General features: G+C 38.1%; 2 protein-coding genes across 2 annotated transcripts; one reads left to right on the forward strand and one right to left on the reverse strand.

The window, feature by feature from the left end:
* Positions 1 to 15,792: 15,792 nt before the first annotated feature.
* On the forward strand, positions 15,793 to 20,222 carry prlh2 (prolactin releasing hormone 2). Its single transcript, XM_056451061.1, has 3 exons — positions 15,793 to 15,853; positions 16,283 to 16,488; positions 19,550 to 20,222. Exons 2-3 carry the CDS (start codon positions 16,323 to 16,325, stop codon positions 19,735 to 19,737), a joined length of 354 nt encoding a protein of 117 aa, XP_056307036.1. The 5' UTR covers positions 15,793 to 15,853; positions 16,283 to 16,322; the 3' UTR covers positions 19,738 to 20,222.
* A 1,298-nt stretch (positions 20,223 to 21,520) lies between these two features.
* On the reverse strand, positions 21,521 to 65,824 carry myripb (myosin VIIA and Rab interacting protein b). The gene is made up of 13 exons (XM_056450117.1): positions 65,751 to 65,824; positions 63,309 to 63,406; positions 62,244 to 62,324; positions 59,354 to 59,751; positions 58,648 to 58,829; positions 54,619 to 54,791; positions 52,456 to 53,124; positions 52,065 to 52,367; positions 43,005 to 43,187; positions 41,267 to 41,428; positions 41,063 to 41,158; positions 40,887 to 40,959; positions 21,521 to 25,703 (listed from the first exon to the last, which is right to left on the reverse strand). The coding sequence occupies exons 2-13, from the start codon at positions 63,396 to 63,398 to the stop codon at positions 25,642 to 25,644; spliced, it is 2,472 nt and encodes an 823-aa protein (XP_056306092.1). The 5' UTR covers positions 63,399 to 63,406; positions 65,751 to 65,824; the 3' UTR covers positions 21,521 to 25,641.
* Positions 65,825 to 144,179: the final 78,355 nt, after the last annotated feature.

Consider the following 144,179-nt stretch of genomic DNA (forward strand, 5'->3'; position numbering starts at 1 on the left):
ATGGTATTACTATCATTTTACCCTAGTTTTACCATTGTTTTACCGTGGTTTTACTATGGTTTTACCATCGTTTTACCATGGTTTTACTATCGTTTTACCATCATTTTACAATCATTTTACCATTGTTATACTATCGTTTTACCATTATTTTACTATCCTTTTACCATGGTTTTACTATCATTTAACTATGGTTTTACTATCGTTTTACCATCGTTTTACTATCGTTTTACTATTGTTTTACTATCGTTTCACTATCGTTTTACCATCGTTTTATTATCGGTTTACCATTGTTTTACTATTGTTTTAATATGGTTTTACAGTTGAACTATAGAAAAAGCATACTAAAACCATAGTTAAACTATGCAGTTCACAGTAAACTATAGTAAATTTATAGTAAAACCATGGTAAAATGATAGTAAAACGATAGTAAACCAATGGTAAAACGATAGTAAAAGCATGGTAAAACTACAGTAAAACGATAGTAAAATGATAGTAAAACGATGATAAAACAATGGTAAAACGATAGTAAAACCATGGTTAACAATGGTAAAACGATAGTAAAAGCATGGTAAAACAATAGTAAAACGATAGTAAAATAATGGTAAAATGATGGTAAAACGATAGTACAAGCATGGTAAAAAAATTATTATTGTTTAATCATGGTTTTACGATCGTTTTACCATCGTTTCACTATCATTTTACCATGGTTTTACTATCGTTTTACTATGGTTTTACTATCGATTTATCATTGTTTTACTATCGTTTTACCATTGTTTTACTATCGTTTTACCATTGTTTTACTATCGTTTTACTATCGTTTTTACTATCGTTTTACCATTGTTTTACTATCATTTTACCATTGTTTTACCATGGTTTTACTATCAATTTACTATAGTTAACTATAGTGAATTGTAGTTTAACTATGGTTTTAGTACGCTTTTCCTATAGTTAAACTGTAAAACCATATTAAAACCATAGTAAAATGATGGTAAACCGATTATAAAACCATGATTAAACAATGGTAAAACGATAGTAAAACCATGGTAAAACAATGGTAAAATGATAGTAAAACCATGGTAAAACAATAGTAAAACGATAGTAAAACGTTAGTGAAACGATGGTAAAACGATAGTAAAACGGTCATTTTATCATCGTTTTACCATCGTTTTACTATCATTTTACCATCATTTTACCATTATTCCGGTTGTGATCCGGTTGTGAAATGGCCGCTGATGTTGATGGTGGAAAGGTTGTTACGAAAAAATTGCAAATGATGATGATGTTGTTAATGAAGATGTATCATCAAAGAGAGTAAGAAAATTTACTGCAAAGGGGGAGGCTTTGCTTTTTGAAATTTAGCAAAAGTCTAGAAAACAGAAGTTTACTCAAGTAAACAAAATGTGAATGATATAATTTTTCTTAAAACCACAAGTGAAACCGTACTCAATGTGGAAAAGCAAATGAAGAGGTTTGTCAAGTATTGTGAAAAGGCTGAAGATTTGCATAATGCAATTGTGGAAATGCCAATACCCCAGGATGAGTTTGATAAGCAAAACGTATCGTAAGCAAAACAAAATGGTTTAATGCTAAAATGGCAGAAAATTTGTGTTTTAAAAAGAAAATTACAGAATGGTTGACTGATGCTGAAAAGTCATGGAGTGTGGATAAAGCCTGCGATGCTTCATCTGCAGTAAGCAGTGAAATAGGACCTGATGACAGTATTTCGAATGTGTCTACAAACCAATCTCAACGTAGTAAAGTATCAAAAGGATCAGCAAGTACTTCAAGTTCGACTTCTTCTGCACGGATAAAAGCAATGCCAGAAAAGGCTGCATTATTACAACATGCTGCTGCTATGGAGAAGAGACATATTTTAGAGGAGGAAGAAGAAAGACTTCACATTCAAAGTGAAAGACTCAAAAAACAAAAGGAACAACTCATGCTGAATGCAAAGTTATCAGTTTTAAAAACCAGTGATGTTGGATGCAATAAAAAAGTACCATCTGATGACTCAGAGAGTAAAAAATCTCACTCATCAGAGTCTGATTTACAAGTACATCTTCCTGGTAATTCTACTCAAGCTGCGATGCGCTGTACAACTACACAACGAGCTGCAGGCATAAAGGATGGCACAGCTGCTGTTCAAAATAATCCAGTCTCGGAAACATAACAGCTCAGCTTGTGCACAGGGAGCATGTGACTTCATTACCTCCTCGAATAATTCCAATCTTTGATGGAGATCCCTTACAGTTTGCTGCCTTCAGTCAAGCTTTTGAGAATGGAATTGAAAGAAAGACCACAAATGCACAGGATTGCTTGTTTTATTTAGAACAGTACACTAGAGGACAACCGAGAGAGTTGGTCAGAAGTTGCCATTATATGTCAGCAGAACAAGGATTCTGTAAAGCCAAGAATTTGTTAAAGGAACACTTTGGCCATGAGTTAAAAATAACTGCAGCCTATATGGAAAAGGCTTCGAACTGGCCTGTAATAAAACCTGATGACATTCATGGTTTTCAAGCATATGCTTTGTTTCTGAGAGGCTACTGCAATGTAATGGTGAACTTGCAGTATATGGATAAAATTAATGTGTCATCGAACCTTAAGAATGTTATGATGAAATTGCCTTATCGACTTAGGGAGAAATGGAGAACCAAAGCTTATGAATTGCAAGAACGGAATGGTGGTAGGCTTAATTTTACTGATTTGGTGGACTTCATCGAACATCAGGTAAAAATTCTCACTGATCCTCTCTTTGGAGAAATTAAAGACACACAAGCACCTATATCCCACAAAGCCAAAGTCAAGTCTGTACCTTTCAGTGGTAGGGGGCAAAATGCAGCTACAGTTGCTGTAGTCAACACTGTTGAAGGGTTTCAGTCTAAAGTAAACCCATCACAAGACAGTTTTTCATCCTGTTATGCATGCAAAAAACCTCATGTTTAGGAGAAGTGCCCTGAGATTCAAAAAATGACTCACAGACAAAAGATTGATTTCTTGAAAAATCATAGAATTTGCTTTGGTTGTTTAAAATTTGGACACATTAGCAAACGCTGTACGAATGGCCAGATTTGTAGCATGTGTAGTCAGAAGCATCCTACTATACTGCATATTTCAGCTAAGGATAAACCTATTGAGGAGAAACAAGTGAGTAATGCTCTGGTTACATTGCAGACCTATGCTCATATTGGGGCCGGAGAACAGGATTGTTCTTTGTCCATTGTGCCTGTGCAGGTAAAATCTAATCTTGGAGACTTTACAATAACAACATATGCTTTCTTGGATCCAGGGAGCACTGCCACCTTTTGTATCGAAGGGCTTATGCGAAAGCTGAAGATGATTGGAACAAAGAAGCGCATATTGCTTTGAACAATGGGGCATGAAAATGTAGTAAATACATCTGTGCTCACTGGATTGGAGATCTCGGGATTATCTGAAGGTAAATTCATGGATTTGCCAGAAGTCTTGACTCAGAAGACAATATCTGTAACCAAAGATAACGTGCTTAATCCAGAAGATTTAAGGAAATGGAGGTATTTGGATGATATCAAAATTCCAAAACTAGATGCTAAAGTTGAATTGTTAATTGGCACAAACGCTCCAAAGCTTTTAGAACCATGGAAGATCATCATTAGTAAAGGTCAAGGACCCTATGCCGTTAAGACCCTATTGGCGTGGGTCATAAACGGTTTTGTAAAGGAAGCAAATGACAGACGGAAGATTGGCTTTCAGTCAGTCACTGCTAATAGGATTTTGGTTACCAAGCTGAAAGAGCTATTGGTTGCTCAGTACAATCATGATTTCGGGGATAAATCTTCAGAGGATGATCTCAAAATGTCTAGAGAAGATCAAAGGTTTATGGAGATAATGGAACAGTCAATTAGCATCGAAAATGGTCACTATTGTATTGACCTACCATTCAGAAAGTATGATGTCATCATGCCTAATAATAGGTGCCTTGCAGAACAACGCTTAAAGGGCTTAAAAAGGAAGTTCAGTTGCAACCAGGAATTTCAAAAGGAGTACACCACCTTTTTTGCTGATGTTATCTAGAAGGGGTATGCTGAAGCAGTACCACAAGATCAGTTACTTCGAGATAATGGTAAGGTGTGGTATATCCCACATCATGGGGTATACCCTCCTAAAAAGAAGACCATTCGAGTTGTGTTTAATTGGACTGCAGTTTTCAAAGGAGTGTCCTTGAATTCACAATTGCTACAAGGCCAAAATCTCACCAACCCATTGTTGGGTGTTTTGACCAGGTTTAGACAAGAACATGTGACTTTGATGGCAGACATTCAGGGCATGTTTCATCAAGTAAAGGTGTCACAGAAGAATGTGGATTTTCTTCGTTTCCTATGGTGGCCCAACGGTGATATTACGCAAAGCTTCAAAGAATACAGAATGAAAGTTTATCTGTTTGGAGCTATTTCATCACCAACCTGCAGCAATTTTGCTTTGAGAAAACTTGCAGAGAATTACAAGGATTGCTTTCCAACCAAAGTCTTGAATTCTATCCTGCATATCTTTTATGTAGATGACTGTTTGTTATCTGTTCCTACAGAAAGAGAGGCACTTCAAATGGTCAAAGACTTAACTGCAGTCTGTTCCAAAGGAGGATTCCAGTTGTGCAAATGGATAAGTAACAACCGTAAGGTGTTAGCAAACATTCCAGAAGAGCATCTGTCAAAATCAACGAAAGATCTCAACCTGGATAAAGACAATCTACCTGTAGAAAGAGCGCTTGGGTTGTATTGGTGTGTGGAATCTGATGCATTCATGTTCAAGATTGCTGTAAGTGAAAGACCACATACAAGACGAGGCGTTTTGTTGATTGTGAGCTCTATTTATGATCCCTTGGGATTTCTTGCACCTCTAATACTCCCTTCCAAGTTGCTGTTACAAGAATTGTGCAAAAGAAACATTGGATGGGATAGCGAGATGCCACAAACCCTTTCACGCCAATGGTCTGAGTGGCTGCAAGATCTCAACAAGATCACCATGGTGAAAGTTGACAGATGTATCAAGTCAAAGGATTTTGGAATGATCAGGACAGCTCAGTTGCATCACTTTTCGTATGCAAGTCAATGTGGTTATGTTTCCTACTTGCGTCTGGAAGATGAAACTAAAAAGGTGAGACTTTCCTTCATGCTTTGAAAATCTAGAGTTGCTCCTTTGAAACACCTATACCAAGACTTGAACTTGCAGCTACTGTTTTAGCAGTCAGAATTGACCTGATACTTAAGAAGGAACTCCAATTAGATCTAGATAAGTCAGTGTTTTGGACAGACAGCCAAACTGTACTGAAGTATATTGCCAATGATGCCAGAAGGTTTCATACATTTGTTGCAAATAGAGTATCGATCATCAGGGATGCAACATATGTTGAACAGTGGAGACATCTTGGCACAAAATTGAATCCCGCTTATGATGCCTCTAGAGGCATGTCTATTGAAAACTTCTTGAAATCCAGCAGATGGATACAGGGTCCAGATTTTCTGTTAGAAGCTTCAGAAGAATGGCCACTGTCCTCTTTTGACCAAGCTTTGATGAATGACTCTCGAGGTAAAAAGCGATACAGTGGTAAATGCTGCTATTTCAAACTGTTCTGACAGTGCTATTCATCAACTCTTGAACTATTTTTCTGATTGGACAAAACATGGATTGGCATGGATTTTAAAGTTTAAAGATGTTCTTTTGAAGCTCAAGCAACACAGAAATTATATTCAGTCCTCATTCACTTTTGGCAAGAACAATTCTACAGTAGAACAGGACAAAGTTAATGAGGAAATGAGAAGGTTTCGAACTGGATTCTATGGTCAAAATCTTACACCAGATGATCTTTCTCGAGCAGAATCAGCAATTATTGGATTTTCAAACAAGAAATTTCTTCCTTGCAAAGTAGAACATCTGGAGTTAAAAGGTGTAGTAACCTTTACAAGCTTGATCCAGTGTTGAAGGATGGTTTACTTTGAGTGGGTGGAAGACTTAGTAGAGCAGCAATACCCGAGGAGACAAAAAGACCAGTTATTCTACCGAAAGAACATAATGTATCCAAACTTATCATGCAACATGTTCATAGACAACTAGGTCATGCGGGGAGAAACCACATGTTGTCAACTTTACGAAAGAGGTACTGGATTATTAATGCAAACTCTGCTTGTAGGAAAGTAATCTCTGAGTGTGTTGTGTGTCGACGTTTTCAAGGCAAAGTTGGGGAACAAAAAATGGCTGACTTGCCAAAGGAAAGGATCACGTCGGATCTTCCTCCCTTTTCCAACACTAGAGTGGATTACTTTGGACCTGTTGATGTGAAGAGAGGTCGCAGTGTTAAAAGATATGGAGTTTTGTTTACCTGTATGGCCAGTCAAGCAGTACACCTTTAAGTAGCCTATTCTCTGGATACAGATTCCTGCATAAATCGCATCCGTCGTTTTATGTGCCGTCGTGGCCAAGTATTGCAGTTAAGATCTGATTCTTTCTTACTACTTTCACATTCTTCCTAAATGTGAAAGTTCAGGAAAGTGATTTCTTCCCTCTTCGGGATGGAACAACGAGGCGACATTCATTCAAAGAACGCAAGTTTCTGGAGGGCACATACATCTGCAGAAGTGAGAGCAGATACGAAGGAGCAAAGCCAGAGGTCGCTTTGTAAGCAAACATCAGAGCTTTGAATTTGATGCGAGCAGCAACTGGAAGCCAGTGCAAATGGGTGAGTAGCGGAGTGACATGTGCTCTTTTGGGTTCATCAAAGACCACTCGTGCTGCTGCGTTCTGAAGCAGCTGAAGAGGTTTGATAGAATTAGCTGGAAGCCTGGCTAGTAGAGAGTTGCAATAGTCTAGTTTGGAGAGAACAAGAGCTTGAACAATGAGTTGAGCTGTATGTTCAGATAGGAAGGGTCGGACCTTTCTGATGTTATAGAGTGCGAATCTGCAAGATCGAGCAGTTCTAGAAATGTGGTCAGAGAAGTTTAGTTGGTCATCAATCGTTACTCCAAGGCTTTTTACCATTTTGGATGCAGTAATGGTTGCTCCATCCATCTGGATTGAAAAGTTATGGTGTAAAGTCGGGTTGGCAGAAACTTCAAGCATTTCCGTTTTCGCGAGGTTAAGCTGAAGATGACGATCTTTCATACAGTGTGAAATGTCTGACAGGCAGGCTGAAATGCGAGCTGGAACCGAGGGATCATCAGGGTGAAAAGAGAGGTATAGCTGGGTATCATCAGCATAGCAGTGGTAGGAAAATCCATGTTTCTGAATGACTGTTCCTAAAGATGCCGTGTGGATAGAGAAGAGAAGTGGCCCAAGAACAGAGCCCTGAGGTACCCCAGTGTTTAGATGCTGTAGGTTGGACACCTCTCCCCTCCAAGACACCCTGAATGACCTGTCCGAGAGGTAAGAACTGAACCATTGAATAACAGTGCCTGCGACACCCAGTGACTCAAGCGTAGATAGCAGGATCTCGGGGTTTACAGTGTCAAAAGCAGCTGATAAATCCAGCAAGATGAGGACAGATGATTTAGAGTCTGCTTTAGCCATTCTGAGATCCTCCACGACAGAGAGCAGGGCAGTCTCACTTGAGTGGCCTTTCTTAAAGCCAGATTGCTTGTTGTCCATGAGGTTGTTTTGAGTAAGAAAATCCAGGACTTGATTGAAAACTACTTTCTCCAAAGTCTTGGCCATGAATGGAAGCAGGGATACCGGTCGGTAGTTTTCAAGTAGCGTTTGATCCAGGTTGGGTTTCTTTAGCAGTGGGATTACCCTAGCCTGCTTAAATGAAGTAGGGAATAGACCAGAGTCAAGAGATGTGTTAATTATGTGAGTCAGTGTTGGTATGACTGCAGGAGAAATGGCTTGCAAGAGATGAGAGGGAATGGGATCAAGCGGACAGGTGGTTGCATGGCTTGATAGCACGAGATTGGAAACCTCAGACTCAGAGAGCTGGGAAAAAGAGGTGAGTGTGTGTGGTGTTGGTGGTGTATCTTGTGTGTTTGTTGTAGGTGCAGCAAATTGAGCACTGATTTTTGCAGTTTTGGTGCAAAAGAATGTAGCAAAGTCATCAGTAGTGAGTGTGGAGGATGCGGGTGGAGGAGGAGGATAGAGGAGGGAGGAAAATGTTTTAAAAAGCAAGCGAGGATTGGTGGCACTGTTGACTTTCTGACGGAAGTATGTCTGCTTTGCAGAAGTAACCTCAGCCGAGAAAGAAGACAGAAGAGTTTGGTATGTTATGAGCTGTTCAGGATTTTTAGTTTTTCGCCAAATTCTCTCAGCAGCCCGAAGTTTTGAGCGATGCTCACGGAGAACATCAGAGAGCCAGGGTGCAGGCGGACTGGCCCGGGCTGGCCTGCATGTAAGAGGACATAGTCTGTCTAGACATGATGCTAGCGTGGAGTAGAGTGTATCAGTGGCACTGTTCGTATCAAGTGCAGAGAGTTTGCAAGATGGAGGAAGAGAGTTTGAAACAATGGTGGATAGTCTATTGGGTGAGAGAGAGCGTAGGTTTCTGCGAAAGGCAACTAGAGTTGGAGTGTGTGGCGGCTCAGGGGTAATGTGGATGTTGAGAGAGAGAAGGAAATGATCCGATGTTTGTAGTGGAGTTATTAGTGTTTGATCAGCGAGGCAATGTCGAGTGTAAATAAGGTCTAGCTGATTACCTGATTTGTGAGTAGCAGAAGTAGTTGCTCTTTTGAGGTCAAAAGATGCAAGCAGAGTCTGGAAGTCAGCAGCTTGAGGTCTTTCAATGTGGATGTTGAAGTCACCTAGCACCAACAAGGGAGTGTCATAATCAGAAAAAGATGAGAGAAGAACATCCAGTTCATCTAAGAAGTGACCTAATGTACCCGGTGGGCGGTAGACCACATTTATGCGGAAGGGGTGGATAGTGGTGACTGCATGGAATTCAAAGGAGCTGATATTTGGCAGGGACAGTCTCTGAGTGAATTTCAATTCTTTGGAAATCAGTAGTCCAGTCCCACCCCCTCTCCCTGTCTGACGAGGAGTGTGGGAAAGAGAGAAATTAGTAGAAAGAGCTGCATGTGTAGCAGTGTCCTCAGGTCTCAACCAGGTCTCAGTTAGAGCCATGAGATTAAAGTCAGAATGAGTGGCTATGGAGGTAATAAAATCTGCCTTGTTAACAGCAGATTGACAATTCCAGAGGCCCACGGAGAGAGAGAGTTGTGAAATAGAAGATACATGAATTGATCGAAGGTTGTGAGGGTTGCGCCCACAACGTACCTCCCGTGCTCTGCGAGTGTTAGTAACAACAGGAATTAGTAAACACATAATAAAAGTGCAAGGAAAACAATAATGAGTGCAGAGATAAAGTAAAATAATAAAGTAAAAGTACTCAAGTGCTTTGTCGGTGTCTTTGCTCGGTGGAGTCGCACAGGTAGAGTCGATAGTCTTTACTCCCGTCGGTCTTCACACGAGGCTGCTGCGACCGCTGCCACGGTGAGACTAGCCGCTTATATACACCCCTGAGCGCTTTGCTGATTGAGCTCAGCTCGGCACGTCTCAAGAGTAAAAACACCCGAAACTGCAGCGGCGGGGCGCGAAAAACCGTCTGGCTCGGCACACAAGCTCTTACAGTAACAAAGGAAACAGTGGCTAAAACTTTCTAGTACTAAACACAGATAGCTGAAAACAATTTTAAATGTCCTACAACCATACACAACCAGCTGAAAACAAGTCTAAGTGTTCTCTAACCAAACACAGCAACTGAAAACAGGTCTAAATGTACTTACACAGTGTTGCTCTCGATGCTAAAGTGCTTCTCCTGCTAGCTAAGCCTACTGTGCTCAAATATATAGTCTTTAACTGGCGTTTGGACACGCCTCCAAAGTAAAAAACACCCGAAACTGCAGCGGCGGGGAGCGAAAAAACGTCCGGCTCGGCACACAACCTCTTACAGTAACAAAGGAAACAGTGGCTAAAACTTTCTAGTACTAAACACAGATAACTGAAAACAAATTTAAATGTCCTACAACCATACACAACCAGCTGAAAACAAGTCTAAGTGTTCTCTAACCAAACACAGCAACTGAAAACAGGTCTAAATGTACTTACACAGTGTTGCTCTCGATGCTAAAGTGCTTCTCCTTTGCTTTGAAGAGTTTGGATCATGATAAAATTCAGCTTTTCTATCAGAAGGAATAAAATGGACCTTTAATGGCTTGTTTCCACTGACTGGTACGGTACGGTACGGTTCGGGTCGGTACGGGTCACCTTTATCAGGCTTGCGTTTCCACTACCAAGGATATCCTTTTGGTGGGCGTGGTGTATGACAAAAAGTTTCAGTCGACCTCATTCTTGCTCGAGGAAATGTCTACAATAAAGCTGTACAGGTCGTTCACATTTCATATGAGAAGCACTTCTCACAAAACAGATGCTTTACACACAAATACTTGTGTAGAAATGTTTATTACTAACTTTTCTATAAACATGAGTTGATTATAACTGCAGATCAATGACAGTGCGAAATAGCCTACTGTAATGTCTGTAATTATATTAAATAAATAAATGAACATACATAAACACATACATCCCCTTACAGTTGCCGATATGTTACCAATTACAGAAGAACTACATATAGCAGACCTTTAGTGCTTATTTAGGTTCAAAAGCAACACAAAATATAGCCCACAGTCATTGAAAACCTCTTATCTGTATCTGTAATCTTCAGCAGCACATGTAGCCTCTGTTAGAAAATAATTTCGTCATTCACAGTTCATAATAGTCCAAAAGTTAAAAGATAATAGTTATACATGGCATTTTGTTCATGTTTGCTGAAAAATAATGTGCTCCTTTATTCCGGCTTCTCCTTTTTTTCGAGCTTCACTCTGGCGTTTGTCAGCCTCTTACAGGATCGGGTTTCAAAAGCACGTCAATAATCAAGCTCAGGTTATTATCATTAGCTCAAGAAGTTTGTTATTTCAGATATAGACGCGTGACGAACGCAAGGAAGAAATCGAAACCGCTCGCACTTCAGACTGCCTCGTAAAATACTACAAGGCACAGGGTAGATTCTGTTCTACTCCATGGCTTTGTGGCTGTTCATTAAGATGACGACAAGGTTTGTTTGAGCCTGGATCGACCATGGCTCATTATTATATGTATATATAATTCTGCTGTAATGTCTCGGCTCATCAGCTGTGTATTTCAAACATGGTGGGTTTTTTGTTTTCATTGTGGCTTGTTGCGTAGGCGAATGACGTATCTCTGTAAACCAATAGTGTTCAGCTGCGCATCTAGCTCCGCCTTTTGGTACCCTTTCTCGTGTTTGGTACCCTTTCGAAAGGGTGCCGAAAAAGTGGTACGGTACGGTTCGGTTCGGTACGCCTTTTGACAGTGGAAATGACCATAAAAACGTACCAAACCGAACCGTACCATACCGTACCACTCAGTGGAAACGGGCCATAATACGCCTGCAGGATCACATCATGGAGGCGTGTGGGAGAAGCTCATTCGTCTTGTAAAGAAGGTGTTACACTCTACACTTGGATGATGAGGGCTTTCACACTATTCTTTGTGAAGCTGAAGCTATTCTTAATGACCGTCCCATCACAAAGCTTTCTGATGATCCGAATGACTTGGAAGCACTAACGCCGAATCATATCTTGCTGTTGAGATCAAAGCCGTTTCCTCCTCCATGACTTTTCCAAAAAGATGATTTGTGTATCAGACGTAGATGGCGACAAGTCCAATACTTGTCTGATTTGTTTTGGAAAAGGTGGATAAGGGAATATCTTCCACTATTACAGGAAAGACAAAAATGGAGGAAGCCACATAGAAACTTCAATATTGATGACATAGTGGTCATTATGGATCCAACTGCTCCCTGTGGTTCCTGGTCATTAGGCAAAATCACTCAGACATATCCTGATAAAAAGGGATTTGTCCGCTCTGTACAACTGAAGACAAAAACAGGATTACTGAAAGGTTTGCAAAATCTGCTTGTTGTTAGAAAAAAACAATGGACTGATCCTTAAAGAAGTAGTACACAGACACCTTTTTTTGGCTCCTTTGATAATTTAAGAGATTAATTGTAGTTGCACACCAACAATTATGGGGCCGTTGTGTAGGAGCCTATGTGTTGATGTGAATGTATTTTTGGCTGTCACCACTTTGGGGCAGTATGTGCACAAAGGGTTTTTAAGGCGGTGTTTCTTGCTTGAGAGAAGAAGACTTGAGGAAGGGAACGCATGCAGTTTTTACCACCAAACACACACACCTTTCAGGACGCTAAAGCTGCGGTCACACTGGGCTTTTCCTCCCATAGACTTCCATTCATACGCACTCAAATGCGTCAGACCGGAAACGCAAGGTCATGCACTAAGTTTCAAAACTGGACCTCTCTGGACAGAAATTTAAAACATGGAGCAATCGCTCGCTTTTTTTATGTCTAATCATCTTGTTTAATCCCGCCCCTTTTCGCAGCGCAGTACGACAGAATTTCGCACACACAAAGCCCAATGTGACCGCAGCTTAAGGGATTCACCATTATTAATTGCAAGTATGTATTTCCATTAATCTAAATAAAGTGAATTTAAACTTGAAGAGGAAGCAAGGTTGTGTAGGTAAAAACGTGCGTTGAGATGCCAAGCCTTCGGCATTTAGCTGCTGTAACAATGGTAAAACGATAGTAAAATGATAGTAAAACCATGGTAAAGCGATAGTAAAACCATGGTAAAACAATAGTAAAACTATAGTAAAACCATGGTAAAATAATCGCAAGACTGGTGATTAAAGTTTTTATTTAAAAAGCTACTTTTTCAAAGTTATTTATTTTTATTTTTATATATATATTTTTTCTTGCTTTTTAATGCTCTCATCAAAAATGACGGAGGCCATACAAAATACCAGATAATGTACTTTTTGTTGTTGTTACGGTCTGTGTCTTGATTTTTGTGTTTTTTTTTTTTTTTACTAACCTTCCTTTGTTTTCTTGACTTTGGATCAGCAACAGTTTGCGCATACGCACTTATTTTAGCTCTGCCGTGGGTGGACGCACCTGCTTGTCATGAGAGTTTAAAAGCCGCCAACAAGGAGGCAAAAGGAGAACGCAGCTTATGTGGACCAGCCAGCATTGTTTTGCATTTTTTTTCCTTTTGCTTTTCTTTTTTTGTTGTTTGTTTGGAGATTTATTATTTCATTCGTTTATTAATTGTTTTGGGGTAAGGATGATATCGTTATTTTTTGTTGTTTTCTGGTAAAAAATAAATTGCTAAAAAAAACGATTACTATGTTTACTACGTTTTTTATGTTGCTTTCTCTGTTTAAAACGAGCCATTTTTGAAGAGAGGTTGTAACAGTTGTGTATACTCATTTTGCTTCACCCTACATTGAGTAAAACAAAACAAAAAAAATAGTAATTAAGTTATTTTGTTAACCTTTTATGTTATATGTGAAACAGATATTTTAGAAATTAGATGAATTAAACTTAGTCTTGTCAACATTTTGGAAATTGTCTGTTTTCATTGAGATATTGTTTTTAAAATGTTACTTTTCAAAAGGGGATGTACTCATTTTAACTCATATTTAACTCAATATTTTAATTCACTATTTTCATTCCAAAATGGCTGCCGTGTGACTCTAGCAACATCTAGTGGCTGTTTCCCAAATAACAATAGAGTGTCGTTTCTTGGTGATTCTATGCTCTTTGAGAAACCTATGGGTGACGTCACGGATACTACGTCCATATTTTTTTACAGTCTTTGCCGCCGACACACTGTCTCTCCAAAACTATAAATATTTAAAATAGACACTATCCTTATAAATAAACTGCATAGTTGCAATCTAAACAACTACATTCTCACCTAAAAAACACAGTGACCAGAAAGCTTAGCATGCTGCAATTTAAGCAAGCACATGCAATTACAAAAAACACCAGCAAATAAAGAAACGATCTTCATCAATTTGACAGCACACGTGTTGCAAATCTGTCACAACACAAACCAGTGAAGAAACGTGCAGCAAATTGGTCACAACACAAACAACTGAAGAAACACACAGTAATTGGTCACAACACTTGCAAATATCCACATAACACAACGGAAATGTTTCTTGGGGACCCAAAAACATGACGGACCCTGCTGAGATATGGATGTGTTATGTTGTGTAATCAAGACATTAAAATAAGCAAAAAACAACTCCACTTTCAAAGACCACCAATCACTTCACTAAGCAACAGTCATGGCATAATAACACATCTCAGCAGGGTCTGTCATGTTTTTGGGTCCCCTAGAAACATTTCTGTTGTTACGTGAATATTTGCAAGTGTTGTGACCAATTTGCAGTGCTTTTCTTTACTTTTTTGTGTTGTGACTGATTTGCTGTGCATTTCTTCAATTTTTTTTGTTGTGACCTATTTGTTGCACGTTTCTTCACTTGTTTGTGTTGTGGCTAATTTGCTGTGCGTTTCTTCAGTTGTTTTTGTTGTGACCAATTTGCAGCGCGCTTCTTCACTTGTTTGTGTTGTGGCAAATTTGTGTGCGTTTCTTTACTTGTTTGTGTTGTGACTAATTTGCTGCGCATTTCTTCAGTTGTCTGTGTTGTGACCAATTTCCTGCGCGTTTCTTTACTTGTTTATGTTGTGACCAATTTGCTGTGCGGTTCTTCAGTTGTCTGTGTTGTGACCAATTTGCAACATGTGTGCTGTCATATTGATGAAGATTGTTTCTTTATTTGCTGATGTTTTTGTAATTGTACAAGCTTTCTTAAATTGCAGCGTATTAAGCTCTCTCGGCCACCCTGAAAAAAGCCTCAAAAGTACATTGTTGTCAAACAGCAGCAATATTTGTCAAACTGTAGAGTGTCTTTGCTTGTCGCTGTATGTGGGCGAAGTAATACACAAGAGTAAAGGGTTAAGAGGCTAAATGAGTGCTGTTATTTGCATAATATTGCACAGTTATCAGCCAATCAGATTCAAAAACCAGACAGAACTGTCGTATAAATGTATATATATGGTCACCACAGTGGAATGAATGGCCAACTATTCCAGCAAATGTTTTACATAGTGGATGTCCTTCCAGCCACAACCCAGTACTGAGAAACACCCACACACTCTCACATTCACACACACTACACTACGGCCAATTTTTACTACTCAATTCACTTATGCCGCATGTCTTTGGACTGTGGGGGAAACCAGAGCATCTGAAGGAAACACACGCCAACACAGGCAGAGAATATATATACATTTTCAGTCAACCTTGTGGTATTTCTTAAATTAGTTGTGTGTGTGTGTACTGGTTTAGGTGGTTTACAAGGACAAATGTATTTAATCACATGTACAACATATTACGTGTCCTCGCAATTCAAAACCGCTAAAGTCCTCTCACAGTGACATCACTAGCTCCATTGAGTGCATTCAGTCTGAGACTGCATGTCTCAGATTACATATGCAAGTCTGCAGTCAGATACTATTGAAATTTGCCACAGGTTTCCTGTTAGGGTTGGACATAGGGTGAGGATAAGGTGATATGATAATACAATACACCAGTGGAGAGTCCTCATAAACTGCGCTAGGGTGTCAGAAAATCTCTGATAAAGTGCTTTAGGGTGTGTCTAAAAAGACAAGCTCAATCTCATCGCTCTTTCAGTGTGATGGATCCAAGTCAAGGGATCAAAAGGAGTGAGGATGCTGATGTGGATAAGAAGAGGAGAGAAAGAAGTGGGAGGTGTACGTGTGTATGGAAGGATGTCCTGTTAGATTGACGTGATCTAATCTATTCCGTGACGGTCTCCGTGTGATATATAAGCAGGAAACCTTGACATTCCTGAATTACTTGGATTGAAGAAGAGGCTCCAACCTCAAAAACATCTGTTGCTGAAGAGTACACGTCCAAAGACACATGTAAGTCTTACTGATTTAATCAACAAAGGTGATTTCTAAAACTCCTTTCTTATCAGAAATTGGTCTGAAAATAAGTAATGACAGTTTTGATTAGTTTCTACCTGATGTGACCTTTCAGGGGTTTCACAACGTAAAAAACGTTTTCTTATTTAAAGTTTTTGTCATGTTTCTAGTCCAAATATCTACGTTTTCTTAAATTAACAAGCATTTTTTAGACAAGTGGAAAATATTGTATTGTTTTCAGAAAAAAGTAATCAAACCTAAGTGAGTTTTTCCTTAAAGCAATCTAAATGATCTGCTATTATATTATATTATATTATATTATATTATATTATATTATATTATATTATATTATATTATATTATATTATATTATATTATATTATATTATATTATATGTGAATGAAATATTGTTCTTGTTTTCATGCAGCTGCTGTGTGTCGTGCAGTGCCCTGTATTAGAGACTCAGCATGCTGCTCACCGCCTTCACTCAGCCCGTGACTAAGTGCCTGATTGGTTCGCACTTGGGGACGGTTGCATTCCTGCTGCTGCTCATTCTGTCCACCTCTGAGACCTCTGCACATGGCACCACAGTCGAGCATGACCTCCACATCGTCCACAATGTCGATAACAGAAGTAAGTTTCATTACATTCTTTTTTTTTCATCGTAGGGAACTTTATTAATTTAAAAGCTTCAAGAGACTTTGACAAATGAATGCAAGAATGGCTGGCAGAAGAGCTGATCTTACATGTTTATGTTTTATTAAAAAAAATATTCATTATACTGCAAAACATGCATATATATATATATATATATATATATATATATATATATATATATATATATATATATATATATATATATATATATATATATTCTTGTCTTGTTACTTAAGTGTTTTTTTAGACAAATAAGAATGTCTGGCAGGTCTTTCTTGTTTTAATGATTCAGTATTTTTGAAAACAACAAGAATGACATTTTACTTTACATAGAACCGAGACAAAAGTACCAAGTAAGATAAGCATTTTTACAGTGTACAGACTGAAATGAATTATACAGATATTCTACACTAAAAATATAACCTTAAATTGACATTAAATTACTGCCTAATAATTGTATTCATTTCACAGTAAAAATACTGTATGTGAATTCACAACAAATCACTGTGAGGTAGTTCACAGTAATTTACTCTGATTTTGTTACATACATTTTTTGTGAAATCAGAGACATATAGTGTAACTTCATAGTAGATACTAAAGTCCATTACTGTGATTTCACAATATTATCTTGTAGAATGAACTATATTTTACTGTGAAGCAGGCTTTTCTCAGCTAGTCATTCTGACATTTACCCTGACTTTGAAATCATTTTGGGTGTTTGGTTTTATTAATCAAATACTTTTGTTCCTGTTTATTACATTTTTGGCTAAGCACAAAGTTATGTTCATTTAAAATTATTTCATATTTCCACATTATAATATTAAATAAAGTTATGTTAGCCTTATAAAACTAAATAAAGGTCCAGTGCACTCAAAAATGAAAATTTACTATAACATTCATGTTGTTTCAAAACAGTATGATTTTTTTTCAAGTTATTTTTGAAAATGTAACCGAATTTTTTTGGGGGCTGTATAAACATTGTTATTTCTAAATATCAAAAAAGTGCCAATACTAGCATAAAAGTAAATTTTTTATTAATGTCTTTGTTGAATTAAATAAAAAGAGTTTGAATTCCTATAACTAACATGAAAGAGAGATAGCCCTTTTTACAGTAATTTGCTATAATCATGCTAATTTGATTAATTTTACAATAAAATTCTGTTCACAACACATTACTGTGAATATTTACAGTTAAATCTTTTAAAAAGATTCTAATGTAATTTACTGTGAAAATTTACAGTAGCGTTGTGAAAATCTGGAATTTTCTTACAGTGTAAACTATAGTTTATCAATAAGTATTTTTATAACTGTATGGAATTAAATGGAAAAAAATATATATACATAGTCATAAAATGATTGACTATGTACAGTTGAAGTCAGAATTATTAAACCCCCTGAATTATTGTTTATCTTTTTCCCCAATTTCTGTTTAACGGAGAGCAGATTTTTTTAACACATTTCTAGACATAATAGTTTTAATAACTCATTTCCAATAAGTGGTTTATTTTATCTTTGCCATGATGACAGTAAATAATATTTTACTAGATATTTTGAAGACACTTCTATACAGCTTGAAGTGACAGTTAAAGGCTTAACTAGGTTAGTTAGGTTAACTAGACAGGTTAGGGTAATTAGCCAAGTTATTGTATAACGATGGTTTGTTCTGTAGACTATTGAAAAAAATATAGCTTGGTTTTTAAAAAATCAAAAAAATATTATCAGACATACTGTGAAAATGTCCTTGATTTGTAAAACATAATTTGTCAAATATATAAAAAAAAAAATTCAAAGGGGTTTAATAATTCTGATTTTAACTGTATATATATATATATATATATATATATATATATATATATATATATATATATATATATATATATATATATAAATATATTTAAATTCCATACGGTTATTAAAATGCATATTAATATACCATAGTTTACACCGTAAGAAAATTCCAGATTTTCAAATTATGTTACTGTAATTTTTCACAGTAAATTACATTAGTATCACCTTACAGGATTTAACTGTAAATATTCACAGTAATGTGAATTTAATCAAATTAGCATGATTACAGCAAATAACTGTAAAAAGGGCTATATCTCTTGCATACCCCCCCCCCTCCAAAATTTGGTTACATCTTCAAAAATAACTTGAAAGGAAAGCATCCAGTTTTGAAAAGACATAAATGTCATAGTAAATTTTCATTTTTTTAATGCACTGCATATTTATTTAATTTATAAGGTCAACATGGAAATATGAAATAATTTTTAATGGATGTAACTTTGTGCTTAGCCAAAAAGTAATAGACGGGAACAAAAGTAATTGATTCATAAAACTAAACACTGTAAAACGTTTAACAATGTATATTTTTACTGTGTCAAACTGATAATGTGACAGTAAATGCAATTCATGTAATATGAGATATATCGTTACAGTTATTTACAAACGGTCGTCTTAAATCTAAAAAGTTATCAGTGTAATTAGACAATTAGCATTTTTTATAGTTCTTTTAAAAAAAATTAACAAATAAAACCACCACTGCACAATTATAGTCGAATAGTCAATGTCTTTTTTATTGCTTTATTCCTTAACCTGTAATTTTTTTAATCAGTTTTTAATAATTTTTATTCTTTGCTGTTTTTTTTATTATACTTTTATTCTTGATAAAGCACTTTGAATCACCATTGTGTATGAAATGTGCTATATAAATAAATTTGCCTTGCCTTCATTAGTGATTTAATCCTCGACCTGAATAAAATGTTTTTCAAAATCATGTTTTAAATGTAAAATGTTTTTAGATAATCTTTAATATAAGTTCAATTATTAAAAGAATTAAACATTGTTTGAATGGATTTTCTTTCTGTATTACAAGCATATCAAATACTTGCACTGTATTTAAATAATGCTCCATTTTACGTTAAATCTACAATCAATTTTATTTTTGATATCAAGCCAAAAATATTTCTAGTTTCTGCATTTATACATCAAATATGTACTAGTAATACTAAGATGTGCTCTGACCTGTCCCAAAAAGGTCCAGAGATCGATCCATTCTGGTATGTGGGACGAGGTGTGAGACCCATCGGACGTTTTGGGAAGAGACAAAGTGGTGGTGGTCTGCAGCCGGTGGTCAAATCACTGGAGCTCCTATTGAACACACTCAGGAATAAGGAGAGCTTGCAGAGCGCGCTGGCACAGGAGGAGTCAGACTGGTTACCATGACACTACTGATTACAGCCACCTGCTTTCTGTGTATATTTTTTTCAATATACTAATATTTCAATGTATTAGTGTGTATAATTAATCACAGTTTTCTCATTTTGTCCCTGGCTATGTGCATCCCCATATAGAAAGATTATACATGGAAAATATGCAAATGACATATATGAGATACAACTTCCATATTTGTATTTGGTAAAATATATGTAAAATTGCTCAAAATATTATATATATATGTATATAAATGGGTGCTTACATATGTATTTTTTCAACCATTGGAATGATAGATAAACAGTTGAAATCAGAATTACTAGCCCCCCTTTACATTTTTTTTCTTTTTAAGATATTATGATGTTTAACAGAGCAAGGAAATTTTCACAGTATGTCTGATATTTTTTTCTTCTGGAGAAAGTCTTAGTTGTTTTATTTTGGCTATAATAAAAGCAGTTTTTAATAAAAAAAAAACACTTTATGGTCAAAATTATTAGCCCCTAACATGCCTAGTTAACCCAATTAACCTAGTTAAACATTTAAATGTCACTCTAAGCTGTATAGAAGTGTCTTAAAAAGTATCTAGTAAAATATTATTTACTGTCATCATGGCAAAGATAAAATAAATCAGTTATTAGAAATTAGTTATTAAAACTATTATGTTTAGAAATGTTGAAAAAAAATCTTCTCTCTGTTAACCAGAAATTGGGGAAAAAGATAAACAGGGGGGCTAATAATTCAGGGGATTTAATAATTCTGACTTTAACTGTATATATATAATTTTCTTCTAAAATGACAATTTTTTTTTTCAGGATCCTAAGTTTATGACCAGTTATTTCATGGATGATGGATATTTTATTTTTATTGCCTTAAAAGTGAAATAACTGACCATAAACAGAAGAGGCTGAGTAAAATGCTAATTTTAAAAAGAAAAATTTATTTGCCATTTAGGGTTTTTTTGCATCTAAACTCTTCATATATTAAAATTATAGCTAATACATTTGCGAATACTGTATATGTACATATTTGCATATATATATTCCCCCCTTTGAGTTTGAAATATTTCCCAAATGATGTTTAACAGAGCAAGACAATTTTCACAGTATGTCTGATAATAGTTTTTCTTCTGGAGAAAGTATTATGTGTTTTAGTTCGGCTAGAATAAAAGCAGTTTTAAATTTAAAAAAAACATTTTAAGGTTAATATTATTAGCCCATTTAAGCTATATATTTTTTGATAGTCTACAGAACAAACCATCCTTGTACAATAACTTAATTACCCTAACCTGCATAGTTACCTAATTAACCTAGTAAAGCCTTTAAATGTCACTTTAAGCTGTATAGAAGTGTCTTGAAAAATATCTAGTAAAATATATTCACTGTCATCATGACAATGTGTGTGTGTAAGTGGCCATTTTTGCTATATTTTAAAACAAGTGTTGCATATATCGCATATTTTATATGTGAAATCCAAATATGAAAGGTCATATATGTCATTTGCATATATTGCCTTATATCAGATTTGTATGTGGGCCTCAATATTCATTTCAAATAAACTGACTGGCAAGTGACATATCTGTATATATTACAAATGCAATCTATATTAATAAATAAATCCACAAATGTATCTGTTTTTCTCTTATTGATAGTTTACTGTAATGGATTATGCAAATTTTGCTTTACAATTAAATAAAAATAAAATGGTTAAAATATGTTCCACCAAAGAAAACGCAAACATCTCTGAGTCTTTTCAGGAATGCAAACTTTATTTATATTTATTTGAACACTGTTTTTATCAGAACAAATTTGGCACGAGAATTCATTGGCTTTGCTTTCTTTTCACTACAGAACATTTTCTTCTTTTTTTTTTTTACACTTTGCTTAAAACACACAGAGTTTTCTGACATTAGAAGACAAGCTAGTGCCCTTTCATTCATGACAAACTCCAAAAAACAGTTAAGAGGCTTTGATATTTCATATCCGAATAACGTTTTCATTCAAATGTAAATATGCATCAGACTATTCAGTTAGAAAAATACATGACACTGTAAGACCATTTTAATTTTATGACTGTGCTTTTCATGGGACTTTTTTTGTTTTGTTTTACATCTATTAGAAACAAAGTGATTCATGCTTCTATACACAGACATTGCCATAGACAACAACGAGGAGCAGGACCCGTTTGAAAGTATGAAAGCGGAACAGCTCCTTTGTAGAGTAGAGTAGAATGAGGAAGGCAAAGAATGGTGCAAATGGAATCTTACATACTAATTGATTCTCTATTGGCTCAGAACAAGAAGACAGTTTAGTGAAATATTTAAAGGTAAAAGATCAAACTTAAGCTGTGGTCACACTAGAGTTTAAGCTTTCAGAATTCTGTGGTATGGCGCTGAGAAAAGGGGCAGGATTAAACAAGATAATTAGACATTTAAAAAATAAAATATTGGTCCATATTTTACATTTCTGTCCAGAGAGGTCATGTTTTGATCCTCGATCGGGCTCACGCAGTCAAGTGATGCAATTTCGCAGGTCAGAGTTCACCAAGCTTGAACTTTGCAATGCAGTGAACTGCGAAACTTGTCTCACAAGCTTGTGTTTTGGGTCTGATGCATTCGCATGCGTATGAATGGACGTTTATGGGGGGGGAAAGTCCAGTGTGAACGCAGCTTTTCTTGATCTGACTACTCGTTATGCAGCACAGACAATATGATGCAGTATTTTATATCACAGTTGTACATAGAAGGTAGACATGCCTGCAAAAAATATTCTTAAATTATTCATAAATTATTCCTTACAGGTTTTTAAAGAAACTTTTACCACTATGCTTACCACTATAAACCTTGCCAAATAACACATTTAAAAGGGATAGTCCACCCAAAACTGAAAATTCTGTCATCATTTAGGCCCAATACCAATGCTACCCCTTAGCCCTTACCCCTTGTTGTGTGCATTCACGTGAAATTGAAGGGGTGTCCCATTTCTCTGTAGCTTAGGGCTACAGGGCTAAGTGGAAAGGCTAGATAGCCCTTAAAATAGAGATTTTCCAGGGCCACACTTGGAACCAAGTGATAAAAAAAATTTCCCAGAATACACCATCTAAAAATGACAGCATGGCTGCACACGAAAGTCAGGAGATCCACATATTAGTATTTTTTGTTATTATTACAAATTTTTACAACAAACATGTGTTTTAATACATCATTACCATCATGCTTTAAAAAAAAAAAAAACTCTAAAATAAAAACCGCAAAGTTTCACTATCTGTAATCCCTAATGATAACTCCTGTATAGCAGTCCGACAACATTCTGTCACTTCATGACATTCGAATAACCTGTCAGAAAAGTCTAGTGGCTGGGAATGGGCTTTTTACAGTGTTTGCTATAATGTTAATGTTGTTTTCATGTGTTTACATAGATGAATATGGCCACTGTGTACATACACTGTATAGTTACGAGCTTATTGCCACATTTGACACAATCTACATTGTATAAGCGCTATACAAATAAAGGTGAATTGAATTATATTATTATTATTATTATAACATGATACAAGCCTTCAGTGATTTCCTAAAGACCAAAAATAACGAAACTGGAATAACTACAGCAGTCGTAATTATCAATATCATATGAAGCAAGAGATCATTGTGACATTATGACGTTTGCAGGTGTTGTAGTGCTGTCCCATTTCTTAGGGGTACATTTTGAAGCCCTTCCTCTTCACACTCTGTTTCAAGGGCCAAGGGGAAGGAGTAGGGATACAAAAATAGAATTGGGATTGGGCCTTACTCACACTTCAGTTGTCACAAAAAGTTATTTTGGAAAATGCTGGAAACCTCATTGACTTTCATGGTATTTGTTTTTTCAGGTTTCTAAAATTAAAAAAATATATATCTTTCTTTGTCGTCAATAGAAAAAAAAAACACTTAAAGGTATGAAATCACTTAAGGGATAGCAAATGGTCAAATTAGAATTTTCGGGTGAACTACCTGTGATTTGCATTCTGGTACAACTATCCATACCTGTTGGGATTATAATAAATCTGACAATTATCTGTGTAGGGACATACCGTTGTGATCATACACATTGGTGGTTTGGCTTTTTGATTATGGACCCTTTTCACAAGACTGTTATGACACATTTTAAGGTTATCATAATCTTAAATCCTTAAAAAGCGATTTAAAAAAAAAAAAGCGTATGAACATTTATATGCATTTATGAAAGTATTACTGTATATCATCTTTGCGTCAAATTACAAAAGATGTGAGGTGTTCCTAATGCAGCGTCTATGGGGCTGAGAGTAAATCTGACGTTATTCTCTCTTGTCCGGCTTCCGTCATCAATCTCACACTATTTTTTTCCTTTTTTTTTAAAGTCCAGATAACACCATCATGGAGTTTTTCTTTTATTATTTCAGCAAATAGGGTTGTAAAAAGTTATTTGTTGTACTCTTCCATTCGCTGCACTTTAAGTTTACCCAACGATGATGCCTTCTGCTACTGAAAAACCCAGAAATGTGAAAAGAGTCTATTGGCTTTTAACAATCATGCAGGTATAACACTGAGCTATTGTAGCATAATGGTTATAATAACTATCCCCAAGAGGTTTTCAGTTGCACACCAATTTGCACTTGAGAAAAAATACTGATTGTTATAGAATTTCAATAAATGATCATTTCAACTATACATTGCTAGGTGGATTGTAACTAAAAATGTGTAAAATAAAGAACAAATTATGTATTAAGTGCTTACTGAGATGGCAGTAATCTGATGTTCCTACTAAAAAGATCATCAGACATCTGAGGTTGGTTCAAATACAAGGGTGTATAATTCATTGCAGCACACTTTCAAACTCCTTATGTGGCAGGGTGGTTGAGTGCTTTCATATAATAATCCATCATTATTCATTCATTTTCCTTTGGCTTAGTCCCTTATTTATCAGGGGTCGCCACAGCGATATGAACTGCCAACTATTCCGGCATTATGCAGCGTTGACACTCATACACTACAGCCAATTTAGTTTCACCTACTTATCTAAAGCACATGTCTTTGGGCTGTGGGGGAAACTGGAGCACCTTGAGGAAACCTACACGAACACAGAGAAAACATGCAAACTCCAAACAGAAATGCCAACTGGCCCAGCCAGGACTCTAACCAGCAGCCTTCTTGTTGTGAGGCGACAGTGCTAACCACTAAGCCACAGTGCCACACCTTTATTCCTTTCTTTATTTAATTTTTCTTTACATTTTTTTACAAAATAAAAATAATCACATGATGAATTTCACAGTTGTTGTAGACGTTGAATACAGCTTTGAGTAAAAAAAGAACACCTCAAAAAATGACCTTGAGAAAAAAAGGAAGCCTGAGATATTTATGCCATATTTGAAAAGAATAGAAACATAACATCAAACAGGTCCTGCAGGTATTTAGTTTGTACTTTCTGACATTTCACACATTTAAAACTTTTACAGAATGTGCTCCAGCCTCTTTTTTCAGTAACATTTCTAACATACAGATTTCTAACATACACACGACCCAGCAAACATAAAAAAAAAAAGAACAGGAGGTGACGTCCCATATTGTTTACATTTACCACTGTGCATAAGTTACACATACAAGTAATTACATCGATTTAAATCTACATTTACAACCCTCTGTTATGTTTGTTGTAGGAGTTTAGTCTCCATTAAGGCAGAGAGAGATAATTGAATCCCCTGGTTACTGAAGGTGTTCCAAGGTTTGGTAAAGTTCTATGGGTGAGAAGTGAGATCAACCCAACATGGTTTGTGATCAGACATTAGTGCCAATCAAATTGGAGGACCAGAAGTTGGAACAAGGCACTAGCGTGGAACAGCCTGATGGTCCTAGCATTCAGAAGCAGAGTGATGTGGAGCCACACAGCTTATTAGAGGATCACAGAGTCATACATCCTCTTGCCATGGCCTCACAGATCTCATCTGTGACTCAGATTTGACTTCATTTTCTGTGCAAATAAAAACCAGAACACCTTTTTAGAAAACCTTTTATTTTATTCAACACAGGGAGAGAACTGTAAAAGTATTTTCACTATAATATTTTGCAGTAATATTATGTAATAAGCTATTGTCCTTGATATTTATCTCTCTTATGGAAAAGATAAATAAGATCCCTGTATGGAAATGTACTTTTATTTAAGTCACCTTTATTTAATCAAATTACATACATCAATTTGATTGAAGAAACTGTTCTTGTAAAAATCCTAATAGGAGGTAAAGACATTTATAATATGAAAAATATTTATATATCAAAAAAATGCTAATCTATGCAGCAGGATCATTTAACACTAAATGAAAACTAATGGCTGCTAAAATGCAGTGATGCTGGTGATCTGAATTGAGTGTGTTTGATTAAGGAGTTACAGAAAATGTCAAAGCTGATGGTCCCCCTGGAACGTGGTTGAGAAACACTGGTCTAAAACACATGATGCATGTGCCCTTAAGGCATGTCCAAATCCACTTTTGCTATTTTAAGGATGGGAAAAACTGTCACCACCCAGCACATGGTCTAAAAGGGTTGTCCTTCTTCTCTTCATGAGTTATTAGTGGATTTTAGGTATAACGTGCAATAAACCAACCAGGGTCTCATGTAAGAGTGAGCTGCGGTTGTCCACGCATGCATTGTGGGTTTTCTATGTACAGGGTGAACTTTATAAGTGAAAAAAAAAGAAACACTTCATTAGTGAGAAAATGGATATGCTCATAAGCTTTAACTTCACAGACCATATAGAGCCAAAATTCCACCAAAGGTGAAGGTTTAGGAGGTGAGCTAATTTTGATCTATTATGACATTTTTATATTTATGTAGACAATAATATTTTACATTTTGATTTTTTCATTTTCCATTTTTAAAAATGTTTGTGTGCTGCTGTGCATCCCTGTGTGTAATAATCAGTACTTGCACTGTGTACACACGTATAGGTGTATATCATTAAAGCGCTCTGTAAAAACTAAATACTACTACTACTAATAATAGTAATAATAGCATAATAAAAACTGCGCCATTTACTTTACACCTTTTTAGTTTTTCAATGGCACAGTCTATTTCAGTTGCCTCAAAATAAAAAATGCCCCAACAAAGAGTCTTAACGCTGGTTTACACTTCTGCGTTGAGTAATCAGCGTGACCCACGACGCATGCCTTGCGCCGTGCTGTGCATTTATACTTCTGCATGCTGTATAACACTTCCGAAGCGCTAGCTGGCAGTAGGTTTTTTTGTTCATGTGTTGTGTTTATTAGCGGATGTTTTATTTTTTCTGAAAGCTACCTTAATGTACAAGTAGCTAAAACTCACTCATTCTGAGGCGGGACCCAGCGGATGTGCAACAACTTTAATCATAAGGTAAACACAAAACAAAAGTTTCCATCTGGAGCTCCGTCATGATACTCGACACTTGTAAACACACGCTCGGGTTTGAGCAGCTCTCACCCCCACCCACACTCGTCAGCGCTACAAAACCGACTAATCACAGAGCTTGTACTATGCGCCATTGTGACATGTAGTTACTTTTTTTGAGAGGTGTGGTCAATGTCAGCCACAGCAAGGGCTATGCGACCATGCCAAGCATGCTCCGTACCATACGCGTGTGCTTGACGCAGAAGTATAAATAAGCCTTTTAAATACCTTCTTTTTAGACCAGCACACCAATGGGCACACAAATGGGCAAACATCAGAATCAGAATCAGTTTTATTGCCAAGTGTGCTTCACACACACAAGGAATTTGTTTTGGCTACAGAAGCTTCCAGTGTACATAAAGTGACAAGTGACAACACAAAATAAATATGAAAAAAAAAAATCCAAATAAAAATAAAAATGATAAACAATAAACAGATGCGGTTAGTCAAGAAACCTGGATGTTGAGTTGTCTGTACAGATTGATATAAATATACAGGTTATAAGGTGTTGTGTACAAGTGCGAAATGTAGAAAGTATTGCATTGTATATTGATATAAGGTGCTGTGTACAAGTGCGTATGAGAAAGTATTGCACATATTTATTGCACAGTAGGGGAATATTTAACTGTTCATAAGGTAGACAGCCTGAGAAAAGAAACTTTTCCTGTGTCCGGCTGTTTTTGTGCTTGGTGCTTTGAAGCGCTGACCAGACGGTAACAGTTCGAACAGGTAGTGTGCTGGGTGGGAGGCGTCCAGAGTGATTTTGCGAGCCCTTTTACTCACTCTGGAAGAGTACAGTTCTTGAAGTGTAGTAAGGGTTGTGCCAGTGATTCGTTCAGCAGTCCGGACTATTCACTGTAGTCTACGGAGGTCGGTTTTGGCAGCTGAGCCGAACCAGACAGTGATTGAAGTGCAGAGGATGGATTGGATGACAGCTGAGTAGAACTGTACGAGCAGCTCCTGTGGCAGGTTGAACTTCCTCAGCTGACGAAGGAAGTACAGTCTCTGCTGGGCTTTCTTCACAATAGAGTCTATACGAATGTCCCACTTCAGATCCTGAGAGATGGTGGTGCCCAGGTACCTGAATGACTCTACTGCAGCCACAGTGCTGTTCATGATGGTGAGTGGGGGGAGTGCAGGGGTTTTTTTCCTGAAGTCCACTATCATCTCCACTGTTTTGAGCATGTTCAGCTCCAGGTTGTTGTATCTGCACCATAACACCAGCCGCTCCACCTCCTGTCTGTATGCAGATTCGTCACCATTCTGGATGAGGCCGATAACAGTAGTGTCATCTGCAAACTTAATAAGTTTGATGGACGGGTCTTTTGCAGTGCAGTCGTTGGTGTACAGGGAGAAGAGCAGTGGAGAAAGAACACATCCCTGGGGGGCACCATCCCTGGGGGGCACCAGGGCTGATGGTATGGCTGTCGGATGTGATTTTGTCTATTCTGACTAGCTGCTGTCTATCTGTCAGAAAGCTGGTGATCCATTGACAGACAGAGCTAGGAACAGAGAGCTGGGCCAGTTTGTACTCAAGCAGTGATGGGACGATGATGTTTAATGCAGAACTGAAGTCCACAAACAGAATCCTTGAGTAGTTCCCTAGTTTATCCAGATGTTGTAGGGTATAATGCAGTCCCATGTTGACTGCATCATCCACAGACCGGTTTGCTCTATAGGCGAACTGCAGGGGGTCCAGCAGGGGTCCAGTGATGTCCTTCAGATATGCTAGCACCAGTCTTTCGAATGACTTCATGGCCACAGATGTTAAGGCCACAGGTCTGTAGTCATTGAGTCCTGTGATCTTTGGCTTCTTCGGGATTGGGATGATAGTAGAGCACTTAAAGCAGGATGGAACTTTGTGCTGTTCCAGTGATCTGTTTAAGATCTGTGAGAAAATGGGAGCCAGCTGGTCAGCGCAGGTTCTCAGACAGGCTGGTTAGACACCATCTGGCCCTGGTGCTTTCCTTCTCTTCTGTTTACTGAAGATCTGACGCACGTCATCCTCACTGATCTGAAGCGCAGGGGGGGAGAGAAAGATGGCTGGAGGTGTTGATGGCTGTGTAGGGAGATGGTCCGAGCTGTGTTGATGTGGTGTTGATGGCCGTGTAGGGAGATGGTCCGGGCTGTGTTGATGTGGCGTTGATAGCTGTGTAGGGAGATGGTTCCGGGCGGGTGTGAGGTGTCTGGTCAGAGGTGTCAAATCTACAGTAGAACATTTTCAGCTCGTTTGCAATATGTTTATTGCTGTCGATACTGGGGGAGGTGTCTTGTAATTAGTGAAACATTTTAAGCCTCTCCACACTGATGCAGGGTCGTTAGCTGAAAACTGGTTTTGCAGCTTTTTGGCATAGCTTTTCTTAGCCACACCAATCTCCTTTGTCAATGTGTTCCTGGCCTGATTGTACAAGATCCTGTCACCACTTCTGTAAGCATCCTCTTTGGCCTGACAAAGCTGTCTGAGTTTTGGTGTGAACCATGGTTTATCATTGTTAAATGACAAGTAGGTCCTGGTTGGGATGCATAACTCCTCACAGAAACTGATGTATGATGTTACAGTCTCTCTGAGCTCGTCCAGATCTGTGGCTGCAGCTTCAAAAACATTCCAGTCAGTGCATTCAAAACAGGCTTGTAAGACCTGCTCTGTGTCGTTGGTCCATCTCTTGACAGTCCTTAATACTGGCTTAGTAGTTTTAAGTTTTTGCCTGTAAGTTGGTATAAGATGAACCAGGCAGTGATCGGAAAGTCCTAGAGCTGCTCTGGCGACGGAGCGATATGCATCCTTTATTGTGGTGTAGCAATGGTCCAAAATGTTATTGCCTCTGGTGGGGCATGTAATGTGCTGTTTGAATTTAGGCAACTCATGTGTGAGTTTTGCCTGATTAAAGTCCCAAAGTATGATAAAAACAGAGTCCGGGTGTTGTTGTTCTGTCTCTGTGATCAGATCAGCCAGCTGTTGCAGCGCAGTACTCATGTGTGCTTGCGGTGGAATGTAAACACAGACGAGAATAAACGAGGAAAACTCTCTTGGTGAATAAAAAGGCTTACAGTTAATGAAAAGCACTTCCACATCAGGACAGCACATCTTCTTTAACACAGTTACATCCGTACACCACCTTCTGTTGATGTCTAAGCATGTCCCACCACCGCGCGTTTTGCCCGTTAACTCCGTATCGCGATCTGCTCTGTACAGCTGAAAGTCCCGTAGGTTTAATGCGCTGTCCGGAATGGCTTCGTTTAGCCAGGTTTCCGTGAAACACAGGACAGCAGAGTTGTTAAAGTTCTTGTTTTTGCATGTGAGCAGAAGTAGTCCATTTTGTTAGGAAGAGAGAGGAGATATGCCAAGTGGATGCTGGGCAGCGCCGTTCTGAAGCCGCGCTGTCTAAGCCTGATGAGCGCGCCGGCTCGCTTCCCACGCTTGGGCGTCTTGTAGCGTTTCCACAATGCGGCTGCTCCGCCGACTACAATGTTCCACAAAATGCCACAAAAATCTAAATCCAGTTCTTGATTAGTTGGTGTGCACTGCCGAATGTTCAGCAGCTCGTCCCTGGTGTAACTGATCGTGTTTAATAAACATAAAACAGGACAGACTAACAAAAACAGTGCAAACACTGGAGAGCTCCAAACCGAGGCGGCCATCCGCGGCGCCATCTTGATGAGGTCATGGATTTGCTATTTAAACAATGTGGTGCAGGATGTAAAAATAACACCTGAACCAGGTTGAAATTAGCAACTAACACTTGCATCACGCCTGCTGCCGCATTTCACCCAGTGCAGTGAGCTGTGAGTTGTGATTTTGTGATAGTTCTCCCCAAAATTAAAATGATCTCACCATTTACTCTCCCTCATGTTAACTTACATAATAGACTAATACAATACTACGGAATTCAATGGGTACCATCAACAAGCAACCTTCTTTTGTGTTCAACAGACAACCAATTACGCTTTGAACAAGTGAAAGGTGAGTAAATTGTGAAAGAGATTTCCTTTTTGAGTGAACTATCCCTTTAATTCTTGATGACTTATGCATTTAATGTACAGAATACTGTCCACATATAAATTACATACATTTTGATGACAGATTTTGCTGTACAGCACTAAAGATTTTTAGTTAAAAAGAGCAAACAATGATATGTGCAACGCTGGCTAAAGAACCACTTCAGGCCTTGTTCATGCTGTTATGGTCTCCTTCTTTTGGTAGGTTTGTGTGACTAACAACTGAACTAGAATATGTATATTTGTCCTTTCAAGCCGCAGCTAATGTGAAATAAAGGAATCAAGATGAATCATAGCCTTATCAATGGACAGCGCAAAACTGAAACCCTGCTAATTAGTAGGATGATTAGGCAGGGGAAGACGAAGCAGGAACAGAGATAATACTATTGGCCGAATCTGGGTTTCATCTCTAATGGACTCTTTTTTTTCTTTTCCCAGTGTCTCTACGTGGTGCATTAAGTCTTGCACCTTTTCACTGGTTGCTCATTTCACCTTTCTTTTCAAATCAAAATGTGTAATGTCAGTTGGTGTGAAAATAGATTTTCCCCCCTTTTCAGCGTCAGAGGAGGAAAAAGGTGCTCATTCTCTGAACCACATGAAATTGTAGCCTCTAGGATGTTAGCAGGTTCATACCATGTGATCACAGATAAAGCACACAGAGAACCTATAAGACGTGATTTATCCTTCTTTATGTTTCTGAAAAGGTTCCTTACTCCATTGAGGTTATTAAGAAAATGATATTAAGGAACTGTGGAAGACATGGGTGAAGCAAAATAAAGATTCTTAAAGATTTTGTGCATGATTTTTGTAAAAAAAAAGATGTGGACAAAATAGTCCATACTAATGCCTGACCCATACAGACTGATTGGTGTGAACCAAATGGCACATACAGCTGTGTGTAGGTGTGAAATCCTGTGGGATATCAGCTGTCATGTGTATAAAATCTAGAATCTTCAAGGGTGGTCCAAGCAGTGTCATATCTTTTGTTGTAACTGGTATAAAGTTGCCACACACACACAGATAATTGGGTTGAGGTTTGTGAAAGACGACATGCTGACATCACTGCTGAAGAACTGTGAGGAACTACCTTTAACAGAGTTTTTTCCCTTTACCAACCATGGTCAAGCTTATTTTACACTTATTTTACACTATTAAATAGTTATTTTGTGTATTAGAGCAATCTCAACCATTGGCAAGCCACAAGCTAAAAAAAAAAAAAAAAAATCTAACATTAAGACTATTTATTTTAAAACACTAAGTCTAATGCCTCAGACAAAATAAGGTTGTACTATAAAACCTTATTTTATATAAAAAAAAAAAAAAAAAATATATATATATATATATATATATATATATACTGTATATATATATATATATATATATATATATATATATATATATATATATACTGTATATATATATATATATATATATATATATATATATATATATATATATATATATATATATATATATATATATATATATATATATATATTTAAAAGTGGCAGTTAGACATGACATGACAAAACCACCCCCACCGCTCAAAAAACAACCCCAAAAAAAAAAAACTATAATTTCTGTCATTCTTTAATTGTATGACTTCTGATCCAGCTTGTGTATTTTTGCTCATTTTTCGAAGATTAAGAGAGATTCATAAATTAAAAATGTTAAGTCAGAATTATTAGCCCCCCTTTGATTCTTTTTTCTTTTTTAAATATTTCCTAAATGATGTTTAACAGAGCAAGGAAATTTTCACAGTGTGTCTGATAATATTTTTTCTTCAGAAGAAAGTCTTATTTTTGTTTTATTTGTCTGACGATTTTAAGGTCAAAATTATTAGCCCCTTTAAGCTATATATTTTTTCGATAGTCTACAGAATAAACCATCGTTATACAATAACTTGCCTAATTACCCTAACCTGCCTAGTTAACCTAATTAACCTAGTTAAGCCTTTAAATGTCAGTGTCTTGAAAAATATCTGGTAAAATATTATTTACTGTCATCAAATCATGGCAAAGATTTTTAAACAGTGTATGCTTGTAATAAAAAAGACAGTAAAATCTATATTTAAGTAATAACCACTTGAATCAGTATATGCCACATAGAGGCTATGGGCCCTATCATACACCCTGAGCAATAAGGCACAAGACGTGTTTGGTGTGATTTGTTGCTATTTTCAGACCAGCGCAACACTAATTTTTACATTTTGTGCCATATTTTTAAATAGCAAATCCATTTGTGCCACTTTGTGGACTCATGGATGTGCCAGTCTAAAAAGATGCATTGCTGGTGCGTTGTTATTTTGAGGTACTGAAATAGACAGTGCCGTTGATCATCTAAAAGCTGGTCTAAATGAAGTTTATTTATAAACTAATTTCGAGAGGAGCACATGTTTATGATTGATTACAGCTGGTCCTGCATTAACTAATGCATGATTCACCAATGAGATGATTCCTAACTCTCTAAAAAATTTCAAGTTTCTTACTTCAGTTAGAAATTGCAACTAATTTTAATGAACACCTCTTAAACTCTGTTCAGAAACTTGCTAAACATTTTCCAGTTGTTGACCCTAAAAGATGTTCTAGCCTAAAAGGCACACAGATGAAATAAATGTTAAAAAAAATGATTTCCACATTGAATAATAGTAAAACAAAAATGTTTATGGCCTCGATACTGCTTTTTAAAAAGATATAAAGATATTTTATGTTTTCTTTACACAAAAACGATGAATAAATCCATAAATTATAGTACTTTTCCCGCTGCTTTAAAATGTGCAATAATAACACCAATATATATATCAGCCTATCAGTTATCGACCTATAAGCATTTAATACTGTTAACCATGATATATTAATTAACAAATTAAGATTTTTCAAAACAAACAATAAATTGGATAAAATTGTTTAGGTTAACAATTTTAAATCTACCTTTAAACCAATTAAATTAGGAGTGCCTCAGGGATCTATTTTAGAACCTCTACTTTTCAGTATTGATATAAATGATTTACCAGCTATATGCATTGATACTGATTTATTAATGTATGCGGATGAGGTTGTGCTTTACACTTATGGAAATAATCCAACAGAAGTTGCTACTAAATTAACAAATGAAATACAAAATGCTTTTAAATGGTTGCAAAATTCAAATCTCACCTTAAATGTTGAAAAAACTGTATCCATGTGTTTCTCAAACAGGTATAAAATTGGAAATGTTTTAGAAATTTTTATAAACGGACAAAGTATTAAAAATGTCACTGAATTCAAATATTTAGGTATCAAGTTGGACTCAAACCTTAATTTTAAAACTCATATTACAAAAACTTGCTACCACACTGAGATTAATTCTAAGAAATGCTATATATATCAGAGATTCTCTGACTTATGAGGCCTTTGCTATGTATTTAAATACTATGATTGTTCCACATTTGTTGTACTGTATAACGAGCTGGTCTCAGGCATGTAAATAATTTTTTACACCGTTAGAATTATTATACAAGAGAGCACTTAAAATTCATGGTTGTACCATCACTGCAATATCTTTGAAAAACATAAGTCTCTTAAGTTTTGATAATATTATTCAATATTCCAATATTTGTTTTGTTTTTAAATTATTCACAATCTTTCTGCTCCACCGTTAAAAAAAAATAGTTTTTTATCAAATCAAATTTGTACACACAAAAAAACTTAAAATAGAAATCCTGCTACAACCTGGCACAATGCATCTTTCCTTTTTGAGGTTAATGTAATTTTTGTGCATGTCCCTGTTAAATAAATAAATTAAATTCAATCTTCGCCTTGAATAATGAGCGAACAAACACCCTCACACAACGCATGCGCCATGTCTTAAACCCAGATCTCCAGGAAGATCACAGTCCACGAACTCCGCCTAAACTACCAGCAGCCAGTATCCACGATCCACGCCATTGCAATGAAAGCGAACTATCACCCCTTACCATTTCACCCACAGTACATAGCATGCTTTAAGGCAAAACCTCCAAAAAATTATGACTCTCCAACAAAGACTAAACATTTAAATCTTTCGAAAGATGAGACTTGTGTGACAAGAATGATTTCAACCATTTTAAGACACAAACACAACAAACATTAGTGTCCTCTGTCGAACTGTCAACAACCATAGACAATAACAAACTGAAGAAACTCACCTCACAAGCCTCCCACCTGTCAACAGATCCAAAACATTTTAACAGCTTGCAAAGGGTCCAGGTGATCCAATGCCATAAAACATTAGTCCACAACACATTAATACTTCGATAAACATCCATGGAATACACTGCTATCATCCAAACTAGTCACTGGAGTGCGTTGAGTAGAGTAGCATTTTTTAGACATAAACATTAATGATTTTTGTCCAGGGCAATGCAGTGGCGCAGTAGGTAGTGCTGTCGCCTCACAGCAAGAAGGTCACTGGTTTGAGCCTTGGCTGGGTCAGTTGGCGTTTCTGTGTGGAGTTTGCATGTTCTCCCTGCATTTGCATGGGTTTCCTCCAGGTGCTATGGTTTCCCCCACAGTCCAAAGACATGCCGTACAGGTGAATTGGAAAAGCTAAATTGTCTGTAATGTATGAGTGTGAGTGTGTATGGATGTTTCCCAGAGATGGGTTGCGGCTGGAAGGGCATCCGCTGCGTAAAACATGTGCTGGATTGCAAGTTGGTGGTTCAGCAAGTTGGTGGTTCATTCTGCTGTGGTGTCCCCGGGTTAATAAAGGGACTAAGCCGAAAAGAAAATTAATGAATTAATGATTTTGTCCATCAAAATGGGTGCCGACCTTTTGCAAATAGCTAGTTCAAGTATAGATTAAATGGTGACATCGTTTTTAAAGTTCAGGGTTTGATGACCGCAGTTGTTTAAAAAATAAAACAAAAACAAAAAAACATGTGAAAAGATTATTACGCAGCTAGTGAAAAACATTCAACACATCGAGCATAGAAGTCCGATCATAATATGCCATAGTGAAAACGGTTGGATGTGAAAAGGGCAAAGAAAACAAACATCCCGCTTGACTGCAATGAATAGGAGGAGGACGTTTCTGACAAATAACTAAGGGGTGTGGCGGGCCGCCCAATGCATAATCAGTGTCATCCTGGAAAAGGAGCACTCAAGCCACCTGGACATGATTACGCTGATCACCTGCACCTGGAGCTCATTTGCTCCAACACTATAAAACCACCACAGCGAAGACAGTTGGTGAGAAGCCTCTCCACTAACCAAAACTCTCATGAGTTCTCTCTTTCTCTCTTATGAAGCATGGACTGATCGAGCCAGGCGATCTGTGTTTCACACAAGCACGAACTGGACAAAGCAACAATTTACACACAACTCACTTAAAACTCACCTGAAGGACTGCTGCACTGGGACCGAGGGAAGTTTAATGGAGACACCTGCGCACCACACATATTCACCAGCACCAGCACTGGAAATGAAAAGCCCTTCAGGAGTGTGTTCATTAACAACTTGTGTCTGCCTTTTCACGCCACCCTGCTACAGGGATTAAAACTCTACTCCACCATCTACTTCCCTTACTCTGCCTTCAAGAGGTACTTCCAGGACCACCAACCAAGCCACGCCTCATATCCTCAGCTCACTATCCCTCCGCCATCCTGTGGGGGGACGAATGTTCACCTCCTGCATCCTTGTACATTGCAACAACAAAGCTATCGCACAATGCATTAACAAAGTGCGCTGCCATTCACTAATGTCGCTAATGCCCTTATTAAGAAAAATCTAATTTCTGATTCTTTATTGTTTCTCATTTCAAAGATTATGGTAGCTGGCTCTAGAAGCTGACTCTTATCCACACCTGACCCTCATTTTTTAGAAATTACACTTAGAACTGATAAACCTCCCCCTATATCAACTCCCATATCCCTCATTTTACAATCAGTTACCCCTAGAACCCTTCAGTTATACCTCCTACATGGAGTTCATTCAAACACTTTCACTCCCTTTATAAAACACCTTTCCCAGATTTTTCCATGGGTCATCAGACACCATTTCTGATTTCCCAACCACCCTCCTCATCAAAGGTATCCAAACCCAACCCCCCACGTTTTTGGTTTCAAAAACACATAAAAGAAGTCCTTCGCCTCTCAGGCTTTCCCACTGAACCATTTTTCTAGTAATTCATTTAGAATAGGAGCAGCCCCACAACATCCCACAACAGGCTTTCCCAACAACAAATCCAAACCCTCAAACCTTCAGAACCTTCAAATACTACATTCACCTCAGCCAATAGCACCTCAAGGAAGCCCAGCTGATCTTCTCCAGCCAACTTCCACTCACTGGAATTCAAGGGCATGAGCACGACTCTTCTTATTCCCCATCTTTCTAGCATTGGAGCTCCTTCACTACCTTCCCTTCTCTTCATTCTAGCCTTTCCCTTCCAAGCATGAGCTATACTCTGCGTCCCCATCACTCCCGTTCACAGCAGCTCAGACTCCCACAGCTGAGCTCATATACTGCTACTGCTGAGCTCATATACACTTCCATTTTTACGTACCACTACTGATATACTGCCCTGCACTGCCACAGCAGTTAAATGCTTCTGCAGGAAAGCACAATACCTACCATTACTGACTACTATTGCACCTCTACAGCAGGCAGCAGAGACGCTCCACTTAGCTATATTCCCCCATCATACTACTGCTGCAACAGTGACACTCTAAACGAGCACTTCCATTTCCACATATCATTATTGTCACACTCCCCCGCAATGCTACAGCAGTTAAATGCTCCGGCGGGAGGACACATTACTTTACAAATACTGATCACTATTGCACCTCTGCAGTACCAGAGACGCTCCGCTGAGCTACACTCACCCATTGCACCACTGCTGCAGCAGTGATGCTCTAGCTGAGCCCATACTCACTTACATTTATACACATCATTCCTGTGGGAGCAAACATAACTCTTTAAATACTGACTACCACTGCACCTCTGCAGCAGCAGAGATGCTCTGTTGAGCCTCATTCTCTCTCTGCACTATTGCCGTTGCAGTGACACTCTGCCTGTGCTCACATACACTTCCATTTATTCATACCACTTCTGACATACTCCCCAGCACTGCCACAACAGTTAAAACGCTTCTGCAGAATCGTACTTTGCCTTTCAATACTGACTTACATTGCACCTCTGCAACAGCAGAGACACTCCGCTGAGCCTCATTCTCCCTGCGCACCACTGCCGCAGCCATGACGCTCTGCCTGAGCTCACATACACTTCCATTTATTCCTACTGCACTCCCCAGCACTGCCAAAGCAGTTAAAATGGCTCTGCGGAAGCGTACTTTGATTTCAGTACTGACTTCCATCGCACCTCTGCAGCAGCAGAGCCACTAAGCTTTATCCTTACATGGCACCACTGCCATAGAAGAGTTTCTCTAGCAAAGCTTATACATACCTGCATTCCACTTACTACATCTGTCACACTCTCCCACCCTGTCACTGCAGTTAAACACTGCTGTGTGAGCACACATAGCCTTTCAAACACTGACTGCCAGTACACCACTCCAGCAGCAGGGACTACTCTAATCTAAACCACAGAGCGGGTTGGTTTTGTGCCTATGCAGGTCCAAATGCTTACACATTGCCTAAAACACACAGGATGTCCAGCAACACACAAATATCTTTACATATGAAAAAATTAAAGGATTAAAGGAAAATGTTACAAAAATTATTATTTTCGACAAAAATATAAAAACCACTACCCCCATGCCTTTCTCATCTCAGATGCTTTTTTCAGTTTGTTCATGACAATTTGCATTTGTATATTGTCATCAAATTGGCATCAAATTCAAAGCTCTGATGTTTGCTTACAAAGCGACCTCTGGCTTTGCTCCTTCGTATCTGCTCTCACTTTTGCAGATGTATGTGCCCACCAGAAACTTGCGTTCTGTGAATGAACGTCGCCTCGTTGATCCATCCCTAAGAGGGAAGAAATCACTTTCCCCAACTCTCACATTCAATCTGCCCAGTTGGTGGAATGAACTCCCTAACTACATCAGAACAGCAGAGTCACTTGCTGTCTTCAAGAAACGACTAAAAACTCAACTGTTTAGTCTCCACTTTCCTTCCTAATCTTAACTGCCTCTCTGACTATACCACTAACTGTACTCTCTCTCTCTCAAAAAAAAAAAATTACTAATGCTTAGCTTCTTAGACTTTACACACCTGAAACTTGTCTATAGCACTTGTTCACTGCTGCTCTTATAGTTGTGTAAATTGCTTCCTTGTCCTCATTTGTAAGTCGCTTTGGATAAAAGCGTCTGCTAAATGACTAAATGTAAATGTAAATGTATAATGTTATTATTATTAGCAGTATTATTTTTTATTATGCATATTTATATTTATTTTTTAATAAAAACAAGTTTAGATTTGTCCACATGTCTGGTTTTGGAGACGTATGCATCATCATATGGGGCATAATAGGACATGTGTTTGGACATAACTTTTTTGACCACACTGTTATTATTGTTCATTTATTCATTTGCTGATAATTAGAACTGAATTTAGAAATTAACCTTGAAACAAATCTTTGTGCTTAACAAGCTAAATTAAATATGTAGACTAATGAGAGTCATCAGAGGAGTGAGTTTCCAGCCTGTTCAATGTTTCATGAAAGTAAAGGAGAAAAGTAAGGAGTAAAAGTAAAGAGTCAGTAAAGAGGCTCATGCATTATCCTCACACAGAGTTTAACTGTTTTCTTGCTAGTGAAGTGTTCAGGTTTTCGACTTACAATGTCCGCCATGTAAATAGCAAATGCGCTATGCGCACCGCAACTGACACTTAAAGGTAATGTGAGAGGAGACTCTGATTGGTTCAATGCAGGTTATGCTTAAAACACACCCATAATTCATTAAGAGAATAAGCACACCCCTTTTAGACTATGTGCTGGCGCACAGACATTTTTTTCTATCCCAAAAGTGGATTAGTGCTTGTACACAATTTACTTTAGACTAACCCCTAATGTGTTTTTGGCTATTCCCATAAATACACCCATACAACAAAAGGCACATTTTGTGCACCAGTTTGACCAATTCATTGACAAGAACTGACTCACACTGAACAATTAACTGACAAATCTAACATACTGAAATTTTGACATGAAATGATGAAATGCCAGAGCACATTAAAAAAGGTTATTAAATGTTTAACTATTTACTTCATATATATATATATATATATATATATATATATATATATATATATATATATATATATATATATACTATATATATATATATATATATATATATATATATATATATACTTCATATACTTGTCATTTACTCTTTCCAGTTTATATTCAATCACAATTTAATTTATTAAATGTAGCATTCTCAGTGCTCAGCATGTTTAAGCAAGAACATTATGTAGAAATCTGTAAGGTAATGTAATAGAGATGTACAGGTTAAAGATCTTCCGTCATTTTGAAATATCGCACAATTCAACAGCACTTCAAACATTTGATGCAACTGATTTGACGTCATTTATAGGATATGTGAAAATGATGATGGATAATTTCATTCATGAGTAACCTGGTATAACATGTTTTGACATACTTTATTTTAATTGAATACAGAAGGGTGGGAAGTCTTTAATGGTCTGTTTCTCTCACAAAATAATCACAGGGCTACAAGAGATCTGTATTCTAGCACATAAATTATATGGACTCTCAATTAATCTCTTTAAACTAATTAATGTTTGTATATGTGTTCATACCTGATGACATGCTTCTGTGAGGAGGAGCAGGTAGCTTTCTCCTCTGATGGCGAGAAGAGTCCAGTGTTTGTGGCTGACAAGAAAAAAAAAATTACAAATAGCATGAGTCAAATTTATTCCATGTAAGTGTATCCTGCTTGTCTCTAAAGTTCAATCTTGAGTATACTGAAACTCACCATAGGTTTACATTTGTACTTGGAAAAATGTGTACACGCAGATACATTCAGACCTGCAGTTTTAAGTGCGGATATTCTTGCCTCAATATCTGATATCTGCAGAGAATAAATACACAGGAAAATTTGCACCTGAAAAGTCTAATACTGTATTGCAAAAGCAAAACCAAAACTAGAATTGCTCTGCATTATGCTGCAATCTTGTACCTGAAGCTCAGACTGCTGCACCTGGGCAGCAGCAGTGGCAACCTGGTCTTCTAAGAAGGCTAGTTCTGTGTCTGTGGTGGAGCTGCTGATGCTGCGTGCACATTCTTCCAAGTCACCCAGCGCCCCCTCGAGGCTGTACACAGCCCCTGCTGCCAAATACACCTGCATATAGAAAACAAGTTAACCGAAGTGAGATCTGATAGTTCATTCCGCTGTGGCGATCCGGGATTAATAAAGGGACTAAGCCGAAATAAAATGAATGAATGAAGTGAAATCTAAATCTGAACCTACTAGCTTAGTTACATTTTTCAGTAGCTTGACAGTATCTCAGCTACTTATGACACAATGTAACTTTTTCAGTAGATAGCAACTTTTTCTAGCAAGTAGAGGAATAGCTTGACAACAGCTACATTCAATTTCAAGAGTTCACACTTGATGCTGAGCTGATGATTGATAATAAAGTGTGTTTGGTCTGTCCCGGGAGAGAGCCCTGAGCTCAGAAGATCCTTGAGCCCTTGGCACGCTCCCGTTTCATCAGGAGAGAGGGGAGTCTGAGCTCAGGTAGGTCTCGAGAGCTCTCCTTAATTCGTTCGCTCGGCCTACTCCTTGATTATTAGGGTTGGCACAGTGGAATGAAGCGCCAACTATAACAGTATATATCTATGCAGTGATTGTCTAGTACTATACACTCATATACTGTGCCAATTTGGATTATTAAATTCACTTATACTGCATGTCTTTGAACTGTGGTAGGAAACCGGAGTACCCAGTGGGAAACCACGTGAATGGGGAGATTATGTAAACTCCACACAGAAATGCCAACTGGCCTAATCAGGACTCGAACCAGTGACCTTCTTGTTAAGAGGCAACAGTGCTAAACACTGAGCTGCCATGCCGCCCTGTGCTTACTTAATCTAGGAAAGAGAAGTTGACTTTGGAAAGAAAATCTGGTTATTTATGCACATTTGCATTTGTCTGATTGGTAAATTATATGATAGCTAATGTGGGACCAGCTGCGGTCAAGCATAAGCACTTGATCCTCTTGAAATTAAATTAATTAAATAAACTTCACTTAGTGAACCTGCAGTGATCTGGAGCAGCACAATGTTGTCTTACAAGATCACACACTTCAATAGTGAATTGCAGCCATCTATTGATAATACAAACATCTCATGGTTTTACATTTATTCATCTATTTATGTATGCATACATGTGTATGTACTGTATGTATGTTAGTTTGTAAATGCTACTTTTCAAGTAACAATGGTTGAAAATCAATCCATAAAGTATACTAGCAAAGTATGCAGCTCGAAATTAACCTGAAATACAGTAAGAAGACTTTACATTACAGTTAAACTAATGAAGTCACATGGACTGACAATGTTTTTGGTTAATATTCTAGACACTGAAGGTCTCATGACTGTTGCTCAGTTCAGTATGTTGCATGACTGAAGGAGCTCTCAGATTTCATCGAAACTATCTTAATTTGTGTTTAAAAAAATATTTACAGTAATAACATAATTTTATTTTTTTTAGATGAAGTTATAAAATCTTGTGTCAAGAATGTGGCCTGTTCAAATGATTGGATGTAACCATAAAACAATTATTTAATCCCTTTAAATCTGTTAAATGATTCACATTGAGCTAAATACCCATTTTCCCTTACACATTGATATTGGAATTTGAAATTGTCATGTGCTCAAAACAACACTACAATATTTCCAACAGCGAACCTTACATTTTCCTCCATCTTAGTGAGTTGATGGTCCAGCTTCTTGTTGACAGGACCTGAGGATATGGGTGTGCCAGCTGGAGAAGGATCATGAACTTTGCATTCTGCCTCACCAAGCAACTCCTCTGTGGCATTCAGGACCTTCAGAACCTCTGTGGTGATGCTACATAAAGATGCAGCAGAGTACTTCTGCTCCACGTTCACCAAAGAACACATGAAACAGAGAAAACCACAGATAAACATATATTATACCCAGCAGGCACACAACATCATAAGATTTTAATATTAGGTTAGATTTAGGTCATGACGTCAGATGACCAAAATTCAATGTCTAGCCAGCGTCTAAGGACAACATTATTTTGACGCTCAATAACGACGTCAAAATACGTTGATATTTGGTTGATTTTAGGTTGTGTTGGAAAGTGACCAAAATCCAACATGTGAAAGATGTCATAGTGGTAACGTCCACACAACGTCAAGGTGTAACATGATTAGACGTTGATATTTTGTTGATTTTAGATTGTTTTTAGGTTGGATGTTGGACATTGACGTCAGCCTGACGTTGGGTTCTGACGTCAACCTGATTTTAATTTCCAAACAAAATCCAACATCCCCATGACGTTAGGATACATTAGAGTACAACATCAATATGATGTCATGTGATGTCTTGTGTCTGCCGGGTAGTCTTTCTAAATAAAAGCCATGAAAACATATAATAAAGGAGAAACCCAAATGTGAATTAATTGTGAATCGTGTAGCGACCTCCTCTAAATTAAGCATGGGTGTAAAGCTTGACATGCTTAGCTGTTGGATCAATAAACAGAATAAGTGTACAATGGAAGAAAAAGAAGGTGTCCTGGATATTTGTTAATGAAAGGGGAATTAAAAGGTGAAAAGACATTGTTGAGGGCAATTTGAAATTAAGATAACTCGATTATAGGGTAGTTTATCCAAAAAAACAAACATTTCTTTACTATTTACTCATCTTCAAATGTTTTTTTATGTTGTAGAACACAAAAGAAGATTTCAGAAACAAATGCTTAGGAAATAAGTGGTTACAGGTTTCCATCTTTCTTCAAAATGTTGTTTTTGTTCAGCAGAAGAAAGTCGAACAGATTTGGATCAAGTAAAGCTTGGTAAAGTAAATGATGACAGACTTTTTTAGTTTTTAATTAACTATCCCTAACATACACTTGTTAAAAAATTATGCTGTTATTAAAACAAAAAAAAAGTATTTTATCTGTAAAACTGTGATCCATGGAGCAAAAAAAATCAAACATAAAAAAATTATGACCAAGTATTCATTTTTGAGAGAGATAATTCTAAAGGAGATCAAAATGTTCTTCCTTGAGAATGTAAAAAAAACCTCTCAGACTTCGATCTGACCACACGTCATCCCAAGATTGTGAAAGGATATGACACATCCACTATCGTCAATAAGTTTTTCAAAGTGTAATGGGATCAGAGTTCATCTACACTACTAGGTCATCAATATGAGATGCGCATGTTTACTTGCGTGTGTTTGTAAGACAGTAAGTACACACGAGAGAGGGTAATAAGAAGAGGATAAATGACTTTTCAAGACGAGAAAGTGAGAATGAAAGAGACAGGAAGAAAGACTGTGATTCAGTAATGAATACTTGAGGAATCAATTAATGGTTCGGTTGGTTTAGGCTTTGATCACAGAAATAATTGATCCAAACTCAGCCTTCAGAGTATGAGTGGCTTTAGCTGTCAAAGGGTTGTGTGTGTTTATGTGTGTGGGTAAAATGGTGTACAGGGAAAAAACAGATAGTATGCAGCATCGGATAAATATAACACCAAACGTTAAATGATAAACAATTTTTAAAGTCTTATAGAAGGGATTGTTTGCCCGAAAATGATGTCCTCATTTATGCATTCTTCACTTATTAAAAACCTATTTGAGTTTCTTTCTTTTGTTGAATACAAAAAAAAAAAAAAAAGATTTTGAAAAAAGCTGGTTGCTGTGACCCTTTGGCTTCCAAAGTATTTTGTTTTAACAAAAGAAAGAGACTCATAAAGGTTTAAGAGTAAATGTGAGAAAAAAAAAAAAATATTATTTTTGGCATGAACTTTCACTCTCACTGCTTTATTTATTTACAAAAAACCATCATATAAAACATTACTAGAAAGCCATTTTTCTTCACTGTTCTCTATAATATTAATTATAATAGGGTTCCAAACACATCTGCAAATACAGTATATGCTAACAGGTTGTAGATTCTGGTGATGTGCAAAATTCAGATGAAGGGCAGGAAGTAAAAAACTGTATGGGAGACATAGAGGAAAGTCTGTATTTTTGCGATTTATACCATATTTCAAAGAAGGTATAAATAGAAAATAACCACATATGTTGGACATTATCCTTATATAATGAAGAGGGCCAGGTTTAAAACAAGTATTTACTTATTTACTTATTATACTTGCCTGTAATCGAAGCGGAACATACTGTATAATTATGTTACATGAAAAATACTGCAGTAAATACCACTGTATAGTGTTTGAAAGCATACTTTAGATAATTACTTGAATTAAAATGTTGTAGTAATTATATTGTTGCTGTTGTACAACACAACTGTAGTGATAAACAAATTATTTAATATGCTTCAGTTCTCTACACTATAATTATACACCATCACAATGCACCACACTTTACACTAACGTTACAGTACTTATTACAGTTTATCAGTTTACTAAGCTACAGTATTCTGTATCATTCATTAACGAAGAGTTGAACACATTATACACTTTACTATGTGGTTCATAAACATGTTTATTATTATAAATTACTATAGTCCCCCCCCCCCCCCCCCCCCATGCGGATATCTTCCAGACATCACAAAATAACAGATGAAGGCATATAAAAGCGTGGACGCATAGCCTACATTATTATTTGTTTATTTATTTTTGTAAAAAATACTGGGGAAAATTTTTTTGGGGAAAAATGCTTCACAATAATAACCACTTAGTTTTGTCGCAAGGGTTGCATTCCTTTTTTTTCTGTTGATGAACTTAACATAAACAAACATTCACCACAGCTGCTCGATGTTCACGTTATGATTCTTTATTCTGATGAAACGCCAGTAGACTTGGTCAAACAAGATAGAGAATTCATTGCAGCAATTATATAGCAGGGTGCTATTTATATTCTCTTGGATTTTGTGGAAGTGTGGTGGTGTTTGTATCTGATTTTTATATAACACATTAACATATTTTTTCACATAGCTAGACCTGTATATAATCTTCATTGGTGCTGTCAAACGAATTATTGTGTTTAAAAAAAGTTCGTACGCATGATGTATTGAATAAATGTTCATTACATGCTGCATTTTCTTCTATTTTTTAGCCAGTTTCTTGAACTTTCTCCCCATTATGAGTAAAAACATTTAAAAGTCTGTTTGACGTTTCTTATTTTGGCCGATTTAAACAATTATAGACAACATAATACAGAAACATTTAGATTTTCTGATAGCAATTCCTATGTAGAAGAACCACTTCCTGCCCTCCATCTGAATTTCGAGCGTCATGACATCATGTGAAAACAACCTAGAAAAATAAAACAGGACATGCAATGTTTAGTTTGATCTTTTACGGTGAACAAACAACCTTTATTGAAGGTCAAGTGCCGTCCTCTGATAAAATGTAAAACCTATTGATTGCATTTTCGACAATGCTAAGAAAAGAAAACCTAATAGTTCAGAACCAGGGTAAAGGATTTTGTTTAAAACCATCCTGTCCTGCTTTCCATGTCTCCACCTGTACTGACAAAAAAAAAAAAAAAAAAACTGCATAGAGACAAATAAGCTCTCAGGCAGGATTCTGAATGGACTACATGTTTGATTCAAGAGGCATCTCTCCAACTCTATCAAATTTTCAAATCATGATGTGGCTCACCTGATGTAAGAGAGAGGAGAGTAACTGAAGCCTCTGCTGTAGAGCATGATCACTTAGACCCTCCTGAACCAACAGGAAGGGAGTGGAGAGAGAGAGAGAGAGAGAGAGAGAGATAGAGAGAGAGAGAGAGAGAGAAAGAGAAAGAGAAAGAGAAAGAGAGAGAGAGAGAGAGAGAGAGAGAGAGAGAGAGAGAGAGAGAGAGAGAGAGAGAGAGAGATGCAGAGAGATTGGACAGAGAGACAAATGAGGAAAAAAGACAGAGGCAGAAAAAAGGAAGTGGAGGTAAAGATAAATATGCAAAATCAAAACAAACAAAGAAATAAAAAACAAATAGTTCACCAAAGTTATTTTATCATTATTATTCACCCACGTCAGAATGAGTGCTTATTAATTCTAAAAGTGCATATTTTGCTAATCATCATTTTATTCCAGTTTGTTTTTCAGTGACTCATTAGTTTAAGTTAGTTTTAGTTTTTTTTTAAATTTATTGTCAATGTATTATTTTATTTTAGTTAAGTAGAATGTTTCTGACCAAATATTTAAGTCTTGGTCCAGTTTTGCTAAGGTTGATCACTGAATATTAGGTGGTACTACATTAGTCAGATTTTATTTCAATTATTTTAACAAGTTACTCTTTAAAGATTTTTTTTCTGCAATGTAAATATAAGAATATTAAGTACATGATAGATTCCTCATTAAATAAGAGGTGGCAGACACAACCTTTGTTTTTAAAATGTGGAAAGAAGCACAAGATACACATTTTTAAAAACACATTCATACTGGTTTGGAATGACATGAGGATCAGTAAATAATACAATAATTGTCATTCTTTGTTTAAATAAACAATCCTTTAACATAATGGACAAGAAACAGGGTGAAAATTAAATGGACCTGATATAAGGTGAAGAGGATCCATACAGTCCTTTCCTTTATGCATTCCTTACTCAGAATCCTATAAATATTTTCACTGGAGAGGTTTTGTATTCATTTCTGCAAGCTGGTTCATGCAAGATACAGTGCATTGGTTATGCTACAATGGCTGCATAGAATTAAGCTTTCATCTGGCATGCTTTTCTGTGTGCGCTTGATCATAGCTTTTCATCTGCAATGAAAGCAAAGACCTTTCAAACATCAACAAATGTATTTGAGGGTTCGAGTGAGAGAGAGAGAGCTGGAAGGTTCTCTTCAAGCAAGCATCTTCTGAGGGTGCTCAACCTCTTACAAGACACAGCATAAAATTACACAAGTAGGACATCAACATATTTTTATGTTCTTGGAACCGCATTCAACCAATCACCAGGTTTGAGGTGCAAGGCTATGATTGGTTATAAAAAATATTGATGCAAAAAAAAAAAGATCCACAAACATGTCCTACTTAAGTAATCATGTTTAGACTAATTTATGTGCTGATGGGAAAGTTGGGAGCATAATATCAGTTTTCACAAATTGTTCACCCATTCACACTCAGAGTGACCCAGGACTTCACTCCGAACCCCTGTGAATTGCCTACAGTCTCCAATAAAAATATTGTGCGTTTACTGTACCATGATACATTAATTGCATTCAATTGAAATATCTAGCATTTTGAATAAAACCAGATTGTTTAACTGAGTTACTTAAAATATATACAATGATGCTAAAGACACACCTTAAAGGAATAGCTCACACTAAAATAAGAATTATGTCATCATTTGCTCATTCTCCACTTGTTCCAAACCTGTTGAAAGTACTAGTACTTGCATAAAAACGTAGTGCAAGTAAAGTAAAAGTATCTGCTGTAAATATTACTCAAAGTATGAGTAAAAAGTAGACCTTTCAAAACTACTCAAGAACAGTGAGTAGTGAGTATTACGCTGTAAAAAGCTGATGCATTTACATGTAATTTGTGGATGTGTGTAAACGTAACATTCTGTAATGTTAGTTATTGCATTTAGTTATAGCCCAGCAGGCACACAATGTCAAAAAAATGTAATATTAGATTTACAGTGGGGATCGAAAATCTGGGCACCTTAATGAATATAAGGAAAGATGGAAAAATCTCCAAAAGGTATCAAATTAAGATTATACATTCTTATAATATGTCAAAAAAAGTTAGATTTTTTTTTTTCATGATTTACACTTTCAAAATAACAGAAAACAATAAAGGCATCTGCAAAAGTTTGGGCACCCTGCACAGTTTATAGCATGCACTACCCTCTTTGAAAAGCTGAGACCTGACAGTGTCATGGATTATTCTCAATCACAAAAATCAGCGTTTCAACTTTGCAAATGAACATATAGATAAGCCTGATGCAATTTGGAAACGAGTTCTGTAGATTGATGAGGTTAAAATATAACTTTTTGGCCAGAATGAGCACAGGTATGTTTGGAGAAGAAAGGGCACAGAATTTAATGAAAAGAACCTCTGTCCAATTGTTAAGCATGGGGGTGGATCAATCATGCTTTGGGGTTGTATTGCAGCCAGTGGCACAGGGAACATTTCATAAGTAGAAGGAAAAATTGATTCACTAAAATGTCAGCAAATTTTGGATGGCAACTTGATGCCATCTGTGAAAAAAAAAAGTTAAAGAGAGGATGGCTTCTACAAATGAATAATGATCCTAAACACACCTCAAAATCCACTGTGGATTACAGTACATCAAGAGGTGTAAACTGAAGGTTTTGCCATGGCCTTCACAATCTCCTGACCTCAACATAATTAAAATCCTATGGATAGACCTTAAAAGAGCAGTGCGTGACAGACAGCCCAGAAAGAACTGAAATACTTTTGTAAGAAAGAATGGGCAAAGATACCCCAAACAAGAATTGAAAGACTCTTAGCTGGCAACAAGAAGCATTTACAAGCTGTGATACTTGCCAAAGGAGGCAGTATGAGATATTAACTCTGCAGGGTGCCCAAACTTTTGCAGACACCATTTTTTTTATTTTCTGTTATTTTGATAACTTTTTTTTTGACATATTATGGGAATGTATAATCTGTAATTTGATGCCATTTGGAGATTTTTCCATCTTTCACTGGCATATTTATGCTCATTAATACAAATTTTTACTTTCGATCCCCTGTAGGTTGTGAGGTCAGGTGATCAAAATTCAATCAGCGTCTAAGGACAATGGTATTTTAATGTCTAATAACTACATCAAATGACGTTGCTATTTGGTTGATTTTAGGTTGTGTTAGAAAGTGACCAAAATCCAACGTCGAGACAACATCTTAAACCAATGTCATATTGATGTCAAAAACTGACATTTATTCATCAGGTATGGCAACTAAAATCCACCATCTGATAGACGTCATAGTGGTAATGTGTACATAACATCAAGCTGTAACATAATTAGTTGATATTGATTTTGATATTGATATTGACGTTGATATTTGGTTGATTTTGGGTTGGACGTTTTGTAATCCCCATAGACAGGAAAAAAAGTAGTGACTCCAGGTTGAAGGAACGTAGTGAAGTAAAAGTACCAATACTAAACTAAAAATGTACTTAAGGGAAAGTAAAAGTACACATTTTTAAAACTACTTAGTAAATTACAATTCCTAAGAAAAGCTACTCTATTACAGTAGTTTGAGTATTTGTCATTTTTTACTTTACATCACTTTCATATTATTTTTTTCTTCCTATACTATGGGCGTCAATAATTGCTTTTTTTCCCAGCATTCTTTAGAATAGCTGGTTTTGTGTTTAACAGAATTCATGAATTCAGTGTGAGTACATAGTGAGTAAATTAACTTTGGGGGTTCAGTGGTTAGCACTGTCGCCTCACAGCAAGATAGTTTCCCTTATAAGGAAAATCTGCTTTTAATAATACTAATACTAAACCTACTACTCAAGATTTATTTAATGTATAACTACACTGGCTGATAAAGGTTTTGTAATTGATCCCAGTTATAAGAGCAATAAATTATAACTTCTAGTTGATCATTTGGAAAAGTGGCAGAAGGTAGATTTTTTCTGATGAATCATCTGTTGAACTGCATCCCAATCATCTCAAACACTGCAGAAGACCCATTAGAACCTGTATAGACCCAAGATTCTCCTAGAAATCAGTCAAGTTTGGTCAAGGAAAAATCATGGTTTGGGGATACATTCAGTATGGGGGGCATGGGAGAGGTCTGCAGAGTGGATGGCAACATCAACAGCCTGAAGTATCAAGACATTTGTGCTGCTCATTACATTTCAAACCACAGGAGAGGGCAAATTCTTCAGCAGGATAGCGTTCCTTCTTATAGTTCAGCCTCCACATCAAAGTTCCTGAATACTAAGAAGGTCAAAGTGCTTGAGGATTGGCCAGCCCAGTCACCAGACATGAACATTATTGAGCATATCTAAGGTAAGATGAAGGACGAGGCATTGGTGATAAGTCCAAAGAATCTTGATGAAGTCCGGGACTCCTGCAGGAATGCTTTCTTTGCCATTCCAGATGACTTTATCAATAAGTTATTAGAGTCATTGCAGAGATGTATGCATGCAGTCTTCCAAGCTCATTGGAGTCATACACAATAATAGTTATTTTTCCACTGCACCACGACTTTATATTCTATATTGTACATTATTTATGTTAAGTGACAATACCTTTGTCTAAGCAAAGTCAGAGCTTACTGTCCTAATTAAATAATTAAAAATCAAGGCATGATCATATTTTATTTAGGTAAAATAAGTCTAATCTAGAGGCCTTTGTCTTTCATATAAGCCACTTCTGATACCAAATGATCAACTAGAAGTCAAGTTATTATTTACTGTTCCTAAAACTTGGATAGGTGACAAACTTTTTGTCAGGCAGTGTAGTTATAATTGTCACTAAATGGATGCTTTAATTCTGACAGACATATGAATGCTGAACTCAACCCCAAACCTAGGGAATAAATGCAAAGACTCCATATTTTGAGAAATTTGCTCACTTCCTGATCTTGTCAGATTCTAGAAGCTACATTTTGCACATACAATTTATTTAACGCTGATTTTAGGATCCCAAAAAGGATAATACAGTTTGTTCAGAGTCGTGGCATTCCAGACTGTTAAAATTGGCTAAACTGTCAATAAGAGATTTTGGAGTCTGACTAGGCAGTTCACTACAGTTTAGAACAAAGACTGGGAGAAATGTGTAGGAGAAGAACCATTTGTAAAACAGGCTAAAACCAATACATACCTCTGATGGAGACTTTGTCTCTTCCACACCACAGGGAGTCCTTTTTGGGGATACAGTTAAAGGCCTTGTTGTCTTTATATCAAGCTTCTTTCTTTCTGCAGCCGTTTCTGATTTGCTTCTCTGTGCAGATATTCTATTAACCTTTTCTTTCTCAGTTTCATATTTGTCTTCCTCCAAACTCTTATTTCGCTTTAACGCTCTACCTGATGCTTCCTCTGTTTCTCTCACCAATTCCTGTTCATGTTCCCTGGATTTCACCCCACTAATTTCTCTTTTTCCATTCGTATGCTTTTCCTTTTCTTTCTAAGTCTTGCTCAATCTCTGATTGTCTCTCTTGTTCTTCTTTCAGTTGTTTCTCCATTTCTTTCTGTCTTTCCTGTTTCTTCTCAACCTGCATCTCGATCTCTCGTCGTCTCTCTCTGTCTTTCTCAATTTGTTTCTCTAGCTCTCTTTGTCTCTCTCGCTCTCTCTCTACCTGTCTTTCAATATCTCTCTGTCGTTCCCTCTCTTTGTTTATTTGTCTCTCAATATTTATCTGTCTCACAGCATCACTTGTATCCATCTGTTTAACTGTTTGTCTTTCACTTTGCTTCTCCATTTCCCTCAATTTGCTTTCCCGCTTGCTCCCCCGCCTCTCCTTGGGTCTTAGTTTGCCACTGTCTTTCTCCCTTACTCTGTCCTCTTGCTTGTTGCCCACTTCACTGATTGGCTCAAAATCCAATGATTTTACATCCCTCTCGCTGACTTGGCCAATCAGCTCACCGAGTTTGTATTCCAGCTCCTGTTCCAGTGTTTCATTAACAGGAGAGGTCCTGAGCAAAGGGCCCTGAGGGGCAAACCCTGGATTGTTGGACCCCAGCTGGCTCACCAATGGCAGGCTGGCAGCACTGGAGTTATGAGCTACTGTGTTCTGATATTCAGGTTCAGGAGACATGCTGGTAAAGGTCAGAAGGTCTGGTGGGGTCACAGAGTGTGGAGTTTGATAATTTAGAGGGACTGTGTACTCCTGGCTCTGTTGGCGGCGTATCATCATGGCGTTGAGGAGGACAGTACTGTTCTCCTGAGATTTGTAAAAAGAGGTTGACAAGAGTGGAGAGAGATAAAAATAACACATGAAAAAGGAATATAAAATGAATCTTCATGACTGAGTTAAATGATGTTTACATCATTTATACCAATAAAAGTAAAACCTTGCCCTGCAGTGCCACCTGCTGGAATAGAATATGAACTATGTTAAAGTTCACAACATTTGCAAACAAGATTTCAGTTTTTTTCCGTTTAATCATTTTTTATTTTCTGCTGTATTGTAGCAACTCTTACAAAACAAATCATTCTGCACATTACATGTGCTTACAAGTTGGCCCACACGCAATCTGCGCCTGCAGATATTCGCAGATTTCCGCAGATTTTTGGCCCATCTATTTATTTACTTGTGTAAATGTGTGTAAATTTATATTTATTCAGTTTTTAAATTCATTTTCACTAATGCTAATTTCATAATAATAATGACTAATATGAAAGTTTTCATTTGATTTATTTACAATACAGTTTGTAAAGTAATATTTTCTGTCTTGTAGTAGATATTTATATAGAGACTTGCTTTATTTACCAAAAGTGGCTCTAGATGGATTTGCATTGTAAACATTAAATAAAAGTTAAAAAGTTATTATTTTTTATTTTATAAATTACGTATTTAGTTACGATACTCCTGAAATAATTCTGCATAAATCAGAAGATTTTTTCAAAATTCTCAGCAGAAATAGCAAAAAAAATGTCGGCAGATTCTGTCTGACTCTACTTTTGAGTGAAGATTACAGCATTTGTATCTGTAGTTATAAACTGCTTATTAACATCTGTTAATGTAGAGTTAATGCCTAAGATAATGAATTAACTGTTTGCTAATGCTTAATTAAATGATCATAGTATGTAGTTATTATAAAGTGCTACCCTATTAAATGTAAATTTATGCTAATTTGTGTTTTAGCTTCGACATCTTAGCAGCATCAAAAGCATAACCACTATAGAGTATGTGTCAGGATTCTCTAGTTTAATAAATCAAAAGTCTATAGTTTTACTCACCGCCAGTGGCAGCACTGTACAGTGCATTATGTGCTCGGCTGTGCTCTGATGTCTCGCGTTTGCTCTTTCTACGCCCTCCTTGATCTTTTGACCTGCTCGCTCCTCTCCTCCCCATCACTACTGTCCCCACCCAGACGGGGTGTTAAAGTTCACATCCAGGATCTCTGGCTTAAACAAAGGCAAAGCTACGCTGTCTGCAGGGTGGTCTGTAGTGAGGATACAGGTGTGTTTCAGGAGGCCCTTTTTTTCATCACGGGTGCTCTACGGGCTCGAGTTGATGGGGAAGGAGATGTCTCTGAGTCAGAGTTCAGAGTTTCAGTGTTAGTGTACTGACCCGATGAGGGTGATGTAATGGGCGGATGTTGAGTGAATGTCCATTCAGGGTCGTGTTGAGAGTCAGTATAGTATGTTTCATCAGAGAGACGTCTGCGAAACTGTAACAAGGCAGCCCCCCCCCAATCCACCCTGGTCCTCAGGGGTCTGAATCTGAGCCCATTTCATCATACGCAGAAGACACCACACCTGATTCTTTCTCAAGCACACTGAAAACAAGGCTTTTGCGCTTAGTCAGTAGGCTGGGCCGGGAATGCTGGGAGCTCTGCAGGGCAATCCAGTTACCATCAGGGGACTGCAGGACTGAAGATGCACCTGTGGAGACAGACACAAACACCTGGACAGACAAATATAGAGGGTGTGTGTGTGTGTGTGTGTGTGTGTGGGTGTGTTGTGTGTGTGTGTTGTGTGTATGTGGTGTGTGTGAGCGCAACCACATACACAAACACAAAATGGAAAAAGTTAAATTATTAAAAGGGTGTGGTAATATTCAAGGTGATCGTGTAAGCTTTTCAGTAACATCCAAATGAAAAATTATTTTTTGCAATTAGTTTTGTGCGAATTAAACACTTGCTTTTAGTCATTCTACAGAAATGGCCTCTCTTTTGGTATGCAAAATGTTTCACTCTCTTTCCTTTGGTTTCCCTGCTTTTATAAGGGGTTGCCAAAGTGAATAGTGAACCACAAATTTCGCTGACAATTGTTTTACACACCGGATGCCCCTTCAGCCACAACCCATCATCAAGAATACAACAATCAGCAACCCAAGCTTTATCTGAAAACGTACCTCTATATACATTTTTGGAGACCATCAAATATGTCCCAGGAGCTACGTTGTTTTTTGCGTTTTGTTTTTTAATCCACCAGAGGCCGCTGTGTACGCTTTTTGGGATCTCAAATTTCTCTCAGTGCTATTTGTGCCTGCTGTTCACGTAAATCCACCAGAGGCTGCTGTCGACTGACTGTTTGACTGACAGAATGGACTGACCAAGTGAGTGGACCCACCTTCCTCCTACCTTAATTCAACCAAAAGTATTTTCAAAAGCCCAGATTGACCCTGCCCACCCACTTACCTAAACCACCGTTAAAGAAAAGTCTCGCCTGATTTTTACCATGCTTTCAGGATTTGACCACATTCTCACCTTATCATTTACTTGTTTATTTTATTTTTTGCATTCTGTTTTTGTCTAGCCCTATAGCCGTTTTTCACCGGACTTGAACCCCATCATCGTGGTAAAAATCCTCTTCTGCATCTCAAGTCCACCAACGTACATGCAAGCAGTCAGCTGGTGAGCAAAAAAAACAAAACAAATGGCATCGTTACCACTCCGTAACATTCTGTTTAAATCGTTAATGCAGCCATACGTACTTAAGCTACATAATATGAGATCTCCAGAAACGTATATAGCGCTACATTTTCAGAATGAGTAATTGTAATTGTAATTGTAACATGGGGAACCAGAGCTCCTGGAGGAAACCAACACAACACTGGGAGAACATGCAAACTAGAGAAAGGCCTTCTGATCCAGCTGGGACTTGAACCAACGACCTTTCTTGCTCTGAATTACAGCCAAAGTGCCACCCTAAATGTCTTTTTCTAGCTTCAGTTTAGACCAAATTCCTGTTTTATTTATGAAAACATGATTTTTAAAAATATATTTTTGTAGATATTTAAATGTTTATTTAAAGACTTTTTTCACTCGTGTTATCTACTTTTTTGCAAATAATAAAGGTTTTTATTTCTGCATTTTCAGGTACATGTAGTCAGAGTTACACACTGTAAACCCTAATAAGTTGAGACTACTCAAATGATTTGAGGAAAGTGATTCCCTCAGTTCGTTTTGAGTAATGGGAAATCGACAACTTAATTATTGAATTGACCAATGTGGTCTCTTTATTGAATTAACTTTAATTACAGATAACTTAAAATGGATAATAGACTAAACTTCCAAATTTTTTCAGCTTTTTATATTCTTTACTTACTTACTCTTTTTATGAGGTGGGTCGTTAGCCCAATTCTCAACCCCCAACCAGGAGAACCAGGACATGCCCACATACACTATGGACAATTTCGCTCACCCAATTTATCTATAGTGCCACACAGAAATGCCAACTGACCCAGCTGGGACTCGAACCAGTGACATTCTTGATATGAGGCGACAGCGCTACCCACTGCACCACCATGTCGCCCATGTGTGTATATCAATTAAGAAAAATGTACGCCGTGAAAAAAATCTGTAATTTTACAGTTTATTTCTGGCAGCTGGGGTGCCGGGGGAAAAAAACGTAAATAGCGGCCATTAAATTACAGTAATTTACTGTAAAATAACTGAGGTTGAATTACAGAAATTTACCAGAAATAAAATGTAAGGAAATATCTGTAATTTAAAGTCCGTTATTTACTGTAAATTTCTATAATTTAACAGCCGTTATTTAACTTTTTTATTTCTGCACCCCAGCTGCCAGAATTAAACAATAAAAAGTTACGGATTTTTTTTACAGTTTATATAAGCATTTACATCTCTACTTACTAATTATGTTTTCTCTTTCATCAGATGGGTACAGGTAGAGCCTCTGTCCTGCTGTGCTTCAGCAAAATTTTGCATCACATGCAAAATGACCACCTTGTGTCATATAACATATATCGACCAATCAGCGTGGTTGTCAAGGCAAAATTTCAAGTGCAATCAATCATTTTAAACAGAGACATCGTGAATCGTAAAGAAATGAAAATGTTAAATTCAGAGGACGTAAAATATGAATTTAAATTTTTTTGCTGCCTGAGCAAGTTAAACACACCTGTTTAAGTTTTGATGCCATAACTAGGTATTTTAAGTAATGTCAAGCTATATTAACTTAATATAGTAATGACAACAGTGGGTTTACAGTGCAGGAAAAAATTTTTTTAATTCAACAAAGGAGATTAGGTTTTATTTGTTTAATCAGGTGTAGGTACAGTAAGTGTTATTTAATGATCTTAGTTTAGTGACACAGTCATACATTTGCAATAACAATCAAAATATTCTGCAAAGGTATCAAACCACACACACACACACATATATATATATATATATATAGGTCAAAGAAGTGACACCAACTACAAGCCAAATTACAGAGATAACTGACAAATTTCTGAAAAATGACAGTGGAGATACAATGGACTTCTTCATAGACCTTTAGGAATTAGAAAGAAGGAAGTCAAGTTATGTAGAGTGATTTTTATTTAGAAATAATAGATTCCTATTAAACGGTAACACCAGTGACACAACTCCAAGGGACTATTACTTTCATTATATATTTTAGTGTTTAGTGTTTGGTAACACTTGAAAACAATGGTCCATTAATGCTATTTAATGCATTTACTAACATGAACAAACAATTTATTTCTTATTTATTCATCTTTTTATTATTAATTTTTTAATGTTAGTTAATGATATTTCAGTTAAATAATGTTAGTTCATGTTAGTTCATGATAACTTATTAACTAATGTTAACAAGCACAGCTTTGGATTTTAATAATGCATTAGTTAATGTTGAACCATGATTAATAAATGCTTTACAATATTATTCATACTTAGTTAATGTCCGCATATACATTGACTAATGGAGCATTATTTGAAAGTGTTACCATTTGTTTTAATTTCATATACATCATATATTTGATAGTTATAAAAACAATATTTTGAATTGTAGAAAAATCTGTTTTTAAACTCAAAATAAAGTGTTTTTTTAGTAAGAAATTGTAAACCTAAAGAGTGTAATGATCAAATGTAATATTTCTGTTAAGGCTAAGGACAGAAAACCCCCCTTGATATTTCTGTAGAATGACCTTTTTGTAGAATTAGTTTACACACAGTCGCCTCACACACAAGTGCCTCAAATTGAGTCTGCCCTCATGTACCCTTTTTTTAATTATTTGTCCATATATTGGTAAACCTGTTATTTTTTATTGTTTGGGGCACATCATTCATCTTTCATCCCAAAGAAAAGAAGCTAAAATGACAAGAGGTTGAGTAAAAGATTACAGAATTTACTTTTAAATAAATAATACCTATACATCTTGAAATAAATCAACATTTCAGCTGTGAATGTGAGTAAAGTGTGAAGAAAAATGTTACTGAAGTGTGAGTAATGTATTAACAGTTGTGTTTGTTTGTTTATATGCTCTTACTGGAATTTTCAAGGCGGTCAACACTCTTCCATCCAGGAAGTGATAATGCTCTGGATTCCCTCCTGAGTGATGAGTAATTCTGTATGTCTGTCTCTACCTCAGCGCTCTTTGAAACTCCTGGGGCCATGCCCACCTCAGGGCCCTTTTCTGGAGAATCGTCACTCGAGAATGTTGATCTTGACCTCTAAACACACGTCAGGCAAATTACATGCACAACAACTATCATTTCAAAGGGCTGAAAATATAAATGCGAACAAATATCTTAAAATAAAATATATATGTTATGTTTTTGTTTTAAATCATGGCATTTATTACATATTATTTTCTTGAGGCTCAAAGTGGTTTACAGAATCTTTAAAGAAATCATTACTTTTATTCAGCATATCAGGGACACATTAAATTAACCAAAAGTGGCATTAAAAACATTTATGTTAGACAACTAAACTTTTACAAACTCTTCAGTCAAATATATGTGTGAACAGTTAATTAGTTCACAGAAATTCTAGAAATTTTAGTTGTATGCACAATTGCCTTTGGTTAAAACAACAACAACAGTTTAAAGTGTTTGTAGCTATAAAAGCAAACAGGTTGCAGTAAATTAATCTCACCAATAGGGGGCGCTTAAGACTTACAATATGACTGGATGATTCTTCATCGCGTGATAGAAATCTTTGTACAAGACCAATACTGAAAACACTAAAAAAACAGTGTGATTAATGAATAAGCTTTTATGGTGCATTTCAAGGATTCTTCTGATCTACTGTCTTTCTGATTTGCTTTTTTTATTGATTCCAGCATTGTTTTTGTATGGTGCCGTAGAAAGGATTGCGCATGTGTTAAAGATGAAGTCAGTATTGCTGAATAAGCACTGTAAAACAAATGGAAACACCATTTTACAGACACTTGCATGCTTCTTACCCACAGTGAATAGGAGCTGGTGATGTCAGCCTGGGCTACTGCGCCTGGCGGTGAGGTGGAGTGTGAATTCTGCGTCGCAAGTGTGTTTTGTGTTGAGGTAGGAGATGGTAGCTCACTTTTCTGATTCTGAGGCCATACAAACTCATACTCTGCCTGTATCTCAGGCCGCTTTCCCCTCTGAATAATCTACAGCGAAAGACACACAAAAGAAGGGGAAAAAAACAGGTAATACCACACTGTAAAACCCAACATTTAACTTAATCAAATGAAATGAGTGTAGTTGACTCAAAATTGCCTGAAAGTTAATTCTACTCACTTAAAAGAGTTTCGAACTCAGTGTAATGAGTTAATTAAATACCTCATTACTTCAACTTAAATGGAGCAAGTTCACAGAATGCATATAGATTTGTTTTTTTAAATCAATTGGTTTGTTGCAATCGGTTTACTCATACAGTTTACGTTGCCTTAACTTATTGGGTTTTACAGTACACAGTTGGTTAGAGTTATCTTCATTTATTAGGTTTTACTGTGCTCAAATTGCTTCATTTACTCAAATGTATTACGTTCACAGTACTCATTAGGATTAGTTTTTGAACTTAAATGGTTTGTTGCAATCAGTTTCCTCAAACGGTTTGAGTAACCTTAACTTTTTGGGTTTTACAGTGCACATCTATATCACATACAATTTATATCTGTACTACATAGTGTTGCTTGTGATAAGTATCTAAAACCATATTGCCATGCACTGTATGCAAAAAGTTTACAGATGAATTGTTCAATGTTTTAGAGCTATTTTTTATTTGAATTATTTGTGATAGAGATACGATTGTGACTGAATAAACCTGAATTTAAGGAATGTGAGGTCAAAGCTCAGAAGTCATGAAGTATTTACAAATAATTACATCACATATATAATAAATGCAGTTCAGTAATTCTAATTTAATACAAGAATTTATGCCCATAAGTAAGTTTAAGTGTAGTAAATGAGTTTTCTGATTTAAAATTTCATAAAAAGAACTAAATACAATTTATTTTATTCTCATTAAGTAAAGATTTTACACTATAAAAAAATGCAGGGTTCCACACAATTCATTCATGTTGTCCCAACACAAATTAATTAAGTTAACTCAACACTTTTAACAAATTTATGTGAATTGAACATAAAAAAATTAAGTTGTCCCCATGAAATCTCAAGAATTGTGTTGTTCAGCTCATTTTAATAAGTAGTTTGAACGACCTAAAACAATTTTGAGTGTAGTTTTAATTAGTTGTGAAACTAATTTCATTTAGGTGTGAAAGTACACAGAAGTTGGAATCTTTCTGCAGAGTCATTAGCCCCTTTCACACAGTGATACTGGTAAAAAACTGGAAAATTTATGGCACGACTTTACCGGTAAATTAAAAAAAGCGCTATTCACACAGGCGAGGACGTTACGGAATTTTTCCGGAAAAGACCATTCACACATCTATTCCAAAATACCGGTAAATTCTGACATCAACCAGAAATGACCTCTAAACGGCTGGGTCTGTATTTGTAAACATTTGACTACATTACAAAGTCTGTGGATGGATCAGTATAGTAAACAACTTTGATGAAAACATATAGAGCAACACTTTCGCATGTCGAGATAGATGATATGTGTGTGTGCTGGCGCTCACCGGCTGCTTTACGGGCACACGCGACTCGTCAAGCAACTGAAGGAAGCAGAGCTTGAAGGTAAACAAACAACGGCTTATCATACGCATCTTATCGATAATTATTTACACTGTTGGCATTAAGATGAACATATAAACGTTATCTGACTAACTTCTAGCAGTTAAATGTGTCTGGGAAAATATTCAAAGGCTTTTATAACCATAAACCGCGCGGACGTGAATGCGTCTGAGTGTACTGATTGGCTAAATCAGACGTCTCACGTCAGCACGTTCTAGACGTGCACGTGCGCTTTCCGGCAATTTTCCTTCTGCGCTCACACAGTGCAGCATTCCGGCAAATTACTGGTAATGTTACAACTTCTCTTTCCGGAAAATAGCCGGAACGAATTTACCGGTATTTCCAAAAGGGCCTGTTCACACATACAGACCTTTCCTGAAAATTGCCGGTAGTTTTCTGGAAAGGTCTGTATGTGTGAAAGGGGCTATTATCTACAGAGCGGTGGGAATATTGCTTTGGGTTGATTTTCAGTGATAGGTCCTGGCTCCTTATGGTTCCAGTGGAATGAACTCCTTATGATTCAACATATCAAGTTATTTTGGAACATTTCATTTTCAAAATTGACAAAACTACACACAGTCCACAAAACTACAAAACAGTCCACAAAACCATAAAGATAGATGAGCATGGTGTGGAGGAGGTTCACTGGCCTGACCTCAACCTGATAAAACGAATTACAGCAGAATCTAGCCTTTTAGTCAGTTCCTGACCTCACAGATGCGCTTTTAGAAGAATGGTCAAAAATTCCCATAAAAATCTATTCTAAACCTTGTGGAAAGCCTTCCCAGAAGAGTTAAAGCTGTTAAAGCTCAAAAGGCCAACTCAATATTAAACCATATGGCAGATGGCACAAAACTATTGGAAATATAGTGTATATGTTGTATGAAGATGAATTACATTTGGAATCTGCTTTTATGAAGCAGAATTGGGACATAGCTGTATTGCATTATGGAATGGCTCCTACTTTTTGAACAATTGTTGTGGCAAGTTCCTCTATGAGCTCTTCCTTGTGCTCATGCAAATAACGAGCCTCGTTCTGTTTCTCCTGTCAGAGAGAGAGAGAGAGACAGAGAAAAGAGATCAAGAGGAAGAGAAAGAGAGATACAAAATGAAATGATTAAACAAACGAGCACTAAAATGCTAAAACTATTATATTTGGTTCTGAATATGCTGTTGATTAGTCTGTACCATAATAAACATTGATTTCTGGATTTAATTATGACACACAATGTCTCAAGTATCTGTTTGTTTTCCCCCACTGAACAGGTATACGGTAGAACTTAAACCTGTTGGATTATTACTGTCAACAAGCCCTGACAATAATTCTTAATAAACTAAAATCATGAGATTCCAGAATAGACCCAGACCCCAGGAAATACAACAGTTTAATTATTAAGATCTAAAAATAACATAGACTGGAAACTTTAAACTAGGAGTGAATGAACTGTAAGGTAAAGCCTGCAGGCATGTGCAGATTTATGTTTCTGAAAGTGGGCATATTTCATTGTGTTTTGAACAATTGAATTACTGGTAATGAAACAATGCTGAAATCATCACATAATTGCAAAAGGATAAAGTGAATAAAAGTCATAGTTTCAAAAATAGTTTCATTTGATGTGTGCATTTTTCAAAATTACTGGCTGGACTTTAGGAATGGAGTAAACGAAACTCCATTAACTAGGCAAGACACATTAACAAGAGAGACACACCAATCAGAAGAGTTTTAGAATTTAAATGGATATTTTTATTGATTAATACAAAATAATGTTTTTTTTTTTGTCTATTTTTATGATTTTTCTATATTTATTATATGCAGCAGCCCTACAAATGCTTTGGCAATTAGATAGATGAACTGAGAGAGGGATGAAAACATTTGAACTACAAAATATAGTGATAATGTATGGAGCCTTATATTGTGCGGAAAAATAGATGGATGGATGTCTGATCAGTGAAAAAATACTTGGCTGTATGGGTGGATGAAAGATGAATTGGTGGTTGGATGAATAATAAATAAAGAATAATGTGTTACCAGACTGTCTTTGTAGTTCTCCGCTTTAGCAATGGCTTCCTCTATCGCCTCCTCTGCCACACGTAGAGCAACGGTGAGTGTGTCTGCCATGCTGTGACCTGTATTTTAAATGGATTCACATATATTAAAAGTTACTCATTATTTGTTTGTCACTGTTTGTTTCTTCAATGTGTGTGTTTGTGTGTATGATGAGTCTAAACTTCACAGTTATTCATGGACTGTTGGAGTGCTGTAGTGATTACAGTAATTGACCAATGCAATACAATACAATAGTTAAGCACCTTTGATTCTCATGCCAGCAGGTAAAATAATACAACAGGGGACATACAGTATTTCCAGATTCCACTGTGTGTGTGTTTGTTTGTGTATCTTGTATTCATCACATTTTGTGTCAACAAGTATAGCAATCCCAGTAACTTTGGACCTTGTGGGGACATTTATATTGTCCCATTAGACAAATGGCTCAGAAATCACACTGATAGAATGAAGTTTGAAAATGTAAAACAGCTAAATGTTTCCTGTGAGGGTTGGGTATAGAGGTACAGTAAGGTGATAAAATACAGTACAGTTTGTACAGTATAAAAATCATTATGTCTTGGGTAAATCCCCATTAATATAGCTGCACAAATGTGTGTGTGCGTGTGTGAAAGTGTGTCTTCTGTAAAGAAAGAACTTTCGTTAAGTTAATCAAATAGGACACGTTTAAATAAAGATGCCTGTTGGGCTTAATGTGAATTCCATGCACAGTGAAAGGCACATTAACCGTTTCTATTCAGAATCTAGATGCTTTAAGCAGTTTATAGGTACAGACTGAAATTCTATACTGTAATTCATTTAAAAATATATATATTTTTATTTTACATGTGGTGCAGTAGGTAGTGCTGTCACCTCACAGGAAGAAGGTCGCTGACCCTCGGCTGGGTCAGTTGGTGTTTCTGTGTGGAGTTTGCATGTTCTTCCTGCATTTGTGTGGGTTTCTTTCGGGTGCTCCGGTTTCCCCCACAGTCCAAAGACATGCCGTACAGGTGAATTGGGAAGGCTAAATTGTCCCTAGTGTATGAGTGTGAGTGAGTGTGTATGGATGTTTCCCAGAGATGGGTTGCAGCTGGAAGGGCATCCGCTGCGTAAAATGTGCTGGATAATTTGGCGGTTCATTCCGTTGTGGCGACCCCGGATTAATAAAGGGACTAAGCCGAAAAGAAAATGAATGAATGAATTTTACATGTATTATTCAGGCAGGGATGATGAAATGCATTAAACCTGTAAATAATAAAGAAATTATTTTTTTTTGAAAGTATTCTACTTCAAATAAATAGTTATTTAGAATTTTGTTATTCAAAGTATCATGGAAATGTTCCCACAAATATATAACTATATAATAAATTTAATATTACAGTATAACTGTTTTAAACATTGGTAACAATAAGGTACAAAGTTACTTCGATACCAAATATAATGATTATATGATTATCAATAATATCAAAATAAAATTATTCCTTTTCATTAAATATAGTGATTTTAAAGGATATTGAGACACTGAAGACTGGACAAATTCACCTGCTTTGAATGTTATCACTCAAGTGGTTAAAAGCTGATAGATATGGGCCAGTAGGGGCCTTCTGCGCCTACTGGTAGGCTCAGAAGGCTGTTATCATCCATCCACATGGTTAAAGAATATTATAAGTGAAGACTCCAGATCCAGATCCGTTTTTACATTACTGTGATGGTTGGGTTTAGGTTTGGGGATGTTAATAAAATACAATTAATGGGAAATTTAATAAATAATATAAATAATTCTCATTAATTTTTGGCCGCAGTCGAATATTATGTGATCTATAGCTGATTAACCATGTGGATGGATGATAACAGCCTTCAGAGCCTAACAGCAGATAACCACTGATAACACCTATTCGATTGAGTGATAACAATCGAGTCGGCTGACAAATTGCAAAAAAATTGCTTTGTCATCAAAAAAATAAAATACATTTAAAAATAATATTTCAAACAGAATAGTACAATTTTTACTGTATTCTGATCAAGTAAATGTAGTCTTGGACAGGATGTTCCTTCAAAAAAAGTATTTGGCCAAACTTTAGAACTTTAAAGTAAATGTGATGTTTCAAGCACATAAAAATGATCAAGAGTCATTTTCCATTTATCATTCCATATAGTAGCATATGTTTGTATATACTCACTTTTTGTTTATATGTAATTATTTAATAATAATATATAGTGGTTTTTAAGGAAATGCTCAATACTGTAACCCAGGAATCATTTTATTTTATGAATAGATTTTAGATTTAAATCTATAAAGAATTGAAAGACTTCCAGATCTAAATCAAGCTAACAAAGGCTTAATATTGATGTGGCTTTGAAACCTGACAGATTTAAAGTCTCTTTATGGGTCTCAGAGTGCAAAAGTATATTGATTTTTCATGTTACCTTCACTTTGCCTGTAGAGTGTGGAGTCACTGCCATCACAAATGCTGCCATTATCATTACTCCCTTCATGAGCGCTCACCTCTTAAAAAATGAGAAAAAAAGAAAAAGACATAAAGCAAAGGAAAATAAAACATTATTGTAATTTTACACCAAATATTTTACATTTACACTCATCGGCCACTATATTAGGTACATCTGTCCAGCTGTTCATCAATGCAAATTTCTAAGCAGCTAATCACATTGCAGCAATTCAATCTAAATTAGGCATGACATGGTCAAGTCTATTTGCTGGAGTTCAAACCAAGCATTCGAATGGGGACGAAAAGTGATTTAAGTGACTTTGAACGTGGCATGGTTGTTGGTGCCAGACAGGTTGGTCTGAGTATTTCAGAAACTGCGAATCTATTGGTATTTTCAAACACAACTATCTCTAGGGTTTACAGAGAATGGTCAGAAAAGGATAAAATATCCAGGGAGCGGCAGGTCTGTGGGCACAAAAAACGCCTTGTTGATGCCAGAAGAGAATGGCCAGACTTGTTCCAGCTGATAGAAAGGCAACAGTAACTCAAATAAACACTCCGTACAAACGAAGTATGGAGAAGAGCATCTTTGAAAGCACAACACGTCCAACCTTGAGGCAGATGGGCTACAACAGCAGAAGACCACACCGTGTGCCACTCCTGTCAGCTAAGAACAGGAAACTGAGGCTACGTTTTTTCACAGGCTCACCAAAACTGGACAATAGAAGACTGGAAAAACCAACACAATCTCACGACAATTCATAACTTTTTGATTTAGTGGCTAATTCGTATGAATTTGTACGATCTAATTCGTACAATTTAGTACGATTTGCTTATCCCCCAATGATGGTTGGGTTTAGGGGTGGGGTTGGGTGCCTCCTTTTTAAAATCGTACAATTTCGTATGACTGAACTCGTACAAATTTGTACGAATAAGCCACTAAACTGACAAAACGTAAAATACTCAAGTTTTCTCATGAGATCAGTCTGGAAAAACTGATGTCTCAAACATGTCTCAATTTCTGCTGCAACACTTGGATGGTAGGGTCAGATTTTGGCGTCAACAACATGAAAGCATGTATCTATCCTGCCTTGTATCAACAGTTCAGGCTACTGGTGGTGGTGTAATGGTGAGGGGGATATTTTCTTGGCACACTTTGTGCCCATTAGTACCAATTGAGCATCGTGTCAACGCCACAGCCTACCTGAGTGTTGTTGCTGACCATGTCCATCCCTTTAAGACCACAGTGTACCAACCTTTTGAAGCCTACTTCCAGCAGGATAAAGCGCAAATCATCTCAGACTGGTTTCTTGAACATGACAATAAGTTCACTGTACACAAATGGACTCCACAGTCACCTGATCTCAATCCAATAGAGCACCTTTGGAATGTGGTGGAACGGGAGATTCACATCATGATTGTGCAGCCAACAAATTCGCAGCAACTGCGTGATGCTATCATGTCAGTATGGATCAAAATCTCAGAGAAATATTGCCAGTACCTTGCTGAATCTATGCCACAAAGCATTTGGGCAGTTCTGAAGGCAAAATGGAGTCCAACCAGGTACTAGTAAGGTGTATCTAATAAAGTCGCTGGTGAGTGTACACAGTATATGCTCAGTTATAACCCTCTTTTTCATAATTTCAATTTGAAATCATTTGCAGAATTACTGCTGCCACAAACTACAATGTACACAAGCATCTCTTTCTAGTAGTTTTATTTTTACTTAATTTGTTTTACAAATTAAATGCACCTAAAGCAACCAATAAATTCACAAATTCAAAATCATAAATTTAACCTAAATGAGCACATAGTGGTTACTCTTCAATATAGAAGATTTTCTTCAAAGTAAAAATGTATATCAATGTATAACAATAACAATGCAATATAACATGTCTGGTTTGACAGCGTAATGCTTATGTGTATTGATGTACACAAAAATGGTCAGGATTGCACATGCAAAATGTATACACTTTTAATCCATGTTGTGCAGGAAACCCTTAGTCTCTGTGTGAATAAATGCAATGTGGCAAACATCTGTTGGAGATCAAAACTGAAATGTTACCTGTGATAAAATGTGAGAGACTATATTGTGAAATACATGTCACTGCACCTACCTGACCAAGCGGTTACCTTTTCAATTTATTTTTTCAGCTGACCCCAGGAGAGCACCAGCTCAATATCACCATGACAACAATACAGAGAAAGAGACCACTTTACATTCTCTCTGGTCTGTAACTGACCCATGTAGAGCCACCGAATCACATAGAAGGAACAGATGTTGAATGAACGCAGGCTTTCAGAAACAACTCATGTGTAGATTGTTATGTGCTGTTTGGCTGTTTTGATTAAATATCGTGTCAAATGAAATCACCATCACAACATAAATAAATTAAAAAAAAAAAAAAAAAGCCAGTGCCAGGACTTTTTTTTTTCATTTTTCATTTAATTTGGAGATTTGAGATATTGGGTAAAATAATAGACAGTAAGGTTGCAGCTGCTACTACTGCTTCTACAAATAAAAAATAAATAATTAAATGATATATAATTAATTTATAATAAATTCTAAAATCTATAATTAAATTCGAAATTAAGTTACTCAACCTAAAGAGGTTGCAAACCTTTATGAGTCAAAACCTGAAACAATTGACATCCATAGAATGAAAAACAGTTACGATGGACTTCAATGGTTACAACGTTCTAACTTTCTTAAAAATATCTTCTTTTGTGAACAACAGAAGTAAAGAAGTAAAACAGGTTTGAGAAAGTGAAAGGTAAATAAATTGCATTGCTTATATATATATATATATATATATATATATATATATATATATATATATATATATATATATATATATATATATATATATATTTATAGTTCAAGTCAGAATTATTAGCCTCCCTGAATTATTAGCCCCCGTTTATTTTTTTCCCCCAATTTCTGTTTAACGGAGAGAAGTTGTTTGAACATATTTCTAAACATAATAGTTTTAATAACTCATTTCTAATAACTGATTTATTTTATCTTTGCCATAATGACAATAAATAATATTTTACTATATATTTTTCAAGACACTTCTATACAGCTTAAAGTGACATTTAAAGGCTTAACTAGATTAATAAGGTTAACTAGGCAGGTTAGGGTAATAAGAAGTCATTGTATAATGATGGTTTGTTCTGGAGACAATCAAAAAAAAAAAAAAATAGCTTAAAAGGGCAAATAATTTTGACTTAAATGTTTTTAAAAAACTTTAAAACTGTTCTTATTCTAGGCGAAATAAAATAAATAATACTTTCACCAGAAGAAGAAATACTATCAGTCATACTGTGAAAATATCTATCAGTACTATCAGTCGTACTGAAATTTTCCTTGCTCTGTTAAACTAATATTTAAATATTTGTGAAATATTTAAAAAAGAAAAAAAAATCAAAAGGGTGCTTCAACTATATATATATGTGTATATATATATATATATATATATATATATATATATATATATATATATATATATATACAGTATATAGGGGTGTGATGAGACGCCTACTCCATGAGACGAGACGAGACACAAGATTGAGTTCACGTGAATGAGACGAGACGAGATTTTTACAAATGATGAAGCATGTGAATGGAATAATCTTAGAATTCAAATATTTTGCTAATATATGAATGGAAAATAGATTATTTAAAAAAAGTTTTAAAAATCACAAAATACAAAACAGTTTAGGTGTTTTTTTAATCAATTTGTAATTAATTTACTTCTCATAATTTATTCCCATAATTTTATGTATGCAATAGTTTTATATTAGTTTATATTAAATTCTATGCAATTAACATGCAAACACTGCAAAATATTTGTTAATATATAAATGGAAAATAGCAAACTCTACTGACTGGCTTTTTCCCAATATAATTTCTGAGTATTTACATTGCAGACCTTGATGGTCAATTTGGATTTTGGGACAGTTTCCATTTTTTTTTGATAACCTGCTTGTATTTATCATCTTTTAATGGTGACTTCACACGGCAAAAGGTGCAATGACCAGGAAAAAAGAGTGGGCACTGACTGATGGCTAATGATAAAAAAGCGCTCTTTTCTCCATTCCTGTATTTATTCTGTTTGCATGATTTCATTTTTATTTTCTTTTTGACAAGTTGTTTTGCTATAGTTTATGACAGAAACATTCTCATTTGATTATCTTCTTTTAATCTAGCCATTTTTAAACTAAAGGCATCTTAATGTAATGTTCATTGCGTGATTTATGCACGTGATGTATGCAACATTATTATTTTATATTGGTTACGTGGTGGATGTTGCGTTCTTTTTTTCTCTCATGAACATGCTTAAATACTTGTGCTAAATGACAATATAAAAGCTTGTTTTCTTCCTTGTGTAGAATTTGGAAAGAAAAGAAAAAGAAAAAAAAATTCCCGTACTTTCGCTTTTCCCGTACAGCATAAACGTGTCTGGCAATGATGAAGGCAGGTTTGTTGAGTCTCCAGCAGTTCAATATGTGTGTGTGCCCTAAGAAATGTGTGTAGGTGCAGAGAATATAGTGTCAAACAGCTGTGTGGACTGTCCTGTTGGGAACACAATGGGAATAGTTTGATTGTGGTGTTTACATATCTGTACTGCACTTCAATAATGCAACTTTCAGCACATCTAAAGTGACATGCCATCGCGTGTTGATGTCCATGGTTAATTTGTGTGGCAGCAGCCTCTGCTTGGACATGAATAACACAGCAGCTTTTGAACTCCGGTGAGAAAAAAAGTGGTTGCGTCACACTCGCCCGCCCAACCGAGTGACATGTGCAACACAGAGGCCAGCCTTACCAGGTGGGTGCAAAGCACTTGATTTGCGGTTCAAATTCAATAATGCTTTCAATCTTCACTGCTAATTTCACCCTCACGCCCCATCATGCTAACATCTCAACACACGAGACAACTTTTCACCTCGACGAGAAATCTCGTTGCGATTTAATCTCATGACACCCCTAACATATACAGTTGAAGTCAGAATTATTAGCCCCCCTAAATTATTAGAGCCCCTGTTTATTTTTCCCCAATTTCTGTTTAACGGAGAGAATATTTTTTTCCAACACATTTCTGAACATAATAGTTTTAATAACTAATTTCTAATAACTGATTTCTTTTATCTTTGCCATTTATTCATTCATTCATTCTCTTTTCGGCTTAGTCCCTTTATTAACCTGGGGTCCCCACAGTGGAATGAACCGCAAACTTATCCAGCACATGTTTTACGCAGCGGATGCCCTTCCAGCTGCGACCCATCTCTGGGAAACATCCATCCACACCCATTCACACTCATACACTACGGACAATTTAGCCTACCCAATTCATCTGTACCGCATGTCTTTGGATTGTGGGGGAAACCAGAGCACCTGGAGGAAACCCATGCAATCGTGGGGAGAACTTGCAAACTCCACACAAAAATGCCAGCTGACTCAGCCGAGGCTCGAACCAGCGACCTTCTTGCTGTGAGGCAACAGCACTACCTACTGCACCACCGGTCACCCATTATCTTTGCCATGATGACAGTAAATAATAATTTACTAGATATATTTCAAGACTCTTGTATACAGTTTAAAGTGACATTTAAAGGCTTAACTAGGTTAATTAGGTTAACTAGGCAGGTTAGATAATTAGGCAAGTTATTGTATAACGATGGTTTGTTCTGTAGACTATGGAAAGCAAATATAGTTTAAAGGGGCTAATAATTTTGACCTGAAAATGGCTTTTAAAAAATTTAAAACTGACTTCAACTGTATACATATATATATATTCATCCAACTAAAGGGACTGTATCCACAACAGCGCACATCAAAGAAAATAAGGTTGTAACGCCACACCAGCAGAGAGAGTCCTCGCCCGACTACTGACTCAGCTCCGCTCCCTCTGCGGCTACTTCCTGTTTGTACTGTATTTCAGTGAGTGTTCAGGCCATGCTTCTTTGCGAAGTATTGCCAGTTTACCTGTCGTACCAAGCGCTGTTCCTAGTGACTTTCTTGACTGCATTCCTGTGTACGACCCTGCCTGCATTGACCCTGCACTGTTCCTCTGCCTGCATTATTACTATGTCTTCTGGATTTGCCCCTTTGCTTGTCGCTTGGTTTGGACTGCTTTCCTGTTGCCGACTATTTGCCTGTTAATACTTTGATGTCTCTGTCTCACCCTTTTAATAAACTTCCGCACATGGATTCAAACAAAGCCTCAGCCTCCTCGTTACAGAATACTTCACCTACCATGAATCCAGCGGAAGTTTCCAATCTGCAAGCTACAGTTGCATATCAAAGTGAAGTTTTAAAGGGTTATCAAGAACAACTGATGCAACTACAGTCGGTCAACGAACACCTGACACATTATATCCGGTCCCTGCCTCCTACCACGCCAAGAACGGTAAGCTTTGCTATTCCTGATAAATTTGATGGCACTGCTGAGCAATGCAAAGGCTTCCTACGCCAAGTTAAGATTTATATGGAGCACCAGGGTGAGAAATTTGAGGAGGAAAAGAAATGTGCATTTGTGATGACGTTATTGACTGGAAGAACGATTGACTGGGCCGCAGCAGAATGGGATTCGGATGCTCAAATAAAAACTTCATTGGAGTATTTCACTAACCAGATCCGTGGAGTGTTTTAATACCCAGATGGAGGAAGGGGAGTATCCACCCAATTGATGAACCTCAATCAAGGTAACAGATCAACTGCGGATTACGCTATTGAATTTAGAACAATAGCAGCTCAGAGCGGATGGAGTGGTGTGGCTTTAAAGGCAATGTTTCACCATAGTCTGAATGAAGAGCTTCAGACGGAGCTGGCCTGCAAAGATGATGACCAATCTTTTTCTGAATTTGTTAAATTAACAATTAGAATTGATAATCTCATGGGACAAGCACCTCGACATAGACAAAATACCAAGATTTAAGAGCTAACCCGATCTTTTCATACCATTGAATTAAATAGTCAGGATGTGCATATGCAAGTAAATGCATCACGAGTACCTGAAGAGGAGAAAGAACGGCACCAACGCCGTCTCAAACTGTGTTTTTATTGTGTTGGAACTGGACATCGAAGCTTCGGATGCCCACATTAAAGCAGCAGTCAAGTCAAGGTAAATATGGAACACTTCTCAGTACTAAGCAATAAATCATTCACACTACCAGTCACTCTGCAGATTGATGCTGTTTTTCTTGATTTAACAGCAATGATTGATTCAGGAGCTGCACTTAATATCATTAGCAGAGACATCGTTGAAAAACATAACATCCCCACTCAAACCTTTACACCACCCATTAAAATCAAGTCTATTGATGATGCGCTCATAGGGAATGGAATTACTCAACAAACAAGAACCCTCACTCTCACAGGAGAATTAATGTGCTGGTCACCATTGGACATTGATGGGAATCCGGCATACAGGGTTAATATGTTGCTGGACTCAAGGAGAAGAGGGGGTCAGCTCCAATATCTGGTGGACTGGGAAGGATATGGACCTAAGGAGAGATCATGGGTTGCTGCCAAGGACATTCTCGACCCTTCCCTCATCGAGGAGTTTTATCAAGCCAGACCTGACCGACCAGCTGGGCGCCCACGCCCGACCAGTGGGGCGCCCACGTCTAGCTCCATGAGCCACTCCTAAAGAGGGGGGGGGGTTCTGTGATGCCACGCCAGCAGAGGGAGCCCTCGCCCGACTACTGACTCAGCTCCGCTCCCTCTGCGGCTACTTCCTGTTTGTACTGTATTTCAGTGAGTGTTCAGGCCATGCTTCTTTGCGAAGTATTGCCAGTTTACCTGTCGTACCAAACGTTGTTCCTAGTGACTTTCTTGACTGCATTGCTGTGTATGATCCTGCCTGCCTTGACCACGTACGTTCTCTGTCTTTGCCCTTCTGATCTGTTTTGGACTGATTGTTACTCTGCCTGCATTATTACTACGTCTTCTGGATTTGCCCCTTTGCCTTTCGCTTGATTTGGACTGCTTTCCTGTTGCCGACTATTTGCCTGTTAATACGTTGATGTCTCGGTCTCACCCTTTCAATAAACTTCCGCACATGGATTCAAACAAAGCCTCAGCCTCCTCGTTAGAGAGGTTTAAACACATCTTGGAAAATAATATCACTTCATACTCAGAGCTCAATTCAATCCCCACGTCACAGCTTATTTAAAACAAGTCTGGCTCGCAGCTTAAGGACCAACACTCACATCACAGGCCTATGAAATAGCTATTAATTTTGAAACACTGACAATTACATTAAAGTCAAATAATAGCTCATGACATATCTACAAACTGATACAGCTATACTCTCTCATTCAGATAATCAATTCTAAAAATATCCCTCCATTTGACTAAAAGAAATAAGAAAAATCAAGAAACAGTGTGTGTGCATCTTGCAAACTGATAACAGCTCAGTTGTCAACTGTGACCAAAAGTGAATATATGGCTAGTGTCACACACAAGCATATAAATTATAAAAATAAACCCATTCAAAACATTTCTCTTCAATTGCCTTTTTCAATCCTCTCTTTTTTATAACAAAAACGTCACAAACATGATAAATCAATCCTTACAGATTCATGGCCAATCTAAAGGTCAACTTATAGTACATACACACATACCCAAGCACAAAACCAGCTTCAAATCCATCTCCATATTTGCAAGACTAGACCAGGGTTCTTCAACAATGAAGGTTCAATTTCAAAAAGGTGCCAATGTCTAAATGGCAAAGATGAGATTATTACTATAATTATCTCTTACTGGAAGCAAGGAATAATATTAATAAATCCCTTAAAGCATCATGGGGTCTTGTTCACAAGTGAAGGAAGGATGAACAGATGGATTATTGCAGCAGCAAAGCAGTACAGATCTGTTATGAGTCAAAAGGCAAAGATCTCGATCTACCAGCCAATCTACGTTCCTACACTCATGTTAGGTCTTGAGCTCTCGTATATAAGCAGCCAAAATAAGCTTCTGTTGCAGGATGTCAAGGTGCACAATTAGAGATGGTGACCTGTGAGATTGGCTTTCATTTGGATGCCTCTTAAAAGCCTACTGAAGGAGGCATTTTGGCTTGTCCCAGCAGGAGGAGGCCCCAGGAAAAACCCAGGACACAGTGACTGGAGGGGACATCTCTCTGCTTGCCTGCGAACACCTTGGGATACTTCCACAGGACTTGGAGAAAGTGTCTGATGAGACACCTCTGGAGTCCCATGTGGTCTCCCTCCACAACCCAGCCCCAAATAACTGATGATGGATGGATGGATATTATATTTAATTGTGTTACATGACGTAGCAAGATATGTTTCTAAAACATAAGATAATTGTCACGTGTAAATAAAAGTACAGAGAAGGATCCAATATGCAAGTGAAATTTTAATTAACACTGTCAGAATAAGCCAACAGGGCTACAAATGGAGGGTGAGGACACTGGGATACTGGGGCAGGAACAGAAGGGCAAAACGAGGTCCAGCAGTCACTCCTCTAGTCCTGAGCACAATACAGATTCACATAAGCAAACACAACAAACTGACAAAGAGACATAGAAACGTAGCCCAGATATAGGCTCAATAATGAACCTCAGCTGGTGATCAAATCAAACAGCTGAGTGCCGTCATAACACGTGACCAAACAAATACACGTGGAAAAATAAACAACACAAACCCATGTGACAAAACAGATACTCCGGAAAGCGCACAAACCTGCAACCGTGACAGTACCCCTCCTCTTAAGAGCACCTCCTGGTGCTCCCAGAAGAGCTTACCTGGCGATTGAATTCATCGATAAGAGAGTGATCCAATATGTCCCTAGCCGGAACCCAACTTCTCTCCTCTGCACCGTAACCTTCCCAGTCCACCAAGTACTGAAATCCTCGCCCCCTCCGTCTTGAATCCAGAATGCGCTAACCGAATAAACGGTCTCCCCATCTACGAGACACGGCGGGGGAGGGACCGGCGTGGGCAGGTTAATGGCCGTATGAAAAACGGGCTTTAATTTGGAAACATGAAACACGGGATGTATTCTCCTGTACGCTGAAGGAAGTTTGAGGCGGACTGCCACCGGACTAATGATCTTGATGACAGTGAATGGGCCAATAAATTTAGGTGCAAGTTTATTACATACGGAACGCAATGGAATATTCTTGGTTGAAAGCCACACTTTTTGACCGACGACGTAAACGGGAGGCTTAGACCGGTGGCGATCGGCTTTAGCCTTGGTGCGCGCACCCACTTGGAGGAGGGTCTGTCGGGCCCTGTTCTAAGTGCGTCGGCACCTCTGGAAAAAGGCGTGAGCGGACGGGACCGCGACTTCGGATTCCAGACTAGGAAAAACTGGTGGCTGGTAACCTAAACTACACTGAAACGGAGAAAGGCCCGTGGCTGACACTGGCAATGAGTTGTGTGCGTACTCCACCCATGGGAGCTGCTAACTCCAAGAGGTGGGATTCTGGGAAACCAAACAACGTAACATATGCTCGAGATCTTTATTGACCCTTTCAGTCTGTCCGTTACTCTGAGGATGGAAACCAGAAGAAAGACTTACAGACGCCCCCAATAAACGACAAAATTCTCTCCAAAATTTAGAGACAAACTGAGGCCCCCTGTCAGAAACCACGTCCGTCGGGAGGCCATGAATGCGAAAGACGTGATTTATGACAGTATCCGCTGTCTCTCTGGCTGAGGGTAATTTGGGCAGAGGGATAAAGTGAGTAGCCTTCGAGAACCGGTCCACCACGGTCAAAACAGCCGTATTGCAACCAGATGGCGGGAGACCTGTGACAAAATCTAGCGAAATGTGCGACCAGGGTCTCAAAGGCACAGACAGAGGATGAAGGAGTCCAGCGGGAGGTCGATTAGAAGTCTTAGAAACAGCACAAACGGAACAGGCCAAAACAAACTCACGTATATCCCGTGTCATGGCTGGCCACCAGAATCGCTGTTTAACCAAAAATATAGTACGACTCACCCCAGGATGACAAGCCACTTTGGAGAAATGTCCCCATCGAATGACGTCAGACCGAATCTCCTCCAGCACAAACAAGCGGCTGGGTGGGCATCCGGCCGGGGGCGTTACCCCATCCAGGGCTGTGCGAACCCTGCTCTCGATCTCCCATGTCACCGCAGAAATACAAATCCTCTGAGGAACGATGGGCTCAAGAGACATATTGCGCTCGGAAAAATCAAAAAGAAGAGATAACACATCGGGTTTGATGTTCTTAGAACCCGGTCGATAAGAGATGGTAAAGTTGAATCGTCCGAAAAATAATGCCCACCGAGCCTGCCTGGAGCTAAGTCGTTTGGCAGACTTGATGTATTCAAGGTTCTTATGGTCGGTCCAAACGATAAAGGGAACCCCCGAACCCTCCAACCAATGACGCCACTCCTCCAAAGCGAGTTTGACAGCCAACAACTCCCTATTACCAATGTCGTAATTACGTTCTGCGGGAGATAATCAGTGTGAAAAAAACGCGCAAGGATGAATTCTGTCGTCCGAGGATGCACGCTGGGACAGGATAGCGCCCACCCCCACCTCTGACGCGTCAACCTCCACCACAAACTGCTGGGAGGGATCAGGAGTCACCAGAATGGGGGCTGAAACAAAGCGGCCCTTTAATTTTGTGAATGCAGCCTGTGCTGCACTCGACCACCTGAAGGGAGTTTTGGAGGAGGATAAGGACGTCAGAGGGGCGGCGAGCTGGCTGAAATTGCGAATAAAACGCCGGTAAAAATTGGCGAAGCCCAGAAATCTCTGCAGGGCCTTACGAGACTCCGGAATTGGCCAATTCACCACAGCCTGAATCTTCTCTGGATCCATGCGCACCCCCTCGACCGACACAATGTGTCCTAGAAAAGGAACAGACTGTGCATGGAACACGCATTTCTCCGCCTTGACAAAAAGCCCATTCTCTAGCAGCCTCTGAAGCACTCGCCTGACGTGCTGCACATGTTCCTGGAGAGAACGGGAAAAAATCAGAATGTCATCCAGGTAGACATAAATAAACTGATCTATCATGTCTCGCAACACATCATTAACGAGTGCTTGGAAAACTGCGGGGGCGTTGGAAAGCCCAAAAGGGAGAACACAATATTCAAAATGACCCCTGGGGGTATTAAATGCAGTTTTCCATTCATGACCCTGCTTAATGCGAACCAAACGATATGCGTTGCAGAGATCTAATTTCGTGAAAAAAGATGCCCCTTGCAGACGCTCGAACACTGAAGACATCAGCGGCAAAGGATATGTATTCTTCACCATGATGTTGTTCAGCCCTCGATAATCTATGCAAGGTCGAAGAGACCCATCTTTCTTTTTCACGAAAAAAACCCCCGCCCCCGCCGGTGAAGAAGAAGGGCGAATGATCTTAGCCGCTAGGGAATCAGAAATGTATTTCTCCATGGCCTTCCTCTCAGGAATAGAAAGAGAGTATAGTTTGCCTTTAGGTGGAGATGTACCTGGCAATAAGTCTATAGCACAGTCATAGGGACGATGAGGAGGCAGAGAAGCAGCCCGAGACTTACTGAACACTCTCTTCAGGTCGAGGTACTCACTGGGCATGTTTGACAGGTCCATGCGCTCCTCCTGAAACACAGAACAGGACACAGCAGAATGAGCAGACGAAAGACAAGACTCATGACAGTTCTCACTCCATGAAAATATAGTATTAAGACCCCAGTTAATGTGAGGCTTATGGAGGACCAGCCAAGGATGACCTAAAACCACTGGTGTGTTAGAACAGTCTGTTAAAAAAAAGGATATATTTTCAACATGATTTCCGGACGTGATCATCTTTATGGGTTTAGTAGAGTGAGTGATAGTGGGAAGGGAAAGTCCGCTGAGGGCGCGTACAGCAATGAGTTGTGAAAGGGCGATAACCGGAAGTTTAAAACTGAAAGCGAAACTAGAATCAATAAAATTCCCCTCTGCCCCGGAATCAACAAGGGCATGGGTGTTCTGGCTTCCGGAACCCCATGATAAAGTGACGGGCAATAAGGTAGCCGCCGCAGAGGGTTTATCCAGATTAATTTCACCCATCAGTAACCTCTTACCTACTGATGGGTGTTGTCTTTTACTGGACAAGAAACCACACGATGTCCCGCGCCACCACAGTAAAGGCAGAGTCCCTCCTCTCTCCGCCGGCGCTTCTCCTGCACGGACAAGCGGGATCTGCCCACCTGCATCGGTTCCGGGTCAATGCTTCCCACTTCCGGCGCCGCAGCCAAAGCCGGAGGACCAGAGACCGGCTCCAAAAACCTGACCTGCTGCCTGCGGTTCTCTCGGCGAAGCAATCTGGCGTCCACCCGAACCGCCAGATCCACTAGTTCGTCCAAAGTCTGTGGAAGATCTACAGTATAGATCTCGTCCTGAAGACGTTCGGATAGTCCATGCAGGAACATGTCCCTTTCTTTAGCTCTTTGGAGAACAGCTCGAAAGTAGAACAGCATGGCAGTTTCTGTTCCCAGGCTGTAGTTCCCCATTGAGCCGCCTTACCCGAAAGGAGAGTGATGACAAAGGCGACCTTAGCCTGCTCCGTGGAGAACAACGACAGTTGCAACGTGATATACAAGGAACACTTGGAAAGAAAGGACCGGCATAGGTGAGGCTCTCCGGAATAGCAGGTTGGAGGAGGAAGGCGAGGTTCAACAAGGCGATTAGTAACCACTGGTGCTCACAACACTACAGGGGCTGGTGCGGCCTCAGCTTGTGCCGCTCCAGTAACCAGCTGTTGGACCTGAGTGGTGAGCAAAGAGACCTGGCCGACCAGAGCCTGAATCGCCTGAGCGGTGGTAGCTAATGCCTCATCCTGCCGGTAAATCCTGGCGTTACTGAGCGAGACGAACTTGGAGATCTGGGATACACTCGCTGGATCCATGATAAGGTCAGTTCGTTCTGTCACGTGTAAATAAAAGTACAGAGAAGGATCCAATATGCAAGTGAAATTTTAATGAACACTGTCAGAATAAGCCAACAGGGCTACAAATGGAGGGTGAGGACACTGGGATACTGGGGCAGGAACAGAAGGGCGAAACGAGGTCCAGCAGTCACTCCTCTAGTCCTGAGCACAATACAGATTCACATAAGCAAACACAACAAACTGACAAAGAGACATAGAAACGTAGCCCAGATATAGGCTCAATAATGAATCTCAGCTGGTGATCAAATCAAACAGCTGAGTGCCGTCATAACACGTGACCAAACAAATACATGTGGAAAAACAAACAACACAAACCCATGTGACAAAACAGATACTCCGGAAAGCGCACAAACCTGCAACCGTGACAATAATATAATTAAGAGACTGTACAAACCCAAATAAGAAAAAGTAGTAATTTTTAAATTGAACTTGACTTGTATTTCATTGCAGACAATACAACAAACATTAATTAATCTGTATTCCAATTTTGGTTCTTGCAACACATTTCAAAAAACAAGTTGAAACAGTAAAGTATTTACCAATTTGTAATGCTGCCATTCCTTTTCACAACACGTAATGTTTGGGCACTGAAGACACCAAGTGATGAAGTGTTTCAGGTGTAATTTTGTCCCATTCTTCTTCAAAACAAGTCTCAATGTTAGCAACAGTGAGGTCTTTTTTGTCCCCTTTGCACTTCAAAATGCTCCACGCATTATCTATTGGAGACAGGTCGGGACTGCAAGCAGGCCAGTTGATTACTGTTTCCTCTTCCTCTGCAGCCAGGACTTTGTAATGTGTGCAGAATGTGGTATTGCATTGTCTTGTTGAAATATGCATGGACAACCCTGGCAACAGCATATTGTGCTCCAAAATCTCTATGTACTTTTCAGCATCAATAGTGCCATCACGGGCAACATGGTGGTGCAGTGGGTAGGGCTGTTGCCTCACTGCAAGAAGGTCGCTGGTTCGAGCCCCGGGTGATTTCGGTGTGGAGCTTGTTCGCGTAGGTTTCCTCCGGGTGCTCCGATTTCCCCCACAGTCCAAAGACATGCGCTACAGGTGAATCAAATAAGCTAAATTGGCCATAGTGTATGTGTGGGTGTGAATGCAAGAGTGTATGGGTGTTTCCCAGTGCTGTGTTGTGGCTGGAAGGGCATCCGCTGCATAAGTTGGCGATTCATTTCGCTGTGGCGACCCCTGATTGATAAAGCGACTAAGCCCTAAACTAAGCTTGTTGCTGTAACAGTCTGGATAATCCTGTCTTCTTCAATCCCAAGCACACGGTGTCCATTCTCCTCCAAAAAATACCTGAATTATACTCATTCATCTGACCACAGTACACGTTTTCACTGTGGGATGGTCCATCCCAAATCCATCAGAGCCCAGAGAGGTCGATGGCTTCTTTTTGGCACAGTACAGATTTAACTGGCATTTGAGGAGATAACTATGTATTGTGATCCTTGACACAAGATATCCCTTATAGATGAACGATGATTCAACTTAAGCTTGTACCCTTGTCCTTTACACGGAAATTCTTCCAGATTTCTTTAATCTTTTAATGATGTTATGCACTGTAAAAGGAGAAATATCTAAATGTCTTCCTATCTTTCTTTGAGGAACATTGTTTTTAAACATTTCAATAATTTTCTCACGTATTTGTTGGCAAAGTGGCGATCCTCTGTCCATTTATGCTCCTAGGGGCTAGACCTTTCTTGGATTCCGCTTTTGTACCAAATCCTAATTACAATCACCTGTTGACATCACCTTTTTCAAATCGAATCATTATTTAACCAATCTTTCTGATTACAAGTCCTAAATTGCTCCTGTCCCAACCTTGGAATATGTTGTAGATCTGAATGACATGAAAGGATGTATATTTAAAATTTTAATTGCTGTAGAGAAGTGCTTCAGATCAACAGTTAGGCTTCCATTCATTATTTTCTTATGTTTATGTTATGTTATGTTATGTTATGTTATGTTATGTTATGTTATGTTATGTTGTTACGTTACGTTACGTTATGTTATGTTACCTTTTAGGCAAACCCTTGGTTTGAATGCTCTTTGTGGAAAAAAACAAACAATTTTCAGCTATAGCATTTTGAAGGGGGAATGTATCAAATACTAGAATGCATTTGATTAGTCAGAAGATTTGATGAGAAATTATGTATGAGATTATGTCAAATAATTTGTTTGACACCATAAGCCTAAAGTTATGCAGCATAGATATGAGAAAAAATGCTGTGTAAACAGTAAGGCGTGGATATTATAAATATATAACTAAAAAAATATGTTAATAAATCAAAACAGTTTACTGACTGATCTTTTTAGGAAAATAAAGAAGGCTTTAAAAAACCATTTACCAGCATATGTTGTTACAGATACAGCCCATTTAAAGAGCACCTATGATACAGAATCAACTTTCAGAAGCTGTTTGGACAGAACTGTGTGTAGTGTGTTCACTGTTATATTGGACTGATATAAACACAAGCCCCTTTTAAAATTACCTGACGTTAAAATATGATCCAAATCCCAGTGATTTTAAAATATATGTTTACGTCTACGTTACACATACAAACATGTCCAAAGAACAGGATTTGCAAAGAAACTGGGATTAAAAGACTTTCCTACTCTCTGTGATCAGCTGCACCTCAGAAATGACTTTACAAGTTTAAAACATTTTTTAAAACAGAGCATGTTTGCTAAAGACTAAAGAACTAAAGACAGTAAAATTACTATGCAATTCATAACCGCTGGAATCACCACAGCCACATATAGTGTCAGTAAATGTAAATTAAAGGCTTGAATAAACTCCATCACAAATACATCAAATAAACTTACTTGGTTTTTGACTAATGAACTAGATCTCTGCTTCATCTGTGTCTGTCTCTGTCACTGACTGCTATTTATCTGACATAATGAATGAGAAACAGACATGCATGTGGGTATGGTGTGCAGGGAGAACCAGCTCAATTGCATTTAAAGGTACAGGCTACCAAATCAGCTGCACTATCCTCAGACCCCAGAATGGGCATATTCTGCGTTGTACAATAACTAAACTGATGGGCATTTGGGCTAAAAGTTTACAGACACATTCTGGTGACACCAAAGGCTTATCTTACATCTTGTAAAAGGGGTCAAATAGAAGACCTTTAACAGTTGCAGCCAGTTGGCCTTAACAGTTGGACCTACTGTGAGATCACTTAAGTGTTTGCAAATGATATGAATCCTCATCATATTCAAGCACACACAAATAAACATCAGTGCAAATGAAATTGTGACATCATTTATGAGGAGGAGGAAGTTACTCATTCCTTATAGCACTATTCACATACATGCACGTTTAGTGGACTGGTATGCTATGCTCCACTGACTCATGTCGGATAATCCGTATTTCTCATTTTAAATAAAAGCCTAGAAGCAGTAATCCTATTTTGTCTGACAGCGAGAGATGAAAGGTATATGTTGGAATAAACTGATGGTAAGGGGATTATTTGATTTTACACATGAAATGGTTTTAGTGGCTACTAAAATAGTAACTACTCTGACATACACTGTCTACACTGTCACATTTTTTGGCACATGGACTGCTAGCAATACTAAAGTGTAGGTCAGGTATTCTCTTGTTATAATACAAATACAATGTAGTGATACTAACACCCCAGCATCTCTTCAACGTCAGCATTAACACAGCTCTTGCTAATCTGAGTGCCTACTGTGGAATCACTGAATCTGTGTCTAAACCCTAAACATCATATAAAAGCAACATACTGTAGACTGAAAAAATACCCCTTTACCCATATCTTTGCAAAACTCCAAGCACATACAATATATTTATACAGATCTGTTAACAGCAAATAAGAACACAAAATGCAGGATATCTGGATTATAAATGAATTCAGTGCCACCCCAAACAGGCATACGGTGTGTTTAAATGTATCTTTTGTTAGTTTGTAACAAGCACATCTAAACTGTAAGTATAAGTGTTTAAAGCACATTTATGCACTGTCATATTACTTAGCTCTTACAATGATTTTTCGTGTGTCAAAAATGGCAAAAAAAACATCAAAAACCATCTGTTTATGCAGGGGCTGATATTAACTTTTGCCTGTGTTTTCGGAATTTTCAAAGATTCAAAATACAACATTATACAACACTATACAACAATATACTGTAAACAACTAAATCTCTTGTCTGTCATTTTTGTTGAGTATATTAGTAATGTATTCCATATTGCATCCACAACATAACTCACTCACTTCTTTAGATAAAATAAACCTCTCTACCACTTCAATTGAAAATATTTAACAAGGCATCCTGTCAATTTGATAAAATATTTTTTAACTAATAAAGTATGATTGTTTTGCACATGTGTATTTTAGAGTACATCACAGGGTGTGTGTGTGTGTGAGATAGAAAAAAACAGATACTGACAAGCTTCATTAATATTCACAACCATTCCAAATATCATAGCCTTGGAATTATAAGGTTCTATCTGTGTTCGAAATTATTTTGAGATATTCAGCTTTGAAGTTTTTGCATTCTATACAGCAAAAATATGTGTGTAACAGTTCTCTTTTATACATTAACATGACAGAGACCCAAAATTTGCAAACTGAGGTAAAAATAACAGGTTTAATACAGATAGAAGCTTCTAATTCTAAAAAGCAATTTTCCGCTTGGAATTGTAAGGTTTTACCTGGTAGATCATTAAAGCATTACTTTTCAAGAAATACAATCAGTCTGATTTTAAATTTAAGTAAAAAATTGCCTTGAGAAATTGTCTGAGGAAGTAATTTTTTTTTGCGTTCTATAACATTTATTTAATGTTTTAGGATGAATATTTAAAAATTTTTTCTTGTTCTAATAAAGCATACAAGGCTGTGCTAATGATTTTGTCCAGTGCAGATGTTATTTTGATGTAATTAATATGATAATATTTTTTGTGGTAATTAGGACCTGATGAATGAAACTAATTATTTGCCCTTCAAGGCTTTATATCAAATTGAAAAACTTAAAAAAAACAGACAATGAGCAAATTAGTTGTTTAACAAAGTATAATAAACAATGAAAAATGTTTCACTGATTATATATACACAAATGCAAATATTTAATATTTAATATTTTCCATTTTTTAACAATGAAGCAGTCTGGTGGAATGACAAAGAAAGCTGATATTGATTGGTTCTTGTGGTTGCTCACAGAAAGAACCTTATAGAGCCAAGCTAGAGTTCAACTTTATAGATAAATTTTTTTTTGTTTTTTTAAATAAAAAGTCTTAAACAACTATTAAAAAACATCACATAATGTAAATAAGTTGTCATTTAATAGACATCTTATAATAAGAAAATGTGAATACCTCAGTTTTGACAAAAATGTCAGATAGAACCTTATAATTCTAAGGTGATGATCTAGGCTGCTGTGGATACCAATTTTAGTCATTTATTTATTCTGTGGTGGGGTAATAATAGTGGTGTTACTAAGATAAAGCATATAACACACTGCATGTTGTATGTGTGTACTTGGTACCTGGTAACTCAGATAACGCTCCTCTTTCGATGATGTGTTTCCTGTAGAGGGTCTTCAACACTTTGGCACTTCCAAATCTCTTAAACCGACTCTTCACGTTATTGTAGTACCATTCCAGGGACTGTGTCCTCAAATGCCTACACACACAGACACACACACACAAAAATTGGGTGGATGTTAATAAATAATATACTGTAATATAATACTCACTCACTTGCTTTCATCTTATTGCCTTCTTAATCAAGGGTCATAATATAATATAATATAATATAATATAATATAATATAATATAATATAATATAATATAATATAATATAATATAATATAATATAATATAATATAATATAATATAATATAAATAATATAATACAAGTACATATGATTTCCAGGTCAAGTTTATAGTGGGGGCTCTCTCTCTGACACAAAGAAACTGCTAGAGAGGTTACACCCTTTTGGAGAACCAGCACAAACAATTGGCCCTAATCATCTACTAAGGAGGATAGACATTTGACAGACATCTTGCAGAGATTAATACTAGGACCAGCCCAGTAAAGCACAGTATTCAGCAATGGTAATGGTTGAAACAAAGCGAGAAACCACAGCCATGCATCCAGATCCATTCACTATCTATTAATCTACAACATATCCATTCCATACTTATTTATGGAAAAATTATTTACTGAAGCTGTACTGAAACCGACTATTCAATCTTTAACCTCTTAGTTTAGACTGTATGTATTCATGACAGTACCAAAGGTATTCTAGTGATGGTTTGGAAAGAGAATAATGAATTGGTAAAACTTTAAAGTCCCCATAAACAGGAAGTGTTTTTTTTTTTTCATATTGTGACGCAGTTCCTAGAGAAACTGCGTCACAATATGAAATAATAAATGAGAAAATGGTGGGTGTGGCTTGTTTTTCTGATGATGATTGGACGTAGTAAAATAGGCCTTTTATTCAGAAAGATCTGGAAAAGGGTTTTACAAGAGCTAAAAGAGACAACCTAACAGACTCCTCCTCCTTACCATTTCTGCTTGTTGTCAAAACTGACAGTTGGAGGGGCATGATTATGCATGTTTACCACACCCAATATCTCAAAAACCACATATAATTCGAGAATTTAACAAAAAAACATTTGAAAAAAAAAGTGCATTTTCAGATTTTAGATTACTAGGGCAAAATTTTTTTTTAATGACACCACGTCAGATGACTTGTTCACCACAAAACCGGCAATGTGAGTTACCAAAATGATAAGGTTAGTTTTATTTGTACTTTAAAAACTAACGATTGACTACTGATTTTAGAATGAATCACACATTTCCACCATTTACTCCACCATTTAGTTTCTAATTAAAAGTACATATAGTCCTGTATTAAGAATTTATTTTTGTAAAATGTTAAACTCATGCTGATATGCAGTTGTAACATTAAACTGTGTAAATATATACATTTATTTTGAGATATTTTTTATTTTTATAACCAGTTTAACTGAATCTTGTCTTTTTTTCAATATTTAAAACTACAACTCACCATTGTAGTAAAAAAAAAAAGGCAAAATAAAAATTAGGAGTTTCCGTAGCATGCAACCAGCCTTCAAATATTTGTAATCCAAATATTATATAGCAACTAAACATGAGCAATAATTAATAAGCAACAATTTCATGTAAATGTAAACAGTGCTTTTTAAAAATCAATTGTGTAAAACACTACTAATGGAATGAATGTATTTTATCTGCTCTGTTACCTAGATTAAAAATACTTCATAATTAAAGTGTAGTCACTGCACACTGACAACTATTGGGCTGACACTGCCTCATTACAGACATTGTGCAGTCATTGCTCTGTATTAATGACTATGCTGTCACTGCACTTTTATATTTAGGATATTAAAGATCATTGTTAATACTACTCTATCTATTGCTACTCTACTGCTCTTTGCTTTGAGTAAAATATTGCTACATTAGACCAACTGTGAAGTCCTTTTAATGTACTATAGAAAATATTGTATTGTCCAGTTAGCAGAACATTGGTTTAATACAAATTTTCATTCATCTCCATGACAGTTATGCTTAAATATGCCAAGTTGCATAAATGAAATTGATGGTTAAACATAAAACTGATGACATACAGTATAGTACAGCATACAATATAGTTATTGTTACTCAAGATAAAATGCAAAACATTTTCACAAAAATTTGTGTAAGGTCCACCCAGGAGGTGGTTTAGAAAATTAATATATTTATCTTTACTATTATCTGACTCCAATCATAAAACATTAAGAAGATTATATCAATATATAATTTAGATGAATGTCTGAACCTTTTGTCTTTACTAGTAGCTATTACATTTGGTTACACTCCTATCAGTTTTGATTATTAAACAGAAGTAACTGACTAATACTTTTAGAGGGCCGCTTCTTTGCTTGCTCATTCTAAAGTATTTTTGATTAGTCCCCTTAGATGTACACCCTTGAGTTAAAGGTAATATTATTTCTAATCAGAGGTTAAGGCCATTATTATAAATATAACCGACTACTGTTCTCTATAATAATTTTTGTTTAGCCAAGTTCATGGTTTTCCATGTAAACTTTATTTAGAACATTACTTTTAAACAAGGGTCAGGCACCCTATCTAGGTTAGTCGTGCAACACCTTGTTACCCTAGACAGAAATAACTCCTTTTCCACCTAAGTACACTTGAATCTCAAGAGTCAGTCGGATCTCTAAAATACAGTTGGTGTGCCCGATGCTCCATACAAGGATACGCTTAATCTACTAAAATGAATAATTACAGAGTAAGCAGAATGCGTTCAAACATAACAATTTAATAGTCACGTAAATATGTATTATGTCAATTATTCAGTCAATTCATAAACAATCAATACAATTTTCAAAAAAAAAAATCTAAGATCAAAAGATGCATACCTGAAAATATACAAAGTATAATGCATGATAACTCTATACTTCAGGCTGATCTGGTTGCAGAATCGCCTCAAACTCCTTGACACTTTTCCTTAATAAATTAGACCAGGAAACTCCTTCAAGGAGGGGTGTGTGTGGAACAACAAAAGGCATTTGCATTTAGAAGCATGTTAGATTTGAAGAGTTACTGCCTTTAGGGAACAAATGGTAATTTGAATAGAAGCCCCCTAGGTAAAGACACACCCTTAGCACTGATTCAAAAGATACATGAAGTTAAATATCTATTATTTTGATTATGTCTATTTCTGAGGGAACAAAAGCATTGTACCAGTCGCACTGAGACATTTCAAATGATATCAAACATGATGCAAAAAGTCACTTGCATTGATACAGAGCATTCATACTTTAAGATGACTATTCTGTGAGTTAAGATGCCCTTTCCGTGAGTTGGGTAAGGGGGAAGAGTAGGGAAGGAAGTTAGGGGAAATGATTAGACCTCATTTGAAATTGTAATTACTTTATATCAATTTCCCCAAGTGCAGTTTTTAATTTAAAAAACAACAACAACAAAACATGACATTTGATGTTACCATAATGACAGTATGCAATATTTTACTGTTTTTTTTTTAATTATTAAAGTGGAATTTAAAAACTTAACTAGGTTAACTAGGCTAGATAGATTTATCAGACAAGTCACTGGACAACAGTGGTTTGTTCTGTAGCCAATCGTAAAAAAAAACTGCAAATAATATCCTGTCTTTAAGATGTATTTATTAAAAATCAATAAAAAATTGCTTTTACTCCAGCCAAGCTAATGATTTTCTCCATGAGAAAAAAAAAACTAAGAGAGACTGTAAAAATTCCAATGCTCTTTTAAACATCACTAGGGAAATACTTGAAAAAGACGGGATATTCATCTTGCCTTCAACTGTATTTAAGATGATTTTTTTGATCTAAATGAGATTTGAAATAAATCTGTAAAGGGAATAAAAAACTCATCTGAAATTCTGTTGAGTTCCATGCACCCTGCAAAAGAGACTATTAGCATAACTTAATTTCTGAAGCTTTAATGAACATAACTTAAGTCCGTTGGGCAACATGATCAAAGATGGACAGAGATACTGTAGATGGCGAATAAGTATTGGGCACTATTTTAAGTGCCACCAGGCACTTATTTCATGTTAAAAGTGGTGAAAATAACTTGTTAAAAAATGTAAAAAATGTACCACATGTAAAATGTAAAAAAAAGAGTTGCACATAAATCATTCATATTAACCCAACACAAATCGATTAAGTTAACTTAACACTTTTAACAAATTCATGTGAACTGAACATAAAAAAAATTTAGTTGCCCCAATAAAATCTTAAGAATTGTGTTGTTTCAGCTCATTTTAATTAGTTTGAAATTTATTTTCAATAGTTTGAACAAGCAAAAAAAAATATTTTTTTGAGAGTAGGGAGCCTGAGAAAAATGCTAATTTTAGAAGAAAATTTCAGATGGCACTTTGAGGCTATTGCATCTGAACTCTTCATTTAATTAATTTTGGTATTAGTGTTGTAGACAAGACCAGCTAGACCAAAACCAAGACACTGCTGAGACTTCCAGCTGCAATCCATCACTGGGAAACATCCATACACACTCGGTCACACACATACACTACGGACAATTTAGTTTACCCAATTCACCTATATCGCATGTCTTTTGGACTTGTGGGGGAAACAGGAGCACCCAGAGGAAACATACGTGAACATGAGGAGAATATGCAAACTCCACACAGAAAAGCCAACTGACCCAGCCAAGGCACGAACCAGCAACCTTCTTGCTGTGTGGCGATTGTGCAACCCACTGCGCTACCATGCAGCCCACAACAGACTATTGTTAGACTCAAAATTACATAATTACTTATATCAATATTAAAACAATTGCATGACCTCCCCCAGAGCCTGCCACCTGTCAGACACGGTATATTTCATTCATTCATTCATTCATTCATTCATTCATTCATTCATTCATTCATTCACTCATTTTCCTTTGGCTTAGTCCAGGTCGCCACAGTAGAGTGAATCGCCAACTATTACAGCATTTGTTTTACACAGCGCATGCCTTTCCAGCCACAACCCAGTACTGGGAAACACATATACACTCTCGCATTCACACACATACTCATACACTATAGCCAATTTAGTTCATCCAATTTACCTATAGCGCATGTGTGGGGGAGCACCCAAAGGAAACCCATGCAAACATGGGGAGAATGTGCAAACTCCACACAGAAATGGCAACCTGTCCAGCCGGGATTCCAACCAGCAACCTTCTTGCTGAGTGGCAACAGTGCTAACCACTGGTACAAGGTACTGGAAATATTCCTTAGAGATTTTGATCCATATTGACATGATAGCATCACGCAGTTGCTGCAGATTTGTCGGCTGCACATCCATGATGTGAATCTCCCGTTCCACCACATCCCAAATGTACTCCAATCCAAATGTATTGGATTGAGATCTGGTGACTGTGGAAGCCATTTGAGTACAGTGAACTCATTGTCATGTTCAAAAAAACCAGTCTGAGATGACTCGAACTTTATGACATGGTGCATTATCCTGCTGGAAGTAGCCATCAGAAGATGGGTACACTGTGGTCATAAAGGAATGGACATGTTCAGCAACAATATTCAGGTAGGCTGTGGTGTTTACACGATGCTCAATTAGTATTAATGGACCTAAAGTGTGAAAGAAAATATCCCCCACAACATTACATCATCACCACCAGAACTGTTCATACAAGGCAGGATGGATCTATGCTTTTATGTTGTCGATGTCAAATTCTGACCCTACCATCAGAATGTTGGGTAACACTTTATAATAACTACACACTATGAATCATTTACTAAGCATTAGCATCTAGTGAATTACAAATGCTGTATTCTTGACTAATAAGCAACTATATAATGTGCTTAATAATTGTACATTCATACTTAGTTAATGATTTATTTTTCATTACTAAATTAAGTATTGCATTATTTACAAACCAGTTGTATTTAAGAGTAGTTGAGGGTTTTTAGGATCATTCAGAATGAGTTAGTAAATGATTAATAAACTATTGAAATCAACATTTACATATCTTATTATTCAGGCATATACTAATAGTTAACTAATATGTTAATAAATGCTTTATTAACTCAACTTCTTGCAATTTTGTGACCTAATCTAAAGTGAGGGCTATTTATGCTTTATAAATCCCTTATAAATGACAATTAAAGGCTCAGAATCAAATGAACAATAATCTTTGCAATCTTTTCTAAAAAATAAAATTACTGTACAGTTACTGTACAACATTGCCAAATAACAGGAGTGTCAAAATATGACATAAAACTGGATAAAACAACAACAATATAATAATTTAACAATATAATAAGATGCAATGTTTAAACTCTACAGTTATTTTATTTTAGATAAGGTTGCAAATATTTATTTTTCATTTGAAGTACAGGTTTATTTGTGCATCTTTAAATTAAAAGGAATGAATAATGTCATTTTTCCTGTTTAGAATTTAACTGAGCCTTTATTTGTCATTAATAAGGGATTTATAAAGCATAAATAGTCTTCACTTTAGATTAGGTCACAAAACTAGATGAAATTGAGTTATTAAAACATTTATTAACATACATAGCCTTAACCCTTAATACATGCCTGAATAATAAGACATATAAACGCTGATTTTAATAGTTTATTAATCATTTACTAACTCATTCTGAATGATCCTAAAAACCCTCAACTACTCTTAAATAAAACTGGTTTGTAAATAATGCAATACTTAATTTAGTAATGAAAAATAAATCATTAACTAAGTATGAAAGTACAATTATTAAGCACATTATATAGTTGCTTATTAGCCAAGAATACAGCATTTGTAGTTGCAGTTATAAACTGCTTACTAACGCTTATTAATGTAGAGTTAATGCTTAACAAATAATGAATTAACTATTTGCTAATGCTTAATAAATCATTTATAGTGTGTAGTTATTATAAAGTGTTACCATGTGTTCAGAGATGCTCTTCAGAGTTACGGTTGCCTTTCTATCAACTGGAACCAGTCTGACGATTCTCATCTGACCTCTGGCATCAACAAGGCATTTGCACGCACAGAACTGCTGCTCACTGGATATTTTTTCTTTTTCGAACCATTCTCTTTAACCTTAAAGATGGTTGTGCATGAAATTCCCATTAGATCAGCAGTTTCTGAAATACTCAGACCAGCCCGTCTGGCACCAGCAACCATGCCACGTTCAAAGTCATTTAAATCACATTTCTCCCTCATTCTGATGTTCTTTTTGAACTGCAGCAGATCGTCTTGACCATGCCTAAATGCATGTTGCTTATGCAATTGCTGCCATATGATTGGCTGATTAGAAATTTGTTAACAAGCAGTTAGACGTGTGTACCAAATAAAGTGGCCGGTGAGTTTATTTTTAAAGCAGTTAAAGACAGTTAATAAACAATCACTTTTATCAATAAAGTGAAGCAAAACTATCCCTCTGAGGTGATTTGCTCATATTTCATAGTGGATATTATACCTGTTTTAAAGACAAATCCCTGTGCTTAATTGACCAGCAAACTTGTCTGACCTATGAGACGCCAGACACAACAACACAAAAGAGCTGAAGGCTGCTATAAGTGCAACCTGGCTTAATAACACCTCAGCAATTCTGTCAAATTGCTTAAGTATTTATTCAATATGAGCTCAGATCAAGTGCTGTACATGTTCAGACTTTTCAGTAGTGCATCATTTCTCTGTTAAAAATTCTTTTTTATTGGTCTTAGAATATATTTACATTTTCTGAGATGCTTAATTTGGGGTTTTCATTAGCTGTATGCCATAATCATCAAAATTAAAACAAATAAACAATTGAAATATACAGTATTAGTATGAGTGTAATGAATCTATATAATATATGAGTTTCTCTTCAATTGAATTACTGAAATAAATGTCCACTCCAGCACCTATATAGCCTAGAATGCAATGCAATTGTGACGTCACAACAGCGCAGTTCCTACAAGCTCAATGGTTTAGGGCACTCTCTTAAAATCAATTCAGATGTTCCACCAGTAGTGAACACTTGTGTGATTTAATAAGTGAAGTACATCCAATGAAACAATAAAATGGGAAGTTATCAATCGAAGGGCACTGGAAATTGCTCTAGAATGCAGCCAAAGAGCTTGACTCTTGAAGAACGTGTTCAGGTGTGTCTTATTAGACTAGGAGCTAAACTCTGTAGTTTAGACCCTCCAGGACTGAGTTTGGGCACCCCTGGTTTAGACAAGACAAGACCAAAACAAAGTATTTTAAAGGCATTTGAATGGGATCATTTACAAATCCTTTCTTGTTCTAAACCTGTTTAATTGTGTGAACACAAAACCTGCTTTTGTGTTTGACATAATAAAGTAACACAAAGGTTTCATTTAAAACCAACATCTTTATATTTTAATCCATTTTGGAATAAGGCTGTAACATAAAATGTGGAAAATGAAGTGCTGAGAATATATTTTCAAACTGGGTCAAATAGACTGTGTTAATATTTAAATTGTATGCATGATGGGAGTCATGGGACACACTTTGCACACAAGGATCTGTTCACACACTCTCAGAAATGGAGGGACAAACGCTGTCACTTGGGTGGTACATACCTAAACTCTTAATAATTTCCACGACAACAGTTAAATAGCTCCCCTTCAATATCTCAATTACATCATGAATGTCTTTTTAATAATGTTATTTAACAGTATTTTATATTATTATATAAAATAATATTATTTCTAAAAATGGGGGTGTCATTGTGGCGCAGTGGGTATAGCAATATCGCCTCACAGCAAGAAGGTCTCTGGTTCGAGCCTCGACTGGGTCAGTTGGCATTTCTGTGTGGAGTTTGCATGTTCTCCCCGTGTTCGTGTGGGTTACCTCCGGGTGATCCAGTTTCCCCCATAAATCCAAAGACATGTGTATAGGTAAATTGTTTAAGCTAAATTGGCATCCACTGCATAAAACATATGCTGGATAAGTTGGTGGTTCATTCCGCTGTGGCAACCCCAGATTAATAAAGGAACTAAACTGAAAAGAAAATGAATTAATGAATGTTTTTCTAAAAATATTCATATAAAGTAAACAATTTTACAAACACTAAGGTAGTACTGTAAATCTGGCCTTGGGTACACTGCACATATACCAGTTACACAGCTGTTTAGCTGGCTAAAGATTTAAAACAGGCATGAGTTATTGTCATGGAGAGAAACGCACAAACATAATACATCGTAGTACAGATAAAAATACACAGAACTTGTATAGCAATTATGCAAACTGTCAGATAATTTCAATAATTTTTTGTCCACCCTTTCTCCAGTCTCTAGTCTTAGAGAACTTAATTATGCTCTTTAGCATTGATTAGTCTTTTGATTTTCTTTTCTGATTATGTTACGTTTGGTCACCATAAAGTTGGCTTTTGGTCCAAATGTCAAAATTGTCCACTGAGATTCTCTGCATTATCCTGTCCAATCGTATAATTGTCTTTCATGGACTACAAGCTTTTTTATGGGACTAGAATGAGTTGGTAACATTGTAAACAGGGATGTCCTGATCAGTTTTTTTTTGCCCTCAAGTCCGACTCATTTGTTTTTGAATATCTACCAATATCAAAACCTGATTCGATACTTCTATAATATATAAAAAATAATAAAGAAGGGCAAAGAAACAGATCCAGGATGTATATTCTTATTCTAACATTCATCAACTCTGTTAACAAACAGATCACTTCTGTGAGGTAGCTTGAACAATCAAGTAATAAACAACATCAATTCTACACTTTTCTGCAACAGTAAATATACAAAAAATCGAATATAAAAACAAATAGCACCTTAACTTATCTTACAGTTTTTTATGACAATGTTGTCATCATCAACTTTAGAATACCTCCAGACTGCAGACATACTCGCGCTTTCCCCTTTAAGCTGCTTCCGTGATCTACTTTGCCAGCATTTAGCCAATAGCGTCTCTGCAACAAAATGATGTCATGCCGCACACGTTGCTGTTTCTGCGTGAATCAAGAAAGAGGTCTAATTTTTGCAAAACGCATAACTATAGATGTGTTAAATATGATGAGAATATATTTATATATACATATATATTCGACTCCTGATGGGGAGGTAACGTCCAATTCCGATTCCTGAAACCGCATGATCGGGCCCGATTTCCAATCACGTGATGTGATCTGGACATCCCTAATTGTAAATATTCAATATTCTAAAGACATGACTGATCTAAAATGACGAAGTTCTTTTGTTATGGCTAAAAGTGTCATCCTTTTAGTCTTCATCTGGACAGCCTGCTGTCGGAGGGTAAAGTAACATTAAAGTGGTTCACCATCCTGTAAAGGCAAGTGAAACCTGAAATGTTCAGTTATTCGTTCAATAGGCTTTGACAGATAATTATGAGAATTTCCACCAAGTTGTTTTTGCAACTGCAGGCTAAAGCAGGGCTATTCTTTACTTCTGGTAGGAGGTAATGGGGAATTTTTATTGTGCTATTGGGTTTCTTTGTAATATACAGTATATAGCTTTGCGTAACAGTAAATGATTACCCTGGATGGATAGCAGATACGTTGCGTTGCATCTTTGAGCTGCTCAGGAATGCTGAACACCAGGAATTACATGCAGCTCTCCCCAGATACACAACTACACAAATACACACACCACAAGTCTTATTCCACAACTGAAAGAACAGCAATCTTCAATTCACCCTTCGGGCACTGAGATTGATGAGAAACCTGTCTACCTACTGACAGCACACACACACACAAACACACACACACAAACACACACACACACACACACACACACACACACACACACACACGCACACGCACACACGCACACACGCACACGCACACACACACACACACACACACACACACACACACACACCACACACACACCACACACAAAAACACACAGAAACACACAGATGCACACACACGGGGAGATTTATAATGCTCTTTCCATTTTCAAATAAGCATGACCCTGCCATCTGTCTTGAAAGATGAGTGTACAGCCATCTTTAAACATGAGATCTGCCAAAAACAAACAAACCAAAAAAAAAAAAAAAAGCACCTGTGGAATAAAGTGCTGGCATTATGCACATCACATCAAAGACAGACGGATATATAACAGCTATCCTATGGGAACAAAGAAGCAGTGCATTATTGGATGTTAAAATGAATATCATGTCTAAAAGCTCCACATTTCCAACACTAAAATGTTTGATATCTTAGGAATCAAAAAGTCTCTGTGATCAGAGATTAAAGATATTTTCGTGTGGGTTTATTTTGTATTTACAATGGTATCCTAGTGCCTCCTGCATTAACTACCATGTACTGTATAAGATCCTGTTACACGGTTATGATATAATAACCCATTTGCTATAAATGAGCCATTTAATATACTCCTTTTTCAATAGTAAACTCAGGAGATGTCTTTATACTGCACCAATAGATTAAGTTCAGTTTAAATAATTCGGTTACACTTTAGAATAATGGTCCATTAATTATGTTAGACATCTTAGCCACCACCAGGACGCAGACACACTGGATGCGCATTCAATGTTTACGAATAGATTACACAAAAAGAACACAAGTAATCTTGACAAACTATACATCAGTCTAAAGCTACAACCCTCAAGCAGCCATTGCAGCTTGACGTTTTTCAATGGGAAGTTTATAAAGAATGTATTTGCTAAATTTGTGCAAGTTGTACAGAAAATGCTTATTAGATATGGAGTACATATCATCGTAATAAAAACACAGACTTGCATTCATTGCTGTACATCACGGTTTATTTTGAAAGGTAAGAATCCACAGAAAAACATCCCATCGAGCACATTTAGTCCACGGACACAATAGTGTTGAATAATGGATGATTATTCATTTGTTTATGTCACCGGTTCTGCCGGAGACCTTTTGCTACCGTTGCTTTACCATGTTACTTACATGCAAAAACGTTAAATAGGTGCAAATCTCCAAAAGTGAGTGCTGGGTAACAGGTTATTGTATTTACTAGCATTAACTAAGTATGAATAACCTTGTAAAGCATTTATTAATCATAGTCCAACAATAACTAATGCATTATTAAAATCCAAAGTTGGGCTTGTTAACATTAATTAATGCACAGCAAGTTAACAAACTAACATGAGCTAACATTATTTAACTTAACTAACTAAAGTTAACAAACATGAATAATTATCATAATAAATGTATTACTAATGGTTTGTTCATGTTAGTAAATACATTAACTAACATATAGTGGACCATTATTTTAAAGTGTTACCAACAATTCTACTTGACAAACGAATGAACAAACAAACAGATGGAACAAATTATAAATAATTAAATAACATTTAATTACACATTCAGAAAAAAAGGTACACAGCAAATAATGTTCCTTGAGGAACAGTTTTGTATCTTTGTAAATATTGTACCATATATGGTACAGAAAAGACCTCTTATGATACTGTTCTGTGCCTTTTATCGTACAACTGAAATGAAGGTACACAATTGTTCCCATATAAAAGGTACAAAAGTGTTGAACAACTCCATTATTACAATATCTATGAAAATAAATATGACTGGAAAGGCAAAGTGATTTTATGAATAATTTCCCTATTAAAACAAGAATCATCATTTAAAGTATATGTTTAAAGAAACTTATTAACATTAAATATTAAGTTATATAATACAATAATACAAAACAACTGGTAAAACATAAAACTATAGGTATTGTAAACTAAACATTTGAGGCATTATATTTAAATGTTTGGTAAGCATTTTGACAGTGTTAAGGTACAAAGTGTTTTGTTACTGTAGTGGTACATTTATGGATCGGATTTGGACCTTTGATGAAGGTACAATATTGCATCAGCAGGTTTTAAAAATCAAAGGTACATTTTGGTTTCCCATGATGCAAATCATGTCCTTCAAGGTATAAACTGCAATGGTACAAATGTGTTTCTTTGTCCTAAGGTACAATTCTGTTCCATAAAAAGGTGGGCAGTAGTGACAAGGGTTTGTACCTTTTTAGTACAACATTGTACCATTTTTTCTGAGAGTGTGCACTCTCAGAAAAAAAGGTACACTGTGGTACAAATAATATTCCTTGAGAAACAGTTTTGTACCTTTGTAAAAATTGTACCTCATATGGTACAGAAAATCCCTCAAATGATACTATTCTGTGCCTTTTATGGTACAACTGAAATAAAGGTAAACAATTGTTCTCATATAAAAGGTACAAAAGTGTTGAACAACTCCTTTTTTATTACAATACATATGAAAAAAAAATACTACTTGAGAGGCAAAGTGATTTCAAGAATAATTTCCATATTATAACATGAATAATAATTTAAAAGTATATTTTTAAAGAAACTTATAAACATTAAATATTAAGTTCTACAAAACAATACTGCAAAACAACTGGTAAAACATAAAACTATGGGTATTGTAAACTAAATATTTAAGGCATTTTAAATAAATGTTTGGTAAGCATTTTTGACAGTGTTAAGGTACAAAGTGTCTTGTTACTGTAGTGGTACCTTCATGGATCATATTTGTACCTTTAATGAAGGTACAAAATTGTATCTGCAGGTTTTAAAAACCATAGGTACATTTTAATTTCCCATGGTGCAAATCATGTCCTTAAAGGTACAAACTGCAATGGTACAAATTTGTGTCTTTGTCTTAAGGTACAATTCTGTTCCACAAAAAGGTACTGCCCCAGTGACAAGGGTTTGTACCTTCTTTGGTACAACATTGTGCCTTTTTTTGAGAGTGTATGAGATCACTTAAATTACAGTAAACACAAACAAATAACCAAAGAAATTCAGATGATAAATATGGTGGGAATCTTACTGTGATCCATAAGCTCTTATAATAAAGCAAAGCAGTGATTTGAAGCCAACCACTATCCACAGAAATGAATGATCTGTTAAATTAGAAAATGCCATCACTCCACCACCTGTGACCGAAGTGTTACATGTTACATTTGGAAACACACTGTAAAAAATGCAGGGTTCCACACAATTTAGTCATGTTGACCCAACACAAATCAATTGAGTTACTTAACACTTTTAACAAATTTATGTGGATTGAACATAAAAAAATTAAGTTGTCCCAATGAAATATCAAGAATTGTGTTATTTTGGCTCATTTTAATTCAGTAGTTTTAACAAGCAAAAAAAAAAAAAAAAAGTTTTTTGATTGCAGATGTGATTAAGTTAACTTCTTCAATGGTGCATTACACTATGGTAGTTCAGCAGCAGCCAGCAAATTACATCGTCAGGTAAGGCTTGTCCTCCATTGGTTTTGTAACACCCAAACTGAAGAGCATTTGAAAAGCATCTGTGTTCTAATCCTAAATCACACTTTACCAGTGAACACATCAAAAGACTCACAGGCAGGGTGAGAGCTCACAAACGTATCATGAACAATGCCTTCTGTCTTTTGCTCAGTGTTTACAGTTTATTATCACAGCTTGCATTTGCCTCCCCCTCTTTTTAACAAGCAGCCCATGTCTATTCTTTGACAAACGGAATGTGAAATGCTCATGAGAATCAATTTATTTATAATAATTTATTTATCAATTTTAATCTTTAATAATATAAAATCCATCAAGTGTTTCATGAGAGATCTCGACAATGTCTAAAATGGTCTATAACTTGAAATCAATTGTGAGATATTACTTTGAACTTAAACTGAATTATTTTTTAATCATGAATAATTTTTTCTTTGTTATTTATCCTTTTTGGGCAAATATCTAAGTAATTGTTGACAGCTGAGAACACCACTTTGCCGAGCAATCATTTTTTAAATAAATTGATGAAGGACATATTATGCTCCTCTCTGCCTCTGTGGTTTAAACCCTGCTTGTTGAGTTGTGAAATTTTATTAAGGTCTGGGCAGTCAAAGGCCCAGTCATAAATACAGGCAGCAATCTCTAAATTGCATAGCCATGCTGACCGTTTACAATAGTGATATTTGGAACATAGCCTCTTTCTGAAAAGTAGCCCTATATACATTTCTGGAGATCGCAAATTATTATGTAGCCAGAAGTACATATGGCTGCATTTTGTCTTTAAAACGAACGCTGTTCATTTTCGCGTTCCGTGTGGATGGCTTTCCCGCTGTTCCCAGTTTGTCCAGTTCCCCTTCGGATGGGGAACTCCAATGCTATGTGGAAACTTCCACTATGGGGATTTCGTTAGAAACCAATCATCTGAAAGAGTATAAAAATGGGCCAATGAAATGCCAATGAGTTGGCAGCGTCAGCGTGCACAGCTGGCGTCAATGACAATCAGTCATGCTATAAAGACAAGAGCGGTTTGTATATAGGAAAAAAGCTTTCCTAAAAGAGCAACACGGTCGTGCAGCGTGTCTTTTTCAAGACGTCACTCCGACCGTGCGCTTCTGGATGCGGTGGTTTCCTATCCCCGGATGATGGGCACGAGCACAGCGTTTCATGTCTGGGGGTCCAGCATGTTAATGCGGTGCTCGCGGGCAGTGCATGCCATCACTGATGTCATGTCTGTTGCACAGTTAAGATCGCGGCTCGCTCTTGCAAAAGAGCCACCCACCCCAGTTGTCCCCCGCACTCCGGTTGGCACTCGGGCAGATCTGAGGGTTTCAGTGGGAGTAAATCCGCCGCCCCCGGGCCGCGGACCTCTCGCTCCTCCACGCGCTCCATCCAAGCTTCAGGTGAAGAGAAGCGCTCCGTCCTTGGATGGTCGCTCTCACCTGATGACACCGGGGGTCAGATGTCCATCGCTGCATCGGAGGATGGGCTGTCATTGTCTGATGAGGATGCGAGCCCGCTCGCTCCCTCCCTCCGGGGTGGAGAGCGCGCCGTTGGCATCTACAAAGCAGACATGATGGCCGTGCTTTCTCGGGCTGCTTCGGCCGTGGGTCTGGTGATGGTTTATCCCCCAGCCCCGCGGCCGGACCGACTAGATGGGTGTGATGTGGAGGATATAAGGAGGCAAGACCTTCAAAGCCTCCCGTCCCCTTCTTCCCGGAAGTGCACAGTAAACTCACGCAGTCCTGAGGGCACTTTTTTCTGCCCGATCTGTGTGCGCTTCCATCCTCACCATCCTTGGAGGTTGGGCTGTCATGGTCTGACGAGGATTCGAACCCGCTCGCTCCCTCCGGGACTATGAGCGCGGCGTCGAATCCAGAAGCAGACTTTGCGGCTGTGCTTCCCCAGGCTGCTTCAGCCGTGGCTCTGGAGATGGTTTATCCCCCAGCCCCGCGGCCGGACCGATTAGAGGGGTGTGATGTGGAGGATGAAGGCGAGACCTTCTAAGCCTCCCCACCCCCTTCTTCCTGGATGGGCACAGTAGGCTCACGCAATGTGCTGCGTGCGCCTTCCCCCTCACCATGCACGCTATGGCCACCTACCAACGCTACCAAGCTGGCCCGGCTGCGTGAGGATGGTTCCGACCCAGGACTGAGCATGAGCTCCGCACCGCAACCGACTATGCTCTTACAAAAAAAAGTCGGCTGTGTGTGCCATGGGAAGGACGATGATCACATCCGTGATCCAGAAATGCCACCTCAGGCTAAAACCTGGTGATGTGCGTGACGTTGACAAAGTTCGCTTTCTTAACTCCCTCATATCCCGGGCTGGCCTGTTCGGCGACACCGGCGGTGAATTCGCCCAGGAATTCACGCCGGTGATAGAGCAGTCGGAGGCGATGGGCGAGGTCTCTATCGGCGGGATTGTATGACCGCTCCTCCCCGCCGAGCCATCCACATCCACTGCTTTTTCAACGAGGACGTCCGCCTGCAACTTTGCTTCACCGCACCCGCCTGCGCCTCCGGCCACGCGACTGCGCCGAGCATCGCGCATGCAACCAGCGTCCCCTGCCCAGGGCGCCACTAAGTTCGGTAAAACGGACCCCGAAGCGTCCCTGAGACGGGCCATCTGGGGAGGAGGGAATTTGCTCTTTCCCCGCTGGAGGGCGGGGCACTTTATTTAACGACGTAAAAAAAAAAAAAAAAAAAAATGGCATCAAATCCTCAGTGAAAGAGCATTTTTTCCCCTTCTCCGGATGTGACAGCCCGAACACTGCCAGTCTGGGACGCTATGCCTTCCAGCTCGCAGGATTGGTGCATTTCGCCAATGGCTCACGGAGCGCGAGAGAACGGTCTCCTTTCTCTCCACTCCCAGCCCCTCTTCTGGAGTTTGAGTGCGAGAACATCTCCTCTCCTGCTCTCCTGTGGGACCCCAGCGCTCCCCAGATGAGCCCACTCACTCCACGCTGCTCCGCCGCTGGCATGTCAGCGATCGTGCGGGTGGGACCATTTGCGGGGGCTCTGCCTGCCTGGTTAGCGCGGGCCAGCCCATCGCAATGGCTCATCCATACAATCAGACTCGGCTATGCGATTCAGTTCGCGAAACGGCCTCCCAGGTTCACGGGCGTGTATTTCACCAGGGTCAGTCCTGCGTCCGCCCCTGTCTTGCGAGAGGGGATTGCTGTCCTCCTGGTGAAGGATGCAATCGAGCCGGCCCTCCAGCCGAGATGGAGTGCGGGTTTTACAACCCGTACTTCATCGTGCCCAAAAAGAGCGGTGGGCTATGGCCAATCCTATATCTGCACGTTTTGAACCGCTGCCTTCACAGGCTGCGCTTCGGAATGCTTACGCAGATGCGCATCACGCGGATTGGTTTGCAGCAGTAGAACTGAAGGACGCGTATTTTCATATCTCCACACTTCCACGCCACCGGCAGTTTCTGGGGTTTGCGTTTGAAGGTCGAGCATGGCAATACAAGGTCCTCCCCTTCGGGCTCTCTCTGTCTCCGCGAGTTTTCACCAAGCTCGCGGAGGGTGCCCTCGCGCCCCTTCGTCTCGCCGGCATCCGCACGCTCAATTATCTCGATGACTGGCTGATTTTTAGCCCACTCTCGGGAGCAATTGATTATGCACAGTGACAAGGTACTCCGGCACCTCCGCCCGTTGGGGTTTCAGGTCAACCGAGAAAAAAGCAAGCTCGCCCCCGTGCAGAGCATCTCCTTTCTCGGGTTGGAGCTGGACTCGATCACTATGGAGGCGCGCCTCTCACGAGAGCGCGCCTAGGTAATGCTGAACTGTCTGAGAAAGTTCGACAGGAAAAAAGTGGTCCCCCTGAAATTATTTCAGAGGCTCCTGGGGCATATGGCATCCGCAGCCGCGGCCACGCCGCTCGGATTGCTCCATATGAGACCACTACAGCATTGGCTTCACGATCGGGTCCCCAGACGCGCATGGCACGCGGGCACACACCGAGTGACTGACACTGCGCTGTGTCGCCGCACCCTCACCCCTTGGAAAGGACCCCTCCTTCCTACGGGCCAGTGTGCCCCTAGGTCAGGCGTCCAGGCAGGCTGTCGTTTCGGCAGATGCCTCCAGTATGGGGTGGGGGGGCCGTGTGTAGCGGACATGCTGCTGCGGACCTGTGGAGGGGAACCCAGCTGCATTGGCATATCAACTGCCTAGAGCTGTTGGCAGTGTTTCTAGCTCTGCGCCGCTTTTTACCGGTGTCAGGACGGACAGCACGGCCGCGGTAGCGTATTCCATCCGGATGGGGGTATACGCTCCCGCTGCATGTCTCAGCTCGCTCGCCGTCTGCTCCTCTGGAGTCATACGCGGCTGAAGTCGCTGCTTGCTATTCACACCCCGGATGGGCTCAACCGTGCGGCCAACAGGCTCTCACGGCAGCTCCTTTCCCGGGAGAATGGCGACTCCACCCCGAGTCTCGGGGCGTGCGTAAGTATGCACTTCCCCCAGTGAGCCTACTCGCGCAGTTTCTGTGCAAGGTCAGGGAGGACGAGGGGCAGGTCTTGCTAGTTGCGCCCCCTGGTCCAACCGGACCTGGATATCAGAACTCTCCCTCCTCGCGACGCCCCCCCCTGGCGAGTCCCTTTGAGAGAGGACCTACTCTCTCAGGGACAGGGCACCATCTGGCACCCTCGCTTAGTTCTGTGGAACCTCCACATGGGGTCCATAAGACGCGACGAGGAAGACTTAGGTAACCTACCGTTGGCGGTGGTTAATACCATCACTCAGGCTAGTGCACCCTCTACGAGGCATGCCTACGCCCTGGAGTGGAGTCTATTCACTGAGTGGTGTGCTTCTCGCCGAGAAGACCCCCGATCTTGCCAGATCAGTGTTGTGCTTTCTTTCCTTCAGGACAGGTGGAGCGAAGGCTGTCGCGCTCCACACTGAGGGTTTACGTGGCCACCATCTCCGCTCATCATGATGCATGGATGGCGGCACCGTGGGGAGGCATAACCTCATCATCTGGTTCCTCAGAGGCGTGAGGCGGATGTTTCCACCCCGCCCCCCTCTCATGCCCTCTTGAGATCTCGCGGTAGTGCTACGAGCCTACGTGGGGATCCCTTCGAACCACTCGACTCAGTATCCTTAAGATTTCTGTCCTTGAAGACAGCTCTGCTGGTCGCGTTGGCATCGGTTAAGAGGGTTGGGTACCTGGAGGCATTTTCTGTCAGTGACTTGTGCCTAGAATTTGGGCCGGCCTACTCTCACGTTGTCCTGAGACCCCGGCCCGGCTATGTGCCCAAGGTTCCTACCACGCCGTTTAAGGATCAGGTAGTGAACCTGCAAGCGCTGCCCGCGGAGGAGGCAGACCCAGCCCTTTCATTGTTGTGTCCTGTTTGCGCTTTGTGAATATAGGTGGACTACACTCAGAGCCTTAGATCCTCTGACCAGCTCTTTGTCTGTTACAGTGGTCGGCAGATGGGAAGTGACGTATCTAAACAGAGGTTGGCCCACTGGATAGTGGATGCCATCTCCCTCGCCTTTTGGGCCAGGGTGAGCCGTGTCCCCCGGGGGTGAGAGCGCACTCCACTACAGAGCATCGCATCCTCCTGGGCGTTAGCACGCGGCGCCTCTCTGACAGACATTTGTAGAGCTACGGGTTGGGTGACACCCGATACATTTGCAAGGTTACAATCTGCGAGTGGAGCCGGTTTCCTCAAGGGTATTAGGTAACCCTTGGTGATTGAGGAAACGATTCGGTTGAGGTGTCGAAACACGCTTGCTGCGCCACTCTCCCTAACCCGGAGATACGTGCGCTTTTTCAGCTTTGTCAGTTTAGTTCCCCATTTCTTTGGCGAACCCTACAGAGTTCCTCCAAGGCCCCCAGCACCTGACTCAGCGGAGGAGTCAGGTGTTGGCCCGTTACGTTGTCGGCATGCCCGCTGGTCAGCCCGCGTTCTGGGTATAGGTGCCTGCTATGCGTGATCCCCGCTGGCGATCCCATACGTTCACTCAGCCACGGTATAGTCCCCCCTTCTAGGGCAGGCTCGTGTCTTCCCTCCCCGCTAACCATCCTTATGCAAGGACTCCCCATCTCTGGGCTAGTCCATAGGTTGTCACCAGGTCTCCCCTCTGGGTAACAGGTGAGCTCTGCAGCATCCTCCCTATCGGGACTGAACGCTTTCCCAACGTACTGTCATATCAAAACCTATTTTACTGGGTTATTGCGACTCCCCGAAAAATATAACTGTTTCTGAACAGGTAAGTGAGGGCCAGGGGACACGTTGGAAGACTGTGTCTCGGGGCGTTGTAGGTGCGCTCGCTCTACTGCGTGGCACACCCTTCGCCAGGGACGCAGTAAGGTTCTTTCGTTGTGGCGTTTTCCATAGATTTCCCCATAGTGGAAGTTTCCACATAGCATTGGAGTTCCCCATCCGAAGGGGAACGCTACGGTTACTAAAGTAACCCTTCGTTCCCCGAGGGGGGGAACGGAAATGCTGTGTTCCTTCGCCGCAACGATTGTCCCTTAGCTGTTGAGCGTGAAAGTCTCTTCAGCTAGAAAAGGATGTCGAGCATGGCACTGGCTGCGTCTTTATAGCATGACTGATTGTCATTGACGCCAGCTGTGCACGCTGACGCTGCCAACTCATTGGCATTTCATTGGCCCGTTTTTATACTCTTTCAGATGATTGGTATCTGACGAAATCCCCATAGTGGAAGTTTCCACATAGCATTTCCGTTCCCCCCCTCGGGGAACGAAGGGTTACTTTAGTAACCGTAGCGTTAGCTCAACATGTTCATTGGTGGACTTGAGACGCAGAGAGGAGTGGACCACAACGGGTTCAAGTCCAGTGAAGAATGGTCCCAGAAAGTGGTAAAAACAGAAGCCAACAAAAAAATTTATTAATTAAAAAAAATAAATAAAATCATAATAATAATAAATAAAATAACAGTAAATAATAGAATGTGGTAAAATCTAAAAACATGGTAAAATTTAGGGGGGGGGGGGGGGATGGGGTTATTTTCTGCATTGCTTTTTAAAACTGTTGGTTTGGGTTTAGAAAAGTTGGTGGACTGGTCAATCGGTGCATTTGAAAACACAATTGGTTAGGTTTATGGAAGGAGAAGGGTGGGTCAGTCGATCGGTCAGTCATTGATTCAGTCAGTCAGTCAGTCAGTCGACAGCGGCCTCTGGTGGATTTACATGAGAACAGCAGGCGCAAATGGCACTTGCGCGAGACATTTAAGATCTGAAAAAGCATATAGTATTCTAAATTGGCATATATATGGTTGAAGTCAAAATGATTAACCCTCCTGTGAATTATTTTTTTTTTCAAATATTTCCCAAACTATTTCTATAGATTATTTAAGACTTATTTGTTTATTTTGGCTAGGATAAAAGCAGTTTTTAATTAAAAAAAAAAAAAAAAACTGTATTACATACATACACACATGCATACATACAAAGACAAAAAGTAGTCTTTGACATTGTTTTTATATAATCCTGTTTTAATCAGATGTAAATGTCTAATAAGTGTACATATTACTTCTGTATTTGTGCTTGAATTGTAATTCATAATTAAACACCTTTTCCAGAATTACAATTTCTTTAAATGTGTTTTTATAATTCATGAGTGCACCTTAATATAACACTCACTAAGTTGGCAGACATTATTTTCAATCTAGCCTTTTTACAACTAGATCCATTTTATGCTATTTTAAAAGCAGAAGAACACCTATAATTGTGACTGCCACCAAGGAAATAAATAGAGGTGCTAGTTTGAAATGTTAGTGGATAACACTAACACTGCTGATTAACTAAATGGTATTTCCTTAATTAAATTTGCAATTTGCAGAAAAGAACTGTCAAATAAAAAAGCTCTTATAAATAGGTACTTCAAAAATATGCAGTAAAGGCATGGCCAACCACAATTCAGTATGAAATACTTACACAACATCAAAGGAAATCAGCGGACTCTGGGAAAAATGTGCCTGCGGCAACATTTCTGCAAAATAATATTATAAGGCTTCTTCACATACAAAGCAAATGTCCAGTGATTGATGCTGAAATGCAGTTTTATTCAAACCACATCTGTCTGAATATGGATATGTAGAGTAGCACTAAAAGGTTATTGCACTAATTCAATTATGTTCTACTCCACTCAAACTGTTTTTGTTAAAAGAAGTAAATGTGAGATAAAAACATATTTACCATTCTATGTATGCATTCATTTATGCTCTTTAATCAAGTGCCACGAGTCATGATTCACTAAATCTTTTGCAAAAACATATGTAAGTATAATATAAATTTGTGTTTTGTTTTTACAAATGAGTAAATGAACATTATTAAAATATTACAGGATTGAAGTAACAATTTCTGACACATCCTAAGTAAGATTCCTTCATTGTTTTAAAAAGAATGCAAAGTTTCTATATTCAAACACATGAACTGGAGTCTATTAAAAAGAATAAAGTTAGTTGCAGTTCATTTAATACATCCATTAGGGAATTCAGAACAAACCCCAACCACAACGTATAGTATAAGGAATTGCAAGTGTCTGTGAATGTCCAGAGCGCAACACTAAGACTATCCTCAGGCTGCACAGATTAACAATTTATGCAGCAAACTGAAATTACTGTTTGTCCCAATGGACCAAGTATTTATACAGTTTAAATATTCTCTCTCAGGCACAGACTGCAGTTCTCAAGAGAAACAAAAAAAGAAAATTTGAAAGCTGTGTATAAAAATGATAGTAAAATGAATAAACTAACATCTGTCATATGTTTTGAGTTGTTTTTATGCATAGCCACAAGAGAATAAAGCTTTTGTTTTTCACTATATCTTCAAGTAACTTGGAGATTGAATTTTTTAGTACTTGATCATATTCATGTGTTATTTAATACTGTATAATACTTTATAATGATATAAAGATTTTTTCAAGAAAATCAATTAAAACCCCCTCAACTTCAGCTACTGTAAGTGTAAGATACATTCATTCATTCATTTTCTTTTCGGGTTATTCTCTTTATTAATCCAAGGTTGCCACAACGGAATGAACCGCCAACTTATCCAGCACATGTTTAACGCAGCAGATGCCTTTCCAGCCGCAACCCATCTCTGGGAAACATCCATACACACTCACTCACACTCATACACTATGGAAAATTTTGCCTTCCCAATTCACCTGAACCGGATGTCTTTGGACTGTGGGGGAAACTGGAGCACCCGGAGAAAACCCACGCAAATGCAGAGAGAACATGCAAACTTCACACAGAAATGCCAACTGACCCAGCCGAGGCTCGAACCAGCAACCTTCTTGCTGTGAGGCAACAGCACTACCTACTGCGCCACTGCGTCGCCTAGTGTAAGATGCATTTTATTTTAATTAAATTTACAAGTGTCCAAAACATTACATTTATTATGCACTTATCTTTGTTACTTTATTTTTGATTAATGGATGTATGGGGTCTTCTTCTTCTGTAGTTAGAGTAACATTTTTTCTATGTCAGATAAGAAAATGGTTTACATTTGTAAACATAAGACCTGTGTAATGTACAGCTTGATCAAGAATACCTGTACGTATGTGTTTACATATCTACACTACCGGACAAAAGTCTTGTTGCCTATCTAAGTTTTAGGAAAAACAAGTAATAACTTGACTTCTAGTTGATCGTTTGGTATCAGAAGTGGCTTATATGAAAAGCAAAGCCCTCTAGATTAACGCTTAAAACCAAAAAAAAATATGGTCATGCCTTGATTTTTAATTATTTAATTAAGACAGTAAGGTCGGACTTTGATGAGACAATAGTTTTCACTTACAGTAACTGAAATAATGTACAGTATAGAATATAAAGTCATGGTGCAGTGGAAAAATAATTCATATTGTGTATGATTACCATGAACTGCATCCATACATGTCTGCAATGACTCAAATCATTTATTAATAAAGTCATTTGGAATGGCAAAGAAAGCGTTCTTGCAGGACTCCCAGAGTTCATCAAGATTCTTTGGATTCATCTTCATTGCCTCCTTCATCTTTCCCCATATATGCTCAATAATGTTCATTTCTAGTGACTGGGCTGGCCAATCCTGGAGCACTTTGACCTTCTTTGCATTCAGGAATTTGGATGTGGTGGCTAAAGTATGAGAATAAGTGATATCCTGCTGAAGAATTTGCCCTCTCCTGTGGTTTGTAATGTAATGGGCAGCACAAATGTTTTGATACCTCAGCCTGTTGATGTTGCCATCCACTCTGCAGATCTCTTGCATGCCCCCATACTGAATGTAACCCCAAACCATGATTTTTCCTTCAGGAAACTTGACGGATTTCTATGAGAATCTTGGGTCTATGTGGGTTCCAATAGGTCTTCTGCAGTATTTGTGATGATTGGGATGCAGTTCAACAGATGATTCATCAGAAAAATCTACTCTCTGCCACTTTTCCAAATGATCAACCAGAAGTCAAGACTTTTGTCAGGTAGTGTATGTACATACTCATAAATGAAGAAGGAACATATTTTGTTTAGGTTTTTTTCGATAGTCTACAGAACAAACCATCTTTATACAATAACTTGCCTAATTACCCTAACCCTAATAGTTAACCTAATTAACCTAGTTCAGCTATTAAATGCCACTTTATGCTGTATAGAAGTGTCTTGAAAAATATCTAGTAAAATATTATGTACTGTCATCATGACAAAGATAAAATAAATCAGTTATTAGAAATTAGTTATTAAAACTATTATGTTTAGAAATGTGTTGAAAAAAATTTTCTCTCCATTAAACAGTAATTGTTGTAGGAAATTGGGTAGGCTAAATTGTCCGTAGTGTATGAGTGTGTATGGTTGTTTCCCAGAGATGGGTTGTGGCTGGAAGGGCATCCGCTGCATAAAAACATGCTGGATAAGTTGGCAGTTCATTCTGCTGTGGTGACCCCGGATTAATAAAGGGACTAAGCCGAAAAGAAAATAAATGAATGAATGAAAATAGACCTATGGTTTTGTCTCTCATTTTTTGTTGTTTTGTACAATGCCTAGAAGTATCACAGAAATCGGTGTGATAATTTAGAAGACCTAATTTAGTGATCTGTGTTAGACAATAGAGAAATTTTCTTTCGAAAATGCTTACAGCCCCTAATGGTGACATGGATCGTTTATTAAAAAGCCACTTAACTGATACAGGCTCATATGGAACACATCTGTAGCTGTTTTTGAGATAGATATGCATGACACTAGAGCCATGCTGTGATTTGAGAATAATGAGAGAGCTACTGCAGGGATGCCAATTCAATGCCTGTTTCCCCTGGAGCCACACACAGAGACTCAGTCCCACATTGCAGGCTTTCACTCAGCAGTGGCTTTGATGAGGCTCCAAGTGCACCCGCAAAGGCACAACACACATTTGCATCTGGGCATTGTCTGTGGAATACAAACAAAATTGTTATTCTCTCATTTTGAGCTTGCTTCCGGTTTTCTTTGAAGTCTCCAGGAACTATGCATTAATTAAAATGAAACCTAACTGAACTGAACTTCAACAGTGACATTCATACTGAGCCAACCAGAATCAGTTTTCATTTTTACTAGAACTACACCAGCATTCGACTACTAGTCTCCCGCCGTGGCAGAGTTATTATTTCATACATGGGGTGGCCAGTGGGCTATTTTGGAGAGTTTACACAAACACACTGTTGCCTACTCATACAGTGGAAAAATTAAATAAAAGCATAAATTACTGTCAGTTAAACACACAAATGTTTTTATTTTTTATTAAAGCTTAAGAACCAAAGCGATATACTGTATATTACATTATATACTATATGTTATACAACAGTTCTGTCTGATTCTCGAATCTAATTGGCTGATAGCCATGCGATATTTCGCAGTATCAGAACTCGTACAGCCTTTTCACTCTTGTGTATTACTCTGCCTACATAGAGTGACAGCAGATCAATAGACTCACTACAGTTTGACAAATATTGCTGCTGTTGGACAACATAATGTTCTTTTGAGACTGTTTTAGGCAAGAATATAGTTGTTTAGATATCAACTTTGCAGTTTACTTGCAAAGTAAAGGATAGTGCCTATTTTAACTATTTATGATTTCAGAAATACAGCGCGTCGGTATCCATCAGCCTGTCATTCTGAGCCGAGCAAAGACGATTGATGTTCCACCAAAAAAGCTCCTGTTTATCTAACCAACTTTCTGTCTCGCTACAATCCAACTCGTTTTTTAAGATCTCAGAGCTCAGGGCTTCTGGTAGTACATCGAACAGCAAAGTCGAGTAAAGGAGGTCGAGCCTTCTTATTTATGGCTCCTAAACTCCGCAATAGCCTTCCCGATAATGTCCGAGGCTCAGACACACTCTCTCAGTTTAAAACTAGATTAAAGACCTATCTTTTTAGTAAAGCATACACTAAGTGCATCCCTTATAGCGGTATGCTAAATGAATGTGCTCCACGCAGGTTTTGCATCTCGTTTATATACACTATGAACAGCAGCTATACTAATTAATCTCTTTATTCTCTATTTCCACCTGGGGATACTCATCCCAAGGCCCCCCGAGACTATGCAGTGCCTCTGATGCGATCCAAGACCAGTGATGAGATGATCCCAAGGTTTCCATAATCCTGGAGCAGGCCGTATCCTGAGCAGCTGCTGTGGTGGTCATGGAGGAGTGGAGAGCATGAGACTGATTCCTGTGATGCTCCAGGGACAGATGAGCTTCTCCAGCACCAAGACTGCAGCTCTGTACAAGACGTATGCTAGGAGAAATGGTCGTGCCCAACTGAGCCTGGTTTCTCTCGAGGCTTTCTATATCTTCACTTTCGTCAATTGGTGAAGTTTTTTCCTCGCCGCTGTCACCACTGGCTTATATAGTTGGAGATCTGTGGAGCTGTGCATCGATGGATTTGCTCTTCAGTGTTTAGACTCTCAGTAGTGATTATTAACCACACTGAACTGAGCTAAACTGAACTGAACTTAAACACTGAAAACTAAACTTAACTGACACTGTTTCAGTTTACTATGATCTTCTATGTGAAGCTGCTTTGACACAATCTACATTGTAAAAGCGCTATAAAAATAAAGGTGAATTGAATAGTGCTGTATTTATACGATAGTAATCTGGTAGTGTTTTGTGATTTGTTTTGGCTTTTTCGGGGTAAATTATTGGGATATCCTGATACAAAGAAACCTCCGAAATACTGGGAAATGTCTCTAGACTGATGGCATTTCATGCCGTTCAGCCTTATAATATTAAAATGAGCAAAATTACCTGTTTTGTCACCACTTTAGATATTACATTATTCAAATACTAGCTCAAATGTGAAATTGTATGATAATAATAATACCAAATCAGTTTTATTTAAATAAATAACTGAACACTAAGAACTAAATATTTTTCAAGTAGTATTTTGCACATTTCAAATATACATTTTATGTTATTAAGCCTTTTTTTATATTTAGGTTGATTATTTGTATGTGGCAGCCCGTAGAATATAAAAGATTGAACACCCCTGGATTTAAGAGCAAAATCTGTGTATTTATCCAGAGCCTCTGCCGCTTAGCCCATTTACTTTAATAAGAACAGCATACAGACTACCTGCCTTGAAATCAGTTTGAACTGGCTGTTAACATTAAAATACATCTGAAACTGTGAGAATAAGTAACTCGCTAAACTGGATAAAATGATAACCTGAGCACAGTAAAACTCACTTAAAACATCAGTAGAGCAAATAAACATTTTCTCTCTTGCTGCATTTCACATGAAAATGAGCTGTGCATTTTTTCCCTCCCAGAAATCGCAGTTTATATATGCATGCACAACTTTTAAAACACCAGGGGGTCCTTTCCAATGCACAATCATTAATATGCAGAAAGTGTATACACGTTGAGTGAGAGTAAAAGAACAGAAGCATTACTTAGAAGTGCTGGTGAACAAAGGGACATTCACATTAGCATATCTTTTAATTGTTATGCTTGCACCCAGTCTCCTTGAAGGAACTGAACAATGTGCTGCTCTAAATACATGACCATGCAGAATATTCATTTGCCTTTTTGTGTGGGAGAACATCAAAGAAGGATAAAGAGAAAAGCAGCAAAATGTTTGTGGTACTGCCAGGAAAGATACTGCAATATATACCATAATATAACAAAACTTTCCAAAAACAAACAAACAAACAAACAAACAAGCAAACAAACAAACAACTGTTTTAATTTAGAGTAAAAAATGTAATTTATTTAAACTCATTTTTATTAAAAATGATTACTGACGTAATTTACTTATTTCACTTTATAAATTAAAATATATTCATTTTCTTTTCGGCATAGTCCCTTTATTAATAATAATATATTCAAATAAATATTCCATTTAGATCATCAACAATATATACATATATATATATTTATTTATTATTATTTTTTATACATTTTTATTTTTTTTTCAGATTTTATAATTTACCATCTAAAGCACAGTATGAAATTAAGATATTTGAAAAACAACACTGATGAAAATTAGTGGAAATGTCAGATCATTCATTCATTCATTCATTTTCTTTTCGGCTTAGTCCCTTTATTAATCTGGGGTCGCCACAGCGGAATTAACTGCCAACTTATCCAGTACATGTTTTACGCAGCGGATGCTCTTCTGGCCCCAACCCGGCACTGGAAAAAACCCATACACACTCTTTCACACACATACACTACAGCCAATTTAGCTTATTCAATTCACCTATACCACATGTCTTTGGACTGTGGGGGAAACCGGAGAACCCAGAGGAAACCCATGTGGACACAGGGAGAACATGCAAACTCCACACAGAAACTCCAACTGACTCAGTTGGGGCTTCAACCAGTGACCTTCTTGCTGTGAGGCAATCATTCTACCTTCTGTGCCACCATGATGCTGATTTTCCGATCTTTCCAGGTATTGGTGTTTATTTGACATTGGTGTTTATTTCCAGTTATTGGTGTTTATTTGTCATTTATTTAACTGTCAGCCTAACTTTCCTGTTTTCATTGCCTTTCCAATATGGTGAACTGTTATAAAGTGTATTAAACCAATATGGTGAACTGTTATAAAGTGGATTAAACCCTTTGAAAGTAGACTGTTCACATGGCAAAGGGATGACCCTTTCATTCTTAGCAAGAGAAGATGACCTCATTTGCTAATATTTGTTAGGATAACCTATTAACCTTTAAACTTCAAGATTTCAAGTGTTTTGACCTCTACATCTTAATTAATACTTGTAACAAACTCCAAAAAAATGTGTTTTTCACAAATGTTGTTACTCTTTTTCAGATTGGCCATGCAAGTAGTTCTGCCTGATAACAAGAGACTAACGCTCTGATTGTTGTAATGATAAAAAAAGTCTCTAATGGATTTTGCTCAAATTTCCATCAGATTCAAGTTTGGTAAGTGAAATTACATAAATATAAAATTGCTTTATGTAGTGAAGTGAATTTACAGTTTGTTTCAGTCCTGGTAAGTTTGTTGTTTCCTGAGCAAATTCTGCAAACTTAGCCGTATTTCATTTGATGTTTGTGTTGTAACCTCACATTAATGGTGTGATATCTGAGATATCAAATGTTTCCTTGTTTAATTTTTGACTTATTTTAGTTAATAAACCATAAACTAGTTATAGACTAGTTGTGTAATGTTATTTCTGTGAAAAAGAACATGGCAGGTACATATACAGTTAACCATGTCAAGATTAATTAAATTTTTTTATCTTTATAATATAATGTTGGTGACGGTAAATTATGTTTACCGAGATATTTTTGTTGTTGTTGTTGTTGTTTTTAAACTTATGAGCTATATTTAATCACGTGTTGAGAGACCTTGCAGCTATTACTGATACCACCATAACTTAGCAGTCAATGTATACGCACAGCTACGTAAATGTTTTTCACCCACCCACTAAATGTCTGGTGAAAGGTTTATGTGACTATTTTTAAATTCATAAGGTTCTTTTTCCAGCATCAATGTTGTAATGTAATTAAAATATAATCCATTACATAGACCTAAGCATTTATTTAGTTGTTCAAGTGTAAAACGAGATGTAAGACCATTTAACTAAAGTCAGTAGCAGTAGGTAAGCTCAGAAACTCACATTGGAAAATAATGTGGTAAAAAAAAATCATAAAAATTGACTCATTTGACATTTTACTAAAATTACATATTTTATGAAGTATAAATTGACTTAATGGAATGTATCATTTTCCTCAACCTCAAAATGTCTGGTGCATACCGAGAGGAGTGAGTGTGTCACCTACAGGTGGTTTTTCAAGCCCACTCACCTGGAATTGCACAATGTTTTTGAACTAAGTAAATTAGTTCAGCACTGCAGTTACTGACGGACTGCTTGGCAGCTCAGTGCTAAGTATGGATCTGTTTTGGATAATAATAGATATGTTTAAGAGAATTTGGACTGAAATCCACTCCACAGTGAAACTCCACTCCACAGTGACCAAACCTCTAATCATCAACAGAAAGAATCTAAATCCTAGACTAATCTTTGCCGAAGAGGATGCTGTTTAGACAAAGAACTTATCTGAAGTTCACTTTAGCTATGAAATCAAGTTTCAATTAAGTCAATTAATTTGGGTTTAATGGAAGATATAACATTCATTGTCAAACTAGGGAAATACCCCAAATAAGTTCTGGGCCTTTTTTTACGCACACATATGTAATTTAATGTATACAATTTATTATGGCAGGTACACAAGACCTGCACAATCACTGATCCATATGTTACTGAGCCACTTTGTGTTGTTTTGAAGAATGGCTCAAAATCTTGTTTCTGTCATTCAAGAAAAATTGATGTTGTATTGGCCACAAAAGGGGGCCCTGCACCATACTAATAAATTATCGTGCTCTATTTGGGTCTTCTGCCTGTCCCTTTGCACTTCACTGAGCCATTGGACTCAAAAAAAACTAAACAGTTGACTCACATTTGTATAAAGATGCTGGGCCATTTATGTGCTTCTAAAAGCAGCAGTTGCCTGTCCTCAGATGTCGGTCACAATCTCTGCATCACATGTCTGGACACCCAGCATGTGGAGGTGGTGTTTGCAAAACAGCACATGCCCACAATGCAAGAGCATGTATATGGCTGTGCTGAGATTCTGGCTCATGCTGTTGCAAGTGCAGACTGAGGCTTGTCATGTTGACTTCAATCAAGAGCATCGGGGCCCTGGAGGCATTTGCAGTCAATGAATCGTGCCTTGAATTTGGGCTTGCTAAATCTCACATTATTTTGAGCCCCTGGCCTGACCATGTGCCCAAGATTCCTACCACTCCGATTCGAGATGAGGTTGTGAACCTGCAAGTGCTGTCTTTGGAGGATGCAGGCTCAGACCTAGCACTGTTGTCTCCTATTTGTTCTTTGCTAATTTATGTGTACTGCACACAGAATCATGACATTCTAGGCAGCTCACTGTCTGTTTTGGTCCACTGGAAGGGAGTACTGTCTCCAAACAGAGGTTGACCCACTGAACAGTTAAATTCAATCGCCCCAGTGTATGTCAAAAGGCAACCATACCCTCTGGTTTGATTGTCCAGCGTAGTTAAAAATCCATTGGTGGAAAATTTATGTATAAAAAAAATATCAAGCCCTCTTTTACACTATTAGACTAATAAATATTGGTGTTTTCATTCTACAGGATTCTGTTTATAGTGGGAGCAAAACAAGAAACTTTTGATGAAAGATAAAGCATTTAGGTGTACTAGATCTAACTGTTAGTAATGTCTGTGAACAAAATGAGTTAGTAAATGATTAATAAACTATTGAAATTAACGTTTATATATCTTATTATTCAGGCATATATGTAGTAATGGTGACTATGTATGTTAATAAATGCTTTATTAACTTAACTTCATGCAGTTTTGTGACCTAATCTAAAGTGAGGACTATTTATGCTTTATAAATCCCTTATAAATGACAATTAAAGGCTTGGTATCATATGAACAATTATCTTTGCAATCTTATCTAACAAGTAAAATTACTGTAAAGTTTAAACATTGCTGAATAACAGGAGTGTTAAAATACAAAATACAAAATTGGATAAAACAATAATAATATAATAATTTAACAATAGAATAGGATGCAGTGTTTAAAACAGTACAGTAAATTTATTTTAGATAGGGTTGCAAAGATTTTTTTTATTTGATGCAGTTTCATTTGTGTCTCTTCAAATGAATAGAAATGAATAATGTGAGCAAAAGAAAGCAGGTGAATACCGAATGAGAAGATGATCAGGCGCGCGGTGAGACAGGCGATCCTCACTCACTGATGAGGGCTTTAGTGTCAAGTGCACAGCTGATGTAATGCACGCGAGCAACCATGCCTGAAAACGCAAATGGTGTGACCGGTTCTCTTTGAAATAGTCTGGAAAAATGCTTTGCTCATGCACCCACAGTCCTGCTACAGTACTTTTGAGAGCTCAAGATTCTTTGTAAGCAGCAGCGGTTGCCGCTTTCGCTTTAACCATTCTTTGAACAGATTAACATGCGAACATCCTTTTATTATCACAAACAAAATGTTTTTCACGTTTTCTTTTGCTTACAGTTGTTTTTATAAATATTGTTTATTCATCATCCTTTACAATAACATTGTTTTAATAGGAGATTAACTCTCCATTTATATATAGTTAACTGGTGATCTGGTACCTTCAGCCAGGACAGACTCCTGGCTATAGTTTTAAGGCATGGGAATATATATATATATATATATATATATATATATATATATATATATATATATATATATATATATATATATATATATATATATATATATTTTTTTTTTTTTTTTTTTTTTTTAATGTCAATAGTTTTTTTGTCAATTGGAGCATTTTTGTTGAATAAAAATGTATGTATATTGCTTTATTTTTACACATCATTTAAATGTTGTGGCAAAGAAATAGTTTGGTGTGGCTAGAGAGAAAATTGTTAAATCCTTAGTGTTGAGCCCTAAAAAGTCATGTGAAATAAAACTAATTGCAATGCGACACTATGAAACCACAACACATTTGCTCATTCTCATTGAGTCACAACACAAAAAAAGTTAAATGAATGAAGAGGCACATAAAACATAATTTAAATCAAGTAATTTTAGAAAGCCAAAGTCAAATTTATGCATATAAAATATATTTTCCCGACAACAAAATTGTGGCTAGTGAAAATGCAGAGTGGCTAGTAACGTTGGAAAACTACTAGCCACAGTGGCTGGTGAACAAAAAAGTTAATGTCAAGCCCTGATGACAAATATTTCCCACATGACCTATCCTTTTTTTCCCCAAACTTTAACAGAGTGTAAAAATCTTGATGGTTCTCTGGGCCCAATCTATCAAATGTGATCTTTATTTTTTATTTTCTATTGGATTCAACTTAAGTGATTGGCTCGGCCATTCTACAGCTTGATTTTCTTTCTCTGAAACCGTTTGAGTTTCCTTGGCTGTGTTTTGGATCATTGTCTTGCTGAAATGTCCCCCCTGGTTTCTTCTTCATCATCCTGTTAATTTAAATGTTGGACTGAAGCAGCTAATATTAATTTACAAAGACGAAGTGCCGAAGCTTGCATTCTAACTGAGAGATTTTAGTAGCTGACTAGACTTTCACTGCCTTTCTACACCTTCCTGTCTTCAAGTGTTCAATACTTTCTCTTTCTCATTTGATTGTATTACACATAACCTAGCATGTGTAAGTTTTTTAATTTTTTATTTTTTTATTTACATCACTGTATGGCTCTTTACAGGGTGCAATAGTGTGCAATAGTGAACATAACTGAAGCCTTTGAACCTGAAGTGTGTGATCATTAGACAAACATACACATTCACACAAATGCAGAATGTGTTACTGCATAAACTGGATCCAAATGGGGTAAAACAATGCAAAAGAGAAATATAATAGGACATGACGTAAACGAAACGAATCAATGTAACATAGTAAAGAATTATGACATAACAGCAGGAGCTCAGAAAACAGTTTCCTGATGCACTGGCATGAAACTGCAGGGATGCAGGCAGGAGATGTTTCTCAAACAGCAGTGCATCATGAATTTAGTGAAGCAGAATGGGCAAATGAGATTACTGGAATGTGCAAAGACATTTTTTTTGTCTCGTGCTATCAGCAAATTCAACAGAATAATCATATTTACACTGCTTTGGCTTGCAGTAAATCCTCACCTAGAATTTATATAAGCAGTACGTAGATAAACATGTTCAATTCTCACTGCAGCTCTGATTGTTCTGATTAACAGCTAAAACATTTTTTTTTATTTTGTAACAGGACCATGGGCTGGACAAAGGCAAAAAAACAACAACTCTGGACTAATCGAAGCCATCTGGTCTGTGTTGTTTTTTGGATGAGGTTAGGACTTTAATAGGAGTCAATTAATTAAAGAATACAACAGGGCAGAATCAGAAAATAACAGCTGTTACTGAATAATGCAGTTTAACAGCACAATGCAGTTTATTAAATTTTTGAAAATTTCAACAGTACTGTGCTACTGGCAACTATGCATGGAATAGGCCCAAGTTGATCAAGAATGGACCGTTGACAGTTAGACAAATGTGAAATACTAACAGAGGCAATGGTACCCAGACATACTGTTGGTCACAGACACAGACGCTGTTATTCCAACAACACAGTCCCAAACAACTGCATCCATACATGGCCACAGGGCAGTGTACCATGCCAGACAGCCAGAATCATCAATAATGGTTCAAGACAAATTTTTTTAATGGTTAAAAAGATTAATTAAAGATGTGTATGACATTTTTAAGTTTCCTCTTCATACAGTTTACATGGTTTTGGTTGAGGCTTTACCGGGTATAACAAAATTTTTTTGATTGATTTTTTTCCCCTTTTTAACATTATAAATTCACCCAACACACCTACATTTAACATATATGTCTAACTTGGAAAAGCAGACTCAATTTATATCACCACCACTCTGCAAAGTTTTTGACCCGGAGTCCCTGATATTGACATTATTGTATCAGATGTCACAGAAGACCCACTCACACCTCACTTTGTGGCAGCTGTTTTGTGTGCTAAAGCAGGTTCTACTTGCTGTTAGCTGGGTGGTCATAATTTTATATCTGTATATATAGTTTTTCAAGATTACCTCATCATACATATACAGTTGAGGTCAGAATTATTAGCCCCTCTGAAATATTAGCTCCCCTGTTTATTTTTTCCCCCAATTTCGGTTAAACAGGGAGAAGATTTTTTCAACACATTTCTAAACATAATAGTTTTCATAGCTCATCTCTAATAACTGATTTGTTTTATCTTTGCCATGATGACAGTAAGTAATATTTTACTAGATATTTTCAGGACACTTCTATACAGCTTAAAGTGACTAGGTTAATTAGTTTTCTGATTATTATCAGACATACTGTGAAAATGTCCTTGCTCTATTAAACATCATTTGAGAAATATTTAAAAAAGGAAAAAAATGTCAAAGGGGGCTAGTAATTTTTAATTCAACTATATATATATATATATATATATATATATATATATATATATATATATATATATATATATATATATATATATATATATATATAATTATTTATTTATTTATTTATTTATTTATTATAATTTATTTATTTATTTATTTATTTTTTCTCTCACAGCATTATTTGGCTATTCCACAGATTGGACAGATTTAATGTACAGCAAAACAAGCTGTTGACTAACATCATTCATCTGTATGCTGATTGCAAATATTAACACAGTGGAACACAATCAGATTAATGTTCATGTGTGAGGAATGTGACTTTGTGAGTTAAACACAACCATTAAAATTAAACAATTTATCAGGGGTCGCTACAGCGGAATAAACCACCAACTATTCCGACATATGTTTTATTCAGCGGATGCCCTTCCAGCCACAACCCAGTACTGGGAAACACCCATACACTCTCACATTCACACATTAGGACTAGCTGATGCACTAGTGACATTCTTGCTGTGAGGCAACAGTGTTAACCACTTAGCCATTGTGCCACCCCAATGTTCAACATATAAAGATTATTAGCAAGTGACTGCTTGAGGGTGAGTAAATAAGCATATATTCGTTTTAGGGTGATCCCTTTATACTCAGTCTGAAGTTGTTAAAAAAGGTTGATCAATTAATAATACATTCGTAATATCTAAAAAAATCTATAATCATTTATAATTTCCCCCATGGTGAGGTCAGACTGCAACTTCTGTCCAATCATTTGTGTTTCCAGACATTATATCAAAATGAGTTGTTTTGACAACGACACAGTTATTTTGAAATGTTCTCAAATGAACAGTCTAAACAGATGCAATCATGCACCATTCATGTCACAGATGTCTTTAAAAGTTTAAAACAATAAGGCATCAAAATCTTTAAAATATGTCGGCAAAACATATAGGAAATCAGTAGAACATTTAGACTTTGTTATGAGATACATTCATTTTTTGGTGACTCATTTCTATATAAGATCATACGACTGAGATGACCAATGACAGATGACTGAGTAAAAGTTTCTTTGTTCTGTAAAAGAGTTTTGTGGTATTTTTTAGTTTCCACAACAAGACACAGTTACTGTTGAATGATGCTTTTCTCTTATCTCTATGGCCAAAATGACATGATATTTAAAGGTTTAAAAAAAAAAACTATAAGCATACCTGCATATTTGTCGACACGTCAGTTGAAGCATTTATGCAGTGAATATTGCATACTTTTAATAATCCAGCTTTAAGTCAAATGAATAATTCCTCATCATCATAAACTTCATTCATTCAATCATTCTCCTTCAGCTTAGTCCTTTATTTATCAGGTGAATGCCGCCAACTATTCTGACATTTGTTTTACGCAGCAGATGCCCTTCCAGTTGCAACCCTTACACTCTCACATTCACACACACTTATACACTATGACCAATTTTTGTTTACCCAATTCACCTGTAGTGCCCAGTAGTTGGACTGTGGGGGCGCACCTGGAGGAAACCCAGGCGAACACAGGGAGAACATACGAACTCCACACAGAAATGTCAACTGACCCAGCTGAGACTCCAAAAAAAACCATCATAAAGTTATCCATACAAATGCCTCATTCACAAATGGTGATAAATATAGACATCTCAGCTTTTTATCAAGATTTGTATGCCACTGTATTCCAAAGTTAGGTCTGGTAAACTCTGACCTGTGAAATTGTATCATGTGATTGTGTGAGACCAGTAGATGATCAAAACATGACTTCTCTGGACAGAAACTGAAAATATGGAGAAATTGCCTGCTTTATATCTAATCATATTGTTTTTATATTTTGCATCAGGCTATTATTTGTGCATAAACATATCTAGAAAACAACCTTGTTTTGTCATACCTACTGCAAACTTATATGAGCGATAATATATATAAGGAGAAGCACTTTAGCATCAAGAGCAACACCAAGTAAATACAATTAGACCTGTTTTCAGTTGCTGTGTTTGGTTCGAGAACACTTAGACTTGTTTCAGCTGGTTGTGTTTTGGTTGTTGGACATTTAAAATTGTTTTCAGCTATCTGTGTTCAGTACTAGCAAGCTTTAGCCACTGTTTCCTTTGTTTACTGTAAGAGCTTGTGTGCCGAGCCGGAGGTTTTTTCGCACCCCCGCCGCTGCAATTTCGGGTGTTTTTTTAACTTGGAGGTGTGTCCAAACGCCAGGTAAAGACTATATATTTGAACACATTAGGTTTAGCTAGCAGGAGAAGCACTTTAGCATCAAGAGCAACACCAAGTAAGTACATTTAGACCTGTTTTCAGTTGCTGTGTTTGGTTCGAGAACACTTAGACTTGTTTTAGCTGGTTGTGTTTTGGTTGTTGGACATTTAAAATTGTTTTCAGCTCTCTGTGTTCAGTACTAGCAAGCTTTAGCCACTGTTTCCTTTGTTTACTGTAAGAGCTTGTGTGCCGAGCCGGAGGTTTTTTCGCGCCCCCGCCGCTGCAATTTCGTGTGTTTTTTAACTTGGAGGCGTGTCCAAACGCCAGGTAAAGACTATATATTTGAACACATTAGGTTTAGCTAGCATGAGAAGCACTTTAGCATCAAGAGCAACACCAAGTAAGAACATTTAGACCTGTTTTCAGTTGCTGTGTTTGGTTCGAGAACACTTAGACTTGTTTCAGCTGGTTGTGTTTTGGTTGTTGGACATTTAAAATTGTTTTCAGCTATCTGTGTTTAGTACTAGCAAGCTTTAGCCACTGTTTCCTTTGTTTACTGTAAGAGCTTGTGTGCCGAGCCGGAGGTTTTTTCGCGCCCCCGCCGCTGCAATTTCGGGTGTTTTACTCTCGAGGCGTCTCCAGCTGAGCTCAATCAGCAAAGCGCTCGGGGGTGTATATAAGCGACTAGTCTCACCGCGGCAGCCTCGTGTGAAGACCGACGAGGGTAAAGACCATCGACTCTACCTGCACGACTCCACCGAGCAAAGACACCGACAAAGCACTTGAGTACTTTTTATTACTTTATTGTTTTACGTTATCTCTGCACTCATTATTGTTTTCCTTGCACTTTTATTATGTGTTTACTAATTCCTGTTGTTACTAACACTCGCAAAGCACGGGAGGTATGCTGCAGGCGCAACCCTCACAACCTTCGATCAATTCATGTATCCTCTATTTCACAACTCTCTCTCTCTGTGGGCCTCTGGAATTGTCAATCTGCTGTTAACAAAGCAGATTTTATTACCTCCATAGCCACTCATTCTGACTTTAGTCTCATGGCTCTAACTGAAACCTGGTTGAGACCGGAGGACACTGCTACACATGCAGCTCTTTCTACTAATTTCTCTCTTTCCCACACTCCTCGTCAGACAGGGAGAGGGGGTGGGACTGGACTACTGATTTCCAAAGAATGGAAATTCACTCAGAGACCGTCCCTGCCAAAAATCAGCTCTTTTGAATTCCATGCAGTCACCATTATCCACCCCTTCCGCATAAATGTGGTTGTCATCTACTGCCCACCGGGTACATTAGGTCACTTCTTAGATGAACTGGATGTTCTTCTCTGATCTTTTTCTGATTATGACACTCCCTTGTTGGTGCTAGGTGACTTCAACATCCACATTGAAAGACCTCAAGCTGCTGACTTCCAGACTCTGCTTGCATCTTTCGACCTCAAAAGAGCACCTACTTCTGCTACTCACAAATCAGGTAATCAACTAGACCTTATTTACACTCGACATTGCCTCGCTGATCAAACATTAGTAACTCCACTACAAACATCGGATCATTTCCTTCTCTCTCTCAACATCCACATTACTCCTGAGCCGCCACACACTCCAACTCTAGTTGCCTTTCGCAGAAACCTACGCTCTCTCTCACCCAATAGACTATCCACCATTGTTTCTAACTCTCTTCCTCCATCTTGCAAACTCTCTGCACCTGATACGAACAGTGCCACTGATACACTCTGCTCCACGCTAACATCATGTCTAGACAGACTATGCCCTCTTACATCCAGACCAACCCGGGCCAGTCCTCCTGCACCCTGGCTCACTGATGTTCTCCGTGAGCATTGCTCAAAACTTCGGGCTGCTGAGAGAAGTTGGCAAAAAACTAAAAATCCTGAACAGTTCATAACATACCAAACTCTTCTGTCTTCTTTCTCGACTGAGGTTACTTCTGCAAAGCAGACATACTTCCGTCAAAAATCAACAGTGCCACCAATCCTCGCTTGCTTTTTAAAACATTTTCCTCCCTCCTCTATCCTCCTCCTTTACCAGCATCCTCCAAACTCACTACTGATGACTTTGCTACATTCTTTTGCACCAAAACTGCAAAAATCAGTGCTCAATTTGCTGCACCTACAACAAACACACAAGATACACCACCAACACCACACACACTCACCTCTTTTTCCCAGCTCTCTGAGTCTGAGGTGTCCAATCTCATGCTATCAAGCCATGCAACCACCTGTCCGCTTGATCCCATTCCCTCTCATCTCTTGCAAGCCATTTCTCCTGCAGTCATACCAACACTGACTCACATAATTAACACATCTCTTGACTCTGGTCTATTCCCTACTTCATTTAAGCAGGCTAGGGTAACCCCACTGCTAAAGAAACCCAACCTGGATCAAACGCTACTTGAAAACTACCGACCGGTATACCTGCTTCCATTCATGGCCAAGATTTTGGAGAAAGTAGTGTTCAATCAAGTCCTAGACTTTCTTACTCAAAACAACCTCATGGACAACAAGCAATCTGGCTTTAAGAAAGGCCACTCAACTGAAACTGCCCTGCTCTCGGTCGTGGAGGATCTCAGACTGGCTAAAGCAGACTCTAAATCATCTGTCCTCATCTTGCTGGATTCATCAGCTGCTTTTGACACTGTAAACCACCAGATCCTGCTATCTACAGCTATGCTGATGACACCCAGCTATACCTCTCTTTTCACCCTGATGATCCCTCGGTTCCAGCTAGCATTTCAGCCTGCCTGTCAGACATTTCACACTGGATGAAAGATCATCATCTCCAGCTTAACCTCACGAAAACGGAAATGCTTAAAGTTTCTGCCAACCAGACTCTTCACCATAACTTTTCAATCCAGATGGATGGAGCAACCATCACTGCATCCAAAATGGTAAAAAGCCTTGGAGTAACGATTGATGACCAACTGAACTTCTCTGACCACATTTCTAGAACTGCTCGATCTTGCAGATTCGCACTCTACAACATCAGAAAGGTCCGACCCTTCCTATCTGAACATACAGCTCAACTCATTGTTCAAGCTCTTTTTCTCTCCATACTGGACTATTGCAACTCTCTGCTAGCCGGGCTAGTAGCTAGTTCTATCAAACCTCTTCAGCTGCTTCAGAACGCAGCAGCACGAGTGGTCTTTGATGAACCCAAAAGAGCACATGTCACTCCGCTACTCACCCGTTTGCACTGGCTGCCAGTTGCTGCTCGCATCAAATTCAAAGCTCTGATGTTTGCTTACAAAGTGACCTCTAGCTTTGCTCCTTCGTATCTGCTCTCACTTCTGCAGATATATGTGCCCTCCAGAAACTTGCGTTCTGTGAATGAACGTCGCCTCGTTGTTCCATCCCAAAGAGGGAAGAAATCACTTTCCCGAACTCTCACATTCAATCTGCCCAGTTGGTGGAATGAACTCCCTAACTACATCAGAACAGCAGAGTCACTTGCTGTCTTCAAGAAACGACTAAAAACGCAATTGTTTAGTCTCCACTTTCCTTCCTAATCTGCAGCTGCCTCTCTGGCTATACCACTAACTGTGCCCGCTCTCTCACTCTCTCTCTCTCTCTCTCTCTCTCTCTCTCTCTCTCAAAAAATAAATAAATAAATAATAAATTCTTTACTAATGCTTTGCTTAGACTTTACACACCTGAAACTTGTCTATAGCACTTGTTCACTGCTGCTCTTATAGTTGTGTAAATTGCTTCCTTGTCCTCATTTGTAAGTCGCTTTGGATAAAAGCGTCTGCTAAATGACTAAATGTAAATGTAAATATCATTAAATGTGGAGGGGGCCTGACAATATTTTCCAGGAGAAAAGGAGGTCTCAGGCAAAAAAAAGATTGGAAACCACTGCCTAAGCTGTTATTTAATATGGACCTGCCATCTCGTCACGCTTGTTGAAAGGTAGAATCGTGGGTGAAAATACCCCATAAAACCATGAAATACCATCTTTTTGGAAGAATTTGGAAGAAAAATTTTGTTTCCCACTTTGCAGTTTTCACAAGTTTCTTATTGCTGTTTTTTTTTTTTTTTTTTTTTTTTTTTGCCTAGTTATTTTTACAGTAACACCAAAAGCTAGCATGGATATGGCTGAAATAATGCTCCCAGATCAGTCATCCCAGATGAGACGCAGCTCTATGAAAATGTAAACTGTGCACAGTAAGACAGTAAGAAAAATCACACAAAAATCACACACTGTAAAGAATTACTGGTTACCTTAATTTTTAGGTTGAATCAAATTAACTATGAGTCCATTGAACTTATATTATGTTAAACTGACTTACAAAAGCTTGTGTAACTTAAAAAATAAGTTAGAACATGATTAACTTAGATAAATAACCAAAAAACATATGCTGTCACGACTAATTGATCATATTATTTTTTACAGTGCAGTCATATTTGCCAACTTCCAAATCAGTAAGCATGACTATTTGAGTAATTAGAAGCAACGCGATGTGTTTATGTTAGAGTACAAATTTAGAAAATATCTTCTTTTGTAGAAGAAAGAAAAAGGTTTGGAACCTCGTGAGGCAGAGTAAATTTTAACATTTGGGTGAACTATTTCTTTAAATTTGCAGTAAGCAAAAAAAATATTGCTAATATTTATATCATCACTAATATTATCACATACCTCTCAACAGTCAAGTTAGTTGAATTATTAACACTTGAAACAGCTTGAACAGTTTATTACAGAACTGTAATATCTTGGTGTATCCTCTTAACAGGGACCAGGATTTAATTATATTTAAGGATTTAACTATATGTAAATATTCTGCCCTGTCAATGAGGAAAGGCCCCTTTTATCCACAGAGGGGAAATATTCGTCTTAACTAACTGTTGTAGAAAAAATAAATAAATGTATGTTTGTCCACACATGCTCAACTTATAAAAGGTACAAAATATATTTGTGAGATGTTATCAAAGACTATACAGTGCATCCGGAAAGTATTCAAAGCGCTTCACTTTTTCCAAATTTTTTTATGTACAGCCTTTTTCCAAAACGGATAAAATTAATTTATTTCATCAAAATTCTACACACAATACCCCATAATGACAATGTGAAAAAAGATTTTTTGAAATTGTTACAAGTTATTAAAAATAAGAAACCTGAAAAACATACATAAGTATTCTCAGCCTTTGCTCAATACTTTGTTGATGCACCTTTGGCAGCAATTACAGCCTCAAGTCTTTTTGAATATAATGCCATAAGCTTGGCACACCTGTCTCTGGGAATTTTTGCCTATTCCTCTTTGCTGTACCTCTCAAGCTCTATCAGGTTGGGTGGGAAGCAACGGTGTACAGCCATTTTCAGATCTCTCCAGAGATGTTCAATAGGATTTAGGTCTGGGCTGTGGCTGGGCCACTCACCGAGTGGTTGTAAAGCCACTCCATTGATATTCTGGCAGTGTGCTTTGGGTCATTGTCCTGCTGGAAGATGAATCGTCACCCCAGTCTGAGGTTAAGAGTACTCTGAAGCAGGTTTTCAGGATGTCTCTGTACATTGCTGCATTCATCTTTCCCTCTACTGCTGAAAAACATCCCCAGAGCATGATGCTGCCACCACCATGCTTCACTGTAGGGAAAGTATTAGCCTGGTGATGAGCGGTGCCTGGTTTTCTCCAAACGTAACGCCAGGCATTCACTCCAAAGAGTTCAAGTTTGGTCTCATCAGACCAGAGAATTTTGTTTCTTGTGGTCTGAGAGTCCTTCAGATGCCTTTTGGCAAATTCCAGGGAGGGAGTGGCTTCTGTCTGACCACTCTACCATACAGGCCTGATTGGTGGATTGCTGCACAGATGGTTGTCCTTCTGTAAGGTTCTCCTCTCTCCACAGAAGAACGCTGGAGCACAGACAGAGTGACCATCGGGTTATTGATCACATCCCTGACTCCCTGACATAAATTCTTTATGTAAGAACAAGCATGGGGCGGCCTATTATTACTTAAAGGAAATTAGTTTACAGTTATATCTTATATCAAAGAACCAGAACTGACGAGAATGTGTCTGTGAGCAGATGTAACTGGATAGCATACTGACTCTAAGCGACTTCAGGTAAATGATGAACCATTAACTGAAACTAAGAATTTATTAGGTTAATCGGTCTAAATTAGACCAAATCATAACCTATAAGGTGATTAGCTTGAATTGGATGAATCTAAATTTTAATTATTATAAATTAGAGTCAGATTAAATCTGAAGTTGGAAACAAATTAAAATAAAATTTAACAAATAAAAATATTTATTTTCACATGTGCTAAAAAGGCTTACACACATTTAACCTTCACCCATACTGTTAGACCCTTACAACTTGCCTTAAAGGGACTTTGATGTTATGCAGTTCACTACTAAATGTTCCACAAAGGTGGCTAGGTATTATCTCCTGTTAAGGAAAAAATCAGTTTCAGTCAATTCCTAAATATCAGTAAGTCTCTCAGAATTAATCACCAAATGAACATGATTTAAATGTTTGCATTATTCCCCCATTGCTCTATGAGCGTACAAAACTGTCCTCTACTGTATATTTGCTCCCCTTTCCAGATCCCTCCATCAGGTTTACAAGAATGAGATACATAATAGTTTGGTAGCCACATAATCTTGCTTAACTTACTGAAAGATAATTTTGTTTTTTAAAGTTGTTTTTAAATGGGACAGATGATATGTTTTACTTATATACACTCCCACACACATTTATACACATTTTTAAACAGTAAAAATGTTAGGTATTAACAATGCTTTTGATTTTGTGCTATATAAATAAGACAGCATTGACCACAATACACCAGTCATTAACTTTTTAAAAACTCAAAACATGCTGAAGTTCTAAATCAGCAAGATATGGGGTACTTTTAAAGCTAAGATGCCCAGTGAATATGGGGACAGGTATACAGCATAATTCACTCATTCTCCGTTCAGCTGCAGAAGCTCAGAAGCTGACCCACAACTAAAAATACCCCTTCACTGAAAATGAACAAAAGGAAAATAGAGGAACCCATTCGTTTCATACCTCCTGGGCTATTTCCTTCCACCCATTAAACTGAGACCAGAGAAAAGAGAGAAAAAATATAGTGAATGTTACGTCTTGCTATCACTAACAGTACGACAGAAGAAAAAAAAAACACAGGATTAAAATGCCAAATCTAATTAGTGAGATGGAGTACAAATGCCTGAGATCTTCAAACAAAGCAATCGCTGAGAATGTCTCTAGATCAGAGAAGGTCATTTGATCATATAGTAGCATCTATTATAAAATAATGCCCAAGGGTAAAGGACATGCATTAGTGTCAGAAACACTCAGCAGAGTGGATCATATCTAATGTGTCTATTGTTGATTATATAACCATGGCTGCTGGATGACTGTAGATAAGAATATGGGCAGCAGAATAATACACTTCTGGATTCATTTGCTCTGAAACATCTGGGCCTGTGTTCTGGGCCTGTACCTTTCCTAAAAGTAGTAAAAGTTTTTCTTAAAACCCATTAACAAAACTGCTGAGACAACAGTCTTAAGCTACGGGTGTACTCATACTAGGCAGGGTTGTCTTGAACTATGCCCAGGTGTGATTGTCCCCCTTTCTTTCTGCACTCACACTGCAATCTTAACTTCCTGAGCCCGAGCACGCTTATGTTATTGATGATGCGCTTGTTCAGTTTTAAAAAGAAGCGCTCTTGATCAGTACAATGGAGATTGCTGAACGGCTCCACCACTTTAAACTTTTCAAATTTTCATGAAAGTCATCATGCTGCACATATTAGGAGGTTTGCTGAAGGTGGCAGCTCACATGCAGCCAGGGGTTTGCATATTTAAAAAACTATGACAGTTCACAAATGTTGAAAAGTAAGGATGCTTTCACACTTGGTTCGAATGCCTGGTCTGAACCGAACCCCGGTACGCTTGCATCATCAAGCTGCTGTTTTGTGTACAGCTGTTGCTAGGTGACGGCCACGAAAACAAAGCGCCAAAATGGAGACGTCCACATATCACAGTCATTCTGGTTTTACTGAATCTTTAGGTTTTGTTACCAAAACCAAAATACAGAGAGCTAATTGCATCTATCTGCCGCAAAAACATTAAAAACGTTCAGAACATCTCTTGATATCTGCAAAAGTCGTTTTTTTGTAGAGACAAGCAGACATTATCATTGATTGCACAGTCAGTCCCTCTTGTCACCAAGGTAGGTGATACACAGACATACACACACGAATGAACGTTATAAAAACTTAAGTTTGTTGTACAGTTGGCGGTTCACTTACGTTATTTGGTACGGTTGCATTCATATCAGAAGTAAACAGTACCAGAGTTCGGTTGAACTGTACCTGAACTGTACACCAGACCACCTCTTTCAGGCGGACTGGGGTACGGTTCATGTGTGCGCACTAGAGATCTGCACGGGAATTACATTTTATTCCCCCTGCCACCCACTGTATATTCAGTTATACCCACTGCCCGACCTGCCCCGTTTTCTACCGGACCGTTCCAGCTAAATTTAGATCTGGTTTCAAAATCTCACGTTAAAATTGGATATTGCCAAAAGAGAGAGATAAAAGATAAAAGTGTAGGTTGGCTAAATGTCAGTTTTGTTTGCCCCTTTATGATGAGACATGAGTGCCGCATGACGTGCGGTGAGGTTTGTGGCTGGTGAGGCACTGACTCTTTCAAAGTCAATATATTTGACAACTACTGATTGTGTTTCAAATATCAAATCAGCATTATTTCTATACACATAACAGATACATATTTGGCCACGGAAGAATGTATAGCGATTAAATAGGCCTCCCAAAAAATACCCATTTGGATGTCACACACACATACACACACACACACACACACACACATACACACACACACACACACACACACAGAGCACCACGGTGGATGCGCGCACTCTCACATTCACATTTCACATTTAGGTGCTTTATTGGCACGACAAATAACTGTATATTTGTACTGTATATGAGTGCACTCTCTCTCTCTCTCTCAGGAGACCGCGATCTTTCTCTCGGGAGAGCTATATTGTTAGACCGCCCGCTTCCGTTCAAATTACACCAGAGTTCCAGACCGCTACCATAAATTCGGCAATTTATTCCCATGCTGCAAGAAAACTGGTCAAGTAACGCGGTACAGTCGTGGGAATGCAGACCTCTATTGCACACCAAAGTTCAGAAGACACGTTCACACTAGCTAAACGTAACGTACTTTGATGTCAAACTAACCCACGTGTGGACCAAAAGTGCTACTGTGAAAGCACCCTAAGAATGATTAAGGAATCCATATGAAACAATCTCTTAAACGTTACGTTGCGTCTTCAGTTACATGCTCAGACACGTTTTTGCCCAACCGAACCATGCTCTAGCACACCTCTTTCAATCGGGCCAGGGCCGGCCACTTGAAGGATTTGAAGGAGAAACACCCAGGCAGGATTTGGAACACTCACACTTGTCAAACTAACTGTTTAAAAGCCTAGTGTGAGTGCACCCTAAGGGTTAAACTTGTTGATGATAAATTATATGAGAGAGAGTCTGTCTCTGCTAAAATCTATTTTTCTTTCATTTTTATATTATTATTTTTATTATTATTATTATTATTATTATTATTATTATTATTATTATTATTATTAACTAATTAATTAATACACACAATCTATTGTAAGTTTGGACTTTTATTTTCTTGAACCTGAACAACATTTAGAGGTAAAATAAAATTAAATTGCATTTAACAAAGCTAAGATTAACACAATTAAATCTTATGACCAGAGGAGCTTTAAAAAAAGTTCAAATAAAGTTCAAATAAAGTTGTTTTTCTAAAAAAAAAAAAAAATAGGCAAATATATCTTAAATGCTTTTAAATATATTATATTTATTTGTAAAAAGTATATTCAAACTATATTTTAGAAAAAGTTCTATTTTCAAAACATTAAAAAAGATATACTGTAACAAATATGATCTCGTAAAAGAAAATCAAACTGACTGCAAGAACTGGATCTTGTTCAACTGGTGAATTAATACAAAAATATAATTATAGGTTATAGGTAATTATAGATTTGATCACCTCCAAAATCTCTGCATGCATAACATTAAGGTGCAAATAAATTTAGCTTTCCATTCATTGTCCAGAAGCAAATATGATAGACAAAGAATATTTAGGAAAAAAACGTAAAAAATCATAACAATAATAGGCTTTCTCAGTACTAAATTTAAAACATTTTAGCATTATAACTACAAGCCCTAAATCTGTTAAATGTAAGAAGTTTTGAAAAGGACTTCTATGTGAGTAAGATCAAATTACAAATCAAAAACTCATATAATTCCATCACATAATGGAAGATGCTATCAATCCGCGAAAAAGTAACATTAAAAAGTAACATTAGAGCACTGACAAATGACTTTTATAAAAAGCAATGTGTCTCATTCACTAATGACTGTATTTGTATGCACATTTGAACTTCTCATGAAAACATTCTGCGTAATTCACAACACATGCATACACACATAAGCTTGTTCTTAAACTTGTTCTGTTGGTGAATCTGGAGTCTTCTGAATGAGCCCTCACATTTACATTTACATTTACATTTAGTCATTTAGCAGACGCTTTTATCCAAAGCGACTTACAAATGAGGACAAGGAAGCAATTTACACAACTATAAGAGCAGCAGTGAACAAGTGCTATAGACAAGTTTCAGGTGTGTAAAGTCTAAGAAGCTAAGCATTAGTACATTTTTTTTTTGAGAGAGAGAGTACAGTTAGTGGTATAGCCAGAGAGGCAGTTAAGATTAGGAAGGAAAGTGGAGACTAAACAGTTGAGTTTTTAGTCATTTCTTGAAGACAGCAAGTGACTCTGCTGTTCTGATGCCCACCAACTGGGCAGATTGAATGTGAGAGTTGGGGAAAGTGATTTCTTCCCTCTTAGGGATGGAACAACGAGGCGACGTTCATTCACAGAACGCAAGTTTCTGGAGGGCACATACATCTGCAGAAGTGAGAGCAGATACGAAGGAGCAAAGCCAGAGGTCGCTTTGTAAGCAAACATCCGAGCTTTGAATTTGATGCGAGCAGCAACTGGCAGCCAGTGCAAACGGGTGAGTAGCGGAGTGACATGTGCTCTTTTGGGTTCATCAAAGACCACTCGTGCTGCTGCGTTCTGAAGCAGCTGAAGAGGTTTGATAGAATTAGCTGGAAGCCCGGCTAGAAGGAAGTTGCAATAGTCCAGTTTGGAGAGAACAAGAGCTTGAACAGTGAGTTGAGCTGTATGTTCAGATAGGAAGGGTCGGACCTTTCTGATGTTATAGAGTGCGAATCTGCAAGATCGAGCAGTTCTAGAAATGTGGTCAGAGAAGTTTAGTTGGTCATCAATCGTTACTCCAAGGCTTTTTACCATTTTGGATGCAGTAATGGTTGCCCCATCCATCTGGATTGAAAAGTTATGGTGTAGAGTCGGGTTGGCAGAAACTTCAAGCATTTCCGTTTTTTACGAGGTTAAGCTGAAGATGATGATCTTTCATCCAGTGTGAAATGTCTGACAGGCAGGCTGAAATGTGAGCTGGAACCGAGGGATCATCAGGGTGAAAAGAGAGGTATAGCTGGGTATCATCAGCATAGCAGTGGTAGGAAAATCCATGTTTCTGGATGACTGTTCCTAAAGATGCCGTGTAGATAGAGAAGAGAAGTGGCCCAAGAACAGAGCCCTGAGGTACCCAAGTGTTTAGATGCTGTAGGTTGGACACCTCTCCCCTCCAAGACACCCTGAATGACCTGTCCGAGAGGTAAGAACTGAACCATTGAATAACAGTGCCTGCGACGCCCAGTGACTCAAGCGTAGATAGCAGGATCTGGTGGTTTACAGTGTCAAAAGCAGCTGATAAATCCAGCAAGATGAGGACAGATGATTTAGAGTCTGCTTTAGCCAGTCTGAGATCCTCCACGACCAAGAGCAGGGCAGTCTCAGTTGAGTGGCCTTTCTTAAAGCCAGATTGCTTGTTGTCCATGAGGTTGTTTTGAATAAGAAAGTCCAGGACTTGATTGAACACTACTTTCTCCAAAATCTTGGCCATAAATGAAAGCAGGGATACCGGTCGGTAGTTTTCAAGTAGCGTTTGATCCAGGTTGGGTTTCTTTAGCAGTGGGGTTACCCTACCCTGCTTAAATGAAGTAGGGAATAGACCAGAGTCAAGAGATGTGTTAATTATGTGAGTTAGTGTTGGTATGACTGCAGGAGAAATGGCTTGCAAGAGATGAGAGGGAATGGGATCAAGCGGACAGGTGGTTGCATGGCTTGATAGCACGAGATTGGACACCTCAGACTCAGAGAGCTGGGAAAAAGAGGTGAGTGTGTGTGGTGTTGGTGGTGTATCTTGTGTGTTTGTTGTAGGTGCAGCAAATTGAGCACTGATTTTTGCAGTTTTGGTGCAAAAGAATGTAGCAAAGTCATCAGTAGTGAGTGTGGAGGATGCGGGTGGAGGAGGAGGATAGAGGAGGGAGGAAAATGTTTTAAAAAGTAAGCGAGGATTGCTGGCACTGTTGACTTTCTGACAGAAGTATGTCTGCTTTGCAGAAGTAACCTCAGTCGAGAAAGAAGACAGAAGAGCTTGGTATGTTATAAGCTGTTCAGGATTTTTAGTTTTTCGCCAAATTCTCTCAGCAGCCCGAAGTTTTGAGCGATGCTCACGGAGAACATCAGAGAGCCAGGGTGCAGGAGGACTGGCCCGGGCTGGCCTGGTTGTAAGAGGACATAGTCTGTCTAGGCATGATGCTAGCGTGGAGCAGAGTGTATCAGTGGCACTGTTCGTATCAAGTGCAGGGAGTTTGCAAGATGGAGGAAGAGTGTTTGAAACAATGGTGGATAGTCTATTGGGTGAGAGAGAGCGTAGGTTTCTGCGAAAGGCAACTAGAGTTGGAGTGTGTGGCGGCTCAGGAGTAATGTGGATGTTGAGAGAGAGAAGGAAATGATCCGATGTTTGTAGTGGAGTTACTATTGTTTGATCAGCGAGGCAATGTCGAGTGTAAATAAGGTCTAGCTGATTACCTGATTTGTGAGTAGCAGAAGTAGGTGCTCTTTTGAGGTCAAAAGATGCAAGCAGAGTCTGGAAGTCAGCAGCTTGAGGTCTTTCAATGTGAATGTTGAAGTCACCTAGCACCAACAAGGGAGTGTCATAATCAGAAAAAGATAAGAGAAGAACATCCAGTTCATCTAAGAAGTGACCTAATGTACCCGGTGGGTGGTAGATGACAACCACATTTATGAGGAAGGGGTGGATAATGGTGACTGCATGGAATTCAAAGGAGCTGATTTTTGGCAGGGACGGTCTCTGAGTGAATTTCCATTCTTTGGCAATCAGTAGTCCAGTCCCACCCCCTCTCCCTGTCTGACGAGGAGTGTGGGAAAGAGAGAAATTAGTAGAAAGAGCTGCATGTGTAGCAGTGTCCTCCGGTCTCAACCAGGTCTCAGTTAGAGCCATGAAATTAAAGTCAGAATGAGTGGCTATGGAGGTAATAAAATCTGCCTTGTTAACAGCAGATTGACAATTCCAGAGGCCCACAGAGAGAGAGAGTTGTGAAATAGAAGATACATAAATTGATCGAAGGTTGTGAGGGTTGCGCCTGCAGCGTACCTCCCGTGCTTTGCGAGTGTTAGTAACAACAGGAGTTAGTAAACACATAATAAAAGTGCAAGGATAGTGCAAACAATAATGCAAACAATAATGAGTGCAGAGATAAAGTAAAATAATAAAGAAAAAGTACTCAAGTGCTTTGTCGGTGTCTTTGCTCGGTGGAGTCGCGCAGGTAGGGTCGATGGTCTTTACTCTCGTCGGTCTTCACACGAGGCTGCCGCGACCGCTGCCGCAGTGAGACTAGCCGCTTATATACACCCCTGAGCGCTTTGCTGATTGAGCTCAGCTGGGCACGTCTCGAGAGTAAAAAACACCCGAAACTGCAGTGGCGGGGCGCGAAAAAACGTCCGGCTCGGCACACAAGCTCTTACAGTAACAAAGGAAACAGTGGCTAAACTTTCTAGTACTAAACACAGATAGCTGAAAACAATTTTAAATGTCCTACAACCATACACAACCAGCTGAAAACAAGTCTAAGTGTTCTCGAACCAAACACAGCAACTGAAAACAGGTCTAAATGTACTTACACAGTGTTGCTCTCGATGCTAAAGTGCTTCTCCTGCTAGCTAAACCTACTGTGCTCAAATATATAGTCTTTACCTGGCATTTGGACACGCCTCCAAAGTAAAAAAACACCCGAAACTGCAGCTGCGGGGCGCGAAAATACGTCCGGCTCGGCACACAAGCTCTTACAGTAACAAAGGAAACAGTGGCTAAACTTTCTAGTACTAAACACAGATAGCTGAAAACTATTTTAAATGTCCTACAACCATACACAACCAGCTGAAAACAAGTCTAAGTGTTCTCTAAGCAAACACAGCAACTGAAACAGGTCTAAATGTACTTACACAGTGTTGCTCTCGATGCTAAAGTGCTTCTCCACATGCACAAGGTTATTATTTTGCATAAACACGTCCAAAACCAGCTCCATATAAAGGCTTTCCACAAAATGGCACTCGTCCAGAGAAAGACAATTATGGCACAGAAAGAGGACAGTTGAAGGTGGAAGCCATAAAAAATTTGCTGTTTAAAAACATTGTATAAATCAATAAGGACTTAATAAGACAACCTAAAGGAACTGAACAGCCATTTGTCACCCTCAGTAAACATATCTGTGCATTCTCTTAAGATGTTCTCTCTTTCTCTGCTGGCCCTCTGGTTTTGACCAAAACAAAAACTGAAATAAAAAAAAGAAAAGTCTGCAGCATAAGCAATCAAAGGGACTTTATGAACTTTCTCTGCTAATCTCTCACTCATCCAACCACTGCCACCATTATCTTAAAGGAACTGTATTACCAATGGAAAACATGCACCAGCTGTTTGTAAGTTTTTTATTGGGCAGAACGAAAGTGTGCTCACTCAGTTGGTTAGTAAGAGTGTCACACACAGACACTATGCACGCATTTGCTCTGGGTGTGGGAAATTAAATAATTAATATTTTATATTGCAGCCTCTTGCGATTAGCTAATCGCAATGTTTCAAATAAATATTGCCCTCTATGTAATTGCCCTTAGAAATGCATATAAATCTGATCACTCAGACCACTTGACGAGGTGGTTTTCAGGTGAAACCGGACAGGTCTAAATGGATCTGGTTGTTGAAACCACATATGACAATTTTTCTGCTCCCAAATTTCAGAAACAGATCTACAGAAGAAAACAGATCTACACGTGCAAATGCATAAGCAATGGAGGGCCACAGGTGATAGTTTGGGATGTTCTGTTTTTTTACATTTTTATTTATTTGTTTATTTATTTTTTTGACCATGAAATTATGAAATTAATTTGTTATTCACATTAACAACAGAGATGCAGCGTGCACCTGTAGCCTATCTCTGTAAAAAGAAAGGAATAATAACAGAAAAATATAGTGCTGGGATTATTTACAAAGGCACACTTTTTTGTTTTTGGGATTATGTTATACATAAATTAATTGATTCATTCATTTTCTTTTTGGCTTAGTCCCTTTATTAATCAGGGGTCGCCACAGCAGAGTGAACTGCCAACTTATCAAGCACATGCCCTACACAGGCGTATGCCCTTCCATCTGCAACCCATCACTGGGAAATACATATTTGAATTAAAAATAACAATAATTTTGAATGATGTCTTGCATGTATCTATTTGACAAAATAGATGTTTATAATGTGTTATGTTTGCTGTTTTCTTTGTCTATTTTTTTTTTACCCTCCTCTCTGCTGGTTTAGTTTTTAGGTTTCTTATTGGTTTATCCTTCTGTCCATCATCATTATGGCTGTGACGGTTCCACCAATCCCAGGACGAGCCGCCAGGATTTAAAGCCCCGACAGACCAGTGTGTGGTGTGCGCTCTGCCTCGGCGTACCATTAGTGCTCCACGCAATTTGATTGTGCTATGATTCGGCTGTTTAGTGATTTATCTCAGTTTACTGTGGTAATTCGAGTTTGCTTGTTGAACTTCGTTGGCTTTAAGTAACATAATGTGATGGCTGTTGTGTGGTTCTAAACTTTGACCGATTTATCCGGTTGTTTTAGTTTAGATTGATGTTTTGTTAGATTAGCTTGAGTGTTTTGCCAGTTGTGTATTTTGAGTTTGTAGCTTTAATTAGTTTAGTTCGGGTGTCGTATACACTGAAGATTTCGGTATTCATTTGTATTTATTTTTGACGCCTAGTTTAGACTTTAGTTTTAAGGATCGTTTTGTTTTGTTAATTTCTTTGGTTTGGCTTACACTCTTTGTTTTTGTTTAAAGATAATTATAAATGTTTATTTTTCTTTTTCCTCTCCAATTCCTGGTCAATAATATTCAACTAATGAGTAAAAAGCTTAAAATAGAGAATTGATTCTGCCTCATCTTTAATCTGTCGCACACATTACACCAGTCTCACTTAAATGTTACAGCATCCCACTAAAACATCTTTAAAAACGTAACATTTAATTGGTGGCAGCGGTGAGATTATATTTAAATTAATCTTTTTATGGGATGAAGTGAGACGATGTGTGTGTGACGGCGGATCAATTTTGAGTTTTGACTAAACTGAGATTAGTGATTGCGTGGAGTTTTCGAGCATAATATTAGTATGGCTGAGTTTGATTTAAACAGTTTCGTTAGTGCACCATCTATTGAACAATTAGATACCTTTAGAAAAGATGATTTATTAAAAGTTGCTGAGCATTTCCAAATTAAAATTAGTAGACAACAGTTAAAGCGTGAAATAAAAGGAGTCATTGTCCGACACTTGAAGGAGCTGGGTTTATTGGTGCTGGCTGAGAGCTCACCTGGCGTTGATTATGTGTCTGCTCACACAGGTGCGGGGGAAGCGAGCGAAACAGCTGTGGCGGAAGGCTCCGAAGCTAAAGCTGTTTTGCCGCCCTTCGACCCTTTTTCACCCACTGAGGTTGAATCTGGAGGTGAGGTGCGCCTCAAAACTCGCATTGCGAGACTCCAGAAGGAAGAGCGTGAGCGAGAGAGTCATGCTGAAAGGGAGCTGCGACTTGAGATCCGCAGGCTTGAAATAGAGGCGGAGACGCAAATCAAGTTGCGAGAGCTCGAACTGAATGCAGCCAGACATGCACCTGTTTCTCCTGGTCAACCAGCGCAGAATGCTGCTGTTTCATCTGCCGTAGCATCATCTGTCGGGACGTTTGATGTGAGTAAAAATATTTCTCTTGTACCTCAATTTAGAGAGACTGAGGTCGACTCCTATTTTAATGTATTCGAACGAATTGCTTCCGCTTTAAAGTGGTCTAAAGAAGTTTGGCCTTTACTATTGCAGTGCAGGTTAACAGGAAAAGCTCAAGAGGTATGTTCTGCGTTGTCCTTAGAGGATAGCTTGAGCTATGACGTTGTCAAAGCGGCAATTTTACGAGCGTATGAACTCGTACCTGAGGCGTATAGACAGCGTTTTAGAACGCATAAGAAAAATTCCAATCAGACCTATGTTGAATTTGCAAGAGAAAAAGGTATATTGTTTGACAAGTGGTGCACAGCGAACAAAGTTTCTGATTTTCAAGCGTTACGTGAATTAATTCTCTTGGAGGAGTTCAAGAATTGTATTCCGGAGCGTGTTGTGATATATCTTAATGAACAGAAAGTAACTTCTCTGGCTCAAGCCTCTGTTTCTGCTGACGAATTTGCATTAACGCATAAAAATGTTTTTCTGTCAGCTCGTACTGAGAAAACTTCTGTTTCGTTTGTTGAAAAAGATCAGTCTCGTTTGAAAATTAAAAATGCACAAATTCGAGAGGTAAGGGAGTGTTATTATTGCCACAAAACTGGGCACGTTATTGCTGATTGTTCTGTGTTGAAGCGCAAGCAGCAAAGCGCCGGCACTAAAAGTGTTGCGTTTGTAAAACCGGTTGGTGTGGAAAGTCGTGAGACTTTTGATGTTGGTTATCAACCTTTCCTTTTGGAAGGATTGATATCTAATGATGACAAGCCTGAAAATCAGATAAGGGTAAAAATGCTTCGTGACACTGGAGCAGGTTATTCTTTTGTTACGGCTGATGCGTTGTCATCTTTGGAAAACACTTTCTGTGGTAGCTATGTGCTAGTTCGAGGGATCGAGATGAGCACAATCAAAGTCCCTGTTCATCAGATTTATTTAAAATCTGATTTGTTTACCGGCCTGGTTAAAGTTGGGGTACGTGAAAATTTGCCTGTGAGAGGGGTCGATTTTATTCTTGGGAATGACATAGCTGGTGGGAGAGTTATGCCATTGCTTGAAGTTTGTGATAAACCTGACTTTTCTGTATCCACTGATGAGCTGTCAGTAGAGTTTCCTGAAGTTTTTCCCGTTTGTGCCATTACGCGCGCACAGACTCGTAAATTTGATGATGCAGATGATTTGATTTCAACATTTATGGCTCCTACTATGCTGAATGACGAGTTGATTAATCCTGGTAAATCTGATGAAAAATCTAAAACGCCAAATGTAGAGAAGATACAATTACATGTGACTCGAGACAACCTGATTGCTGCTCAGAAAGATGATTTTTCTTTGCATAAATATTTTTCTTCTGTTGTTTCAGCAGATGTGGCGCATGAAAGAAAAATCGCTTTCTATTTAGAGAACGGAGTACTGATGCGTAGATGGTGTCCAGATACATCTGAAGCTGAATGCCATGGGGCAAGTCAAATTGTCGTTCCTATATGTTATCGGCAAACTGTTCTTTCACTTGCTCATGATCATGATTTTTCCGGACATCTAGGAATTAAGAAAACTTATCATCGGATATTAAAACACTTCTTTTGGCCTCGACTAAAGACTGACGTGACAAAGTACTGTAAAACCTGTAAGGCGTGTCAATTTTCAGGCAAACCAAATCAGACTATTCCAAAAGCTCCACTGAGACCTATTCCGGCTTTAGGTGAGCCATTTGAGCATGTTCTGATTGACTGTGTGGGTCCTTTGCCTAAAACAAAAGCTGGCAATCAATATTTACTGACTGTCATGTGTGCAGCAACGCGTTTTCCTGAAGCGTTTCCGCTTAGGAAAATAACTGCTTCTGTAGTGATTAAATCACTGGTAAAGTTCTTTTCTTTATTTGGACTGCCCAAAGTTGTGCAGTCTGATAGAGGAACGAATTTTGTCTAATCTATTTGAACAAGTGTTGAAAACTCTAAAAATTTCCCACAGAACTTCAAGTGCATACCATCCAGAAAGTCAGGGAGCCTTGAAACTGTTTCATCAGACTTTAAAATCAATGCTCAGAAAATACTGCTTTGAAACTGGTAAAGACTGGGATGAGGGGACACCTCTAGTTTTATTTGCTGTGAGGGAAGCAGTACAGGAAAGTTTAGGATTTGCCCCGGCAGATCTTGTGTACGCGCATTCAATTCGAGGCCCAATAAAGATGTTGAAAGAGGATATGTTATCTCAGGAGACTAGTGACAAAACTAATGTGCTTGATTACGTAAGTAGATTTCGTGAACGTCTTCACAATGCTTGCTCTGCTGCAAAAGAAGCCTTAGTGAGTGCACAAATAACAATGAAATCTCACTTTGATCGGAAAACTGTTGTGCGTGATTTTAAAGAAGGCGATAAAGTGCTGGTTTTACTGCCTGTTGTTGGCTCTTCACTGTCTTCACGTTTTTCGGGACCGTACGAGGTAATTAAAAAATTGAGTAGCACCGATTATGTAATTGGTACTCCGGATCGCCGCAAGAAAACTCGCGTTTGTCATGTAAACATGCTGAAAACGTATTATGTTCGAGAATCATCTGATAATGAAGCGAAATTAGGCCAGTCGCTCTCTAATGCACCTGTTACTACATTGGCTTGTGATGTCATTTCTGATCACGAAGACGATGGCGTGAAAGTTAGACACACGTACCAACAATGTGCACGGTTTAAAAACTCTGAAATACTGGCTGATTTAAACTCTTCCCTGTTTCACCTATCTGATACTCAGAGATGTGATATAAAAGCCCTAATAGAGGCATTTCCTTTACTTTTTCGTGACGTTCCTTCTTGCACTACAGTATTACAACACGATATTGATGTGGGTAATTCAATTCCTGTGAAACAACATCCGTACAGAGTTAATGCTGTGAAACGTTCTGTGATGCAAACCGAAGTAAAATACCTGCTTGAGAATGGTTTAGCAAAGCCAAGCTGCAGCCCGTGGAGTTCTCCGTGTCTACTTGTGACTAAAAGTGACGGTTCAGCGCGATTTTGTACAGATTATCGTAAGGTAAATGCTCTGACTGTACCCGATTGTTTTCCATTACCGCGCATGGAAGATTGCGTAGACACACTTGGAACTGCTAAATTTGTCAGTAAATTGGATTTACTTAAGGGCTACTGGCAAATACCGCTAACTGATCGCGCATCGGACATCTCTGCTTTCGTCACCCCTGATGACTTCATGCAGTATTGCGTCATGGCGTTCGGAATGCGTAACGCACCGTCAACATTCCAACGACTCATCAACACTGTGCTTATGGGAGTGCGTAATTGTAATGCATATCTAGATGATCTTGTGATTTATTCCACTGACTGGTCAGAACACGTTTCAACGCTTCGTGATGTGTTTCTGCGCCTTGAGAAAGCATCGTTAACCTTGAATCTTGCCAAGTGCGATTTCGGGAAAGCCACAATAACGTATTTGGGTAGAGAAGTGGGGCAAGGACAAGTAAAACCTATTGAAGCGAAAGTGAGTGCGATTTCTGAATTTCCCATACCTACTACACGCAAGGAGTTGCGTAGATTCTTGGGGATGTCTGGTTATTACCGGAACTTCTGTAAGAATTTCTCCACTGTCGTTTCTCCTTTAACTTCCCTCCTCAGCCCTTCACGTGTGTTTCAGTGGTCTGATGAATGCCAGGTGGCCTTCGAGAGCGTCAAGTCTTTACTATGCAGTGATCCTGTGTTGGCAGCACCTGTTTATGAGA

The sequence above is a fragment of the Danio aesculapii genome, chromosome 24, assembly GCF_903798145.1.
Source record: "Danio aesculapii chromosome 24, fDanAes4.1, whole genome shotgun sequence".
In the NCBI taxonomy this organism is placed as follows: Eukaryota; Metazoa; Chordata; class Actinopteri; order Cypriniformes; family Danionidae; genus Danio; species Danio aesculapii.

Excerpts from the sequence above, each read along its gene's own strand:
- prlh2 (XM_056451061.1), top strand. The coding sequence starts at position 16,323 with ATGCTGCTCACCGCCTTCACTCAGCCCGTGACTAAGTGCCTGATTGGT. Across the intron at positions 16,489-19,549 it reads CCACAATGTCGATAACAGAA|GTCCAGAGATCGATCCATTC; the intron begins GTAAGTTTCATT and ends TGTCCCAAAAAG.
- myripb (XM_056450117.1), bottom strand. The coding sequence starts at position 63,398 with ATGGCAGACACACTCACCGTTGCTCTACGTGTGGCAGAGGAGGCGATA. Across the intron at positions 43,188-52,064 it reads AGACAAAGTCTCCATCAGAG|AAGTACTCTGCTGCATCTTT; the intron begins GTATGTATTGGT and ends AACGTGGAGCAG. Across the intron at positions 41,429-43,004 it reads TCACTAAGATGGAGGAAAAT|GTGTATTTGGCAGCAGGGGC; the intron begins GTAAGGTTCGCT and ends TTCTATATGCAG.